General features: G+C 41.4%; 1 protein-coding gene across 2 annotated transcripts; it reads left to right on the top strand.

Annotated features, from left to right (window-relative positions):
* Positions 1-10816: 10816 nt before the first annotated feature.
* abca5 (ATP-binding cassette, sub-family A (ABC1), member 5) lies at positions 10817-116635 on the top strand. Of its 2 annotated transcripts, XM_046354374.1 has the most exons (37): positions 10817-11133; positions 21252-21433; positions 34529-34718; positions 35046-35219; positions 40282-40379; positions 41496-41725; positions 43249-43390; positions 54406-54594; positions 55045-55192; positions 55353-55530; positions 58853-58911; positions 60186-60472; positions 60794-60913; positions 66550-66688; positions 66837-66927; positions 67850-67989; positions 68200-68319; positions 74597-74798; positions 75129-75295; positions 75577-75704; positions 76259-76396; positions 76616-76729; positions 77911-78081; positions 80484-80597; positions 80837-81043; positions 81248-81339; positions 85053-85176; positions 85326-85443; positions 86219-86310; positions 89020-89195; positions 92613-92688; positions 93650-93744; positions 95135-95254; positions 115051-115203; positions 115396-115475; positions 115586-115641; positions 115772-116635. In XM_046354374.1, exons 1-37 carry the CDS (start codon positions 11121-11123, stop codon positions 115910-115912), a joined length of 5064 nt encoding a protein of 1687 aa, XP_046210330.1. In that variant the 5' UTR covers positions 10817-11120; the 3' UTR covers positions 115913-116635. The 2 variants fall into 2 exon arrangements, with proteins under 2 accessions (XP_046210330.1, XP_046210331.1); XM_046354375.1 differs by lacking the exon at positions 21252-21433.
* The last annotated feature ends 14280 nt before the right edge of the window (positions 116636-130915 follow it).

Raw genomic sequence — 130915 nt, 5'->3', positions numbered from 1 at the left:
GATGTGAGTCTGGAAGGAGAGTTTACAGTCTAACCAGATACCTAGGTATTTGTAGTTGTCCACATATTCTAAGTCAGAACTGTCCAGAGTAGTGATGTTGGACAGGTGGGCAGGTGCAGGCAGCGATTGCTTTAGTTTGACTTGCATTTAAGAGCAATTGGAGGCCACGGAAGGAGAGTAGTATGGCATTGAAGCTCGTCTGGAGGGTTGTTAACACAGTGTCAATAGAAGGGCCAGAAGTATATAGAATGGTGTTGTCTGCGTAGAGGTGGATCAGAGACTCACCAGCAGCAAGAGCGACATCATTGATGTATACAGAGAAGAGAGTTGGTCCAAGAATTAAACCCTGTGGCACCCCCATAGAGACTGCCAGAAGCCTGGACAACAGGCCCTCCGATTTGACACACTGAACTCTATCAGAGAAGTAGTTGGTGAACCAGGCGAGGCAATCATTTAACAAACCAAGGCTATCGAGTCTGCCGATGAGGATGTGGTGATTGACAGAGTCTAAATCCTTGGCCAGGTCAATGAATACGGCTGCACAGTATTGTTTCTTATCGATGGCGGTTAAGATATCGTTTAGGACCTTGAGTGTGGCTGAGGTGCACCCATGACCAGCTCTGAAACCAGATTGCATCGTGTAGAAGGTATGGTGGGATTCAAAATGATCGGTAATCTGTTTGTTGACTTGGCTTTCGAAGACCTTAGAAAGGCAGGGTAGGATAGATATAGGTCTGTAGCAGTTTGGGTCAAGAGTGTCCCCCCCTTTGAAGAGGGGGATGACCGCAGCTGCTTTCCAATCTTTGGGAACCTCAGACGACCAATAGAGATCCTGGTTCAAGTCCAGGCTCTGTCACAGCCAGCCGCGACAGAGAGACTCATGGGGCGGCGCATAATTGGCCCAGCATCGTCTGGGTTAGGTATGGCCGGCAGGGATGTCCTTTCCCCACTGCGCTCTAGTGACGCCTGTGGCAGACCGGGTGCATGCCCGCTGACATGGTCGCCAGGTGTACAGTGTTTCTTCCGACACATTGGTGTGGCTGGTTTCCGGGTTAAGTGGGCATTGTATCAAGAAGCAGTGCGGCTTGGTTGGGTTGTGTTTCAAAAGATGCACGGCTCTCAACCTTCACCTCTCCCAAGTCTGTACGGGAGTTGCAGCGATGGGACAAGACTGTAACTACCAATTGGGGAGAAAAAGGGTAAAAAAAAGAAAAGGAAAAGAATGCACAGTAAAATACCATAAATATGTTTTACAGTATTAATGATGGTGCATTGTGGGAAAATGTTGTAGGCGGGGAGTCTCTGGCTCATTAGAATATTTTACGGCGTGCATTGTAAGAGGCTATATTTGTTGTACCCATGAGTGAGAATCCTGTACCCCCACACAATCTAACATACTGTATTTGATTGAGTCTATAGAATTTGTCCTGAAACTCTACAGTAACTTACTGGCCAATTGCTACATGTAATTGAATGTAATTCGGAATACAGTGTCTTACCACATTTTTGGAGAACAAAAGATGATTTTGAACTTTAGTGGGTGCATGGTATTGTTGTGTGTCACTCATTAACATACTTTGAGGCCTGTCTTGTAAGAGGCTATATTTGTTACAGCTGTTCGTGAGAGTCCTGTACCAATTGAAGTGATATGTGGTAGAGGTTTCCTAACAATTAAATGTATATAGGGAACAGGTCAGAGTGGTAGTGGGTCTTAAACGTTTTACTGCTTAACCCGTTACCCATGTCCATTTTATCTGTTTTGCTCTGATTACAGCCAGTTAGGAAGCTTTTGTTTTGGCCTCTAGAAGTGCAAGTGATACACAACACCGAGTATGAATTAATGTGCTGTAATGTGCAAATGACTGCAGCCAACCGGCTTGCTGTAATGCCTTGTAATTACAGTAAAATACTTTAGAAATAATGTTGTTAGAACTTTAAAGTCACTTTTACTGTTCTGTGTGTTATTGCTCTGGCTTAAAATTACCATTAATATCTCAGTATATGATTGGATTGGATCTAGTCAGAGATACATCGTAAGATATCTTGCTGTAATTACAATTACACTGAAGACCAACGTATCCTTAACTACAACATTTTCAGTAACAGTTGATATGACTGTGAAATGTGTTTTCTTTATCAACCTTGGTTGAATGCACTGACTGTAAGTTGATAAGTACAAGAGTGTCCGCTAAATGGCCAAAATGTAAATCGAAAAATGAAAACTTGCAAAGAAGACTGGGTAATATGTCACTGGGTCGGTAATTCCAGTAATATATATATTTCAGTAATATACTTTAAATTAGATTACAGCAATGGTTCCCAAACTTTTTATAGTCCTGTACCCCTTCAAACATTCAACCTCCAGTTGCGTACCCCATCTAGCACCAGGATCAGCACACTCTCAAATGTTGTTTTTTGCCATCATTGTAAACCTGCTACACACACACACTATACGATACATTTACATAAACATTTGTGTGAGTTTTTGTCACAAGCCGGCTCATGGGAAGTGACAAATAGCTCTTATAGGACCAGGGCATAAATAATAATATAATAATAATCAATAGTTTTGCTCTTTATTTAACCATCTTACATATAAAACCTTATTTGTTCATTAAAAATTGTGAATAACTCACCACAGATTAATGAGAAGGGTGTGCTTGAAAGGGATGCACATAACACATAACTGTTGGGTTGTATTGGAGAGAGTCTCAGTCTTAAACAATTTCCTCAGACAGTCTGTGCCTGTATTTGGTTTTCATGCTAGTGAGGGCCAAGAATCCACTCTCACATAGGTACGTGGTTGGAAAGGGCATCAGTGCCTTAACAGTGTGATTTGCCAAGGCAAGAAACTCTGAGCGCAGCCCAATCCAGAAATCTGGCAGTGGCTTCTGATTAAATTACATTTTCACAGAACCGCTTGTAGCAATTTTAATGAAGCTCTCTTGTTCAGATATTGGTAAGTGGACTGGAGTCAGGGCATGAAAGGGATAACGAATCCAGTGGTTTGTGTCGTCCGTTTCGGGAAAATACCTGCGTAATTGCGCACCCAACTCACTCAGGTGCTTCGCTATATCACATTTGACATGATCCGTAAGCTTAAGTTCATTTGCACACAAAAAATCATACAATGATGGACCTGTCTGTTGTCCTTGCTAATGCAGAGAGAAAAAAGCTCCAACTTAGCATCAATTTTGTCCTGCACATTGAATATAGTTGCAGAGAGTCCCTGTAATCCTAGTTTAAGATCATTCAGGTGAGAAAACACATCACCTAGATAGGCCAGTCGTGTGAGAAACTCATCATCAAGCAAGAGGTCAGACAAGTGAAGTGATGAACAGTAAAGAAAACTTTAAGCTCGTCTCTCAATTTAAAAAAAAAAACATGTCAATCCTTTGCCCCTTGATATACAGTGTATGTTGTAAAAGCGTTACATGGTCGCTGCGCATATCATTGCGTAATGTAGAAATTACACGAGAGTTTAAGGCCATAGCTTTACCAAAGTTATCCATTTTCTCTGTAGTGTCCGAAACGTCTTTCAAGCTGTCAGGCATTATCTTGGTAGCAAGAGCCTCTCAGTTGATGCTGCAGTGTACCCAAGTTGCGTCAGGAGCAACTGCTTGCACAGGTTGGAGTCATTAAAACTCATTTTTCAACCACTCCACAAAAGTCTTGTTAACCAACTATGGTTTCGGCAAGTCGGTTAGGATACACCTATAGGAATGTCAGTCAAGACACAATCAAGTGAGACGACAAAAATACATGAAATCAAATCAAACGTTATTTGCCACATGTGCCGTGAAATGCACAAGGTAGAGTGAATGAAATGACACTGGGGAATAAAAATATATTATTCAGCAGTACTATCAAATCACCACTAGATGCCACTCTTGTCTTATGTACAATTCATTTACATACTATCAACAGAACAGAGCCATGGAAAGGTAGGCAAACTTAACAAGGTCTGTGGCTGTGCGTGTGTCACAGGAGGTTGGGGGCACCTTAATTAGGGAGGACAGCTCATGGTAATGGCTGGAGCGTTTTAGGTGGAATGGTATCAAATATATTAAACACGTGGTTTCCATGTGTTTGATGCCATTCTATTTGCTCTATTACAGCCATTATTATGAGCCGTCCTCCCCTCAGAAGAAATGTCTATGATTCGTTCAGATTTGTATCTGGTCCACACTACCTAAATGTGTACTTATTTGTGTAAATGCATTTGATGTCAATGTCTGGGAAAGACGTATAAGGATGACAGGGTCCAGACGTATTTTCAATGTCATTTTGCTTACTGGGTAAGAACAGATAGAAAGGTCAACAAGAACCAGAGGAGGCCGGTGGGAGGAGCTATAGCAGGACTGGCTCATTGTAATGGCTGGAATGGAATCAATGGAACGATATCAAACACATCAAACATATGGACCCTGTCATCCTATAGCTCCTCCCACCAGCCGCCACTGAGAAGAACATATAGGAAGATAGAAAGTGCCCTTCTCTCCAACAGAAACCTTACAGGCAGCGGTGAGTAGCTCACACACGCATTCAGTGATTTGGCAAGAGTACAAATCACCTGGGACCAGGCTAGGAGGGAGGGGATTAGGAGACAGATTAGTTAATAACCTAATAGACTAACTTTCATAGCTAATGTTACTTCCAAAGATTTAAAAAAGTATATTTGTTACCATGACTAGCTAACTAATAAGTGGTAAACAAAAGTCTAGCGTAGGTGAAGGCTAAAAGCTATACGTAGCTAGGTAGATATTTAGCAGTAATATGCCTCAAACACTCCATCTAGTTCCTCAGTTATATCATCTGCAATAAGTTCCAGCGCCACCCCAGAGATAACCCCCTTGATAGGTGTCCTGCTTTGAAGACCCACACACTACACATTCCATTCAGATAACTGTTTAAAGGGCACAAAGCACGCTTCATCTGCTCCGCAGACACCAAACAAAAAAAAGGAAAACACTTGTTATTCTGACGCCTCATTACTTAACGCATCCATGATTTTTATTGAGATTTCCTCCAACCCCCATGTTATCCAGCTTGATGAGTAGGCCTCCCTTCCACATCATATCATAAGCCTACATCAAAGAAAACGGCTACCACCACCTCCTTATTTGCCTGTGCCTTCCGTTTGACTGACTCAATGCACAGTTCAGGATCAATCGTTCACCTGCCTTTCCAGAACCCACGTTGATCTGGTGACATTAGTCCTCTACTCTCCAGAAAGTATGTTATCATCCTTTCCATACGTTTATATACATGAGATGTCAACGCTATCGGCCTATAGCTTGAAGGAGTATTAGGGTCTTTCCCTGGTTTCCATATTGGCACCACAACAATCTGCTTCCAACTTCCAGGCGGTTTCCCTTCCTGCCACACCTTATTGTAAAGGCCCAATACTTTCCCCATTGCAGTGTCAATGAGATGAGCCATTATGATGTAACACATCCCATCCATCCCAGGAGATGTTGCTCCAGCTTTAGCTAATGCTCTCTTCATCTCAGCCAATGTAAAAGGGCCATTCAATGTATCCCCACTTTTGCTCTCTGATCCAGGACCCTCTGATGTTCTCCTCTGACCCTCTCTCTCCCACGCTTCTGTCAGATTATTTGAGCTGTGCACCTTCACAAATGCCTGGGCTAACATCTCTGCCTTCTCCATGTCTCTCACTGCAACAGTCTCCCCACTTTACAGCACAGGGAGATCCCAATCTATTCTGACCCCACTCATCCTCTTACTCATCCCCTATACAGTACCTTTCCCACAGAAGTGGTCCTGCCTATGTTTCCACAGAACCGGCACCAATATGTTTTTATTTTTTTATTTCACCTTTATTTAACCAGGTAGGCTAGTTGAGAACAAGTTCTCATTTGCAACTGCGACCTGGCCAAGATAAAGCATAGCAGTGTGAGCAGACAACACAGAGTTACACATGGAGTAAACAATTAACAAGTCAATAACACAGTAGGAAAAAAGGGGAGTCTATATACAATGTGTGCAAAAGGCATGAGGAGGTAGGCGAATAATTACAATTTTGCAGATTAACACTGGAGTGATAAATGATCAGATGGTCATGTACAGGTAGAGATATTGGTGTGAAAAAGAGCAGAATGGTAAATAAATAAAAACAGTGTGGGGATGAGGTAGGTGAAAATGGGTGGGCTATTTACCAATAGACTAAGTACAGCTGCAGCGATCGGTTAGCTGCTCAGATAGCTGATGTTTGAAGTTGGTGAGGGAGATAAAAGTCTCCAACTTCAGCGATTTTTGCAATTCGTTCCAGTCACAGGCAGCAGAGTACTGGAATGAAAGGCGGCCAAATGAGGTGTTGGCTTTAGGGATGATCAGTGAGATACACCTGCTGGAGCGCGTGCTACAGATGGGTGTTGCCATCGTGACCAGTGAACTGAGATAAGGTGGAGCTTTACCTAGCATGGACTTGTAGATGACCTGGAGCCAGTGGGTCTGGCGACGAATATATAGCGAGGGCCAGCCGACTAGAGCATACAAGTCGCAGTGGTGGGTGGTATAAGGTGCTTTAGTGACAAAACGGATATCCTCTCTTAACTGTCCTAATGATTGTTCTTACTACTGCTTGTTTATACTGAATCTGGTGCAGGTAAATATAGGTGACCTTTTCAACATTCTGAAAGCCCTGTTCCTACACTTCACTATTTCTCTACACTCTTCAATCCACATTTTATATATTTTTTATCCCACCCTTCAGCTACCCTTAACCCCTCCCATCTATCTCTAAAAACCATCCAGTCTTGACTTCTACTTGCCATATATTTTTCACTGTGCTGTGATGTTTCACAAAAGTTCTGAATCTACCTATTCTTATAGTTTCCACAGATTCTACATTAAAGACGAACACCTTTACTAAAAGTACTATTATATTATTGTTCGACTGACCATGGCTTTTCAAGTCACCCAGCAGTGCTATTTGCAAAGATAGCTTTAAGTGAATGTTGGGATTTTTCAGCCATTCCTGAACCTGTGACCAAAAACAAACTACATATGGGCAATACCAAAACAAGTGATATAATGATTATATATGTTTGCAACAAAATATGCAGAGCTGGGATGTTTGTATCCCCCGTATACATAACATTCTATTGGCAAACAAACTGGATGATCTCCGTTCGAGATGTTATATCTCATGTTAATAGAGTTGTGGCTGAACGACGACACAGAGAATATAGAGCTGGCAGGGTTTTCCGTGCATCAGCAGGACAGAACAGCTACGTCTGGTAAGACTAGGGGTGGGGGTGTGTGTCTATTTGTCAATAACAGGTGGTGCGTGATGTCTAATATTAAAGAAGTCTCAAGGTATTGCTTGCCTGAGGTAGAGTACATTATGATAAGCTGCAGACCACACGATCTACCAAGAGAGTTCTTATCTATATTATTCGTAGCCGTCTATTTACCTCCAAAGAACGAAGCTGGCACTAAGACCGCACTCAACAAGCTGTATAAGGCCATAAGCAAACAAGAAAATGCTCATCCAGAAGCTCCTAGTGGCCCGGGGACTTTAATGCAGGCAAACTGAAATCTGAGTTACCTAATTTCTACCAGCATGTCACATGTGCAACCAGAGGAAAATAAATCTGGACCACATTTACTCCACACACAGAGACGCATACATAGCTCTCCCTCGCCCTCCATTTGGAAAATCTGACCAAAAGTCTATCCTCCTGATTCCGGCTTACAAGCACAAACTAAAGCAGGAAGTACCAGTGACTCGCTCAATACGGAAGTGGTCAGATTATGTGGATGCTACGCCTCCTGTACGCCCTGTTCACTCATGACTGCATGGCCAGGCACGACTCCAACACCATCATCAAGTTTGCCGATGACACAACCTTGGTAGGCCTGATCAACGACAATGATGACACAGCCTACAGGGAGGTCAGAGACCTGGAGTTGTGGTGCCAGGACAACAACCTCTCCCCCTATATTGTGGATAATGAGTTACCTGTCTAGCAGAACACACATTGTAATATTATTGTATGGTGGTTTTATACATTTTGTATTGTAGATATGTAGTGGTGTAATAATGTAATGATATACTGTTTTATCTTTTGTTTTATGCGTGATAAGTAGTTGCTGCCTTAGCAGAAGCTAATGGGGATCAATAATAAATACAAATACAAATTATATTATTTACAAAGATTATACCATTTTTAAACATTTATTTTAACATTTTTTGTAACAATTATTATTTATCTGGTGGATAAAAGTGAAATTGCAACCAGCTTTCTATGGCTTGTTTTAAGATGTATTAATATTTCGGAGATGATTTCATTTTTAAATGAATGAAAGTGAGAGGTTGTAATCTGAATTCATAGAAAGGGCTATTTTTGAACAGAGGGTAAGCCATTCCTAATAATCTGTTGCAGAACCAGTTCGGATACGACTGAAGCCTTTAGTCAAATCAAACTTTATTGCCACATGCACCGAAGTGTAGACTTTACCATGAAATGCTTACTTACAAGCCCTTAACCAACAGTACAGTTCAAGAAGAAAATATTTACCAAGTAGGCTAAAATAAAAAAGTAATAATAAAAAGTAACACAATAAGAATAACGAGGCTATATACAGGGAGCACCGGTACCGAGTCTGTGTGCAGGGATACAGGCTATTTGAGGACTATGCATAGGTAACAAACAAACAGCGAGTAGCAGCAGTGTACAAAAGGGAGGGGGTGTCAGTGTAAATTGTGCAGTGCGATTTTTATGAATTGTTCAGCAGTCTAATGGCTTGGGGGTAGAAGCTGTTGAGGAGCCTCTTGGTCCTAGACTTGCCACTCTGGTACCGCTTGCCGTGCGATAGCAGAGGAAACAGTCTATAACTTGGGTGACTGGAGTCTCTGGAAATCTTATGGGCTTTCCTCTGACACCGCCTATTATATAGGTCTTGGATGGCAGGAAGCTTAGCCCCAGTGATGTACTGGGCCGTACACACTACCCTCTGTAGCGCCTTACGGTCAGATGCCGAGCAGTTGCCATACCAGGTGGTGACACAACCGGTCAGGATGCTCTCAATGCAGATATCAATATTGCAGATGTATTGTTGGATCTGATTTTACTAGCTAACATTTCCATGGCCATAATAAATAGATACAGTATGCTGATAGTGGACAAACTTGTTTTACTACTCTTTTACAGTTGAATACTTTGAGATGTAGACATTATTTACTATTTTACACCTGGGGTTACTATACATTCTGTAACTTTATGAGATTCTCCTAAATTAAAATAGTCCATGCATTTATGTATACATTATAGTTGTTCTTTATCAAATGGCTGGTTCTATTGTTTTCAGTTATTGTCTTATATTATCTCCAATGTATCTCCTATGTAAAAAATGGATGAATAATATTCGACAACACCTTTTTAATTCTAAGTGCTATACATTTTGCTAAAATGCTGGCATCACAATACTGAAGTGTAAGAGTTCTCCATTTTTATAGGAGTGGTTAAAACATGTTAATAATGGACATTTGAGTACATCTAAAAATATTTGATATACCTCAACTGCCATCCAGCCTTGGAGTTTTCCTGGACTTAAAGGCTTTAATTACATCTAGAAATTCATCCTCTGTATTCACGCCTTCACACGAGTCTTTCTGTGCCTCTGTTCATTTTACACTACTAATAGAAAAAAATTCCTCACAATTAACTTCAGTTAGTAGAGATGGACTAGACTGAAATGAAACATAATCTTAAAGTACTTTGCTTCCTCTCAAAATATTGTTTTGTGAATCATGGATGACACCGTCATTTGTAACAAGTTTCTGTATATTATTTTTGGTAGCATTTCTATGTTGAAAATTAAAAAAGAATTTGGTGCATTTTTCCCAATATTCCATCCAATTCGCTTTATTTTGTTAATATATTACACTTGATCTTTCTTGAATAAGCAACTCCATTTCTTTGTTTTTCTTCTAACTTATTCTGTTCATGAAAATAAAAATGTGGTTTTGGTCTTAATTTAAGGTTAGGGTTATGCTTAGCAGTGTGTTTAAGGTTATTGTTAGGTTTAAAATGGCATTTTAAGAAGATAAATTGTAGAAATCGGCGGGGTTTATAACGTTCTGTTTGTGGTAACTAGTGACGACCCTGAACTGGAACTGTTGTCTGCGCATGCGTAAATGCTGCTTTGACGAAATTTAGACTATCCGGTTAAGTGAAAGAAAATGTTCTATTTAGTTAGCAGCTTTTTGACTTGTAACTTCAAACGTGTCATTCCAGACATCAATGCTGTAGTTTAACAGCGGAATGAAGCATATTCTCTCAGCGAAACAATCAGAAAGTAGTGGGTACAATATTACCCAGCATTCCCTTCGCCCGTGTATATGGAAACGGTATTTGATCATTTGCTGAAATTTCACCAAAAACACACAAAGCTACATTAAATTCCATACTGGACCATATTAATGTGCACGGACTCAACATGCAATATTTTGTATTGTAGGTTTACCCAATGTGCGTTAAGTATTTTTGTCTACATAAAGAAACTTCTTGATGAGTAACTATAGAGCCATAGTGTTGCTGAAATTGCTACCCTATCCCTACTGTCGGTCTTGGTTGGCACCGAGTTTCTAATCTCAGTCTATTTTCATCTATGAAAGTTACAGTTGTGCCATACATTTACGAACCGACAAGCTGACTGCGCTCTGAATTTACCAACGGCCCAGAGCACAATTACAGCTTCAATGACTCTTGATTGGTCAACGTCACACACTCTGTGGTCCCGCATTCGATGGCAGAGACGAAGTACGACAGAAAACACCATTTCTAGTAGTTACCATAGCCACAAAGTCAATTTTGACAATATCGTAAAAAATCACGAAAACAAAAATGAGCTTTTTGGTCTTAATTTAGTGTTATGCATAAGGTTAGCAGTGTGGCTATGGTTAGGCTTAAGGTTAGTGTTAGGTTTAAAATAACATTTTGAGAAGATAGATTGTAGAAATAGGCGGGGTGTACGACATTGTGACTGTTGTAACTAGTAACGACCAGGAACGGCGATTTTGGTTTGTTTACATAAAACGGACCTAAACCTAGAGCACAAGGGCCACAAAGGAACAAAATAGACATGTCTTAATGTATTTCATACGTAAGTAGCTAAAACGTTTATATTTTATTTAATTGTAGAGCTATTTTTGTGTTAGCATTCTTTCCTTTCTAGCATCACTCCTCCTTGTGCGCTCAGTTAGCTCACTACGATACGCGTTAACGTTAGCTACATAAAAACCGACCTGAATTGATTTTAAATTGCGATATTTGTATCTATCCACTACATAATATTTCGTCTTATATCTAACATTCCCACGCCATGCATTCCACTTGTCTGGTATTGCTAGCTAATCTTCGCTATCTAACATAAACTGTAGTTAGTCGGTAACGTTAGTTAGCTAGGTAGCTAGCAAATGTAGCTAGCTAGCTAACGTGTACAACAGGGTTATTTATTGATCCATGGCCACAGCTCTGTTGGCGTTTTTCCTCATGTTGCATGTTGTATAAATAATTGAACTCCGTTATACGAAGGTTGTAGAATAATATGCCGATTCCACACCAGCGGGAGCGGAAAATATTTTTGGTATGTCATTGTTCTGGCAATTCTCAAACTTAATTGTTCATGCTTTTTACATTTGTATCACAAACCATTTTTGAGAAAATCATTATGAAAGTGTTTCTTTTTAGACCTATATGCCTCCTGTAAGACCCTATAATCGGTGAACAATAACGCTCAGTTGCGGTCAGTGCCATTTAAGATGAGGGAGGACGATGTTTTTTCATGAGCATTACCTTATTTTTATTAAAGCATATTGGATGACTGTCATTCATATTCTATTCACCCTGTTCAATGTAACAGCGATAGGTTTAGACTACTACATGATACTAACATTTTCCCTATACCTATCATGATGTTGCTACAACCTAGCCTATGAATGAAAATTGACAACGTAGGCGCACACAGGTCTAGAGACAAATTTGAAGTGACAGACCTTGACATATGGACTGATGGTGACATTCAGTACCATCTTGCACACTCTTGCCTGCATCAAGCTGATATAGGTTGTAATCATTAGTCCAACAGTTGCAAACGATTGGACAAATTCAGGCATTTTTTTTATCCCTGTTTTGTTCCGTTTGCATCCGTTTAAGAAACATTTTTCAATAGAATCAGCGGAATGAATATCAATTCAAATTGTATTAGTCACATGTGCCGAATACAACAGGTCTGTAGATCTTACAGTGAAATGTTTACTTACGAGCCCCTAACCAACAATGCAGTTTAAAATAATAAGAAAGAAAAGTATCAAGTAATTAAAGAGCAGCAGTAATCGCAAGCAGTGATCACCTGTAAACACTGTTCACTTTCATAGCAGCCACGTTCTGTTCTTTTTATCTATGCACTCTCCTCCTTTCACCTCTTCGCTTGTGGATGCACAACATCAGCTGTATGTGACCAGGCGAAAAAACCTTTCCAAGCCAAACCGCTACACACAGCCTCCATTGTTCTCACAATATTTGCTAAAGTAACGTCATAGTCAGCATAGCTAACAGAACTACTAACAAGTTAGTAAACCCTCTACAATCATGCAGTTACATTAGTGTACAGTCAGTAAGCAGTTACACCGGCGGGCCCCGGTGGCAATAAATTGGTCAAACCAAAAGCTTACCTTGACTTGAAAGAGTTTCAGTGTTGTGTTGGATAGTCATAGGCAGCGAGCTAACATAGCATCCCTCTATTTGAGCAGGCTAAACTAGCTGTGAAACTAAAAGTGAAAAAAATAGCTGTTCTTCATTTTGGAAGAAATTAATTTAACTGTTCGACTATTGTCTCTCTCTCTCTCTAAGTCAACTACTCACCTCATTTTATGCAGTGCTAGCTGTAGCTTATGTGTTCAGTACTAAATTTATTATCTGATTCTTTGATTGGGTGGACAACGTGTCAGTCCATGCTGCAAGAGCTCTGATAGGTTGGAGGACGTCCTCCAGAAGTTGTCATAATTACTGTGTAAGTCTATGGAAGGGGGTGAGAACAATGAGCCTCCTAGGTTTTGTATTGAAGTCAATGTACCCAGAGGAAGACGGAAGATAGCTGTCTTCCAGCTATACCATGGTGCTACCCTACAGATGCTGTGGAGGCTAATGTAGACCTTTGCAAAATGAGGATGGTCCTCCCCTTCCTCTGAGGTGCCTCCACTGATAACGTTACATGATACAGACAGCATTTTGGTGTCATTACATTATAGCTACTCCTGTACAGTGTGCTCTAAAATGTGACGATCGACTCGATTCGGTCTTATGTAGCAACATTTGAAATTGTGTTTTTATGTAGGATAAAAGTAGATTGAGGAACAATGGGAAAGTAATTCTGCTTTAAAAGTTGATATAATTTTTTAACACCGCATTTGAGAAAATGGCCCATGAATGTTTTGTTACACCTACTGGAGAACTCTTCCTTGTCTACACCCATTCAGCATCGTTCACACCTTCTTAAGCCTTACTTGCTGACCAGACCGGACACATCGCGTGCGCGAGCATCGCAAAATAAATGTAGAAATCCCTGTTATTCAATTATTGCACCCTCACTGCTTGTGTGCACCAACGAGCCTCTGCGATGCCAGGAGCTAAAATAGAGCTCCTTTCTATTTCTGACGCAGATTGCGCTGAAAGTCCTGCCTCTTCCATCTCCTCATTTGTTTATAGAAGCAGATACCCATGTGACATCTCCTCATTGGTTATATCCACGTGGGTGATTGAAAGATAAAAATGTTTTACCGGTTGTCGTGGTAAAAGTGTAGATGCCAATCACTATATAAGTTCAAAGATGAAAAAGCCTGGAAGGAGGAGAATTGACTAGAAATGATTCGGTTGGCCATTTTATGTGTGGATTAATTGTCGGAGTAGAAGACCTTGTGCATTTCAGGTAAAATAACAACTCAATGTTTATATCCCAGGACCTATTAGCTAGCAAGTGCAAGCTAGCTAAATAGGACAAATTAGCTAGCAAGTGCAAGCTAACAAGCTAAATTGCCATACATGTTTAATGCTTTTCAACCTGTCCCCAAATTAATGTAATTGGTTCAGAGTTTGTTTTAATTTTTTGATCTGCATGTCGTGATCGTGTTTGGTGTAGTGGGACAAAATACATTTATGAACGATGGCGCACACGCACAGACAGTTTGTGTTCCGTGTTAGCCCCACTTATCTCTTTAAATCAAATCAAATGTTATTTGTCACACATGGTTAGCAGATGCTAATGCAAGTGTAGCGAAATGCTCGTGCTTCAAGTTCCGACAATGCAGTAATAACTAGAGGTTGACCGATTTATGAATTTTCGATACCGATTATTGGAGGACCAAAACGGCCGATACCGATTTAAATCTGCCGATTTTAAAAATTAAAATACATTTTTATTTGTAATAATAACAATTACAACAATACTGAATTAACACTTTCACTTAATATAATACAGCAATCAAATCTATTTAGCGTCAAGTAGATAATGAAACATGTTCAATTCGGTTTAAATAAAGCAAAAACAAAGTGTTGGAAAAGAACGTAAAAGTGCAATATTTGCTATGTAAGAAAGCTAACGTTTCAGTTCCTTGCTCAGAACATGAGAACATATTAAAGCTGGTGGTTCCTTTGAACATGAGTCTTCAATATTCCCAGGTAAGAAGTTTTAGGTTGTAGATATTATAGGACTATTTCCCTCTATATCATTTGTATTTCATTAACCTTTGACTATTGGATGTTCTTATAGGCACTTTAGTATTGCCAGTGTAACAGTATAGCTTCCGTCCCTCTCCTCGCTCCTCCCTGGGCTCGAACCAGCAATACAATGACAACAGCCACCACATCGAAGCGTTACCCATGCAGAGCAAGGGAAACAACCACCGCAAGGCTCCGAGCGAGTGAAGTTGGCGCGCGCTCACTAGCCAGCCATTTCACTTCGGTCACACCAGCCTCATCTCCGGAGTTGATAGGTTTGAAGTCATAAACAGCGCAATGCTTGATGCACAAGGAAGAGCTGCTGGCAAAACGCACGAAAGTGCTGTTTGAATTCATGTTTACGTGCCTGCTTCTGCCTACCACTGCTCAGTCAGATACTTAGATACTTGTATGCTCAGTCAGATTATATGCAACACAGGACACGCTATATAATATCTAGTAATATCATCAACCATGTGTAGTTAACTAGTGATTATGATTGATTGTTTTTTATAAGATACGTTTAATGCTAGCTAGCAACTTACCCTGGCTTACTGCAGTTGCGTAACAGGCACTCCTTGTGGAGTGCAACGAGAGAGAGGCAGGTCGTTATTGCGTTGGACTAGTTAACTGTAAGGTTGCAAGATTGGATCCCCCGAGCTGACATGGTGACAATCTGTCTTTCTGCCCCTGAACGAGGCAGTTAACCCACTGTTCCTAGGCCGTCATTGAAAATAAGAATGTGTTCTTAACTGACTTGCCTAGTTAAATAAAGATTAAATAAAGGTGTAAAAAAAATACAGATTTCCGATTGTTATGAAAACTTGAAATCGGCCCTAATTAATCGGTCGAACCAACGAGTAATCTAACCTAACAATTCCACAACTACTACCTTATACACACACAAGTATAAAGGGATAAAGAATATGTACATAAAGATACATGAATGAGTTATGGTACAGAACGGCATAGGCAAGATGCAGTAGATGGTATAGAGTACAGTATACATATGAGATGAGTAATGTAGGATATATAAACATATACAAGTGGCATTGTTTTAAGTGGCTAGTGATAAATTTACCTTTATTTAACTAGGCAAGTCAGTTAAGAATAAATTCTTATTTTCAATAACGGCCTAGGAACAGTGGGTTAACTACCTGTTCAGGGGCAGAACGACAGATTTGTACCTTGTCAGCTCGGGATTTGAACTTGCAACCTTCCGGTTACTAGCCCAACGCTCTAACCACTACGCTACCGCACCATAAAGATGGCAAGATGCAGCAGTTTAATTGAGTACAGTATATACATATGAGATGATTAATGTATGGTATGTAAACATTTATATTAAGTGGCATTGTTTAAAGTGGCTAGTCATACATTTTGACATCAATTTCCATTATTAAAGTCGCTGGAGTTGAGTCAGTATGTTGACAGCAGCCACTCAATGTTAGTGGTGGCTGTTTAACAGTCTGATGGCCTTGAGATAGAAGCTGTTTTTCAGTCTCTCGGTCCCTGCTTTGATGCACCTGTACTGAGCTCGCCTTCTGGATGATAGCGGGGTGAACAGGCAGTGGCTCGCTCGGGTGGTTGTTGTCCTTGATGATCTTTATGGCCTTCCTGTGACATTGGGTGGTGTAGGTGTCCTGGAGGGCAGGTAGTTTGCCCCCGATTATGCGTTGTGCGGACCTCACTACCATCTGGAGAGCCTTACGGTTGTGGACGGAGCAGTTGCCTTACCAGGCGGTGAAGTTTGTGAGTGCTTTTGGTGACAAGCTGAATTTCTTCAGCCTCCTGAGGTTGAAGACGCGCTGCTGCGCCTTTTTTCACAACGCTGTCTGTGTGGGTGGACCATTTCAGTTTGTCCGTGATGGATACACCGAGGAACTTAACTTACTACCCTCTCCACTACTGTCCCGTCGATGTGGATAGGGGGGGTGTTCCCTCTGCTGTTTCCTGAAGTCCACAATCATCTCCTTTGTTTTAATGACGTTGAGTGTGAGGTTATTTTCCTGACACCACACTCCGAGGGCCCTCACCTCCTCCCTGTAGGCTCTCTCGTCGTTGTTGGTAATCAAGCCTACCACTGTAGTGTCGTCCGCAAACGTGACCATTGCGGGTGTATCGAAATGCTTGTGTTCCTAGCTCCAACAGTGCCATAGTATCTAACAATTCACAACAATACACACATCTAAAAGTTAAAGAATGGAATTAAGAAATATCTCAATATTATTATGGGCAATGTCAGATGAACATGTCTAAACAAAAGGCTGCACTTCACCAGATGATTACATGACCCATCAAGTTAGAAAGGTGTGACTAGGGGTGATTACGGCCATCTATCGTATTTCATTAACACGTGTACATGTCTAGACAATAGTTACCCATCCACTTAGCTAGATGTGGCTCGGGTTGGTTTTAGCATTTCCTTCATGACCCATTAATTTAGACAAGTGTGTTGGGAAAGCGTAATCAAATAATTAAACATTTTAAATCTGGACACTTTCTCCTCTTGATATTGTTACTATGTAAGTAACCATTTCACTTTACCATTTACACCTTCTGTATCCTCTGTATATGACAAACTTAGATTTTATTTGATATAGTGTGTGTTAAACAGGCAGTAATGTGAAGAACAACATGACCTGCACCAAAGTCAGGTTAGAATATACTTCAAGGACTAGATAGTGTATTTTGACCTGGAGTTTTTCCTTATTGTAGGCAACAATTTTTACCACTTTTAATCTTGAAATCTTTGTTTACTTAACTATTCACTCTGTTTAGCACATGGCCTCACATATGAATCCTTAATTAATACATTTGAATCCAAATACATTTCCGGCGCCGACAGAGATGGCCGCCTCGCTTCGTGTTTTTTTTTTTTTGTGTTATTTCTTACATTGGTACCCCAGATAATCTAGGTTTCATTACATACAGTCGGGAGGAACTAATGAATATAAGAGCAATGTCAACTCACCATCATTACGAAAAGGAATATGACTTTCCCGAAGCGGATCCTGTGTTTTGCCTTCCACCCAGGACAATGGATCGGATCCCAGCCAAGGGGCAAACAAAGCGTTCTTCTGGTCAGGCTCCGGAGATGGACACATCGCACACCACTCCCTAGCATACTACTCACCAATGTCCAGTCTCTTGACAACAAGGTTGATGAAATCCGAGCAAGGGTAGCATTCCAGAGAGACATCAGAGACTAACGTTCTTTGCTTCACGGAAACATGGCTCACTCGAGAGACGCTAACAGAGTCGGTGCAGCCAGCTGGTTTCTTCACGCATCGCGCTGACAGAAACAAGCATATTTCTGGTAAGAAGAGGGGCGGGGGCGTATGCCTTATGATTAACGAGACGTGGCGTGATCATAACAACATACAGGTACTCAAGTCCTTCTGTTCACCTGACTTAGAATTCCTCACAATCAAATGTCGACCGCATTACCTACCAAGAGAATTCTCTTCAATTATAAACACAGCCGTATATAACCCCCCCCCCCCAAACAGACCCATCGATGGCCCTGAACTAACTTTATTTGACTCTATGTAAACTGGAAACCACATATCCTGAGGCTGCATTCATTGTAGCTGGGGAGTTTAACAAGGCTAATCTGAAAACAAGACTCCCTAAATTCTATCAGCATATCGATTGTGCTACCAGGGCTGGTAAAACCCTGGATCATTGTTATTCTAACTTCTGTGATGCATATAAGGCCCTCCCCCGCCCTCCTTTCGGAAAAGATGACCACGATTTTGTTACTTCCAGCCTAGAGACAGAAACTAAAACAAGAAGCTCCCGCGCTCGGGTCTGTTTAATGCTAGTCCGACCAATCTGATTCCACGCTTCAAGACTGCTTCAATCACATGGATTGGGATATGTTCCGCATTGCGTCCAACAACAACATTTAGGAATACGCTGATTTGGTGAGCGAGTTCATTAGAGAGTGCATCGGCGATGCTATACCCACAGCAACGATTAAAACATTCCCAAACCAGAAACTGTGGATTGAGGGCAGCATTCGCACGAAACTGAAAGCGCGAACTACTGCTTTTAACCAGGGCAAGGTGACCGGAAACATGACCGAATACATACAGTGTAACTATTCCCTCCGCAAGGCAATCAAACAAGCTAAGTGTCATAGAGACAAGTAGAGTCGCAATTCAATGGCTCACACGAGGTGTGTGGCAGGGTCCACAGTCAAACAGGGATTACAAAAAGAAATCCAGCCCCGTCGCGGACTAGGATGTCTTGCTCCCAGACAGACTAAGTAACTTTTTCGCTCGCTTTGAGGACAATAAGTGCCACTGACAAGGCCCGCTACCAAAACCTGCGGGCTCTCCTTCACTGCAGCCGACGTGAGTAAAACATTTAAACGCCTTGCAAGGCTGCAGGCCCAGACAGCATCCCCAGCTGCGTCCTCAGAGCATGCGCAGACCAGCTGGCTGGTGTGTTTACGGACATATTCAATCAATCCTTATCCCAGTCTGCTGTTCCCACATGCTTCAAGAGGGCCACCATTGTTCCTGTTCCCAAGAAAGCTAAGGTAACTTGACCTTAACGACTACCTCCCCGTAGCACTCACTTCCGTCATCATGAAGTGCTTTGAGAGATTAGTCAAGGACCATATCACCTCCACCCTAGACCCACTCCAATTTGCTTACCGCTCCAATCAAATGTATTTATATACCCCTTTGTACATCAGCTGATATCTCAAAGTGCTGTACAGAAACCCAGCCTAAAACCCCAAACTGCAAGCAATGCAGGTGTAGAAGCACGGTGGCTAGGAAAAACTCCCTAGAAAGGCCAAAACCTGGAAGAAACCTAGAGAGGAACCAGGCTATGTGGGGTGGCCAGTAGTCTTCTGTCTGTGCCGGGTGGAGATTATAACAGAACATGGTCAAGATGTTCAAATGTTCATAAATGACCAGCATGGTCAAATAATAATAATCACAGGCAGAACAGTTGAAACTGGAGCAGCAGCACGGCCAGGTGGACTGGGGACAGCAAGGAGTCATCATGTCAGGTAGTCCTGAGGCATGGTCCTAGGGAGAGAGAAAGGCATGGTCCTCCGAGAGAGAGAAAGAAAGAGGGAAAGAGAGAATTAGAGAGAGCATACTTAAATTCACACAGGACACCGGATAGGACAGGAGAAGGACTCCAGATATAACAAACTGACCCTAGCCCCCCGACAAATAAACTACTCCATCATTGTTACGAATCCCTTTTGGCCCGACAGTCTAGGGGGGATGGTAATGAGACCCGTAACATAACTCATGCAAATTATTATTGTGACAAAGTAAAAGTGTGAACGAAATAACCACGACAACAGAAATCTACCATCAAACTCTAGGTTTATTTATAAACACACGGTAATGGGGGGAGCAGGAAAAGGGGCTGAGCTGGACCCAAGGAAAGAAACAATAAATATACAAAAACACACCCCTAAGCTAGACTAGCCTACTTTAACAACAACTAACTAACTAACCAAAAATACAGTGGGTCCGCCCAGTTCTAACTAGTGTATTTAACAAAGTTCACCTACGGGTAGTGTATGCCCATGGGCGACTTGTCTTGGTTTCCCCTTTTCCCACCAGCAATCAAACACAAACACCATAACCAAAAACAATACTCACAGGTGAGTAACCGGAAGTTTGCAAGTTCAACCCCCCGAGCTGACAAGGTACAAATCTGTCGTTCTGCCCCCGAACAAGGCAGTTAACCCATTGTTCCTAGGCCGTCATTGAAAATATGAATTTGTTTCTAACTGACTTGCCTAGTTAAATAAAGGTAAAAAAGAGGGTAGTAAGTTCCTCGGCGTACACATCACGGACAAACTGAATTGGTCCACCCACACAGACAGCGTTGTGAAGAAGGCGCAGCAGCGCCATAAGTCCACCATAATTTGCAAATAAATCCATTAAAAATCCTAAAATGTGATTTTCTGGATTTTTTTCTTCTAATTTTGTCTGCCAAAGTTGAAGTGTGTACCTATGATGAAAATTGCAGGCCTCATCTTTTTAAGTGGGAGAACTTGCACAATTGGTGGCTGACTAAACTTTTTTGCCCCACTATAAATTGACACCAAGATGATATCTGTGTCTTGTAAGGTTCACAGATCATAGGGTCTTGCAGGAGGCATGTATGGGTCTATATATGGCCTAAAATGGCTAATTTAATCATGATTTTCTACAAAATGATTTGTGATACAAATGTAAAAAACATGTTAAACATCCTTCCTCCCAATGAAGTTTCAATGTGAGAATTTCAAGAACAATCTGAGATGACAAAAATATTTTCAGCTGCCGTGGAATCGCCCAATTAGCCTTGCTTGCTTAAATTATTGACCCATGCGTTAATAATTTAGCCAGCCAGCTAGCTAGCTACTTCCCTTGATCCCTTCCATCATCAAATTAATGCCAAGAATGTATCAATCTAGTAGTTAGTGAGCCATCTAAAAAACGTTGCTCAAAACAAGGATGCTTTTTATATCTTGTTTTGCAGCTATTGCGCCCAGCTGTGGAGAACGTCCTCATTCATGCCCCAGACAGTTGAAGCATGCTGGTAGTAACGTTAGTATGCAGCCCAACATAATCAGAAGAGATGCCGGAGTCTGGCATCAAACGAAAAGCCTGCTTTACAAGAATCTTCTCATCAAATGGAGGACTAAACAACAGAGTCTGCAGGTGGGTTACTTGCTGCACCTCGTCCTTTGTCTGCCTGATTTGAATCACTTTGGGGCAGTTTCACGGACACAGATAAAGCCTATTATGTTTTGCATCTGAGAAAAGTAGCTAGCTGTATAGTTAACTATATAACTCATCTGTATCTAACCCATGCTGCCAATCATCATTTCCTTCTGCCAGGAGAATGGTAGTACAAAAGTCTCATTCAATTCTATGATAATATTCACACCACACTTTAGGCTGCCCACTTTAGGACTATAAGGCTTAGTTAGGTAATACTACTGCAGCCTGCTGAAGGCTGATTTGTATGTGGTGTTTATAGCCTACGTACGCCACTCAATCAGGTTCATACTACTCCCTTAGGGCTAGGAGTGCACTGACACAGTCAATCACATGTACCTTCCTTTCTCTTGTTTTACCTCCCTCCAGAGCATTTTGGCTCTAGCATTTTATTGTGCCACCCGCCTGCAAGCTTTAACTTCTCTGGGATATGTGGGACGCTAGCCTCGCCAACAGCCAGTGAAATTGCAGGGCGCCAAATTCAAAACAACAGAAACCCATAATTAAAATTCCTCAAACATACAAGTATTTTACATCATTTTAAAGATCAACTTCTTGTAAATCCAGCCACAGTGTCCGATTTCAAATAGGCTTTACGGCGAAAGCACACCAAACGATCACCAAGTCACAGAGAACCATAAAGCCATTTTCCAGCCAAGGAGAGCCCTCACAAAAGTCAGAAATAGCCATTTTAAATTAATAACTAACCTTTGATCTTCATCAGGTGGCACTCACAAGACTTCATGTTACACAAATTTCTGTTTTGTTCGATAAAGTTAATCTTTATGTCCAAAAACCTCTTTTGAAATTGGTGTTTTATGATCAGAAATGCATTGTCTCAAACAAACATCTGGTGAAAGTGCAGAGAGCCACATCAAATGACAGAAATACTCATAATAAACATTGATAAAAGATACAAGTCTTATGTATGGAAATATAGATAAACCTCTCCTTAATGCAACCGCTGTGTCAGATTTCAAAAAGGCTTTACGGCGAAAGCACACCTTGCGATTATGTTAGGTCAGCACCTAGCCACAGAAAAACATACAGCCATTTTCCAAAGATGGAGAGGTGTCACAAAAGTCAGAAATATAATTGTAAATATTCACTTACCTAAGATGATCTTCATCAGAATGCACTCCCATGAATCCCAGTTCCACAATAAATGTTTGTTTTGTTCGATAAAGTCCATAATTTATGTCCAAATACATCATTTTTGTTTGCGCGTTTAGTTCACAAATCCAAACTCACGAGGCGCGGGCAAGTCCAGGCGAAAGTTCCGTCAAATGTCCAAAATGTTATATTGCAGTTCGTAGAAACATGTCAAACGATGTATATAATCAATCTGTAGGATGTTTTTATCATATCTTCAATCATGTTTCAACCGAACAATTCCTTTGTCTTTAGAAATGCAATGGAACGCAGCTAACTCTCATGGGCGAGCACGAGATTGAGCTCATGGGACTCTGCCAGACACCTGGTTGAAACAGCTCTCATTCAGCCCCCCTTCACAGTAGAAGCCTCAAACAAGGTTCTAAAGACTGTTGACATCTAGTGGAAGCCTTAGGAAGTGCAATATGACCCCATAGACACTGTATATTCGATAGGCAATGACTTGAAAAACTACAAACCTCAGATTTCCCACTTCCTTCTCAGGTTTTTGCCTGCCATATGAGTTCTGTTATACTCACAGACATCATTCAAACAGTTTTAGAAACTTCAGAGTGTTTTCTATCCAAATCTACTAATTATACGCATATTCTAGCTTTTGGGCCTGAGTAGCAGGCAGTTTTCTCTGGGCACCTTATTATCCAAGCTACTCAATACTGCCCCCCAGTCCCAAAGAAGTTAAACTTGTTGTGACTAGTGATGCACCAATATGACATTTTTGGCCGATACCGATATCCAATATTTTTCTTGCCCCCCAAAAAACGATACAGATAACCAATATTTAATATTTTAGTGGCCTTTTAAGCATTCTTGTACAGTTTATAGTTCACATATGGACGCAGCGGTCTAAGGCACTGCATCTCAGTGCAAGAGGCGTCACTACAGTCTGGTTCGAATCCAGGCTGTATCACATCCAGCTGTGATTTGGAGTCCCATAGGGCGGCGTACAATTGGCCCAGTGTCGTCCAGGTTTGGCCGGGGTAGGCCGTCATTGTAAATAATAATTTGTTCTTAAAACTGACATGCCTAGTTAGATAAAGGTTACACACACCACATTGACCAAAAAGTTATTTTCTTGGCATTTACTCATTACCAGTAAAACATCAAAACCTAGTTCTTTCACTTACTTGCTGTGCTGTTTCGTTGTTAATTTGATCAGTCGTTTCATTCTAAACCAGGATTTCTATAGAACGGCGTTTGCGTCTTTGTGTGTCAAAAATATATACAATTTAACGTGTCAAATAAGCTTGTTGACTGATCAGGATCTGAATATGACTGCTCGTCACATAATAATTTAACGCATTTACATATTTTTTACATAGTTATTACACATGGATTACACTCAATCATATTTCATATGTCACAACGATTCATTGATACGTATGCTAAGATGCTGGTAAAGTCTCATGCACCTACAGTGCTCGTCATTTAAAAAAGCTAGCTAGATCATGGATGCAAACAATGTTCTTCCCCAAAAACATAGCAAAACGACATCTGTTTCAGTAGCTGTAGTTAGCAAGCTAACTATATAGCTAGCTGTCATTGTCTAAAATAACCAGTTCTTTGATTAATGGTGGTCGGACCCATGTATGTGAAGCTAGCCACAATAAGGTTTAGCCACAATCGTAGACTTTGGTTAGCCTTTAAAATAAAAGTATGGCATAATTCTACTATTTGTATTCAATTGCATCACTGTCAATTACTTTATTTTGAAGTCAAACACAAATTCCACTATTGTGCCTAATCCTTATTGTGGCTAGCTTCATAACCCGGTCCGGTCGAGCGCCACATGAAGCTAGCTGGCTGCTTATAACGTTAGCTTTGGCCAACAGGGTTAAGTAACTGGCTAGCTATTTATTTTCATGAACTGAAGTTCAATTTCAATAGGTGAACAACAAGTGGCAACATAGCTAATACTTACTCACAAGGAGTCCTAAATCATTGCTAAGAACAATGAAAATGACTGCAGTTTTTTACTGGTTATTGTTTTCAGGCTATCCCAGAAGTTGCGGTTGAACAAATTATGCTTTATTACCAATGCGGTATTGTAAGCACATCGTTCGTGGTCAGTTTTTGCTTGTTTGCTGACTTTTTGTACAGCTTTGACAGTGCTACTGTATATTTTTTGACATGCAAAGACCCAAACGGCATTCCATAGTATGTATGTCGTGAAGCTAATAGCAGTGACGGTATTACTGTGTAACTCCGGTAGGGCAACATCAGAAAAATAGCGCACTTGGTAGTGTTACCCGGTGCTCGACCAGTCGGCGAATGCCAACATCACAGAGAACGGTTGATTGTCAAGGGCAATGAATTACATTATCTTGGCTTTAATGGATTTCGCCTTTGAGTTGTCTCGCTGAAATTTTGTTACTCTTTCAAATGACTACTTGACTTGTTGACTGTTAGACCCGCACAGCAGACATTGTGGGCTAGTTTAGGAATGCTGCGTTTGCACGTATAGAGTAACATTTTACGTGGCGTCATTATGTCATGTATCTTCGTTATATAGGTATGCACGTCAGCCATGACATCGGTTTTGCACATCGGTCGTTAAACTAGACATCGGCCGATACCGGCATTTTTAGCTAAAATTTTCCGATATGTTCACCGATATATCTGCCTCGCCTGGTTCACTAACTACTTCTCCGAGTTCAGTGTGTCAACTCGGAGGGCTTGTTGTCCGGACCTCTGGCAGTCTATGGGGGTGCCACAGTGTTCAATTCTCGGGCTGACTCTTTTTTTTCTGTGTGTGTGTGTGTGTGTGTGTGTGTGTGTGTGTGTGTGTGTGTGTGTGTGTGTGTGTGTATATATCTATATATATCTCAATGATGTCGCTTTTGCTGCGGGTGATTCTTTGATCCACCTTTACGCAGACGACACCATTCTGATTATATCTGGCCCTTCTTTGGACACTGTTAACAAATTTCCAAACGAGCTTCAATGCCATATAACTCCTTCCGTGGCCTCCAACTGCTCTTAAATGCTAATAAAACTAAATGCATGCTCTTCAAACGATTGCTGCCCGCTTCCACCCGCCCGACTAGTATCACTACTCCTGACTTCGAATATGTGGACAACTATAAATACCTAGGTGTCTGGCCAGACTGTAAACTCTCCTTCCAGATTCACATTAAGCATCTCCAATCCTAAATTCAATCTAGAATCGGCTTCCTATTTCACAACAAAGCCACCTTCACTCATGCTGCCAAACATACCAGTGTAAAACTGACTATCCTACCGATCCTTGACTTCGGTGATTTACAAAATGGCCTCCAACACTCTACTCATCAAATTGGATGCAGTCTATCACAGTGTCATCCGTTTTGTCACCAAAACCCCATATACTACCCACCACTGCGACCTGTATGCTCTCGTTGGCTGGTCTTCGCTACATATTCGTTGCCAAACCCACTGGCTCCAGGTCATTTATAAGTCTTTGCTCGGTAAAGCTCCGCCTTATCCCACCTTACTGGTCACCATAGCAGCAGCCACCTGTAGCATGCGCTCCACTGGTCATCCCCAAAGCCTTTCCCCCCAGTTCTCTGCTGCCAATGACTGGAACGAATGGCAAAAATCACTGAAGTTGGAGAATTATCTCCCTCACTAACTTTAAGCATCAGCTGTCAGAGGAGTTTACCAAACGCTGCAGCTGTACACAGCCCATCTGTAAATAGCCCATCCAACCAACTACCTACCTCATCCCCATATTTGTTTTTCTGCTCTTTTGCACACCAATATTTCTACTTGCACATCCCCATCTGCACACTCTAGTATTAATTGCTAAATTGTAATTACTTAATCTATGGCCTATTTATTGCCTTACCTCCTTACTTCATTTGCACACACTGTATACAGATTTTTCTATTGTGTTATTGACTGTACGTTTGTTTATCCCATGTGTAACTCTGTTGTTTTTGTCGCACTGCTTTGCTTTATCTTGGCCAGGTCGCAGTTGTAAATGATATATTGTATGAAATATTGTACATCCCTAGTTGTGACCAGTGAAAATATGACTGCCTTCTGCTTCGCAACTCAGCGAAGCAGCATTTTGGAATTGAACAAAATAAGAAACTTTTTCCTCCTTTTTTTTGTGCATTTTCTTTCTTTTGTATGATTTTATATCGTTTTTTTTTAGGGGTGGATCAGCTTTAATATTTTGGATTGTTGCTTCCATCAATTTAAATGTCTGCATCATTTCCAGTACCCCATATATTTTTGGAATGTATACATGCATACATACATACATATACATACATATATACATACATATATATATATACACTTTAAAAAATATATGCCTTTATTATTTCCCGGCAAACCCTACCATCCCTCCCCCAATTGGAGTAAACTAATAAACAATAACACTTATGTTTCTACTTTCAGATAATACATATTATACACAATCTGTTTTACAATAGTTATATTCTGTTTTCTTTTAAGTCCTTCCTCTATTTTCCTTCTTTGTAGGGCCATGCGTTTTTCATTTGTAGTTGCTAAATTGCTGTAATGCATTTCCCGGTTTCATATTTTCCACCCGGGGTAGCCAGTGTTTGAGGGGCTTCCTGGAAATTAAGTCGCTGTATAAGGGAAGTCAGAAAGTGTTGAATAACTAGGGTTGAGTTCCAAATGGTACCTTTGTCGTTTTACACTATATCGGCTGACACTTGGCATACAGTTTCTACTGCACATGTGCTGTCAAAACGAAGTGGTCGACTCTGCTTTTTAATCATGCTGGCCACATCAACCGCTCGCTGAATGTCATAATCCGTCTTGGACTGGCTGCAATCATTTTAAAGGTTATTAAAATGCAACCAAATAAATGAGGCGTGTTATGTAACGCTCCATACCTCCATGCCAAGCTTGTCTGGGAGCAAAGCACCAATGCCAGTTTAGCACTAATGATTATCCTTTGGCGAAACTGTTTATCAAACGTGTTTGGTTTTTTGTAATAGTTCATTACAGATTTATAAACTAATGATAAGCAAGTAATTAAGTTTATTAACAACTGAACTTGAACGTAATGGCAAAATGTAGATTTCTGCCTAAATATAGATATACCCAAAAGTGAAGAAATAAAAAATTGTGATGGCCATAAACAATTTGCCTGACAACTAGGGTTACAAAGGGTCGGTAGATTTCCGGAAATTTTCCATGGGAAGTTAAGGCCTGGAATTTGGGGAATTTTGCTTAAATTCATCAAAAAAGTTTACTTATAACAGTGAAACATTTTTTTTTTTGGGGATACACAGTCAATTCTAGGTCTTGTGGCATTTTGGTTAAACTATCCTCAATTCAATGGAATTGCAACCCTCTGCATGCACAGTGCATTCTTCCATCACTTGTACAGTGCTCTCTTCCAACACATGTACAGCTGATTCTCAAGATATTGCACACTAATGAGATGCTATTGAGCCCACACTACTACACTGTCTGAGCCAAGGACTACTTGTTTTTTGGTAAGTTTTGATTACAATACTTGGTGGGGTGAATATATTTTGTATGAGGTATGTTTTTTTTGTTAACTGGTAAATAATAGGTTACAGCAAAGTGTGTTTAAATAATTTCTAACTTGTTAACAATTACTGCTGGTTAGTTTTTGCTACCATGTGGGTTTTAGCTTGCTTGAGCCTGCAAACTGTTAATTCACTTGTTTCCATACATGTTTAATTTTAAAACATTTGTCTTTCAAAGGAATTGTTTCATCTAACTGCTTAATGTTTTATCTGTACATGGAATTGTATTATTTATTTTTACAATTTATTTTCTCATCTTTACAGGAAAATACCATGGGCACTATCTGATGTGTGGAGACATTTCACTGCAGCTAATGTAGAAGGAAAACGGTGTACATTTGCAAATACTGTACCAAATATGTGAAGAATGCAACAAAGATGCAGAATAATCTGGCCAAGTACATAAAGTTCCCTCAGCTCTCACAACAAGCAACCTCTGACAAAAGTCCCTCTATTTCTATTCAAGGTGAAAATGATGAATCAGACACCTTATCGATAGGAACAGCTCATGGTCCTCCTGGAATCAGAAATTTTGTTTTGCTCAATGGAGGAACATAGTCAGAGAAATGCTGATGAATGTCTTGCTTGAATGGTATATGCAACTGGTTCACCTCTGATGCTTGCAGGCAATGTGTATTGGAAGAGATTTCTGAATGTTCTTCGCCCAGCATACACCCCTCCAACCAGACATGCTTTATCTACTCATTTTATGGATACAGATCAAGCAAATCATAGAGCAAGCAGACTGTATTGCAATCATCTCAGATGGGTGGTCGAATGTTCGTGGGCAGGGAATAATGAACTATATCTCCACCCCTCAACCAGTATTCTACAAGAGCGCGGACACAAGGGACAACAGACACACCGGTCTCTACATTGCAGATGAGCTGAATGCAGTCAATGACCTTGGACCACAGAAGGTATTTGCACTGGTGACAGACAATGCTGCGAACAAGAAGACTGCTTGGTCTAAAGTGGAGTCCTACCCACACATCACACCCATTGGCTGTGCTGCTCATGCATTGAATCTGCTCTTCAAGGACATCATGGCACTGAAAATAATGGATGCACTCTACAAGAGAGCCAAGGAAATGGTTAGGTATGTGAAGGGTCATCAAGTTATAGCAGCAATCTACCTCACCAAGCAAAGTGAGAAGAATAAGAGCACCACATTGAAGCTGCCCAGCAACACCCATTTGGGTGGTGCTGTCGTCATGTCTCCTGGAGAGGAAGGAGTCTTTCCAAGAAATGGCCATATCACAATCTGCCGATATGGACAGCCCCATCAAGAGGATCCTCCTGGATTATGTATTTTTGGAGAGGGTGGTAAGCAGCCTGAAATTCCTGAAACCTATAGTAAAAGCCATTGCACGGATTGAGGAAGACAATGCCATCCTGTCTGATGTTCAGACTCTGCTTACAGATGTAAGAGAAGAAACCCGTACTGCCCTGCCCACTTCACTGTTGCTCCAAGCAGAGGAAACTGCAGTTCTGAAATACATCAAAAAGTGTGAAGACTTCTGCCTGAAATCCATACATGCCGCAGCGTACATGTTGGACCCTAAGCATGCTGGCAAGAGCATCTTGTCTGGTGCAGAGATCAACAAGGCCTATGGTGTCATCACTACCATATCCAGGCCAAGGTGGCGAGACGAGGGCAAGGTTCTTGGCAGTTTGGAGAAGTACACTTCCAAGCAAGAGCTTTGGAATGGAGATGCAATATGGCAGTCGTGCCAACATATCTCATCAGCCACCTGGTGGAAGGGATTTTGTGGATCTGAGGCTCTTTCCCCTGTTGCCTCCATTATCCTCCAAATCCCACCAACATCAGCTGTCTCAGAGCGCGACTGGTCCTTGTTTGGGAACACACACACACACACACACCAAAGAACGTAACAGGCTGACCAATACAAGGGTTGAACAATTGGTGGCCATGTGAGGCATTTTGAGCCTGACAATGAGCCACCCTCAAGGTTGGAATGTGACTGTGAAGATGAGGTCTCAGAGTCTGGATGTTCAAGAGGTGAACATTGAGGAGGTCCAGGGAGAAGACATGGAAGCCTGAGGAAGCCAACTAAAGCTTTAGTTTCTAGACTGTCATTTTATAGATGCATGTTGAAAACGTTTTTGGGTGTCGTGATGGATCATTGGGGATCATTCAATATTCCCTTTTTGGTCAGTGAAATTATCCCATGTGAAGAGTCAACTCATTTAATTAAAGTTCAATTCATAACTAAATTGTTTTTTAAAATTTCTATTGGAAGAATTTAATAATTTGCAATTGTCTGCTTATGATAAGGTACAAGGTTTCTGTCACCACATCATATGGTAAATACAGTTGAAGTCGGAAGTTTACATAGACTTAGGGTGGAGTCATTAAACTTGTTTTTCAACCACACCACAAATTTCTTGTTAACAAACTATACTTTTGGCAAGTTGGTTAGGGCATCTACTCTGTGAAAGACACAAGTAATTTTCCCAGCAATTGTTTACAGACAGATTATTTCACTTATAATTCACTGTATCACAATTCCAGTGGGTCAGAAGTTTACATACACTAAGTTGACTGTGCCTTTAAACAACTTGGAAAATTTCAGAAAATAATGTCATGGCTTTAGAAGCTTCTGATGGGCTAATTTACTTATTTTGAGTCAATTGCAGGTGTACCTGTGGATGAATTTTAAGGCCTACCTTCAAACTCAGTGCCTCTTTGCTTGACATCATGGGAAAATCAAAAGAAATCAGCTAAGACCTCAGAAAAAAATGTAGACCTCCACAAATCTGGTTCATCCTTGAGAGAAATGTCCAAACACCTGAAGGTACCACTTTCATCTGTACAAACAATAGTACGCAAGTATAAACACAATGGGACCACGCAGCCGTCATACCACTCAGGAAGGAGACGCCTCCTAGAGATGAAAATACTTTGGTGCGAAAAGTGCAAATCAATCCCAGAACAGCAACAGACCTTGTGAAGATGCTGGAGGAAACCGGTATAAAAGTATCTATATCCACAGCAAAACGAGTCCTATATTGATATAACCTGAAAGGTCACTCAGCAAGGAAGAAGCCACTGCTCCAAAACCGTCATAAAAAATCCAGACTACAGTTTGCAACTGCACATGGGACAAAGATTGTACATTTTGGAGAAATATCCTCTGGTCTGACAAAACAAAAATAGAACTATTTGGCCATAATGACCATCGTTATGTTTGGAGAAAAAAGGGGAGGCTTGCAACCCAAAGAACACCATCCCAACCGTGAAGCACGGGGTGGCAGCATCATGTTGTTGGGGTACTTTGCTGCAGGAGGGACTGGTGCATTTCACAAAATAGATGGCATCGTGAGGTAGGAAAAGTATGTGGATATATTTTAGCAACATCTCAAGACATCAGTCAGGAAGTCAAAGCTTGGTCGCAAATGGGCAAATGGGTCTTCCAAATGGGCAGTGACCCCAAGCATACTTCCGAAGTTGTGGCAAAAGTTACACCACCTCTGTCAGGAGGAATGGGCCAAAATTCACCCAACTTATTGTGGGAAGCTTGTGTGAGGCTAGCCAAAACGTTTGACCCAAGTTAATCAATTTAAAGGCAATGCTACTGAATACTAATTGATTGTATGTAAACTTCTGACCCACTGGGAATGTGATGAAAGAAATCAAATCTAAAAGAAATCATTCTCTCTACTAATATTCGGACATTTCACGTTCTTTAAATAAAGTGGTGATCCTAACTGACCAAAGACGGGGACATTTTACTTGGATTAAATGTCAGCAATTGTGAAAAACTGAGTTTACATACACCTTAGCCAAATACATTAAAACTTCTGACTTCAACTGTATATCCAATGCATTAAACATCTACATGTAAATGGTGTTAATATTAGTTTGCATATACAGTGCCTTGCGAAAGTATTCGGGCCCCTTGAACTTTGCGACTTTTTGCCACATTTCAGGCTTCAAACAAAGATATAAAACTGTATTTTTTTTTTGTGAAGAACCAACAACAAGTGGGACACAATCATGAAGTGGAGCAACATTTATTGGATATTTCAAACTTTTTTAACAAATCAAAAACTGAAAAATTGGGCGTGCAAAATTATCTGAAATATAAAATGTATTTTGATTTGTTTCACACTTCTTACTACATGATTCCTTTTTGTGTTATTTTGTTTTTATATATTCACTATTATAGAAAAATACAGAATAACCCTGGAATGAGTTGGTGTGTCCAAATTCTTGACTGGTACTGTGTGTGTGTGCAATGTGAAGAGTGAACTCCTTTTATTAAAGTTGTCTACCTAATGAGGTAAAAGGTTTTATGTTTCTGTCTCCATATGATATGGTAAACCTATCCAACACACAAAACATCGACATTTAAATGGTATTAATTTGCATATATTTCTGTTAATTCCCATTTTTTTCCCCTGTTAATTCCCACGAAAAGTTACCACCCTAAAATGTGCAAACCAACTGACGACTCAAACTGAATTCTTCCGCTGCTCTATTGTTCGCTACATACAATACTTCAGTCTGAAACTGCCATCATTTAAGTAGTTTGTGGTGAAAATGAGGTCTGTTGTACAGAACGAAGTCATCAGTGATCATCTCTAACCGATCGGAGTATCAAAGACAATGGCGTATCGGTTTCTATGACCAATCAGAACTGTTAGAATGTTTTTCCGTTTTAGAATCGGCGGGGAGGTACTCCGACCCAGACTCTGCTAGAACAAACGTCCATGGGCGTAGCATTTTGCCAAAGCAAGGAGTTTGGATAGCCAGGTAAATAAAAAAATATCTGGTAAAGCTGCATAGTTTTATAAAGGTCTGGAACGTACCTTATTTGGCGTACTCCCTTTTGAGGAAACAAGCTCAAGTACATAGTACAAATATTATAGAAATATTAATAATTGTCTACACTGAACAAAAATATAAACGCAACAGGTGATGTGTTGGTCCCATGTTTCATGAGCTGAAATAAATTATCCCTCAAATGTTCCATATGCACAAATCTTATTTCTCTCAAACTTTGTGCAGAAATGTTTTTCATCCCGTCCTATTACGTATTTATGACTGCTAGAGCCGGGCAATGAAGTTATAGCCTATCTACTGCAGTTATATATCCTTGAAAGTGCCTTGGCTAGGCCTATCTGCAATTAAAAACTGTATCTCGCAATGGAATGCTGAATTTCGCAATTTCTTGGCTTGCAGTGTCTCACAACTTCAGTAAAGCAGGGCCTATCATCAATGAATAGGCTAGGATATTCTTTGTGCAACAGACCAAAGAGTGAACACCCACTTGCATCATTAGCAAAGCGAAAGAGCAGGCAAGCCAGTTGCACTGTGATAAACACAAGAGAATTTCCCTGAAGGATTTTTCTTAATTTTAAAGATCCCAATTTTGTTAACATTTAACATTTTAACATTTTGTTAACATTAACATTTGAGCTTTTCAATGTTCACACCCCTATTCTAAATATAGTAACAATTAAATTCTAAAGTACTTGCTGTAAGATTTCACCTTAACTGTAAAATAAATATCATTGTAGTGACAGTACAATATTTGCACAATTTCATAAAACGGACAGACTTTTCTGCCGGATGTCTTCTGTGCGAAATGCCATTCAAATGTGTGCAGACTCATTACAACTACAGCTTTAAGCACAAATCAATTTAGTATGTGACCAAGGCATGTCATAGGAGTAGCTAACATATCTTTTTTTATCCATGGCTGTTTGAAAGATATGCCAGCCTCCAGCTGAGGGCATGACATGCCAAACACAACAATTAAGTGTTTCAATTAATCTCACTTCTCCCCAATAGCACTGTTTGTCGCCAACCTTGATGGTAGTGAGAATTTGAGACCATGGAAAAGCTAAAGACAGTGGGCTTGTTCGACATTGTAGCCGACAGTGTAAGCAACTGCCGACTGACTGACAAATCACTTTGCATCATTAATAACTACTCAGTCATTATTATTTGTAGATCAGTCAGTCAATCACAATGCGTCACAGATTTGATCCGCTCAAACCAGGCCACCGAGTGGTTATGGGGGAGTACTGTCTACGGTAGTAGGATGTTTACGGTAGTGTCACTGCTGTTTATTAGAATGATAAGGCTGATATGTTAATTCAACCTCAGTCTTGTGTCCTTCCATCTAGGCTGAGTTACTGTCAAGCACTTTGATAAATGCTGATATAAAAGGGCTTTATCAATACATTTGTTTCATTGTATTATTGATTAATTGATGCCCTTTATAAATCAATGTGATTTATTGAGGTAGTGAGTGGTTGGTTAATTCCCTTTCCCTCCAGGAGATGATTTGATTGATTGGTGCCGTTTCTCCTCTAGGAGTTGATCCTGCCACTGCTGCTGCTGTGCCTGCTGATTCTGATCAGCACCCTGAACCCACATGTCTACTACGGAGGCATCAGTACCATGGAGCTGGAGAGGGAGGACTACCACTTACTCAAGGGCCTGGGATACACCCCCATTAACAATGCCACCAATCACATCATGGAGGAGGTGGCCCAGGAAATGCGTAAGTAGGAGGATGGACATGAAGTGCATAAAATGCTAATATAGGGGATATTGACTTGCTTTGGATTTGTCGCACAAATGCTAAAACGTTAGCATTTGGCGACTGTGACCAGATTAACAAAACCAAGGCATGGATTAAGCCCTCCCCGTCCCGTCATGGATTTAGCCTAAAAGCATTGCCTTGGTGTAGGCTAAGCATTGATTGAAGCCTGGAGGGAATTTATATGGGCCCTTGTTGCGCACTATAACAGGAATACTGTGCTATTGGGGACACAGACTGTGTATTTATGTCTGCCTTATTTCTTGTGATTTCCTGATTGCACTGTAGACTTGCAGGATCGCCTGGAGATGTTCTCTAGTGAAGAGGATCTGGAGAATGCCAGTCTTTATGAGCCCTCAGGCTACGTTGGGGTGGTCTTCATGGGCAGCACACCCACCTCTTACAGGTTGCGTTTCCCTTACAACCATCTGCCCCTGCCCAGTGACTACACTGAATCTATTGGTGAGAGATGATTTTAATTTTGTAATAAATCAAGTATTTATCAATGTCTTAATTAGAGGTCGACCGATTAATCGGAAAGGCCGATTAATTAGGGCCGTTTTCATAACAATCGGAAATCGGTATTTTGGGGTGCCGATTCTTTAAAAAAAAAATATATATATATATACCTTTACCTAGGCTAGTCAGTTAAGAACACATTCTTATTTTCAATGACGGCCTAGGAACGGTGGGTTAACTGCCTTGTTCAGGGGCAGAATGACATATTTTCACCTTGTCAGCTCGGGGGATCCAATCTTGCAACCTTACAGTTAACTAGTCCAACGCTCTAACCACCAGCCTCTCATTGCACTCCACGAGGAACCTGCCTGTTACGTGAATGCAGTAGAAGCCAAGGAAAGTTGGTAGCTAGCATCAAGCGTATCTTACAAAAAACAATCAGTAAATCATAATCACTAGTTATAACTACACATGGTTGATTATATTACTTGTTTATCTAGCGCGTCTTGCGTTGCATATAATCAATGCAACGCTGGGGGATGATTTAACAAAAGTGCATTTGCGAAAAAAGCACAATCGTTGGATGACTGTACCTAACCATAAACACCAATGCCTTTCTTGAAATCAATACACAGAAGTATATATTTTTAAACCTGCATATTTAGCTAAAATAAATCCAGGTTAGCAGGCAATATTAACCAAGTGAAATTGTGTCATTTCTCTTGCGTTCATTGCACGCAGAGTCAGGGTATATGCAACAGTTTGGGCAGCCTGGCTCATTGTGAACTAATTTGCCAGAATTTTACGTAATTATGACATAATATTGAAGGTTGTGCAATGTAACAAGAATATCTTTGCAAGCACAGAGCTATTTATGACTTCAAGCCTATCAGCCTAATGGCTGGTGTAACCGATGTGAAATGGCTAGCTAGTTAGCTGGGTGTGCGCTAATAGCGTTTCAAACGTCACTCGCTCTGAGACTTGGAGTAGTTACTCCCCTTGCAGAGGGTGGAGCGATGGGTAACGCTGCTTCGAGGGTGGCTGTTGTCGATGGGTTCCTGGTTCGAGCCCAGGTAGGGGCGAGGAGAGGGACGGGAGCTATACTGTTACACTGGCAATACTATAGTGCCTATAAGAACATCCAATAGTCAAAGGTATATGAAATACAAATGGTATAGAGAGAAATAGTCCTATAAATACTATATTAACTTCAACCTAAAACCTCTTACCTTGGAATATTGAAGTCTCATGTTAAAAGGAACCACCAACTTTCATATATTCTGAGCAAGGAACTTAAACGTTAGCTTTTTTACTTGGCACATATTACACTTTTACTTCTCCAACACTTTGTTTTTGCATTATTTAAACCAAATTGAACATGTTTCATTATTTATTTGAGGCTAAATTTATGTATTATATTAAGTTAAAATAAGTGTTCATTCAGTATTGTTGTAATTGTCATTATTACAAATAAATAAATAGAAATTGTCCGATTAATCGGTATCGGCTTTTTTGGTCCTCCAATAATCGGTATCAGCGTTGAAAGATCATAATCGGTCGACCTCTAGTCTTAATGTCAATATGCCTTGTCCATTGCTGTTCTGGTTAGTGTTTATTGGCTTATTTCACTATAGAGCCTTTAGACCTGCTCATTATACCTTATCCAACCTTTCAGTTCCACCCCCACAAATGAGATGACATCAGCTGGTTTCAATTATGTTTCTAGAGACAATATCTCTCTCATCATCACTCAATACCTAGGTTTACCTACACTGTAGTCACATCCTACCATACCTTTGTCTTTACATTATACCTTGAAGCTATTTTATCGCCCCCAGAAACTTCATTTTACTCTCTGTTCTGGACGATCTAGACAACCAATTCTCATAGCTTTTAGCCGTACCCTTATCCTACTCCTCCTCTGTTCCTCTGGTGATGTAGAAGTGAATCCAGGCCCTGCAGTGCCTAGCTCCACTCCTATTCCCCAGGCGTTCTCTTTTGAGGACTTCTGTAACCATAATAGCCTTGGTTTCATGCATGTTAACATTAGAAGCCTCCTCCCTAAGTTTGTTTTATTCACTGCTTTGGCACACTCTGCCAACCCGGATGTTCTAGCCGTGTCTGAATGCTGGCTAACTACAACATTTTCAGGCAAGATAGATTGCCCGAAGGGGGCGGTGTTGCAATCTACTGCAAAGATAGCCTGCAGAGTCCTGTCCTACTCTCCAGATCTGTACCCAAACAATTTGAACTTCTACTTTTAAAAATCCACCTCTCTAAAAACAAGTCTCTCACCGTTGCCGCCTGCTATAGACCACCCTCTGCCCCCAACTGTGCTCTGGACACCATATTTGAACTGATTGCCCCCCGTCTATCTTCAGAGCTCATGCTGCTAGGCGACCTAAACTGGAACATGCTTAACACCCCAGCCATCCTACAATCTAAATTTGATGCCCTCAATCTCACACAAATTATCAATGAACCTACCAGGTACCACCCCAAAGCCATAAACACGGGCACCCTCATAGATATCATCCTAACCAACTTGCCCTCCAAATACACCTCTGCTAATTTGTAAGTCGCTCTGGATAAGAGCATCTGCTAAATGACTTAAATGTAAAATGTTTTCAACTAAGATCTCAGTGATCACTGCCTCATTGCCTGCATCTGAAATGGGTCAGCGGTCAAACGACCTCCACTCATCACTGTCAAACGCTTCCTGAAAAACTTTAGCGAGCAGGCCTTTCTAATCGACCTGGCCAGGGTATCCTGGAAGGATATTGATCTCATCCCGTCAGTAGAGGATGCCTGGTTATTTATTTTTAAATGCCTTCCTCACCATCTTAAATAAGCATGCCCCATTCAAGAAATTTAGATCCAGGAACAGATATACCCCTTGGTTCTCTCCAGACCTGACTGCCCAGAACCAACACAAAAACATCCGATGGCGTTCTGCATTAACATCGAACAGCCCCCGTGATATGCAACTTTTCAGGGAAGCAAAAAAAACAATATACACAGGCAGTTAGAAGAGCCAAGGCTAGCTTTTTCAAGCATACATTAGCTTCCTTCAACACAAACTCAAAAAGGTTCTGGGACACTGTAAAGTCCATGGAGAATAAGAACACCTCCCAGCTGCCCACTGAACTAAGGAAACACTGTCACCATCGATAAATCCATTATAATAGATAATTTCAAGAAGCATTTTTCTACGGCTGGCCATGCTTTCCACCTGTCTACCCTTACCCCGTTCAACAGCACTGCACCCCCCACTGCAACTCGCCCAAGCCTTCCCCATTTCTCCTTCGCCCAAATCCAGTCAGCTGATGTTTTGAAAGAGCTGCAAAATCTGGACCCCTACAAATTTCTAAAATTATCTGCCGAAATTGTTGCAACCCCTATTACTAGCCTGTTCAACCTCTCTTTCGTGTCGTCTGAGATTCCCAAAGATTGGAAAGCAGCTGCGGTCATTACCCTCTTCAAAGGGGACACACTGTTGATCCAAACTGCTACAGACCTATATCTATCCTACCCTGCCTTTCTAAGGTCTTTGAAAGCCAAGTCAACAAACAGATTACCGACCATTCTGAATCCCACCATACCTTCTCCGCTATGCAATCTGGTTTCAGAGCTGGTCATGGGTGCACCTCAGCCATGCTCAAGGTCCTAAACGATATCTTTACTGCCATCGATAAGAAACAATACTGTGCAGCCGTATTCATTGACCTGGCCAAGGCTTTCGACTCTGTCAGTCACCACATCCTCATCGGCAGACTCGATAGCCTTGGTTTGTCAAATGATTGCCTCGCCTGGTTCACCAACTACTTCTCTGATAGAGTTCAGTGTGTCAAATCGGAGGGCCTGTTGTCCAGGCCTCTGGCAGTATCTATGGGGGTGCCACAGGGTTCAATTCTTGGACCAACTCTCTTCTCTGTATACATCAATGATGTCGCTCTTGCTGCTGGTGAGTCTCTGATCCACCTCTACGCAGACGACACCATTCTGTATACTTCTGGCCCTTCTTTGGACACTGTGTTAACAACCCTCCAGATGAGCTTCAATACCATACAACTCTCCTTCCGTGGCCTCCAATTGCTCTTAAATACAAGTAAAACTAAATGCATGCTCTTCAACCGATCGCTGCCTGCACCTTCCCGCCTGTCCAACATCACTACTCTGGAAGGTTCTAACTTATAATATGTGGACAACTACAAATACCTAGGTGTCTGGTTAGACTGTAAGCTCTCCTTCCAGACTCACATCAAACATCTCCAATCCAAAGTTAAATCTAGAATTGGCTTCCTATTTCGCAACAAAGCATCCTTCACTCATGCTGCCAAACATACCCTTGTAAAACTGACCATCCTACCGATCCTCGACTCACACATTACTGCATCTGTACATAGCCCATCTATAATTTAGCCCAAACAACTACCTCTCCCCCTACTGTATTTATTTATTTATTTTGCTCCTTTGCACCCCATTTTTTCTACCTCTACCTTGCACATTCTTCCACTGCAAATCTACCATTCCAGTGTTTTACTTGCTATATTGTATTTGCTTCGCCACCATGACCTTTTTTTGCCTTTACCTCCCTTATCTCACCTCATTTGCTCACATTGTATATAGACATATTTTTCTACTGTATTATTGACCGTATGTTTACTCCATGTGTAATTCTGTGTTGTTGTATGTGTCAAACTTCTTTGCTTTATCTTGGCCAGGTCGCAATTGTAAATGAGAACATGTTCTCAACTTGCCTACTTGGTTAAACAAAGGTGAAAAATTTTATTTTTTAAATTGTGAGCGAGAGTTGAGCCTATACCTTCCTAATATCCATTAGTGAGAGAGACAAAGTTTGACCCTACCCTCTTTGTACAAGCAGAACATCCCCAATACAATAGATAGCCTTCCGCTTGGAGATATATTGTTTGCATACTGCTAGATGATTTTAAATTCCAAGATCATTCAAAGGATTGGTTACTAGTCCATGTACAGATGTGAGTTATGAAGGCATTAACGGAGTGTGTCTGTCTGTTTCTTTGTTTGTTCCTCCCTCCCTCAGCCAACTGTTTTGCCAGCTCAGTGAACTGCAGAGCAGCTAATTACTGGTACTCTGGCTTCATCCGCCTCCAGACTCTCATCGACGCCGCCATCATACAGGTGAGATCAAATGTTATTTGTCACATGTGCCGAATACAACAGGTGTAGTAGACCTTACAGTGAAATGCTTACTTATATGCCATTAACCAACAATGCAGTTTTAAGAAAATACCTTTAAAAACGTATGAGATAAAAATAACAAATAATTAAAGTGCAGCAGTAAATAACAATAGCGGGGATATATACGGGGGGTACCTGTACAGGGTCAATGTGCGGGGGGCACCGGTGTCGAGGTAGTTGAGGTAATTATGTACACGTAGTTAGAGTTATTAAAGTGGCTATGCATAGATATTAACAGAGAGTAGCAGCAGCGTGAGGGGGGCAATGCAAATAGTATGGGTAGCCATTTGAAGAGCTGTTCAGGATATGATTTTTCAACTCCGATATCGATTATTGGAGATCCAAAAAAAGCCGATACTAATTAATTGGCCAATTTTTATATATACATTTGTAATAATGACAATTACAACAATACTGAATGAACACTTATTTTTTAGTCTCAAATAAATAATGACATGTTCTATTTGGTGTAAAGTAAAAGTGCATGACAATGATCCCAAACACACCGCCCGGGCAACGAAGGAGTGGCTTCGTAAGAAGCAAATACTTATTTTCCACCATAATTTGCAAATAAATTCATAAAAAATCCTACAATGTGATTTTCTTGATTTTTTTCTCTCATTTTGTCTGTCATAGTTGAAGTGTACCTATGATGAAAATTACAGGCCTCATCTTTTTAAGTGGGAGAACTTGCACAATTGGTGGCTGACTAAATACTATTTTGCCCCATTGTTGGTTGAATATACTGCCAAATTCTCTAAAATGACGTTGGAGGCGGTTTATGGTAGAGAAATTAACTTTCAACTCTCTGGCAACAGCTCTGGTGGACATTCCTGCACTCAGCATGCCAATTGCATGCTCCCTCGACTTGAGACACCTGTGGAATTGTGTTGTGTGACAAAACTGCAAATGTTAGTGGCCTTTTATTGTGTGTATGGAATTTCTGTGATATCTTATTTCAGCTCATGAAACATGGGGCCAACACTTTACATGTTGCGTTTATATTTTTGTTCAGTGTATATTAATGCTTGATCCCTGCCTATGTCCTGTGTTCAGATGCAGACCAAGCGGTCAGTATGGAGTGAGATGGACCACCTGCGTGTGGTGATGATGGGCCAGCCAGGGTCAGTGGAGGTCCAAAAGTTTCCCCACGCTCTCATCTCCATCTACCTGGTGCTGGCTTTCACACCCTTCATCACCTTCCTCATCGTCAACGTAGCAGCAGAGAAGGAACACAGGCTCAAAGACACCATGACCATGATGGGCCTCTACGACTCTGCCTTCTGGTCAGTAGGATGATTTGTGTTTGTTAAAGTAACTGCTGTATACATTTATACTATATTGCCATAAAGAACCTCCAACAGTTATCTGACTCAATGATGGAGGCTGGTGTACCATGTGCAGAGCTAGGTTGTTAAAGAAATAACATTATTAAGGCTTTTTACATCATCCCACGTAAGGGCGGCAGGTAGCCTAGTGGTTAGAGCGTAACCGAAAGGTTGCAAGATCGAATCCCAGAGCTGACAAGGTAAAAATCTGTCGTTCTGCCCCTGAACAAGGCAGTTAACCCACTGTTCCTAGGCCGTCATTGAAAATAAGAATTTGTTCTTAACTGACTTGCCTAGTTAAATAAAGGTAAAATAAATTAAAAATAAGAGTCTGAGGGGAGGATTTTTACATACCGTAATTGCTGGACTATTAAGCGTACCTGAATATAAACCGCACCCACTGAATGATTAAAAAATATGTATTTTGTACATAAATATGCCGCACATGTCTATAAGCCGCAGGTGCCTACCGGTACATTGAAACAAATGAACTTGGTCACTATCTTCCTCCTCCTGTGCACTGAAACCACTGAAGTCATCTCCTTCGGTGTCGTAGATGTATAGCCTCAGAATTGCTTCATCCGATGTTGGATCGTTTTCATTGTCGCTCTCGTCACTTTCATCCAGAGGCAAATACCCCGCTGAGCTCATGCTGCCCCTTCAACACGCAGCAGTCCAGCCTTTCGAAACCCGTTGATGATAGTGGATTTTTTGTCAATGCTCCAGGTGCTGTCAGGACCCACTGGCAGACTTGACCATAAGTTGCTCTTCGCATGCGGCCCGTTTTAGTGAAGGATTTCTCCCCACTTGTCATCCAAGCCTCCCACTGAACAAGGAGCGCCACCTTAAATGCATGATTTACACTGATGTCAAGTGGCTGCAAATACTTTGGGCCATCTGCTTTTCTTCCCTCAGAAAGCTTTTCTTGTCTTTTTGCACTGAGTCAGTTCCTCACGCTGCTGTTTCCAACGTCTTATCATCGACTCATTAAGGCCAAGCTCCCGTGCAGCAGCTCTATTTCCTTTTCCAACAGCCAGATCGATCGCCTTCAACTTGAAAGCTGCATCATATGCATTTCTCCGTGTCTTTGCCATGATGAGGGTGACAAAATTACTACTGTAATCAGAATGATGGGAAGTTTGAGCGCGCTCGATTTACGTCACATTATGTGACGGTGCTCAGTTTTTTGGCGGCATGAATCTTGTGAAAGCGGGAAAAATCCATAAATTAGCCGCGTCATTGTATAAACCGCGAGGTTCAAAGCGTGGGAATAAAGTAGCGGCTTATAGTCCGGAAATTACGGTAATTTATGTTATGATATCTGCTTTTTTTTCTCTACAAAGGTGTGTGTGTGTGTGTGTGTGTGTGTGTGTGTGTGTGTGTGTGTGTGTGTGTGTGTGTGTGTGTGTGTGTGTGTGTGTGTGTGTGTGTGTGTGTGTGTGTGTGTGTGTGTGTGTGTGTGTGTGTTGATGTTTCAACAGGCTATCGTGGGGCCTGCTGTATGCAGCTCTGGTCACCACCATGTCCATCCTCATGTCCATCATCGCTACCTATACAGCTCTCTTCCCCAACAGTGACTTCATCGTCATCTTCCTCCTCATCTTCCTCTACGGCATCTCCTCTGTGAGTACCTCTAATGAGCCCTGGTTCGTTCATGACATGCCATTTACTGTGTGTTCAATTAAATCCCTGAAACAGAAGAACAGAGTTGAAGTTCAGACTGTTCTAAAAGATAAGATACAGTACCAGTCAAAAGTTTGGACACCTACTCATTTCAGGGTTTTTCTTTATTTTTACTATTTTCTACGTTGTAGAATTATAGTAAAGACATCAAATAACACACATGTAATCATGTAGTAACCAAAAAAGTGTTAAACAAATCCAAATATATTTATTGCATCACTGCCTGGTATGGCAACGGCTCGTCCTCTGACCGCAAGGCACAACAGAGGGTAGTGCGTATGGCCCAGTACATCACTGGGCCATATGGTCCTTCTGTAGCTCAGTTGGTAGAGCATGGCGCTTGTAACGCCAGGGTAGTGGGTTCGATCCCCGGGACCACCCATACGTAGAATGTATGCACACATGACTGTAAGTCGCTTGGGATAAAAGCGTCTGCTAAATGGCATATATTATTACTGGGGCCAAGCTTCCTGCTTTCCAGGACTCTATACACAAGCAATGGACAGTAGACCAGTGGAAATGTTTTCCTTGCGTGCGCTGCAGTCTCAAAGAGAACCAAGATCCCCCTGCTCAAGCCAGCGTATGTCCAGGCCCGTCTGAAGTTTGCCAATGACCATCTGGATGATCCAGAGGAGGAATGGGCGAAGGTCGTGGTCTCATGAGACAAAAATAGAGCTTTTTGGTCTAAACTCAACTCGCCGTGTTTGGAGGAAGAAGAAAGATGAGTGCAACCTCAAGAACACCATCCCAACCGTGAAGCATGGAGGTAGAAACATCATTCTTTGGGGATGCTTTTCTGCCAAGGGGACAGGACGACTGCACCGTATTGAGGGGAGGATGGATGGGGCCATGTATCATGAGATCTTGGCCAACAACCTCCTTCCCTCAGTAAGAGCATTGAAGATGGGTCGTGGCTGGGTCTTCCAGCATGACAACGACCCGAAACACACAGCCAGGGCAACTAAGAAGTGGCTCCGTAAGAAGCATCTCAAGGCCCTGGAGTGGCCTAGTCAGTCTCCAGACTGAACCCAATATAAAATCTTTGGAGGGAGCTGAAAGTCCGTATTGCCCAGCAACAGCCCCGAAACTTGAAGGATCTGGAGAAGGTCTGTATGGAGGAGTGGGCCAAAATCCCTGCTTCAGTGTGTGCAAACCTGGTCAAGAACTACAGGAAACGTATGATCTCTGTAATTGCAAACGAAGGTTTCTGTACCAAATATTAAGTTCTGCTTTTCTGATGTATCAAATACTTATGTCATGCAATAAAATGCAAATTAATTACTTTAAAATCATACAATATGATTTTCTGGATTTTTGTTTTAGATTCTGTCTCTCACAGTTGAAGTGTACCTATGATAAAAAATTACAGACCTCTACGTGCTTTGTAAGTAGGAAAACCTGCAAAATCAGCAGTGTATCAAATACTTGTTCTCCCCACTATATATACTGTATTTTTGTCAATTCCACTACAGCATTGCTCGTCCTAATATTTATATTTCTTCATTCCATTATTTTACTTTGAGATTTGTGTGTATTGTTGTGAATTGTTATATATTACTGCACTGTTGGCGCAATGAACAAACATTTCTCTACACTCTTAATAACATCTGCTAAATATGTGTATGTAACCAATACAATTTGATTTGATTTACATTTAACTTAGTGAATGGAATATGAATGACAGTCATCCAATATGCTGTAATAGATATAAGGCCATGTTCATGAGAAAATATATATAGTTGAAGTCAAAAGTTTACGTACACTTAGGTTGGAGTCATTAAATTCGTATTTCAACCACTCCACATATTTCTTTTTAACCAACTATAGTTTTGGCAAGTCGGTTAGGACATCTACTTTGTGCATGACACAAGTCATTTTTCCAACAATTGTTTACAGACTAATTGTTTCACTTATAATTCACTGCATCACAATTCCATTGGGTCAGAAGTTTACATACACTAAGTTGACTGTGCCTTTAAACGGCTTGGAAAATTTCAGAAAATGATGTCATGTCTTTAGTAGCTTCTGATGGGCTAATTTACATAATTTTTGCTAATTTACATAATTTGGAGGTGTACCTGTGGATGTATTTCAAGGCCTACCTTCAAACTCAGTGCCTCTTTGCTTGACATCATGGGAAAATCAAAAGAAATCAGCCAAGACCTCAGGGGGAAAAAATGTAGACCTCCGCAAGTCTGGTTCATCCTTGGGAGCAATTTCCAAACACCTGAAGGTACCATGTTCATCTACACAAACAGTAGTACGCAAGTATAAACACTATGGGACCATGCAGCCGTCATACCGCTCAAGAAGGAGACACGTTCTGTCTCCTAGAGGTAAACGTACTTTGATGCGAAAACAGCACATGACCTTGTGAAGATGCTGGAAGAAACGGGTAAAAAAGTATCTATATCCACAGTAAAACAAGTCCTATATCGACATAACCTGAAAGGCTGCTCAGCCAGGAAGAGGCCGCTGCTCCAAAACCTGCCATAAAAAAGCCAGACTACGGTTTGCAATTGCACATGGGGACAAAGATGGTACTTTTTGGAGAAATGTCCTCTGATCTGATGAAACAAAAATAGAACTATTTGGCCATAATGACCATCGTTATGTTTGGAGGAAAAAAGAGGGAGGCTTGCAAGCCGAAGAACACCATCCCAACCGTGAAGCACGGGGGTGGCAGCATCATGTTGTGGGGGTGCTTTGCTGCAGGAGGGACTGGTGCACTTCACAAAATAGATGGCATCGTGAGGAGGGAAAATTATGGGGATATATTGAAGCAAAATCTCAAGACATCAGTCAGGAAGTTAAAGCTTGGGCGCAAATGGGTCTTCCAAATTAACAATGACCCCAAGAATACTTCCAAAGTTGTGGCAAAATGGCTTAAGGACAACAAAGTCAAGGTATTGGAGTGGCCATCACAAAGCCCTGACCTCAATCCCATAGAACATTTGTGGGCAGAACTGAAATAGTGTGTGTGATGAGCAAGGAGGCCTACAAACCTGACTCAGTTATACCAGCTCTCGAATGGCCAAAATTCACCCAATTTATTGTGGGAAGCTTGTGGAAGACTTTGACCCAAGTAAAACAATTTCAAAGCAATGCTACCAAATACTAATTGAGTGTATGTAAACTTCTGACCCACTGGTAATGTGATGCAAGAAATAAAAGCTGAAATAAATAATTATCTCTACTATTATTGTGACATTTCACATTCTTAAAATAAAGTGTTGATCCTAACTGACCTAAGACATTTTTTACTAGGATTAAATGTCAGGAATTGTGAAAAACTGAGTTTAAATGTATTTGGCTAAGGTGTATGTGAACTTCTGACTTCAACTGTATAATTTTTCCTCATCTTATACGGCATCGACCGCCACTGGTGTGTGTATGTGTGACATCGACTGGCTCGATTCGGTGCTTTGTAGCAAGATTTGAAATAGTGTTTTTTGCATTGGATAAAAGTAGAGACTCAAGAGCTGGACAATGGTATATCATACACTGCAGTTATGCTTTGAAAGTTTATTAACTTGTAACTCCACTTATGAGAAAATGGCCCTTGAATGTTTGGGTACACCTACTGGAGAGCTCTTCTTTGTCTTTACCCATTCATCATTGTTCACACCCTCTTAAGCCTTAGCCCCACCCATCTTTTTAAGGATTCACATGTGAGGCCATGTGCTAAACATAGTGAGAAATTTGTAAACAACCAAAGATTTAAATACTAAAAGTGATAAGTAGTAGCAAAAATACACTTTATTTAGTCCTTGACCCTATTCTGACTTTTGGGCAGGTCATGTTCTTCACCTTACCATCTCTGGTAAACACACAACATATCAACCAAAATCAAAATGTATTTTTCACATGCAAAAGGTGTAAATGATACAGTGAAATGGTTACTTGCATATTTGCATAGTAGCAATATCAAAAATAGAAAGTGTCCATGTAAATATTTTATATTTATTAGACGATTCTTACCCAGACACACTTGTCTAAATCGATGGGTCATGTGAAAGAAGTGCAATAACCACCCCGCAGCCACATCTAGTTAAGTGTATGGGTCACTATTGTCTAGTCATGTTAATGAAATACAATAGATGACCGTAATCACACCTGGCTAACTTGGTGGGTCATGTCATCTGGCGAGGTAGAGTCTTTTGTTTAGACATGTAGCTAGATAAACAATGAACCTAATGGTGCTTTCAAGACATCTGGGAACTTGGAAAAAATACGAGGTGAAATATTGACATCAGTGCTCTCTCTTCAGGTAAGAAGGTCGGGACTCTATAAAGAGGCCCGAGGTTCCGAGTTGGATGACCGCAAAAAAAACTTTTTCCCAGTCGGAGCTCGTTCCCAGTTGTTCCCAGTTGTTTTGAATGTGGCAATAATCCCAACCATAACTACTGGCAATACAAACTGATTGTCATAGCTAGCTACTATGCAATCTGCAGGTAGCTAAAGCTAACTAGGTTCAGTGTTAGCTAGCTAGCTAACATTAGGCTATGACTAGCAATGCAAATGGCTTTGTGAGATACAAATAATATTACTACACAGATCATACACGTAATGTTAGCTAGCGAGCCAGCCAGCTAACTTTAGCTAGTAAATGTTATCTAACAGTACTCTTTAACTTGCAATGAAAATGACTTTCTGACTAAATTAGAAATGTATAGTATTTGAAAATGTAGCTAGCTAGACTATATTCCCCGTATACATGGATGAATGCTTCTCCCTCTGTCATGGATGCCATGGTTGCCATTAAATTGAAGCTGTAATCCAGAGACAGTTGTTTTATACAACAGCCTTCTGAGTGTTCTCTTTTCGACTCACTCTGCATATTTGCTATCAAAAGCCAGAATTTTCTCCATCTCCTTAGCTAGCATACTCTGCTTTCACTGGGCATTCCACTGATTTCAAAACTCTGTCAACTTCTTCAAAGACAACAACAATGTTGATTACCATTTGAGAAGACTCCAATGTCTGGTTCAATGAAAATGTTTGAACTTAAATCAGGGATTTCCCCATAGTCTGATTCATTTTCATTTTCCGAGAAGAGTCCGCATGGCACAATCGTACTCCAGAAAGTGAGAGCAGTACAGTAGCAACACTTTTGCAGTTCTTCATGATACCTTTCAAAAAAGCCACAGTAGTAAGGATTACCAAAACACATACTGAGCAGCTCATGTTAAAGACAAGCGTGTTTTGCAAGGAGGAATTCGGAAAAAATGTCAAGTCTCTCGATGTGCAAAACTGATAGAGACATACCCCAAGCGACTTACAGCTGTAATCGCAGCAAAAGGTGGTGCTACAAAGTATTAACTTAAGGGGGCTGAATAATTTTGCACGCCCAATTTTACAGTTTTTGATTTGTTAAAGTTTGAAATATCCAATAAATGTCGTTCCACTTCATGATTGTGTCCCACTTGTTGTTGATTCTTCACAAAAAAATACAGTTTTATATCTTTATGTTTGAAGCCTGAAATGTGGCAAAAGGTCGCAAAGTTCAAGGGGGCCGAATACTTTCGCAAGGCACTGTATATTTTTGATTCTTGAAAGTAGCTACCCTTTGCATGATGACAGCTTTGCACACACTTGGCATTCTCTCAACCAGCTTCACCTGGAATGCTTTTCCAAACGTCTTGAAGGAGTTCCCACATTTGCTGAGCACTTGTTGGCTGCTTTTCCTTCACTCTGCGGTCCAACTCATCCCAGACCATCTCAATTGGGGTGAGGTCGGGTGATTGAGGAGGCCAGGTCATCTCATGCAGTACTCCATCACTCTCCTTCTTGGTCAAATAGCCCATACACAGCCTGGAGGCGTGTTGGGTCCTTGTCCTGTTGAAAAACAAATGATAGTACCACTAAGCGCAAATGAGATGGGATGGCGTATCACTGTGGTAGCCATGCTGGTTAAGTGTGCTTTGAATTGTAAATAAATCACCAACAGTGTCACCAGCAAAGCACCATCACACCACCTCCATGCTTCACGGTGGGATCCACACATGCGGAGATCATCCGTTCACCTACTCTGCGTCTCATAAAAGATTTGGACTCATCAGACAGATTTCCACCAGTCTCATGTCCATTGCACGTGTGTCTTGGACAAGCATGTCTCTTCTTATTATTGGCATCCTTTAGTAGTGTTTTCTTTGCTGTAATTTGACCATGAAGGCCTGCTTCACGCAGTCTCCTCTGAACAGTTGATGTTGAGTTGTGTCTGTTACTTGAACTCCGTGAAGCATTTATTTGGGCTGACATTTCTGAGGCTGGTAACTCCTCTGCAGCAGAGGTAACTCTGGGTCTTCCTTTCCTGTGGCGGTCCTCATGAGCCAGTTTCATCATATGGCTTGATGGTTTTTGCGACTGCACTTGAAGAAACTTTCAAAGTTCTTGACATTTTCCAGATTGACTGACCTTCATGTCTTAAAGTAATGATGGACTGTTGTTTCTCTTTGCTTATTTGAGCTGTTCTTGCCATAATATGGACTTGGTATTTTACCAAGTAGCCCTATCTTCTACATATCACCCCTACCTTGTCACAACACAACTGATTGTCTCAAACGCATTAAGAAGGAAGGAAATTCCACAAATGAACTTTTAACATGGCACACCTGTTATTTGAAATGCATTCCCGGTGACTACCTGAGTTGAGAGAATGCCAAGAGTGTGCAAAGCTGTTGTCAAGGCAAAGGGTGGCTACTTTGAAGAATCTCAAATATAAAATATATTTTGATTTGTTTCACACTTCTTACTAAATGATTCCATATGTGTTATTTCATAGTTTTTATGTATTCACTATTTTAAAAATACAGAAAGAAGTTCCTGAACAAGTAGATGTGTCCAAACTTTTGTGTGTGTATTAAAAACAGAAATACCTTATTTACATAAGAGTTCAGACCCTTTGCTATGAGACTGGAAATTGAGCACTGGTGCTTCCTGTTTCCATTGATCACCCTTGAGATGTTTCTATATAACTTGATTTGAGTCCACCTGTGGTAAATTTAAATTGACTGGACATGATTTGGAAAGGCACACCTGTCTATATAAGGTCCCACCGTTGACAGTGCATGTCAGAGAAAAAAACGAGCCATGGGGTTTGGAATTGTCCGTAGAGCTCTGAGACAGGATTCTGTTGAGGAACAGATTTGGGGAAAGGTATCAATTCATTTATGCAGCATTGAGGGTCCCCAAGAACACAGTGGCCTCCATCATTCATAAATGGAAGAAGTTTGGAACCACCCAGACTCTTCCTAGAGCTGGCTGCCCGGCCAAACTGAGCAGTCGGGGAGAAGGGCCATGGTCGGGGAGGTGACCAAGAACCCAATGGTCAATCTGACAGAACTCCGTAGTCCCTCTGTGGAGATGGGAGAACCTTCTAGAAGTGGGGTGGGCAACTCCAGTCCTCGAGGGCCTGATTGGTGTCACATTTTGTCTCCATCCCGAGCAAACACAGCTGATTAATCAAATATCCTTCTAAACTGAAGATCATGATTAGGTGATTATTGGAGTCAGGTGTGTTAGCTGGGGCTGGGGCAAAACTGTGACACCAATCAGGACTGGAATTGCCCAACTCTGTTCTAGAAGGACAACCGTTTTTGCAGCACTCCACTAATCAGGCCTTTATGGTAGAGTGACTAGATGGATGCCACTCCTCAATAACAGTACAAGACATGCCTCTTGGAGTTTGCCAAAAGGCACGTAAAGACTCTGAGAAGCAAGATTCTCTGGTCTGATGAAACCAAGATTTAACTCTTTGGCCTGTATGCTAAGCGTGTGAAAACCTGCTACAGAACTCTCTGAACCTCAGACTGAGGTGAAGGTTCATCTTCCAAAAGGACAACAACCCTAAGCACACAGCGAAGACAACGCAGGAGTGACTTAAGGACAAGTCTCAATGTCCTTGAGTGGCCCAGCCAGAGCCCGGACTTCATCCTAATCTAACATTTCTGGGGAGACCTGAAAATAGCTGTGCAGCAACCCTCCCCATCCAACCTGACAGAGCTTGAGAGGATCTGCAGAGAAGAATGGGAGAAACTCCCCAAATACAGGTGTGTGCCAAGCTGGTGGCATCAAGAAGACTTGAGGCTGTAATCGCTGCCAATGGCGCTTCAACAAAGTACTGAGTAAAGGGTCTGAATACTTCATTATTTCAGTTCTTTATTTTTAGTAAATTGGTATCAGTTCTAAACATGTTTTTGCTTTGTTGTTATTGGGGTATTGTGTGTAGATTGATGAGTGAGAAAACAACATGGCACCTCATGGCAAAGAACTCTCTGAGGATCTGAAAAAAAGAATTGTTGCTCTACATAAAGATGGCCTGGGCTATAAGAAGATTGCCAAGACCCTGAAACTGAGCTGCAGCACAGTGGCCAAGACCATACAGATGTTTAACTGGACAGGTTCCACTCAGAACAGGCCTCGCCATGGTCGACCAAAGAAGTTGAGTGAACCCGCTCAGCGTCATATCCAGAGGTTGTCTTTGGGAAATAGACGTATGAGTGCTGCCAGCATTGCTGCAGAGGTTGAAGGGGTGGGGGGTCAGCCTAGCCTGTCAGTACTCAGACCATACGCCGTACACTGCATCAAATTGGTCTGCATGGCTGTCGTCCCAGAAGGAAGCCTCTTCTAAATATGATGCACAAGAAAGCCTGCAAACAGTTTGCTGAAGACAAGCAGACTAACAACATGGATTACTGGAACCATGTCCTGTGGTCTGATGAGACCAAGATAAACTTATTTGGTTCAGATGGTGTCAAGCATGTGTGGCGGCAACCAGGTGAGGAGTACAAAGACAAGTGTGTCTTGCCTACAGTCAAGCATGGTGGTGGGAGTGTCATGGTCTGGGGCTGCATGAGTGCTGCAGGCACTGGGGAGCTACAGTTCATCAGGGAACCATGAATGCCAACATGTACTGTGACATACTGAAGCAGAGCATGATCCCCTCCCTTCGGAGACTGGGCCGCAGGGCAGTATTCCAACATGATAACGACCCCAAACACACCTCCAAGACGACCACTGCCTCACTGCCTTGCTAAAGAAGCTGAGGGTAAAGATGATGGACTGGCCAAGCATGTCTCCAGACCTAAACTCTATTGAGCATCTGTGGGGCATCCTCAAACGGAAGGTGGGGGTGTGCAAGGTCTCTAACATCCACCAGCTCCGTGATGTCGTCATGGAGGAGTGGAAGAGGACTACAGTGGCAACCTGTGAAGCTCTGGTGAACGCCATGCCCAAGAGGGTTAAGGACGTGCTGGAAAATGATGGTGGCCACACAAAATATTGACACTTTGGGGCCCAATTTTCACCGAGGGGTATAAAAAAAGAAACGTCCTCTCACTGTCAACTGTGTTTATTTTCAGCATTTTAACATGTGTAGATATTTGTATGAACATAACAAGATTAAACAAGTGCCACAGACATGTGACTAACAGAAATTGAATATTGTGTCCCTGAACAAAGGGGGGAGGCAGAGAAGTAACAGTCAGTGTATGGTGTGGCCACCAGCTGCATTAAGTACTGCAGTGCATCTCCTCCTCATGGACTACACCAGATTTGCCAGTTCTTGCTGTGAGATGTTACCCCACTCTTCTACCAAGGCACCTGCAAGTTCCCGGACATTTATGGGGGGAATGACTCTAGCCCTCACCCTCCGATCCAACAGGTCCCAGACGTGCTCAATGGGATTGAGATCCGGGCTCTTCGCTGGCCATGGCAGAACACTGACATTCCTGTCTTGCAGGAAATCACGCACAGACCTAGCAATATGGCTGGTGGCATTGTCATGCTGGAGGGTCATGTCAGGATGAGCCTGCAGGAAGGGTACCACATGAGGGAGGAGGATGTCTTCCCTGTAACACACAGCGTTGAGATTTCCTGCAATGACAACAAGCTCAGTCCAATGATGTTGTGACACACCGCCCCAGACCATGATGGACCCTCCACCCCCAAATCATCCCGCTCCAGAGTACAGGCCTCGGTGTAACGCTCATTCTTCAACAACAATCGCAAATTCAACCATCACCCCTGGTGAGACACAACCACGACTCGTCAGTGAAGAGCACTTGTTGCCAGTCTTGTCTGGTCCAGCGACGGTGGGTTTGTGCCCATAGGCGACGTTGTTGCCGGTGACGTCTGGTGAGGACCTGCCTTACAACAGGCCTAAAATGATGTACCGATCCTGTGTAGGTGTTGTTACAGGACGATCAGCTGTCTGTCCTTTCTCCCTGTAGCGCTGTCTTAGGCGTCTCACAGTACGGGCATTGCAATTTATTGCCCTGGCCACATCTGCAGTCCTCATGCCCTCTTGCAGCATGCCTAAGCAGGGACCCTGGGCATTTTTCTTTTGGTGTTTTTCAGGGTCAATAGAAAGGCTTCCCTAGTGTCCTAAGTTTTCATAACTGTGACCTTAATTGCCTACCATCTCGAAGTTGTTAGTGTCTTAACGACCGTTCCACAGGTGCATGTTCATTAATTGTTTATGATTCATTGAACAAGCATGGGAAACAGTGTTTGAACCCTTTACAATAAAGATCTGTGAAGTTATTTGGATTTGAATTATCTTTGAAAGAGAGGGTCCTGATAAAGGGACAATTTTTTTACGTAGAGTTTATTTATATTTAGCAGATGCTTTTATGTGCGTGTCAGAGGAAAGATGTCTGAAAATGTTTTAAGGCCAAGATTTCTATTCAATGTGCCATGTGTGTCACGGATTTGACCTGAAATTTACTTCTTAATTTCAGTTACCATAGGATGCTGTTAGCTTTTAACTCCCCTCTACCAATAGATTTGACACTGCATTTGGTTGACTCGCATTGGTTGTGACAGGCCATAACAAAGGGATTGTTCACTTTTTTAAAGTGTAGGTTATTTTTTACTTACCTTAGAATGTTCCATCCGATTTTCAAACCTCAGTGAACTACCTCTTTAAACTCTTGTATTTTATCCTTCCCCAGATCTTCTTCTCCTTCATGCTGACCCCTCTGTTTAAGAAGCCTAAGTTTGCCAGTACGGTGGGCTCAATGCTGACTGTGGTGTTCGGCTGCCTGTCCCTGTTCACTGTCCTGATGAAGGACTTCCCCCAGCCGCTGGTCTGGGTTCTTTGTCTGCTGTCCCCCAGCGCATTCTCCATCGGCATTGCCCAGGTAACCAACACAGTCAACGCCCGTGTCGTATTCATTAAACAGACCGAAACAGGGAGCGACTACCTGGTCTTGGACAATAGAAGCGCACATTTTCTGTGGTGATACGGTGCAAAGTTTAGTAACAGAATCACAGAACAAACAGCACAAACCATCATTCTGTTACCAAACTTTGCTTCTGCAAATCTGTTCCAAGTAAATGTGTTTTTGTCAAATGTTCTGTGGAAATTAAGTTATTCTTGTGCATAAAGCTGTATTGTTTGTTTAACTTTGCAATCATTGTTTTTTGTTTGACATACATTTTAAAATGAAAAACCGGACTCACAGCATCAGCCTGTTACCATGGAATTACCCAACATTTTATTGTCAAGGTTGTCCAAGACAGTGTGCAATGTTTACGGAGACCACCCCCCATGTAATAAAGCTATTCTGTTCTATTCTCTGTGAGTCTAGGTGGTGTACCTGGAGGCCCAGGGGGACGGAGCTGTGTTCGCTACCCTGGCCAACGGCCCCCATCCCCTCTACGCCCCCCTTCTCATGCTCGTCCTGGACTGTATACTCTACCTGCTGCTGGCTGTCTACCTGGACCAGGTCCTACCAGGTACTGTTTTGACTCTTCTTCCTCTCTTCTCAACACATCAAGGAAGTATTGATTTCATTCAACCTTTACTCATACAGTTTGGTCTTAATTGAGTACATTTTTTAAAACGGTGACCTGTCTATCTCAAATGGCCTTCCGTATTCATGTGTCCTTTGTACAGGTGAGTTTGGCATGCGGCGCTCCCTGGTATACTTCATGAAGCCATCCTATTGGTCCAAGCGCAGTAAGCGCTACGTCGAGGTGAGCTCTGTGTACGAGACGGAGGTGAACGGGGCCACAGGAGTGAATGAGTCTGTGGAGCCCGTCTCTCCGGAATTCAGGGGGAAAGAGGCCATCCGGTAAGAGCCTCCCCTTTATACCCTTTCCACACTACTGATCTAAGCCAAGCTGCACTGGGCTGGCCTGGTTATGCATCCACCATAGTTACTTGATGCGTCCTGTCCAATGGGTGTAGTTCAGTGGACGCTCCTCAGAGGAGGAAGGGGTTGACCATCCTCAGTGAATTTCATAAAACAAAAATGGTCAAACATTAAAGTTATGGTTTTAGATAAAACTATACTAAATATTATCAAATCAAATGTTATTTGTCATATTTGCCAACACAACAGGTGTAGACCTTAAAGTGAAATGCTTACTTACAAGCCCTTGACCCTGGGACTAAACACCTCCCTCTGCAACTGGATCCTGGACTTCCTGACGGGCCGACCCCAGGTGGTAAGGGTAGGTAACAACACATCCGCCACGCTGTTCCTCAACACAGGGGCCCCTCGGGTGTGTGCTCAGTCCCCTCCTGTACTCCCTGTTCACTCATGACTGCATGGCCAGGCACAACTCCAACACCATCATCAAGTTTGCCGATAGCACAACTGTGGTAGGCCTGATCACTGACAACGATGGTGCCAGAACAACAACCTCCCCCTCAATGTGAGCAAGACAAAGGAGCTGATTTCTGGACTACAGGAAAACGAGGACCGACCACGCCCCCATTCTCATTGACGGGGCTGTAGTGGAGCAGGTTGAGAGCTTCAAGTTTATTGGTGTCAACATCATCAAAAAACGATCCTGGTCCAAACACACTAAGACAGTTGTGAAGAGGGGATGACAAAGCCTATTCCCTCTCAGGACACTGAAAGATTTGATGTGGGTCCACAGATCCTCAAAAGGTTCTACAGCTGCACCATTGAGATCATCCTGACTGGTTGCATCACTGCCTGGTATGGCAACTGCTCTGCCTCCGACCACAAGGCACTACTTAGGGTAGTGCGTACGGCTCAGGACATCACCAGGCAGTGTCAGAGGAAGGCCCTAAAAATTGTCAAAGACTCCAGCCACCCTAGTCATAGACTGTTCTCACTGCTATCGCACGGCAAGCGGTACCAGAGTGCCAAGTCTTGCTCCAAAAGGCTTCTTAACAGCTTCTAACCCCAAGCCATAAGACTCCTGAACTGCTAATCAAATGGCTACCCAGACCCCTCTTTTACGCTGTTGCTACTCAGTTTATAATCTATGCATAGTCACTTTAACTCTACCTACATGTACATATTACCTCCACTAACCGGTACCCCTGCACATTGACTCTTTACCGGTACCCCTGTATATAGCCTCACTATTGTTATTTTACTGCTGCTCTTTAATTATTTGTAACTTTTTTTTAAACCAAAAATGCAGTTTTAAGAACAATAAGTGTTAAGGGCTTGTAAGTACACTTAAGTATTTAATACACGTGTTGTATTCGGCGCATGTGACAAACAAAATATGATTTGATTTGATGAGAAACTTTAAGGGTTTTAATGAGCAGGCTTTCTTTCCAGATTTGTTTTATTTTGACTGGAGCAAGATTGAGCTTTTTCCTGATGTGGAAACTGCCTGGAAATTCTTTCATGATTGTTTTTTCCAAATAGTAAAAAACATGCCCCATTCCACAGGTTCAGAGGTAAAGGGAGGGATAATCCATCGTTGTCTTCTGAGCTGTCTTGTATTATTCACTAACGTAATCTAGCCTGGGCTAAAGCAAGGAAATCATGTTCTGATGCTGATTGGCTTCTTTTTTCACAGCTATGAAGCAAGTGTTCTTCTCTTTTCAGGAAGGCCAAGTCTGAATATTTTCTGTCTGTTACTACTAATAACCTGAATGACCCTAGGAAGTTTTGGAGGGCTATTAAGTCTGTCTGGTAACAGTACTGTTAATGAATTACCTTCATGTTTTTTGAAGGACTCTGTTGCTCTTCATGACAACTGAAATGCTAAATTGTTTCAATGAACACCTTGTGTCATCTGATAGGCTGTTTGATTTATTGTTGTTGTCTTCTGAGCTGTCTCTATACAGCCCTGTGTGGATGAACCGGTGAGAGCTGGTCAAACGTTTAGCTTTTTGCCATTCTCAGTGCAGGAGGTACAGAAAGCCCTGACATCCTTAGATCAGAGAAATTCTGCAGGTCCTGATCTTCTTAATCTCTGCTTTTTAAAACTGGCAGTTGATTTCATAGCTGAACCACTATATCTGTTCAATTTAACCCTTGCATGTAATGAAATTCCAAGGATCTGGAAATCAACATTTGTCCTACAACTTTTAAAACTGTGAGATCCAACTCTATTATAGGCCAATCTCAAAGCTGTCACCCCGAGCAAAAATACTTGAAACCCTTGTTACTGAACAGCTAAAATAGTATATAAAAATGAACTCTATTTTATCAATGTACCAATCGGGCTTCAAGTAGAAGCATATCACAATTATAGCAGCCACTCTTATTCACTATTTATATAAATAATTAATGTGAAAAATGCACAACTTCACTTTTATGCTGATTATACTTTTATTTATTGTTTATTGTTGTCTCCTCAATGCTGACTAAACTAATTGTGTTTTCTTAAGCAAAAAATATACCTCTGAACCTTTCACCTGTCAGGGAAATGAGATTGAGGCTGTAACCTCGTAAATATCTTAGTTATCTTATTAGTAGCCTAACCATATTGCTGTTACATTGAACTGGGTGGATGGAATATGAATGACAATCATCCAATATGCTGTAATAGAAATAAGGCCATTCTCATGAAAAAAAGAATTGTCCTCCCTCATCTTCAACGACACTGGCCGCCACTGGTGTGGTTGTACATGAAGCTGCTTCACACTCACACCAGGCTACTGACTTTAACTTCATAGTTGCTTGAACCATGCTGTAAAGGACAATGTGAAGGGAACACTGTAAGGTTTCGGCCGGCCCTATAGTGTGAATCAGCAACTTTCCATTGACGTCAGTTCTGATGGTGCATCATATGAAGTATTTTGGTGCAGATCTTCTTATCATAATGCTCCTGTCCCTGGCTGGGAGAGGACACTTGTGTCTCTCTGTAACAAGTGGCTTTGAAAATAGACTCTGTGGCTGCCTCAGCTCGACAGCTCTGGATCAGGCGGATATCCTCTTACATTATAGAGAAACCTGGTCCCATTATTGACTTTCCAGGACAGAAATACAGGCTTTTAGAGTTACCAATTGAAACGATAACCGCAGCCGAGCTGTATCGATATAGATGAGCACCTGATAGGAACCCACTGGCTTGGTCTGCTTCCAGCCTGCAAACTTCCATTAGCTTTGATCCAGAAAGAATGAGTGCCAGATTGAAACCTTTTGTTTACCCTCTTCTGTCTCCCCACCCTGGCAGCATTAACAACATCCGCAAGGTGTACAAAGAGAAGGACAGCATCGTGGAAGCTCTGAGGGGTGAGGCTCATTCCTCTAAGTATTTCTCTTGTCACTCTTGTGTCTGTGTCTGTGTGGAGCCTCTTTTCTAGTTGCCGTATCTAACAGACAAATTGGAAATCGGCAGAGTTCCGAACTTCCTTAACTTCTCTAGGCTAGATGGGACGCTACAGTCCCATCTGACCAACATCCAGTGAAAGTGCAGGGCGCCAAATTCAAACTACAGAATTTTAAATATTTAACATTCTTGAAAATACACATGTAATATGTCAAAATAAAGCTTAACTTCTTGTTAATCCAGCCAGGTTGTCAGATTTTAAAAAGGCTTTACGGCGAAAGCAAAACATTCGATTATCTGAGGACAGCACACCATCAAACAAACAGAAGACAATCATATTTCATCCCGCCAGGTGCGACACAAAACTCAGAAATAACGATATAATTAATGCCTTACCTTTGAAGAGCTTCTTCTGTTGACACTCCAATATGTCCCATAAACATCACAAATGGTCCTTTTTGTTCGATTAAGTCCGTCGTTATATCTCCAAAATGTCCATTTATTTGGCGTGTTTGATCTAGAAAAATACAGGTTCCAACTCGCGCAACATGACTACAAAATAAGTTACCTGTAATCTTTGTCCAAACATTTCAAGCAACTTTCCTTATAAAACTTTAGGTATTTTTTTACGTAAATAATCGATAAAATTGAAGACGGGATAAACTGAGTTCAATAGCGGATAAAAACGAAGTGGAGCGAGCTTTCAGGCCGCGGCCCCAACCACAACACTACACCTGACTCGACACTCATTCTGAACAGCCCTACTTCTTCATTACACAAAAAAAACAGCAACCAATTTCTAAAGACTGTTGACATCCAGTGGAAGCGATAGGAACTGCAAGCAAGTGCCTTAGAAATCTAGATCCACATAGAAAACTCATTGAAAACACTGTCACCTCAACAACAAAAAAGAATCCTGGATGGTTTGTCCTCTGGGTTTCACCTACCAAATAAGTTCTATTATACTCAGACATCATTCAAACCGTTTTAGAAACTTCAGAGTATTTTCTATCCAAATCTACTAATAATATCCATATCCTAGCTTCTGGACCTGAGTAGCAGGCAGTTTACTTTGGGCACGCTTTTCATCCGGACATGAAAATACTGCCCCCTAGCCTAGAGAGGTTAACAGATCCTGATGTTGTCTTACCTTTCTCAGTTTATCCTTGTCTGCCCCATATGAGGCTCTTCGAAGACCATAATGTCTTCATGTCCCGCCCACTTCCCTTCTATCCAGGCTTGACCTTTGACATCTATGAAGGTCAGATCACAGCCCTCCTGGGCCACAGCGGAGCAGGGAAGTCCACTTTGATGAACATCCTGTGTGGGATCTGTCCCCCGACTGACGGCCACGCCTCCATCTATGGCTCCCCTGTGGCAGAGATCGCTGAGGGGGCAGAGATGAGGCAGCTGGTGGGCATCTGCCCTCAGTTCAACATCATCTTTGACGTGCTCACTGTAGAAGAGCACCTGAGGATATTTGCTGCCATTAAAGGGATTCTGCCCTCTGACATTGACAATGAGGTGAGGAGAATTTTTATTACCAGTACAGATACTGATAGCGGTTATTTTCAAGAAGGATTTACTTGTGATGTTGTGATACTGAATGCTGTTTCAAATCGCTCGGGATAAGATTGTCTGCTAAAATAGTCAAATGTAAATGTAAAATGCATCATATATGATCACTCGGTCACTCTAGCATGGCTGGTTGGTAACTGGCAGGCCTCTATGTTGCTTCCGTATTTCTGAATTCAGCTTCAACTCACAAGATGGATAATATTGAGTCATGTTTGGGATCACATCCTTTTCTCTCCCTCCCTCCTGTGTGTTGGATCTGTCTGTTAGGTGTCCAAGGTGCTGAAGGATCTAGACCTGGAGAAGATCATGGACGCCCAGGCTAAGAACCTGAGTGGAGGCCAGAAGAGGAAATTGTCTGTGGGCATAGCCATCCTGGGAGACCCCAAGGTAGCGCTGGATCCTTGATCATCCACCCTCACAACACAACAGAAATGGCCTGTCTGTCTGTCTCTTGCTCTCTGTCTGTCTGTCTCTTGCTCTCTGTCTGTCTGTCTCTCGCGCTCTCTGTCTGTCTGTCTCTCGCGCTCTCTGTCTGTCTGTCTCTGTCGCGCTCTCTGTCTGTCTGTCTCTGTCGCGCTCTCTGTCTGTCTGTCTCTGTCGCGCTCTCTGTCTGTCTCTGTCTCGCTCTCTGTCTGTCTGTCTGTCTCGCTCTCTGTCTGTCTGTCTGTCTCTCGCTCTCTGTCTGTCTGTCAATCTCTCTCTGTCTGTCTCTGTCGCGCTCTCTGTCTGTCTGTCTCTGTCGCGCTTTCTGTCTGTCTGTCTCTGTCGCTCTCTCTGTCTGTCTGTCTCTGTCGCGCTCTCTGTCTGTCTCTGTCTCGCTCTCTCTCTGTCTGTCTGTCTGTCTGTCAATCTCTCTCTGTCTGTCTGTCAATCTCTCTCTGTCTGTCTGTCAATCTCTCTCTGTCTGTCTGTCTCTCGCGCTCTGTCTGTCTGTCTCTCGCGCTCTGTCTGTCTCTCGCGCTCTGTCTGTCTGTCTCTCGCTCTCTGTTTGTCTGTCTCTCGCTCTCTGTCTGTCTGTCTCTCGCTCTCTGTCTGTCTGTCTCTCTCGCTCTCTGTCTGTCTGTCTCTCTCGCTCTCTGTCTGTCTGTCTGTCAATCTCTGTCTGTCTGTCTCTCTCGCTCTCTGTCTGTCTGTCTCTCTCGCTCTCTGTCTGTCTGTCTCTCGCGCTCTCTGTCTGTCTGTCTCTCGCGCTCTCTGTCTGTCTGTCTCTCGCGCTCTCTGTCTGTCTGTCTCTCGCGCTCTCTGTCTGTCTGTCTCTGTCGCGCTCTCTGTCTGTCTCTGTCGCGCTCTCTGTCTGTCTCTGTCTCGCTCTCTGTCTGTCTGTCTCTGTCGCGCTTTCTGTCTGTCTGTCTCTGTCGCTCTCTCTGTCTGTCTGTCTCTGTCGCGCTCTCTGTCTGTCTCTGTCTCGCTCTCTCTCTGTCTGTCTGTCTGTCTGTCAATCTCTCTCTGTCTGTCTGTCAATCTCTCTCTGTCTGTCTGTCAATCTCTCTCTGTCTGTCTGTCTCTCGCGCTCTGTCTGTCTGTCTCTCTCGCTCTGTCTGTCTCTCGCGCTCTGTCTGTCTGTCTCTCGCTCTCTGTTTGTCTGTCTCTCGCTCTCTGTCTGTCTGTCTCTCGCTCTCTGTCTGTCTGTCTCTCTCGCTCTCTGTCTGTCTGTCTCTCTCGCTCTCTGTCTGTCTGTCTGTCAATCTCTGTCTGTCTGTCTCTCTCGCTCTCTGTCTGTCTGTCTCTCTCGCTCTCTGTCTGTCTGTCTCTCGCGCTCTCTGTCTGTCTGTCTCTCGCGCTCTCTGTCTGTCTGTCTCTCGCGCTCTCTGTCTGTCTGTCTCTCGCGCTCTCTGTCTGTCTGTCTCTGTCGCGCTCTCTGTCTGTCTCTGTCGCGCTCTCTGTCTGTCTCTGTCTCGCTCTCTGTCTGTCTGTCTCTGTCTCGCTCTCTGTCTGTCTGTCTGTCTGTCAATCTCTCTCTGTCTGTCTCTGTCACGCTCTCTGTCTGCCTCTGTCGCGCTCTCTGTCTGTCTGTCAATCTCTCTCTGTCTGTCTCTGTCTCGCTCTCTCTCTGTCTCTTGCTCTCTCTCTGTCTCTTGCTCTCTCTCTGTCTCTTGCTCTCTCTCTGTCTCTCGCTCTCTCTCTGTCTCTCGCTCTCTGTCTGTCTCTCTCGCTCTCTCTGTCTGTCTCTCTGCTACCGCACTGCAAGCGGTACTGATGGGCCAATTCTGGAACCAACAGGAGCCTGAACAGCTTTTACCACCGAGCCATAAGACTGATAAATAGTTCATTAAAAAAATAAAAAATTTAGAGGGTAGATCATAAAAGTTTGGTGTCACTTAGAAATGTCCTTGTTTAAAAATAAAATTGTCCATTAAAATAACATCAAATTGATCAGAAACACGGTGTAGACATTGTTAATAGTGTAAATGGCTATGGTAGCTAGAAACAGCTGATTATTTTAATGGAATATCTACATAGGTGTACAGAAGCCCATTATCAGCAACCATCACCCTGTGTTCCAAAGGCACGTTGTGTTAGCTAATCCAAGTTTCTCATTTTAAAAGGCAAATTGATCATTAGAAAACCCTTTTGCAATTTCAGCCATTTCCAACTACAATAGTCATTTACAACATTAACAATGTCTACACTGTATTTCTGATCAATTTTATGTTATTTTAATGGACAAGATGTGTGCTTTTCTTTCAACGACAAGGACACAACTTTTGAACATGCGTGTGTGTGTGTGTGTGTCATGCCTTTAGAAGCTTCTGATAGGCTAATTGGCATCATTTGAGTCAATTGGAGGTGTACCTGTGGATGTATTTCAAGGCCTACCTTCAAACTTAGTGCCTCTGCTTGACATAATGGGGAAATCAAAAGAAATCAGCCAAGACTTCAGAAGGAAATTGTAGACCTCCACAAGTCTGGTTCATCCTTGGGAGCAATTTCCAAAGACCTGAAGTTAGCAAGTTCATCTGTACAAACGATAGTACGCAAGTATAAACACCATGGGACCATGCAGCCGTCATACCGCTCAGGAAGGAGACTCGTTCTGTCTCCTAGAGATGAAAGTACTTTGGTGCGAAAAGTGCAAATCAATCCCATAACAACAGCACAGGAACTTGTGAAGATGCTGGAGGAAACAGGTACAAAAGTATCTATATCCAGAGTACAACGAGTCCTATATCAATATAACCTGAAAGGCCGCTCAGCAAGGAAGAGACCACTGCTCCAAACCATAAAAAAGCCAGACTACGGTTGCCAACTGCACATGGGGGCAAAAGATCGTACTTTTTAGAGAAATATCCTCTGGTCTGACAAAACAAAAATAGAACTGTTTGGCCATAATGACCATTGTTATGTTTGGAGGGAAAAGGGGGAGGCTTGCAAGCCGAAGAACACCATCCCAACCGTGAAGCATGGGGGTGGCAGCATCATGTTGTGGGGGTGCTTTGCTGCAGGTGGGACTGGTGCACTTCACAAACTAGATGGAATCATTAGGGAGGAAAATTATGTGGATATATTGAAGCAACATCTCAAGACATCAGTCAGAAAGTTATAGCTTGGTTGCAAATGGGTCTTCCAAATGGACAATGACCCCAAGCATACTTCCAAAGTTGTGGCAAAATTTATTAATGAAAACAAAGTAAAGGTATTGGAGTGGTCATCACAAAGCCCTGACCTCAATCCTGTAGAAAATCTGTGGGCAGAACTGAAACGTGTGTGCAAGCAAGGTGGCCTACAAACCTGACTCAGTTACACCAGCTCTGTCAGGAGGAATGTGCCAACATTCACCCAACTTATTGTGGGAAGCTTGTGGAAGGCTACCCGAAACGTTTGACCCAAGTTAAACAATTTAAAGGCAATGCTACCAAATACTAATTGAGTGTATGTAAACTTCTGACCCACTGGTAATGTGATACAAGAAATAAAAGCTGAAATAAATCGTTCTCTCTACTGTTATTGTGACATTTCACGTTCTTAAAATAAAGTGGTGATCCTAACTGACCTAAGACAGGGGAATTTTACTAAGATTAAATGTCAAGAATTGTGAAGAACTGAGTATAAATATACTTGGCTAAGGTATATATAAACCTCCGACATATATATGTATATATATATGTATACACACATATGTATACACACATGTACACATATACACATACACACATATACACATATGTGTACACACATACAAACACAAACTACCGTTCAAACGTTTGGGGTCACTTAGAAATGTCCTTGTTTTTGAATGAAAAGCACATTTTTGGACAGTTTGGACACACCTACTCATTGCAGGGTTTTTCTTTATTTTTACTATTTTCTTCATTGTAGAATAAAAGTGACAACATATACTATGAAATAACACACATGGAATCATGCATTAAGCAAAAAAGAGTTAAACAAATCAAAGTAGCCGCCCCAGCTCTGCACACTTGGCATTCTCTCAACCAGCTTCATGAGGTAGTCACCTGGGATGCATTTCAATTAACTGGTGTGCCTTGTTAAAGGTTAATTTGTGGAATTCCTTTCCTTAATGTGTTTGAGCCAATCAGTTGTGTTGTTTCAAGGTAAGTGGGTATACAGAAGATAGCCCTATTTGGTCAAATATCAAGTCCATATTATGACAAAAACAGCTCAAATAAGCAAAGAGAAAGGACAGTCCATCATTACTTCAAGGTCAGTCATTCTGGAACATTTCAAGAACCTTTAAAGTTTCTTCAAGTACAGTCGCAAAAACCATCAAGCGCTATGATGAAACTGGCTCATGAGGACCGCCACAGGAAAGGAAGACCCAGAGTTACCTCTGCTGCAGAGGATAAGTTACTTCGAGTTACTAGCCTCAGAAATTGCAGTCCAAATAAATACTTCAGAGTTCAATTAACAGACACATCTCAACATCAACTGTTCAAAGGAGAATGCATAAATCAGGCTTTCATGGTCGAATTCCTGTGAAGAAACCACTATTAAAGGACACCAATAATAGGAGACTTGCTTGGGCCAAGAAACATGAGCAATGGACGTTAGACCGGTGGAAACCTGTCCTTTTGATGTGATGAATCCATTTGAGATTTTTGGTTCCAACCGCCGTGTCTTTGTGAGATGCAGAGTAGGTGAACGGATGATCTCCGCATGTGTGGTTCCCACCATGACGCATGGAGGAGGTGTTGTGATGGTGTGGGGGTGCTTTGTCGGTGACACTGTTGGTGATTTATTTAGAATTCAAGGCACACTTAACCAGCATGGCTACCACAGCATGCTGCAGCAATACACCATCCCATGTGGTTTGCGCTTAGTAGGACTGTCATTTGTTCTTCAACAGGACAATGACCCAACACACCTCCAGGCTATGTAAGGGCTATTTAACGAAGGAGAGTGATAGAGTGCTGTATCAGATGACCTGGCCTCCACTATCCCCTGACTTCAACCCAACTGAGATGGTTTGGGATGAGTCAGACTGCAGTGTGATGGAAAAGCAGCCAACAAGTGCTCAGGATATGTGGGATCTTTCAAGACAGTTGGAAAAACATTCCAGGTGAAGCTGGTTGAAAGAATGACAAGAGTGTGCAAAGCTGTGATCAAGGCAAATGATGGCTACTTTGAAGAATCTAACATATAAAATACATTTTTCTGGTTACTGCATGATTCCATATGTGTTATTTCATAGTTTTGATGTCTTCAATATTATTCTACAGTGTAGAAAATAGTAAAAATAAAGAAAAACCCTTGAATGAGTAGGTGTGTCCAAATTTTTGACTGACTGGTACTGTACATATTTACCCCAATTACCTCGTGCACATCGACTCGGTACTTGTACCCCTTGTACAGTGTATATATCCAAGCTATTGCTACTCATTGTGTATCTATTGTTACTTTTATTATTACATGTTTTACTTTTCTATTATTTCTCTATTTTCTTTCTCTCTGCATTTTTGGGAAGTTCCTATGAGTAAGTATTTCGCTGTTAGTCCACATCTGTTGTTTACGAAGCAGGTGACAAATAAAATTTGATTAGATTTTGCGTGTGTGTATATGTTTAGATACTGCTCCTGGATGAGCCTACTGCTGGTATGGACCCCTGTTCCAGACACCAGGTGTGGTCTCTGCTGAAGAGTCGCAGAGCAGGCAGAGTCACGGTGCTCAGCACACATTACATGGACGAGGCGGACATACTCGCTGGTACACACATCTCTTCCCTATCTATCTCTAACAATGTGTTCATCTGTAGCAGGGTTCTCTCTATCCCTCCGTACACTTATGTCTTTCACTCGCCATCTCAATTTCTCTTTTTCTCTTCTCTCTCTTTCATTTTCCCATTCCCTTCTAGACCGCAAAGCTGTGATCTCTCAGGGCCAACTTAAGTGTGTTGGTTCTTCCCTATATCTCAAGACCAAGTGTGGAGTAGGATACCACCTCAGGTAATTTCGGCAGACAGCTCTCTAAATGTCACAAAAAAATACACTATAAAACATATCTCGACCTAAAGCGTTTTGACCTATTTAAGCCATCCAGCAGATTGTTTCTTCATAAATCATGTTGTTTGATGACAGTAAGACTGATGCATACATACCACAGCTAAATCATGTTGTTTGATGACAGTAAGACTGATGCATACATACCACAGCTAAATAATGGTGTTTGATGACAGTAAGACTGATGCATACATACCACAGCTAAATCAAGTTGTTTGATGACAGTAAGACTGATGCATACATACCACAGCTAAATAATGGTGTTTGATGACAGTAAGACTGATGCATACATACCACAGCTAAATCATGTTGTTTGATGACAGTAAGACTGATGCATACATACCACAGCTAAATCAAGTTGTTTGATGACAGTAAGACTGATGCATACATACCACAGCTAAATCATGTTGTTTGATGACAGTAAGACTGATGCATACATACCACAGCTAAATAATGGTGTTTGATGACAGTAAGACTGATGCATACATACCACAGCTAAATAATGGTGTTTGATGACAGTAAGACTGATGCATACATACCACAGCTAAATAATGGTGTTTGATGACAGTAAGACTGATGCATACATACCACAGCTAAATAATGGTGTTTGATGACCGTAAGACTGATGCATACATACCACAGCTAAATCATGTTGTTTGATGACAGTAAGACTGATGCATACATACCACAGCTAAATCAAGTTGTTTGATGACAGTAAGACTGATGCATACATACCACAGCTAAATAATGGTGTTTGATGACAGTAAGACTGATGCATACATACCACAGCTAAATCAAGTTGTTTGATGACAGTAAGACTGATGCATACATACCACAGCTAAATCATGTTGTTTTCCCCTTCCTATAGAATGTCTATTGGTGGACGGTGTGAGGTGGATGGTGTCACATCATTGGTCAAGCACCACGTCCCCAAGGCGCAGTTGTCACGGCAACAAGAGGCTGAGCTGACATTCACCCTCCCTTTCGAAAGCATGGACACCTTTTCAGGTCAGAAACTAATCTCTGTGCTACGGCTCAGTTGATCGCGCCTATCATAGAAATATAATTCCTATTGAGTGTACCCATGACGGGGAAGTCAAATTGCTATAGTCCAAGGGGCTATTCACTTTCGAGGAATTCTATTTCTGGTCATATATAACAGGTAGAGTTTTAGATCTGTGGTTCTGTACTTACTGTACCTTGACTTCACTCTCTCAGGATTGTTCTCAGAACTAGACTGCAGGCCAGACATGGACATCATCAACTACGGGGTGTCCATGACAACGCTGGAGGATGTGTTTCTTCGTCTGGAGGCTGAGGCTGAGGTGGACCAGGCTGGTGAGCCTTCTTTTCTCTCCTTCTGTACTAAGCAGGGCTCTACATTCACATGCACTGGTGCTCCCAACTTTAAAAGTTAGGAGCATCACATTATATTTTGGAGAACCAGAAAACATTCTACATTTTATTTATTGAGATACGGCCTACATGAATTCTAGCTACTTTTGCAGCACATGTTGTGACCTAGAAACGAATATGTAACACTGTAAAGACATGAGTTTATTATAAAAGCTAAAATGTTGATCCAAATACTTGTCATTTAAATTACAAAGTCTTTTGTGGAATATTAGGTTTCTACATTGTGTAAAAACACTATTTTCCTATTGAAAGATGTACCAGATCTTTCATTCATTGCTATGATCATTGAGCTCCTGAAGAAGAAATCCCTTTTGCTTTCTTTCTGTGCCTGCAAATGTTTAGATATACTGGTAAAGTTACCAGGTTGTTAGCTAGCTAGCCAATGAGGTAACATGATTGAACAAATTATTTAACAATGCTCAAGTAGTTTTAGAACTACCAAAGACATGGTTTATGAATGTAAAATGGGGTCCTAGCGATCCACAATAGGAAGATAAACATGTTGCGGTAATATGGGTCAGATCTTTTGGTACTGGTTGGGCTAGAATCAAGACGTTTTCACTTCGGAAACATTATCATTACAACAATTATTATCTGGGAGATTTCTTTCATAATCGCACAATGTTCCCATAATAAAACTCCTTGGTCGCACTTTAAAGCCCTGCCCTTATGGAAAAACCACATGATTCCACATGTGATATTTCCACATGTTTTCACATGTGAAACCATGTGTTTCTGGAACACGTCACATGTGGTGATCTGGATTTTCACATGTGAAACCATGTGTTCTTAGAACACTTCACCAATGATAGTTCACGTGGATTTTCACGTGATCGCATATGCTCAAGAAAAAGTATTATATTTATTATAGTGATTCAGGAGTACCATTAAAACAGAATTATATGCCACACCAACATTAGACAACTGTACAGAAAACCCTGAAATTGCTGAAATAAGTACATTTAAATAAATAATGAGAGAATAGTCAGAATAACTGACAACTAAAATAGCAGTGCAGCTGGCAGTCTTTGCTAAGTGCAGAGATGTATTATAGGTAATGAATGTGTAGGGGAATGCTACAGACTTTGTGGTGGAGTAGAAAGTTCAGTGTACCTCAAATCCAGAGATGGTGAGTTCAAATCCCAGGTTGGGTTACACTTTTGCTGAAGGAGCAATAACACATGCAATTACACATGTGAAGTTTTGGAAAAACATGTTTTCATATAATTTCACGTGTTCCAAAAACACATTTTGACATGTATTGTGAAGTCATGTGATTTAACACATTTGAAATCATGTGTTTCAATATGTGATAACTTGAAATTACACTGTTGGCCATAGCTGTTTATTTTAAGGTAGATTTTTGTAATTTTACTGTACATTTCTACAGTAATAGTGTTTTGCTATATTTACTGTGAATAACAATGTACTTTTTGATCTGTACTGCAAATGAACTTGGCACGCTTCACTTGTAATTGCATTTTAACTTATAGGATACTTGTTTTATGACAAACTGTTGTTGTTTTTATTTTGTAAGTTATCAGCTACTGAGTTATGGTGAAAATAGTGCAAACAGGTTTTAAAGTATTTCTACGCCTGAACTGTATTTCTACAGTAAATCTACTGTGAAACAACTAACTGTATTCAGAAGGTACACATCAATACCGAAAAATGTGGAATTGGTATTTGGTTCACTTTCTGAATTGACTGGAACTTGAATGGAATTGACCTCAACATTGGTTAGCGCACTTGGGATGCAACCACACCTAGGATTTGAACTCACAACCACTTGGATGCCAGCAACCTGAATTTCCTTATTTCTTGATCTGATAGAATCTAACCCTAAGTCTGCATAAATGCTCTCTGGATTTAAACTGGAGTGCCACAAAACATCCAGTCAGCAGCAGTCCTGTGGGGGAAAACGGCTTGTTACCAAGAACATACACTCACCGGACAGTTTGAGGTACACCATACCTTTCAAAACAATGTATCACTCCTACAGACAGTCATGTGACCCTGGCTTGTTATATGAAGCAGACATGGAGGCATTCAGTTTCTGTTCGATTGAACGTTAGAATGGGCTAAATTAGTGACCTAAGCGACTGAGCTTGGTATGATCGTCAGTGCCAGGTGTGCCGGATCCATTATCTCAGAAACAGCCACACTCCGGGCTTTTGACAACAGTTTCTAGGGTTCAGGGCATAGCATTGTTATTTTTGGTCCACCAGCCTCTGTGGCAGGTAGATTTAAAAATCTACCAGCCAGCCACTCAGATTTTTTTTTACCACAGAAAAATATTATTGGGTGCTCAAATTACACCAACAAAACACAAAAAATGCATGAGCATGCTTTGTCATGTTTCTAAAACAAATGTATTACTAGTAAGAATTAATGAGGTATATTGTTTAATAAGAGTATTTTAACCAAAATATCACAGATTAGACAAATTCACCTGCCCCTTTAAATCAAGTCAAATGTATTTATAAAGCCATTTTTACATCAGCAGATGTCACAAAATGCTATACAGAAACCCAGCCTAGAACCACAAACAGCAAGCAATGCAGATGTAGAAGCACAGTGGCTTGGAAAAACTCCCTAGGAAACTCGGACATAGCCTAGAGGAACCAGGCTCTGAGGGGTGGCCAGGTGGAGATTATTAGAGTACATGACCATTAAGGCCAGATCGTTCTTCAAGATGGCGGGAGGTTGCCGTGGTAGCGCGCCTCGAGTCATGTTTGTGCCTGTGAGATTGAGTCTGAATAGGAGAAGGGTTGTCTTCTCTTCCCTAGCCGTTGAAACTGAAACATAGAAAAACAAAGTAAATAGCCAAGAAAGACAAGGACAGAGTCTCACTTCACTAGACTTTAGTTTTAAGTAAATTAGACTAACTTTTATGCCTGTGTGCAGCGCTTCTAAAAATTCATTTACGTGCGGACAGCCCCCAGCCAGGCAGCGTTGCAGCATGAGGTGGAATAGGTTATTTACGATTCGTAGTTATTTGACTTTGTACGATTTAATTTACAAGCTATGAATCAAAACGTCAGAAATACTTTGAAAACCGCTACAGCAGCATTTATTTTACTTTAAAAGTGATCATACTTTTTATTCACAAATGCCAGTAAAATGCTCCCACTGTGGAGCCCTGACCACCTGCCAATGTGGCTGGTGAAATAAACATTTTACCCACCAATGCCAAAATCTACCTGCATTTGGCAGGGGGTGTGTTAACTTTAGGCCCTGTTAGGGTTTTCCGAGAATGGTGCCAAAAACATGCAGCAGTCCTTTGGGCAAAAAGCTAAAATAATAAGTGGCTCCAATGGGCAAGCGATCACCAACACTGGACAATTGAGGAGTGGAAAAACATCACCTGGAACATGACAGCAAGTTAAATTTACTTGAGTGGCCTGCGCAGTCCCCAGACCTCAACCCAGTAGAGCATCTTAGGAATGAGATGGAACGGGCTGTTCGCAGCATGAATGTACCGCTGTCCATCGCGTGATGCCATCGCGTGAATGACCCATAGAATTCTGGCTGTTCTGGATGCAAAGGGGGGTCTGACCTGGTACTAGATGGGTGTACCTAATAAACTGACCGGTGAGTGTATAGCCACACACTCAAATATAAGAGTATGGTTACGGTACAGTGTTGTTCCCCGGGGTACTAAAAGTCAAAGGTACCTTCTAGCAGTTCCTATCGCTTCCACTGGATGTCAACAGTCTTTAGAAATTGGTTGAGGTTATTCCTTTGTGTAATGAAGAAGTACGGCCATCTTGAACGAGGGTCACTTGAAGTGTACTGTTAGATAGAGGCGCTTGACCAGAAAGCATGCTTCAGTTTTTCTTCCTGTATTGAACACAATCATCCCGTCTTCAATTTTATTGATTATTTACGTTAAGAAATACCTGAAGTTGTATTACAGAAGTCATTTTAAATGTTTTACCAAATCCGCAGGGGATCAAATACTTTTTTCCACTGTAGCTTAGAAAAGCACCAACATAAAATGTTCCATCACAGGACGAATTTGGGTTTGGTGGATGCTACTTACCCGACTGCACAGTGCCAACTGTAAAGTTTAGTGGAGGAGGAATAATGTCTGGTGCTTTTTTCCATGGTTCAGGCTAGGCCCCTTACTTCCAGTGAAAGGAAATCTTAACGCTACAGCAAACAATGAATTCAAGACAATTCTGTGCTTCCAACTTTGTGGCAACAGTTTGGGGAAGGGCCTTTCCCATTTCAGCATGACAATGCGCCTGTGCACAAAGCAAGGTCCATACAGAAATGGTTTGTTGAGATCGGTGTGGAAGAACTTGACTGGCCTGCACACTTTTGGGATGAATTGGAACACAATGACTATGAGCCAGGCCTAATTGTGTCCCAACTCACTAATGCTTTTGTGATTGAAGGTCCTCACAGCAATGTTCCAACGTCTAGTGGAAAGCCTTCCCAGAAGAGTGAAGGTTGTTATAGCAGCAAATGACCATGATTTTGGAATGAGATGTTCGACAAGCAGGTGTCCACATACTATTGGTCATGTAGTGTATTTAACCACGCCCCCAAATATGCGAATGAGACCCAACCAGTACATTGCCCCTACCTATATTTTAAAGTGCGGTGATGATCATTCCTTATGTTCAAAATATTGGGTGGGAAAATCTGACATACCTATGACATTTACATTACATTTAAGTCATTTAGCAGACACTCTTGTCCAGAGGTACACCGAACTGTTCCATGTGAGTTTACAGTATGTATAGCTGTGAAGTGTATCTTTGACCTTTTTCTTCCCCGGGGAACAACGCTACACTAACCATACCCTTGTTTTTTGAGTGTTTTAATATATCGTATGTTCGAGCACTGCAGAAACATTGTTGCACTCCCAACAAAGGGGTTGCACGTTCAAATCCTCAAATAATTGTTGTATATTCTCTCAAGTGTCATTGAGCACTGCTAGTTTTACACTTACGTTACTTGATTCTGTGCAGCTTTTAGCAAAGTGCAGAAATGGCCAATTATTGCCAATTAGTCTGTAGAACGCAGTGTTCACAGTACAAAATTATATTTTACAGTAATTGAAATCAGAATATAGCAGTATACTGTCATGTTTATAGAAATAAGAAGTTGTACGTTTTTACTATTTTTACTGCAACTTTAGACAAATTGCAAACGTATTCTTGGCAATAAATATATAGCCAATCTCCATTATGCCCATAGATCTGGTGGTGCAGCAGCAACATCCGGTAGCTAGCAACCAAGATGTTGTGAGTTCAAATCCCAAGTGAGGTTGAGTCCCAAGTAAATCAGCATACAGCCGCATACTGTCCATTAACATCAACTATTCATTTTAAAGTAGTATTCTAAATTATATTGGACATCTCAGCTTTCACATGTGCTCAAATGTTGTCACGTGTAATTTCATATTCTCATATTTACATTTTGAATCCCATGTCACATTTATTTCACATTTATTTCAAATGTTGTCACGTGTAATTTCATATTCTCACATTTACATTTTTAATCCCATGTCACATTTATTTCACATTATTTATTTCACATGTTGTCATGTGTAGTTTTATGTTCGCACATGTTATCACATTAACTTCACAATCTACTGACAACTATGTTACTAGGTCGTATTCATTAGGAACCGAACTGAAGAAAACTGACAAACAGGGAGATGACTTGTCCAATTAGAAATATAATTTTTCGTTTTCTGTTCAAAAACAAATTATTATTTATTTTTTATTTTACCCCGTTTTCTCCTCAATTTCGTGGTATCCAATTGTTTAGTAGCTACTATCTTGTCTCATCGCTACAACTCCCTTACGGCCTCTGGAGAGACGAAGGTTGAAAGTCATGCGTCCTCCGATAACAACCGTGGCAACCTTGGTTAGCACGCACTGGGCCCAGCCCGCCACAGGAGTCGCTGGTGCGCGATGAGACAAGGATATCCCTACCGGCCAACCCCTCCCTAACCCGGACGACGCTAGGCCAAATGTGCTTCCCCCCACGGACCTCCCGGTCACGGCCGGTTACGACAGAGCCTGGGCGCGAACCCAGAGTCTCTGGTGGCACAGCGCCCTTAACCACTGCACCACCCGGGAGGCCCTTCAAAAAACATTTTAAACAGTGAGCCCGAAAAGTACAACCCTGTTGAATAGCCTAATAACATATTCCTCTCTCCCACCCCTCCTGTCTCCAGACTACAGTGTGTTCAACCAGGAGCAGGTTGAGGATGAGGGTGATGCATCCTCTCTGGACGACACTGACCAAAGACTACTGACCTTCTCTGACAGCAAGCCAGAGGCGGTCCAGGGCCATGCTCTGTGGAGACAGCAGTTCAGCACCGTGGCCTGGCTACACATGCTCAACATGCAGAGAGAGAGGAAGGCCTTTGTCTACACGTGAGTCTGGGGAGGGAACTGCTTACCTCTCTATTACCTAACCTAATATGACGTTATTGACCTTATACACTGTGTTGTTGTACTAAGGCTATAGGCAAGATAATAGGGAGGTAAGCAGTTCCCTCCCCACATGCTCAACATGTAGAGAGAGAGGAAGGCCTTTGGCTACACGGGCTAGTCTGGGTTGAGAAGGGCAGGGAACTGTTCTGGGTGTGAGTGTGAACCCCAACACAGTGTCAGTGTGGGTCAAAGGTCCATTTGATACATGTGGTGGCAGGGGAGACAGTTACCCAATGTATTTGTGTGTGTCTCACTCCCTCGCCCTCTCAGTCTGGCATTGTTCCTGGTCTTCCTAGCTGCTGTGCTAGTATTGTCTCTGGCTACGGGGAACATCCAGATCCACGCTCCAGAACGGCAGTTTCTCCCCATCTACCTGCTGAGACCGAACCAGGCTCCCCGGAAATACACCACCAGTCTACTGGTCCAGAACTCATCAGGTACGTCAGCCAATCAGTCAGGAAATACACCACCAGTCTACTGGTCCAGAACTCATCAGGTTAGTCCATACTCTCTTCTATACTGTGAACTGATACTCTTGAATACTGTGTTCTCCTCCCATCACTACAGCTCTGAAATACTTTGTTCTCTATCTAGCTCTTCCCAAGCAGTAGAGTTCCTAGCAGCATCTGTTCACAGAATATGAATGGCTGAATACGAGAGTAGAAACACTCTGGTTAGAAACACACACAAAAAAACTGTGGTCTGTTTCTCTGTGCAGGCTCGGATATCTCCGACTTCATCCGTAACCTGGAATCTCAGGACATCAAGGTGGAGATGATGAAGAACACAGACTACATGTCCTGTGCTCCTCACAGTGCAGCCATCAACGTCACCGGATCCAACAAGGTGAAAAATAATAACCCCTCTTCTACAGAAGGGTGACTTTCTTTCTCTCTGTGAGTGTGTATGTGTGTGGGCGGTTTACCCTCTGATTATATGCATGATGTGGATGGTTCTAAATTAGATGCTATATGGAGTGCTCTTAGGCTGAGGCTAATTATGCAGCAAGTGCCCTAATTGGTAGTAGGGTGCTTCAGTAGAGTGGTTCACGTTTACCCTGGCTGTCTGTCTATGGCGCAGAGCCACATAGGATGTGTCTACACAGGCAGCCCAATTCTGATTTCCCCCCCTTGGACTATTTTGACCAATCAAAATCAAATCAGCTCTTTTGCCAATAATTGGGGCATAAGATCAGAAGACATAGAGAGGCCACTAATGCCACTTTAAATGCCCAGTCCTTGATTGACTCTTCTGTCTGGTTATAGGGTTTCACTTAAGCAAAGCTTTACGCAAGCGCGCCTGCACGCACACACACACACACACACACACACACACACACACACACACACACAGAGACAACCATTGACAACAGACACTTTTTTTCTTTCTCCGCTTTGCAGGGTTTCAGATACAGTGTAGCATTCAACAGTACTACCGTCCACTCTTTGCCCATGACAGTCAACGTCCTCAGTAACGCCATCCTACGAGGTCTCAACGGCACACAACGCATCCACACCTGGACCAAGCCCTTCGACTATGTAAGTCAAGTCCAATAAAACTAATGATTGGAATAACACCGTGATGGTTTAGTTAGAATAGCACGTACAACAATCGTTATATTCTATCTAAAGCTTGTTACAAACATACACAAGCAATAAAGTATATTTATCCATGTATCTATCGAATTAACAAAAGGTGCCTGAAAGAGTGAGCGTCATGCTACAATAATTTTACGTTCCCTATGTTCTTCTCCTTAGCAAATTCCCGACGCCACGTCATATGCTCTGGTCTACATTGAGGCTATCATACTGGGGATGCTAGCTGCAGGCATGCCTGCCTACTTCGCCATGGACCACACCCGAGACAGAGAGGTAAGCACTAAGCGGACGATTCACCCGAGACAGAGAGGGTAAGCATTAACCAGTCGATTCACCCGAGACGGAGAGGGTAAGCACTAAGCAGTCGATTCACCCGAGACAGAGAGGGTAAGCACTAACCAGTCGATTCACCCGAGACAGAGAGGGTAAGCACTAACCAGTCGATTCACCCGAGACGGAGAGGTTAAGCATTAACCAGTCAATTCACCCGAGACAGAGAGGGTAAGCACTAACCAGTCGATTCACCCGAGACGGAGAGGGTAAGCATTAACCAGTCGATTCACCCGAGACAGAGAGGGTAAACACTAACCAGTTGATTCACCCGAGACGGAGAGGGTAAGCATTAACCAGTCGATTCACCCGAGACGGTGAGGGTAAGCACTAACCAGTCGATTCACCCGAGACGGAGAGGGTAAGCACTAACCAGTCGATTCACCCGAGACGGAGAGGGTAAGCACTAACCAGTCGATTCACCCGAGACTGTGAGGGTAAGCACTAACCAGTCGATTCACCCGAGACGGAGAGGGTAAGCACTAACCAGTCGATTCACCCGAGACAGAGAGGGTAAGCACTAAGCAGTCGATTCACCTGAGATGGGGAGGGTATGCACTAACCAGTCGATTCACCCGAGACGGGGAGGGTATGCACTAACCAGTCGATTCACCCGAGACGGAGAGGGTAAGCACTAAGCAGTCGATTCACCTGAGCTGGGGAGGGTAAGCACTAAGCAGTCGATTCACTCGAGACAGAGAGGGTAAGCACTAAGCAGTCGATTCACCTGAGCTGGGGAGGGTAAGCACTAAGCAGTCGATTCACTCGAGACAGAGAGGGTAAGCACTAAGCAGTCGATTCACCTGAGCTGGGGAGGGTAAGCACTAAGCAGTCGATTCACCTGAGCTGGGGAGGGTAAGCACTAAGCAGTCGATTCACAGAATAGTAGACTTTCCATGAATACTGTCTGGGACTGCTCTAATGCAGAACTGTCTGGAGCTTTCAGTTTTCTCCCGATTCAGAAATGACCTCATTGGTGATTGATTGAACAACAATAGCGGTGAAACTGAAAGCCTACAAAACAACAAAAAAGGCACTCCTTTTGTGATCTACATTCAAAAACATGCATTTGTTGTGCTTTCCATATTGACTGATAACTCTTTCCTTTCTCTTCTCAATCCTAGATAAAGTGCCGTTCAACACTGCGTATCTCTGGCCTGGTCCCGTCTGCGTACTGGTGTGGTCAGGCTGCAGTGGACATCCCCTTCTACTACCTCATACTGACCACCATGACCAGCATCCTCTTCTCCTTCCATACTGCCAACCTGCTTACCTCTAGCAACGTCACCGCAGTGGTCAGTTAGTTAGACTCGCGTGTCTAGTACAGTACACATGCACATTTCCGTGGTCAGTCAGAAACAACACACACATACAGTGGAAAGAAAAAGTATATGAACATTTCGGAATTACCTGGATTACTGCATAAATTGGTCATACAATTTGATCTGATCTTTATCTAAGTCACAGCAATGGACAAACACAGTGTGCTTGAACTAATAACACACAAATTGTTGTATTTTTCTTGTCTATATTGAATATAGCGTTTAAACATTCACAGTGTAGGTTGGGGAAAGTATGTGAACCCCTAGGCTAATGACTTCTCCAAAAGCTCATTGGAGTCAGCTACCCTGGAGTCTAATCAATGAGACAAGATTGGAGATGTTGGTTAGAGCTGCCCTGCCCTATAAAAAACACTCACAAAATTTGAGTTTGCTATTCACAAGAAGCATTGTCTGATGTGAACCATGCCTCGAACAAAAGAGAACTCAGAAGACCTAAGATTAGGAATTGTTGACTTGCATGAAGCTGGAAAGGGTTACGAAAGTATCTCTAAAAGCCTTGATGTTCATCAGTCCACGGTAAGACAAATTCTCTATAAATGGAGAAAGTTCAGCACTGTTGCTACTCTCCCTAGGAGTGGCCGTCCTGCAAAGATGGAATGCTCAGTGAGGTTAAGAAGAATCCTAGAGTGTCAGCTAAAGACACAGAGAAATCTCTGGAACATTCTAACATCTCTGTTGACGAGTCTACGATGCGTAAAACACTAAACAAGAATGGTGTTTGTGGGAGGACACCACGGAAGAAGCCACTGCTGTCCAAAAAAACCATTGCTGCTCGTCTAAAGTTCGCGAAAGAGCACCTGAATGTTCCACAGCGCTACTGGCAAAATATTATGTGTACAGATGAAACTACAGTTGAGTTGTTTGGAAGGAACACACAACACAATGTGTCGAGAGAAAAAAAGACACACCAACATCAAAACCTCATCCCAACCCTAAAGTATGGTGGAGGGAGCATTATGGTTTTGGCTGTTTTGCTGCCTCAAGGCCTGGACAGCTTGCTATCATCAACAGTAAAAATGAATTCCCAAGTGTATCAATACATTTTGCAGGAGAATGTTAGGCTATCTGTCCACCAATTGAAGCTCAAAAGAAGTTGGGTGGTGCAACAGGACAATGATGCAAAACACAGAAGTAAATCAACAACAGCATGGATTCAACAGAATAAAATATACCTTCTGGAGAGGCCCAGTCAGAGTCCTGACCTCAACCCGATTGAGATGCTGTGGCATGACTTCAATAGAGCAGTTCACACCAGACATCCAAAGAAAATTGCTGAACTGAAACGGTTTTGTAAAGAGGAATGGTCCAAAATTCCTCCTGACTGTTTTGCAGGTCTGATCCGCAACAACAGAAAACTTTGGGTTGAGGTTATTGCTGCTTTAAGAATATTTTGAAGATAAATACACAACGCAGAGGACGAGAGTACTAGAATACTAATGGTCAATAGCAAATTGTAAATAGGAGTTGGGTTTCAGTTCAACATCTGTTTAGTCCTTCTGTAGCTCAGTTGGTAGAGCATGGCGCTTGTAACGCCAGGGTAGTGGGTTCGATCCCCGGGACCACCCATACGTAGAATGTATGCACACATGACTGTAAGTCGCTTTGGATAAAAGCGTCTGCTAAATGGCATACATTATTATTTATTATTAGAATCTGTGGAATGTCACTCCTGAACTCAGAGCGACGTGTGCCACGTTTTCATTAGTCTGTACATTGAGTCGGGGGCAGGATACTTGTTACTGGCCATTGGCCAAGTTGTACTGCAATGACTTCTGATTAGTCAACCCCAGGTTAGAGTGGGGGGTTAAAAATGACAGCCTGTTCCTTTGTTCGGTGGAGAAAAGCTGAGGAGAGGGGAGACTGAACATCTACCTACCAGCATAACATCCTGATTTGTCCTTTTCAAATAAACCTGTTTTTCTCCCCAGCATAACATCCTGATTTGTCCTTTTCAAATAAACCTGTTTTTCTCCCCAGCATAACATCCTGATTTGTCCTTTTCAAATAAACCTGTTTTTCTCCCCCTGGTTTGCTTTGGAGTTTGTGTTATTGAAGAATAACATATATAGCTAAAACTGCCAAAGGATGGTCAACCAGTTATTAAATCCAAGGGTTCACATACTTTTTCCACCCTGCACTGTGAATGTTTACATGGTGTGTTCAATAAAGACATGAAAACGTATAATTGTGTGTTATTAGTTTAAGCAGACTGTTTGTCTATTGTTGTGACTTAGATGAAGAGCAGATCAAATTTTATGGCCAATTTATCCAGGTAATTCCAAAGGGTTCACATACTTTTTCATGCCACTGTACACTCCCTCAGACTGACTCTCTCTCCATCTTATTTTCTATAGATCCTGTGTCTGATAGGTTTTGGTCCAGCTATGATCCTGTTCACCTATGTGGTGTCCTTCATGTTCACACGCGTCCAGAGTAACAGAGACTTCTTCTCTGTGGTCTCCATGATGGTGAGAACAACAACCTTCCCTCCCTCCCTGTCACACAACATTTATATAACTTTCACACACAACATTACAACGTTCACGCAACATTCTTACAATATTAACAAAACCGTTTGTTTTTATTATGAAGTTTCATCTATAGTGAAAAACAATATAAGTAGATTAATGATTTGTGTCAATGTGGGAGCAGCTATATTACTTTGTTTGGTTATTTTGTGTGTGTGTGTCGTTCTGTTGCATACTAGGTGTGTGTGGTGTCTGCCTCCATCGTCCAGCTGTCATTTGTAAACGACAACCCCGGGCTGACGAGGATCCTCCACAATACACTATGTTTCTTCAACCCTCTCTACCCCTTAATGGGCTGCCTTAATTCTATCACCAAGGCCACCTTCCTGCCCTCCCTCTATGAAGAGGACTTCCTCTGGAAGAACCTGCTCATAGCTGTCCTATCTGTAAGTATTAGGAAATGCCCTGGACATTATAGTAGGAATAGGAGTCAGAGTACGGAGATGTTGAGGTCTAACATGGATTGGGTTTGTTGTTGTTGCTTACTTTGTGTCTGGTAGGAAATGATTTATGTTTCATACAGCATGCTAGCATATCAATATTTTTTGTAGACAGACATACAGCACATCACACACACTGTTTCTCCCCAGCCCTATCTGCAGTGCATCCTGCTGCTGTTCATGCTGCGCTGGTTGGAGATCCGCTACGGAGGGAGGACCATGAAGAATGACCAGTTCTGCAGGTAAGGGATGAGAGAAGAAGAAGAGGGGCAGGGCTACTCAGAGGGAAGAGGTGGTGGTCAATGGATAGGGGGAGTATGTTGATAAAAATGTTGTTAAAGTCCCAGTGCAGTCGAAAAGGACTCGCATACAGTAGAATAGAAAACCATTTGTACAAACTAGCGGAAATTATTAACACAACTGGTCACAAAAGTTTACTTGGAAGGGATATAAATACAGTGCTAATTTTGCTTTTATTAAAAAATTTAAAAAGAAGATAAGGACGCCACCCATTGCTCTCACTATCACCCCCTATCTTTGATTAAAAAAACAGATATTAAACCATTTTGTAAAATCCTGTTGTCCTGACTCAAAACCTACTTACCCAAATTGGTACATCCTCAGATAGCCGCCATCGTCTATTACTTACAGTATCTTACATGCTCATCAGAAACCAAAGCTCATTGGGCAGTTAGATCTCTCGACGAACAAAAAAGCTTTTGATAGACTAAATGGTCATCTTTGGTCGGTTTTGGAAAATATTATTAAAATACTATGTGCCAATACCTCAGCCATAGTAATAACAGGCAATACCTGCTCTGTTCTGGTCAGAATAAGTAGAAAGGTGATCCCATCTCACCTCAGCTATTTTTATTGTCTATGGAAGCCCTGGCCCAGGGACTTCAACAATCAAAATAAATTACAATCATATCTCTCAATTCTACAGGTCATGCCATCTCATTATACTCAGATAATATCAAACTTTATCTAGACAATGTACACTACCGGTTAAAAGTTTGGACACACCTACTCATTCAAGGGTTGTTCTTTATTATTACAATTTTCTACATTGTTGAATAATAGTGAAGACATCAAAACTATGAAATAATACATATGGAATCATGTAGTAACCAAAGTGTGTTATGTTAAACAATTCAACATATATTTGAGATTCTTCAAATAGCCACCCTTTGCCTTGATGAGTTCTGGAGCGTGGATCTGGATGTTCCCCGTAGCCAGCGACAATACTAGCACAGCAGCTAGGAAGACCAGGAACAATGCCAGACTGAGAAGGGGAGGGAGTGAGACACACATTTATTGAGTAACTGTCTCCTCTGCCACCACAAGTATCAAATGGACCTTTGACCCAAACCGACACTGTGTTGGAGTTCACACCCTGTTCCCTGTCCTTCTCAACCCATACTAGGGGGAAGGGAGAGAAAGAAAGAGGGAGAGAGAAGAGAGAAAGAAAGGAAGAGTGCATGGGAGAGTTCATTTGAATTACAGCGAGAGAGACAAATGCATGGAGTAATTGTCTCTGACACAATGTCGAAAGCTCCTCTGCCACCACGAGTATCAAATGGACCTTTGACCCAAACAGTTCTTTAGAACACCCACAGGCCTCACAAGACTTGTCTGAAGGTCCCCTGATACCAGTTGAAAAAAATGAATGGAAGTATATATGGAGACTGTTTAATGACAAAAAATAAGGTTTTAAATACGTTTAAAAAAATAATAATAATAATAAATGTTTCCTGATCTTTCTTATATCTCAAGATATACGTGTCTCTCTAGAGACACTTCAGAACAAACGTCCTTTTTATATTTTGGCGGGACTGTCCATGTAAATAGTCTGTTTTTCAATGCATTTGTATTGGCTAATAGCAGTAAGGCCCAAAACATTTTTTCATAATTATTATATATATATTTGTATACTTCAAGGTGTCTTAAAATTCAATAACAAATAACTATATGATCCTTGGTGTGACCTTCTTAAAGCAATTCCATATACACTACCAGCAAAGTTTAGACACACCTACTCGTTCCATGGTTTTTCTTTATTTTTTTACTATTTTCTACATTGTACAATAATAGTGAAGATATCAAAACGATGACATAACACATATGGAATAATGTAGTAACCAAAAAAGTGTTAAACAAATCTAAATATATTTGGTGTCAGGTTTCCTCTACACGTGACGCTTGGCATTCAGACCAGAAAGTTCAATCTTAGTTTCATCAGACCAGAGAATCTTGTTTTTCATGCTCTGATGGTGCCGTTTTTGCAAACACCAAGCGGGTTGTCATGTGCCTTTTACTGAGGAGTGGCTTCCGTCTGGCCGCTCCACCATAAAGGCGTGATTGGTGGAGTGCTGCAGAGATGGTTGTCCTTCTGGAAGGTTCTCCCATCTCCACAGAGGAACTCTGGAACTCTGTCAGAGTGACCATCAGGTTCCTGGTCACCTCCCTGACCAAGGCGCTTCTCCCCCGATTGCTCAGTTCGGCGGCGCAGCCAGCTCTAGGAAGAGTCTTGGTGGTTTCAAACTTATTCTATTTAAGAATGATGGAGGCCACTTTGTTCTCGGGGACCTTCAATGCTGCAGAAATGTTTTGGTACACTTCCCCAGAGCCACGGACAATTCCGCTTTGTTTTTGCTCTGACATGCACTGTCAACTGTGGGACCTTATATAGACAGGTGTGTGCCTTTCCAAATCATGTCCAATCAATGGAATTTACCACAGGTGGACTTGAATAAAGTTGTAGAAACATCTCAAGGATGATCAATGGAACAGGATGCACCTGAGCTCAATTTCCAGTCTCATAGCAAAGGGTCTGAACACTTATGTAAAGGTTTCTAAAAAACAAATTCTAAAAACCTGTTTTCACTTTGTCATTATTGGGTATTGTGTGTAGATTACTGAAGAATTGTTTGTATTTAATCCGTTTTTGAATAGGGCTGTAACGTAACAAAATGTGGAAAAGTCTGAATACTTTCTGAAGGCACTGTATTTAGCGAACTCCATGACAGTAGCTCACCAAGGGCATAAGTAGACTACAAATGCATGCTGGGGCAGGCATGTTCGTGAAGTGAGCGCTATTGAAACGAAGTTTGGAGCGGGCGAGAAAGCCGACTCTCTAGCCTTTAGGAATATTTCTCCATGCTCCAGCTCTGCTCCGCTAACATACTCTTGACGCAAATGAGCTTCTCTGAGATGGTTTCTGACAGGTTGTGCAGAAATTATTTGGTTGTGCAAACCCACAGTTTCATCAGCTGTCCGGGTGGCTGGTCTCAGACGATCCCGCAATTGAAGAAGCCCGGATGTGGAGGTCTTGGGCTGTCGTGCTTACATGTGGTCTGCAGTGTTGGACGTACTGCCAAATTCTCTAAAATGATGTTGGAGGTGGCTTTTGCTAAAGAAATGAACACTAAATTCTCTGCCAACAGCTCTGGTGGACATTCCTGCAGTCAGCATGCCAATTGCATGCTCCCTCAAAACCTGAGACTTCTGGAGGCCCACCTCCTTTTTTTTGTTTGTCTTTTCTTTACCTACCAATTTTATTACAAAATGCTGCGTGGTTAATATGATCATTTTCTTTCACTGTAGAGGGGCAGCTTACGGTACGTGTAGTATAAACTAAAAGTGTGTAAATGCACATCAATATTGTACCTGTAACCCCCCCCCCCAACCAAAAAATGACAAATACAAACGTAGTTTTTTTATGAAAAAACAAACAGTAAAAATAAATAATTGTTTTTGTTTCTTTCTGACCTTTTCAATTGAAAACAATCCCAGTGTGGTACTTGATATTGAGATAACAATGGCTGCATTGGATCTTTAAGTCGTCATAATACTCCACCTAGCTTCGATTCCAATGTTCCTTGATTTGAATGAGACTTGAAAGTATGGTAACCTGAGACTATGAAACTGAATATTACCATTTTTTCTCCTGAAGGATCTCTTCCAATACTAAGGCTAAAGTGGAGCGTAACCCAGAGGAGGGGATCAACGAGGATGAAGATGTTCAGATGGAAAAGGCTCGGGTGAAGGAGGCCCTCACCTGCCAGTGCTGTGAGGAGGTGTGTGTGTTAAGTGCTTTTTTATTCACAGCTTGATCTCTGTGAAAGACTAGTCCCATCTTTGAAAGGGGATTTGCCATGTTTTGACGGTTTCCTCAGATCTATTAACTGTCATCTAATAATATTTTTCTTGTGCCACCCCCCTTCAGAAACCAGTAGTGGTGGTGAGTAACTTGAGGAAGCAGTATAAATGTCCAAGGGAAGGAATCTCTCTCAAGAAGAGGAGGACGGTAGCCACCAAGAACATCTCCTTCTGTGTACGCAAAGGTCAGCCGAGCTTACTACTCTCCAACTGTAAACTGTACATTTGATCAGTCAAGCATTAAACAATTCCATTGCTTGACATTTATCACATAACGTTATGAAGGCAATGATTTATGTCCAGGGCAATGGAGGCTGCTGAAGGGAGGACGGCTCGTAGTAATGGATGGACCGGAATAAATAGAATGGTATCGAACACATGGTTTCCATGTACTTCATTCCAGCCATTATTATAAGCCGTCCTTCCCTCAGCAGCCTCAACTGGATTTAAATGAGGCTTAGGTGGTGAGCGTGGTAAGGGATGTTGGCAGGGGGCGCAGTTGTTCTGCCAGCACAGTAAAAAAAAAAAAAATAGTGGCCCCAATCTTGGCGGTGTCAGGAAATTATAGACAAGCCATTTTCCCCCAATTCTACACTTTCCATGCAGCTGCTATTATTTTTTGTTTTAAAGCAGATTTCCTGCAATTCTATGCATTTTGCCATGGCTAATGCTGTGTTCTTTTGCCCAAACATAACAAAATATATACTGCTAAATTAATTGTTTTGCGATTTTTCTATTCTCACTGACTGTCTATTTTTTATTTTGGTGTTTGTTAGTTCAAAAAAAATCTATATATATTTTACATTTATTGTATTTAAGCATTCATTTATTGTATTTAACCCGTCCAAGGATATTAATGGCAGAGAAATCCCTGAGGTCTGCACTGTGAGGCTTGGGTTTTTGAACAATGTCAATGGTCTCATAACAGATAACCAGTATATCAACTGTATGTGTGTTCAGGTGAGGTGCTTGGACTGCTAGGGCCCAACGGAGCAGGGAAAAGCACCATCATGCATATGTTGTCTGGAGACACAGTCCCAACCGCTGGACAGGTACATACCATTCACCCTCTCTGTCTTTTGACTGGACCCTATATGGAATTTTTAGGGCCAGTTTCCTGGACTTAAACGTCATTTAAATTGAAAATGCCTTTTAAGCTGGGTGTACATTACACAATTTTGGTCCCGATTTAGCTGTCGCAGACAAGTTTGAGATCAGAGACAAAGTCCCCATGCCTACTTGGGGTGCGCGGCAGTAACCAACGCTTGTTGAATGGGAGTGGGTCAGAGACTCAATCTGAGGACTAACGATCAATCTTTGAGTAGTCCCAGACGTCACGATATTTTCAAACAACTATCGTTGTGTGAGATGTGCAACGACAAGTTTTGAGAACGTTGATGAGCAATAGCCAATGAGAGCACGTTGTTTCACGTCACCCATAATGTGTAGACTCGAGAAGGAGCGATGACTACTGCTAGTATGCATTTGTACTTGCCTTTAAATCAAAGCCAAGTGTCAAATTGTTACAGCTCTGAAGTTCACAATCAATCTCATTCATTTCAAATTGTTGGCTAGATATTTCAACTCTGAATGACAAGCGTGAATGTCTGACTGAAAACATTTAGGACTGCTTTGAGCCACAGCTTGTTGTAGCTACGTTAAATCTAATCCCATCATTGTTTTCGTGCGACACCGTGGTATTGGCAGTCCTCAAGACCAAGTGAAGAATCTTGTAGTGTGACCCCCGTCTGTGCCACCATCGTTTAGTGTGCGCACAACTACAGGAAAGATAGTTGTTTTAATGTGAGGTTTAGCCTTAAAGGCTCAGTGCAGTCAAAAACTTGATTTTACTTGACTTTTTCCACATTTTATTACGTTGCCTTATTCTAAAATGTATGAATGTTTTTTCCTCAATCTACATAATACCCCATGACAAAGGAAAAAAATATTTTAATACAGTTTTGCAAATAAAACGATTACATTTGCGTAAGTATTCAGACCCTTTACTTCGTTTCTCCCAGGTTCTGTCAGGTTGTATGGGGAGTGTCGCTGCACAGCTATTTTCAGGTCTCTCCAAAGATGTTCAAATCGGGTTCAAGTCCAGGCTCTGTCTGGGCCACTCAAGGACATTCAGAGACTTGTCCCGAAGCCACTCCTGCGTTGTCTTGGCTGTGTGCTTAGGGTCTTGATGCTGCCACCACCATGTAGGGCTGGGCAATATGGTCAAAATCTCATATCCTGATATAGCACATTTTATATAAAATGACCACATGTAAAGGCCTATTTCTTATTACATATTTTTCTTTAAAATATTTTTTGGGGCTTGCATGTTTTGCATTAATACGTGTCACCTCAATTTGCATTTGGTACCTTGGGTCAAGTGTTAACACCAACTCACGAAAACCCCGATTTCTTGACCGTGTAAATTGGGGCCATGTCTTTGCAGATGTAAACTCCCATCGTCGTGGTCTGAGTCGGGGGTTTGTTTTGAGCACTCAACCGTACTTTATGGGATCTCATCCGTAGACTCTCTCTGTACTGTTTCACACGATTCTTGTGTTGGTGGTGTTTGAGCCCGTTGTCGAGAACCGGCCTGAGGCATATTTTGCAGAGGACGGTTTTCTGGTCCGTGTCAGACTTTTCATACCCAAACCACGTCCATGTGACCGAAGTAGCCCTTTTAGGTACGAGCTCTGTGTCACGTTTCATCTCCTCCGTGTTTGTTTGTGTTGCAAATTTCCCTGTGTGGAAGAATGCTAAGCGTTTTCCAATTGACAAAAAATATTTCCGTAAAGAGTGATTTGCAATTATTAAATATTATGCTCTATCGTCACACGATCTATATATCGCCCAGCCCTACCAGCATGCTTCACCATAGGGATGGTGCCAGGTTTCCTCCAGATGTGATACTTTGCTGTCAAGCCAAAGAGTTCAATCTTGGTTTCATCTGACCAGAGAATCTAGTTTCTCATGGTCTGAGTCCTTCAGGTGCCTTTTGGCAAACTCCAAGCGCCTTTTACTGAGGAGTGGCTTTCGTCTGTCCATTCTACCATAAAGGCCTGATTGGTTGAGTACTGCAGAGATGGTTGTCCCATCTCCACAGAGGAACTCTGGGGTTCTTGGTCAACTCCCCGACCAAGGTGCTTCTCTCCCGATTGCTCAGTTTAAGATGAGTCTAGGTGGTTCCAAACTCTTCCATTTAAGAATGAAGGCCACTGTGTTCTTGTGCACCTTCATTGCTGCAGAAATGTTTTGGTGCCTTGACAAACTCATGGCTTGGTTTTTGCTCTGACATGCACCGTCAACTGTGGGACCTTGTATAGTAACTTTCCAGATCATGTCCAATGAAGTTGTAGAAACATCAATGGAACAGGATACACCTGAGCTCAAGTCATGTAAATGTTTATTTGCAAGCAATTCTACAAACCTGTTTTTGCTTTGTCATTAAGCGGTATCGTGTAGGTTGAGATTTCTTTAAATCAATTTTAGAATAAGGCTTTCAATGTGATGAAAGGGGTCTGAATACTTAGTATTATTCTAACCTCAGTGGAAACAATACACAGTCAACATTAGGATGCTGTCCAGTCCTAACACAATTCTTGCTTGAGAAATTGCACTTTGCTAAGGTTGGTTTTCAATCAAAAATGAAAGGTACTTAATTATTGCCCAGAAATGGTTTAATATTGAGACAGAAAACAGCTGCTTTTAAGGTCCAATCTGATCCTTTGATTGAATATAACAGTCTGTTTTTCTTGCCTCAGGTCCTGATGGGGGACTACAGTACAGAGTTCCGTCCAGTAGACAACCCCCTGGAGCATATAGGCTACTGTCCCCAGGTCAGCCCTTTGTGGCCCCGCATCACCCTGGAGGAACACCTGGAGATCTATGCTGCCATCAAGGGCCTCCGCGGACAGGACGTCCCTGGCATCATCACACGGTACCTATCCACTATCATGTTAACACTTGTCATTTAGCAGATGCTCTTTTCCAGTGTGACTGCATTCATGTTAACTAGGAAGGACAACCACATCACATGCAACGAAAGTGTGGTGGGTGGGGGCAGTTGCTGTTCCGTAGGTAAGCACCATGGTCTTGTAGTGGATGGGAGCTTCGACTAGAAGCCAGTGGATCGTGAGGAGGAGCGGGGTGATATAGGAGAACATGAAAACCAGGCAGGCGACAGCGTTCTGGATAAGTTTCAGGGGTTTGATGGCACAAGCGGAGAACCCAGCCAACGGCAAGTTGCAGTGTTCCAGACCGGAGATGACAAGTGCCTGGATTGACCTTCACCACTTCCTGTGTATTATAGGGTTGTACTCTACAGGTGTTGTAGAGCATGAACCTGCATTAGCGGGTCACTGCTTTGATGTTTGCAGAGAACAATAGTGTCACGCCAAGGTTCTTCGCACTCTGGGAGGGCGACACTGGAGTTGTCAACCGTGATGGAGATGTCTTTGAGCAGGCAGGCATTCCACCAGGGGAAGAGCAGTTATGTCTTATTGAGCTTGAGGTGGTGGGCCGGGCACCTGGGTGTCAGAAGGGAAAGTAGTTGTGTGTCATCTGCAGAGCGATGATAGGAGAGACCATGTGAGGATATGACGGAGCCGAGTGACTTGGTGTATAGAGGCCCTAGAACCGAGCGCTGGGGGACACCAGTAAATCTGTGTCCGACGCAGATCCTCTCCATGTCATCTGGTAGGAGCGGCCTGCCAGGTAGGATGCAATCCAAGAGTGTGCAGAGCCTGACACGCCCAGCCCTGGGAGGGTGGAGAGGAGGATCTGATGGTTCATGGTGTCAAAGGCAGTGGATAGATCTCGGAGGATGAGAACAGAGGAGAGAGTCAGCTTTGGCAGTGCAGAGAGCCTCTGACACAGAAGAGCAGTCACGGTTGGGTGACCCATCTTGAAGCCTGACTAGTTAGGGTCAAGATCATAGAGAGCCATAACGATAAAGTTGATCATAGACAGCACACTCAGGTGTTTTGAAAAGGCTACAGGTCTATAGTTTGACGTCAGATGAGTTGAGTGTTGGTTTCTTGAGTGGTCGGGGATAAGTTGATGGGAGATGGTCTGGGGTCGAGCAGGCAGGTTGTCCAGTGGCCAGACGTCATCTGGAAAAGGGGAGAAAGAGGTCAAGGTGTAGGGTAGTTCTGAGTGAGACCAGTGGACTCAATAGGCTGAGTGAAGGAGTAGCAGATGTCGTCAATCTTTTTTCCCCCCCAAAGTTGTTGACAAAGTCATCCAGAGGGAGGAGGGGGTAGAGGATTAAGGAGGGAGAAGGTGGAATAGTTTCCTAGGGTAAGAGGCAGAAGCATGAAATGTAGTGGTTGAAAGTGGCTTTAGCAGCAGATACAGAGGAAGAGAAGGTAGAGAGGAGGGAGTGAAAGGATGATAGGTTCTCTGGAAGTTTAATGTTCCTCCATTTTCCTCTCAGCCCTGTTTTGTAAACTCACAATGAGTCACTCAGCCACGGAGCAGGAGGGGAGGACCGAGCCGGTTAGGAGGAAAGGGGACTGTGCAGGTCATAGGATGCGGAAAGGGAGTAGAGTCGAAGAGGCAGAGTCGGGATAAGTATTTAGCAGAAGGGAGAGGAGATGGACAGGTGAGAATAGAAATTAGTAGACCTGTGTCACCACCACCAAAGACCAGGTGCTCTCGGACTATGAGAGAAACAGTCAGATGTAGAGTAGCTGGAGGAGCAGTGTTTCCTGGGGTGATACATGTCTTTGGCAGGGCCAGAAAGTCGAGGGACTGAAGGGCAGCATAGGCTGAGATGAACTAGGCATTCTTGACCGCAGAGTGGCAGTTCCAAATGCTGCCAAAGACCAGGAATTCCACATGGATTGTGCATGCAGGGTACACTAAATTAGGAGGGTTGCAACCAAGTTGTGGGGAACATCTGTAAATCCTACAGGGAGAGGTGCAAACAGATATAGAAAACACACAGGTTTGACAAAGCTGCAAAATCAGAAAGTAAATAACTAGGTAAGATATACTCAAGTGAGAGTGTGGAGCCTTCCTCCAACAACTCCACAGAACCGACTTTGTTTCAGCGTTGGCCTTAGTTATGAGACCGAACTGACACTAAGCTGAGAAACCAGGGGAGACTGAAGAAATAACACTAATTGCTAATTGCTTATCAGAGGTGGAGAGCACGCCTCCCTGTACTAATTGCTGATTGCCTAGGAGAAGCGAAAGCACTCCCCCTCCAATATAGCCACTGATTACCCAAAAGAAGTCACAAATGGCCCTGTACCTTCATCCTGATTGATGTGTCATGAACTATATGCAAATTATGAACAGTCAGCAGACACCAAGTAGGTCATTGTGAAGACAGGGAGCACTTAAAGTAGATGGCCCTAGCTAGCTTACAGACAGTACTAGACATCAATAGATAAAGACAAAAAAACGATACTATCAGGAGTCCTCTAGCTATAGAATGAAGCACATTGAGATGGTGCCTGAAAAGCTGGTTAAATGCAGTATACTCAGAAAAGAGATGTTAACCACTGTGCCACAAAGAGGGACTTAGGGTCATTACAATTGGCTCAGAACAGGGCAGCACGGCTGGCCCTTTAAAGTAAACGGAGAGCTAACAATGATATGAATGTAAATCTCTCATGGCTCAAAGTGGAAGAGAGATTGACTTCATCACTACTTGTTTCTGTAAGAGGTGTTGACATGCTGAATTCACAGAGCTGTCTGTTTAAACTACTAGCACACAGCTCAGACACCCATTTATACCCCACAAGACATGTCACCAGAGGTCTCTTCACAATGCTCAAGTCCAGATTTAAAATGTAAATATTTTTTTAAAATTAAAAAACAGCTAAAAATACACCTTATGGAACCCCGGGGAGTGTGAAGAGACACACACAAAGGTGCAGACACAAACATACGCACACAAGCGCCAGCACACACACTCTACACACACGTACATTATAATATTGTTGTATGGTGGTTTTATACAGTTTGTATTGTAGATATGTAGTGGTGTAATAATGTTATATGATGTCCTGTTTTCTCTGTTTTTATATGTAATGTAAGTTCCTTAATGTGTTTGGACCCCATAATAGATATAAATACCCTTATGACAACTGTCTTGTGGTAGTAACAGGTGGTGCCTGATGTAGTCAGAGATATGCTGTTGACAACTAAGCATTGATTGGATTGTTTATCTGGAGTTCATTTTAATCCTAAAAAATGAATAATGTATATAACATTTGCGTCTTATCTAACCTACCTTTTAGACATGGCCCTCTTTATTTTTCCGTTATGTACCTTTTTGCTGTGGTCTCCTGTGGAATGGACTTTGTGTGAACTTTGTGTTTGTCTCTCTCTCTGTTCCTATCAGTGTGGTGAATGCTCTGGAGCTGAAGGGCCACCTCCACAAGCAGGCCAAAAACCTCTCAGCTGGGATCAAGAGGAAGGTGAGACAGAATGAGGGAGAGCAAGAGAGAGTTCCACTTTACACTCTGTCTACTCTCCACACAACTTTACATATCACTGGGGAAAGGGAGACTTTTAGTTTGAAACTGCCTGCCAGGGGAGACCTTTGGAGAGCTGAAATGGGGTTGCTTCAAAGATTCCGTTTGGGCCTAGCAGTACCATCCATCATTTAATGTGACGTTTGATAATAGAGAGAGGAAATGAGGTGAGTATTTCCTCCCTCTGCCAGCTCAAACAGCCCTACAATGTTAGCTGGTGTGTGTGTAAAATAACCGCCAAGCTTAGCCCATAAACATTAACCAAATCCTAAAACCTTACTTTGCTCACTTGTTTAATTTGTATATCTGTGTCACAGTATGTTGACTGCTGTCTCAATCTCTGAATGCTCAGCTATGAGAAGCCAATTGACATTTACTCCTGAGGTGCTGACATGTTGTACCCCCTACAACCGCTGTGATTATTATTTGACCCTGCTGGTCGTCTATGAACGTTTGAACATCTTGAAGAACGATCTGGCCTTCATGGACAATCTTATAATCTCCACTTGGGAAAGCCAGAAGAGGACTGTCAACCCCTCAGAGCCTAGTTCCTCTCTAGGTTTCTTCCTGACTTACTAGGGAGTTTTACCTAGCCAACCTTGCTTCTACATCTGCATTGCTTGCTGTTTAGAGTTTTACATTTACATTTAACATTTAAGTCATTTAGCAGACGCTCTTATCTTTTAGGTTGGGTTTCTGTATAAGCACTTTGGGACATCTGCTGATGTAAAAAGTGCTTTATAAATACATTTGATTTGATTGTTGCGTTTTCTTTGTGTGTTTTAGCCTAGCCCAAACATTCAAATCCTTTTGCCCTCACTAATTCTCATTTGCCTGTTTAATTTGTATCTGTGCCACACGTTGTTGACTGTATTCCTTTGTGTTTCCTGTTTATGTGTTTCAGTTGTGCTTTGCTCTCAGCATGTTGGGGAACCCTCAGATAGTTCTGCTGGACGAGCCTTCTACAGGGATGGACCCCAAGTCCAAACAACGCATGTGGTGAGACCCATGCTCCTCTCCCTGGGACAGGCACAATCAGACCAAAACAATGTTGTTGACAAGAAATAGTTGTGCGGTACAAGGCTGAGAAATTACAGCAAAATCACACTACAATCAATAGAAACCAGAATGTATCGTGTTTCATTGTGTCATTTGTATATGTACACTATATATACAAAAGCATGTGGACACACCTTCAGTGGATTCAGCTATTTCAGCCACACCCATTGCTAACAGGTGTATAAAATCGAGCACACCGCCATGCAATCTCCATAGACAAACATTTGCCGTAGAATGGCCTTACTGATTAGCTCAGTGACTTTCAAAGTGACACCGTCATAGGATGCCACCTTTCCAACAAGTCAGTTTGTCAAACCTCTGCCTTGCTAGAGCTGCCCTTATTGTGAAGTGGAAACGTTTAGGAGCAACAACGGCTCAGCTGCAAAGAGGTAGGCCACACAAGCTCACAGAATGGGACCACCGAATGCTGAAGCGTGTAGCGCATAAAAATCGTCTGTCCTCGGTTGCAACACTCACTAACAAGTTCCAAACTGCCTCAGGAAGCAATTCATGAAATGTTGTTCCATGGCTGAGCAGCCGCACACAAGCCTAAGATCACCATACGCAATGCCAAGTGTCGGCTGGAGTGATGTAAAGCTCATTGGACTCTGGAGCAGTGGAAACGCTTTCTCTGGAGTGATGAATCACTCTTCACTATCTGGCAGTCCAACGGACAAATCTGGGTTTGGCAGATGCCAGGAGAACGCTACCTGCCCCAATGCAAAGTGCCAACTGTAAAGGGGGGAATAATGGTCTGGAGCTGTTTTCCATGGTTCGGACTAGGCCCCTTAATTCCAGGATACAATGACATTCTCGATGATTCTGCGCTTCCAACTTTGTGGCAACAGTTTGAGGAAGGCCCATACCCCCGTGCACAAAGCGAGGTTCATATAGAAAATGTTTGTCAAGATCAGTGTGGAAGAACTTGACTGGCCTGCACAGAGCCCTGACCTCGACCCAATCGAACACCTTTGGAATGAATTGGATCGCCGACTAACCCAACAGGCCTAATAGCCCAACATCAGTGTCCCACCTCACTAATGCTCTTGTGTCTAAATGGTTGCAAGTCCCTGCAGCGATGTTCTAACATCTAGTGGCCTTCCCAGAAGAGTGGATGGGGACCAACTCCATATTAGTGTCCATGATTTTGGAATGAGATGGTTGACGAGCAGGTGTCCATACACTACATAACCAAAAGTATATGTCAACTTCAGTTTAAGGTTTTCAGTTTGTTTTTTAGTTTTAGATGTTCATTGTTCTACTCTGTTAAGTAGCCAGTAAAGTGCTAAAGCTGTGGTCCTTCTGTCCCTCTGGTTCGTCCTGTCTCCAGGAGGGCTATCCGGGCAGCGTTTAAGAACCGCCAGCGTGGGGCCATTCTGACCACTCACTACATGGAGGAGGCTGAGGCTGTGTGTGACCGCGTGGCCATCATGGTGTCAGGGCAGCTCAGGTGAGTGTTGGGGATGTGTTTCAGGTGTATTGGGTTTATCTAGTTGTGATGATGATGTGTCTCAGGTGTATTGGGTTTATCTAGTTGTCATGATGATGATGATGTGTCTCAGGTGTATTGGGTTTATCTAGTTGTCATGATGATGTGTCTCAGGTGTATTGGGTTTATCTAGTTGTCATGATGATGTGTCTCAGGTGTATTGGGTTTATCTAGTTGTCATGATGATGTGTCTCAGGTGTATTGGGTTTATCTAGTTGTCATGATGATGTGTCTCAGGTGTATTGGGTTTATCTAGTTGTCATGATGATGTGTCTCAGGTGTATTGGGTTTATCTAGTTGTCATGATGATGTGTCTCAGGTGTATTGGGTTTATCTAGTTGTCATGATAATGTGTCTCAGGTGTATTGGGTTTATCTAGTTGTCATGATAATGTGTCTCAGGTGTATTGGGTTTATCTAGTTGTCATGATGATGTGTCTCAGGTGTATTGGGTTTATCTAGTTGTCATGATGATGTGTCTCAGGTGTATTGGGTTTATCTAGTTGTCATGATGATGTGTTTCAGATGTATTGGGTTTATCTAGTTGTCATGATAATGTGTTTCAGGTGTATTGGGTTTATCTAGTTGTTATGATGATGTGTCTCAGATGTGTCTCAAATGTATTGGGTTTATCTAGTTGTAATGATGATGTGTCTCAGATGTATTGGGTTTATCTAGTTGTAATGATGATGTGTCTCAAATGTATTGGGTTTATCTAGTTGTAATGATGATGTGTCTCAGATGTGTCTCAGATGTATTGGGTTTATCTAGTTGTTATGATGATGATGTGTCTCAGATGTGTCTCAAATGTCATGATGATGTGTCTCAGGTGTATTGGGTTTATCTAGTTGTGATGATAATGTGTCTCAGGTGTATTGGGTTTATCTAGTTGTGATGATGATGATGATGTCTCAGATGTATTGGGTTTATTTAGTTGTGATGATGATGTGTCTCAGGTGTATTGGGTTTATCTAGTTGTGATGATAATGTGTCTCAGATGTATTGGGTTTATCTAGTTGTGATGATGATGATGTGTCTCAGATGTATTGGGTTTATCTAGTTGTTATGATGATGATGTGTCTCAGATGTATTGGATTTATCTAGTTGTGATGATGATGATGATGATGTGTCTCAGATGTATTGGATTTATCTAGTTGTTATGATGATGATGTGTCTCAGATGTATTGGGTTTATCTAGTTGTGATGATGATGATGTGTCTCAGATGTGTCTCAAATGTATTGGGTTTATCTAGTTGTGATGATGATGATGATGTGTCTCAGATGTATTGGGTTTATCTAGTTGTTATGATGATGATGTGTCTCAGATGTATTGGATTTATCTAGTTGTGATGATGATGATGATGTGTCTCAGATGTATTGGATTTATCTAGTTGTGATGATGATGATGATGTGTCTCAGATGTATTGGGTTTATCTAGTTGTGATGATAATGTGTCTCAGATGTATTGGATTTATCTAGTTGTGATGATGATAATGTGGCTCAGATGTATTGGATTTATCTAGTTGTGATGATGATGTGTCTCAGATGTATTGGATTTATCTAGTTGTGATGATGATGTGTCTCAAATGTATTGGGTTTATCTAGTTGTTATGATGATGATGTGTCTCAGATGTGTCTCAAATGTATTGGGTTTATCTAGTTGTTATGATGATGATGTGTCTCAGATGTATTGGGTTTATCTAGTTGTGATGATAATGTGTCTCAGATGTATTGGGTTTATCTAGTTGTGATGATAATGTGTCTCAGATGTATTGGATTTATCTAGTTGTGATGATGATGATGATGTGTCTCAGGTGTATTGGGTTTATCTAGTTGTCATGATGATGATGTGTCTCAGGTGTATTGGGTTTATCTAGTTGTCATGATGATGATGATGATGTGTCTCAGGTGTATTGGGTTTATCTAGTTGTCATGATGATGTGTTTCAGGTGTATTGGGTTTATCTAGTTGTCATGATGATGTGTCTCAGGTGTATTGGGTTTATCTAGTTGTCATGGTGATGTGTTTCAGGTGTGTTGGGTTTATCTAGTTGTGATGATGATGTGTCTCAGATGTATTGGGTTTATCTAGTTGTCATGATGATGTGTCTCAGGTGTATTGGGTTTATCTAGTTGTCATGATGATGTGTCTCAGGTGTATTGGGTTTATCTAGTTGTCATGATGATGTGTCTCAGGTGTATTGGGTTTATCTAGTTGTCATGATGATGTGTGGGTTTATCTAGTTGTCATGATGATGTGTCTCAGGTGTATTGGGTTTATCTAGTTGTCATGATGATGTGTCTAGTTGTCATGATGATGTGTCTCAGGTGTATTGGGTTTATCTAGTTGTCATGATGATGTGTCTCAGGTGTATTGGGTTTATCTAGTTGTCATGATGATGTGTCTCAGGTGTATTGGGTTTATCTAGTTGTCATGATGATGTGTATTGGGTTTATCTAGTTGTCATGATGATGTGTCTCAGGTGTATTGGGTTTATCTAGTTGTCATGATGATGTGTCTCAGGTGTATTGGGTTTATCTAGTTGTCATGATGATGTGTCTCAGGTGTATTGGGTTTATCTAGTTGTCATGATGATGTGTCTCAGGTGTATTGGGTTTATCTAGTTGTCATGATGATGTGTCTCAGGTGTATTGGGTTTATCTAGTTGTCATGATGATGTGTCTCAGGTGTATTGGGTTTATCTAGTTGTCATGATGAGTCTCGGGTGTATTGGGTTTATCTAGTTGTCATGATGATGTGTCTCAGGTGTATTGGGTTTATCTAGTTGTCATGATGAGTCTCAGGTGTATTGGGTTTATCTAGTTGTCATGATGATGTGTCTCAGGTGTATTGGGTTTATCTAGTTGTCATGATGATGTGTCTCAGGTGTATTGGGTTTATCTAGTTGTCATGATGATGTGTCTCAGGTGTATTGGGTTTATCTAGTTGTCATGATAATGTGTCTCAGGTGTATTGGGTTTATCTAGTTGTGATGATGATGATGATGTCTCAGATGTATTGGGTTTATCTAGTTGTGATGATGATGATGTGTCTCAGGTGTATTGGGTTTATCTAGTTGTGATGATGATGTGTCTCAGATGTATTGGGTTTATCTAGTTGTGATGATGATGATGTGTCTCAGATGTATTGGGTTTATCTAGTTGTGATGATGATGATGTGTCTCAGATGTATTGGATTTATCTAGTTGTGATGATGATGATGATGATGTCTCAGATGTATTGGATTTATCTAGTTGTTATGATGATGATGTGTCTCAGATGTATTGGGTTTATCTAGTTGTGATGATAATGTGTCTCAGATGTATTGGATTTATCTAGTTGTGATGATAATGTGTCTCAGATGTATTGGATTTATCTAGTTGTGATGATGATAATGTGTCTCAGGTGTATTGGGTTTATCTAGTTGTCATGATGATGATGATGATGTGTCTCAGGTGTATTGGGTTTATCTAGTTGTCATGATGATGATGTGTCTCAGGTGTATTGGGTTTATCTAGTTGTCATGATGATGATGATGATGTGTCTCAGGTGTATTGGGTTTATCTAGTTGTCATGATGATGATGATGATGATGATGTGTCTCAGGTGTATTGGGTTTATTTAGTTGTCATGATGATGTGTTTCAGGTGTATTGGGTTTATCTAGTTGTCATGATGATGTGTTTCAGGTGTATTGGGTTTATCTAGTTGTCATGATGATGTGTCTCAGGTGTATTGGGTTTATCTAGTTGTCATGATGATGTGTCTCAGGTGTATTGGGTTTATCTAGTTGTTATGATGATGATGTGTCTCAGGTGTATTGGGTTTATCTAGTTGTCATGATGAATGTGTCTCAGGTGTATTGGGTTTATCTAGTTGTCATGATGATGTGTCTCAGGTGTATTGGGTTTATCTAGTTGTTATGATGATGATGTGTCTCAGGTGTATTGGGTTTATCTAGTTGTCATGATAATGTGTCTCAGGTGTATTGGGTTTATCTAGTTGTCATGATAATGTGTCTCAGATGTATTGGGTTTATCTAGTTGTCATGATAATGTGTCTCAGGTGTATTGGGTTTATCTAGTTGTCATGATAATGTGTCTCAGGTGTATTGGGTTTATCTAGTTGTCATGATGATGTGTCTCAGGTGTATTGGGTTTATCTAGTTGTCATGATGATGTGTCTCAGGTGTATTGGGTTTATCTAGTTGTCATGATGATGTGTCTCAGGTGTATTGGGTTTATCTAGTTGTCATGATGATGTGTCTCAGGTGTATTGGGTTTATCTAGTTGTCATGATGATGTGTCTCAGGTGTATTGGGTTTATCTAGTTGTCATGATGATGTGTTTCAGGTTTATCTAGTTGTCATGATGATGTGTCTCAGGTGTATTGGGTTTATCTAGTTGTCATGATGATGTGTCTCAGGTGTATTGGGTTTATCTAGTTGTCATGATGATGTGTCTCAGGTGTATTGGGTTTATCTAGTTGTCATGATGATGTGTCTCAGGTGTATTGGGTTTATCTAGTTGTCATGATGATGTGTCTCAGGTGTATTGGGTTTATCTAGTTGTCATGATGATGTGTCTCAGGTGTATGTTTATCTAGTTGTCATGATATGTGTCTAGTTGTTTATCTAGTTGTCATGATGATGTGTCTCAGGTGTATTGGGTTTATCTCAGTTGTCTAGTTGTCATGATGATGTCTCAGGTGTATTGGGTTTATCTAGTTGTCATGATGATGTGTTTCAGGTGTATTGGGTTTATCTAGTTGTCATGATGATGATGTGTCTCAGATGATGTGGTGTATTGGGTTTATCTAGTTGTCATGATGATGTGTCTCAGATGTATTGGGTTTATCTAGTTGTAATGATGATGTGTCTCAGATGTATTGGGTTTATCTAGTTGTTATGATGATGTGTCTCAGATGTATTGGGTTTATCTAGTTGTCATGATGATGTGTGTCAAATGTATTGGGTTTATCTAGTTGTTATGATGATGATGTGTCTCAGATGTGTCTCAAATGTATTGGGTTTATCTAGTTGTAATGATGATGTGTCTCAGATGTATTGGGTTTATCTAGTTGTAATGATGATGTGTCTCAGATGTATTGGGTTTATCTAGTTGTTATGATGATGATGTGTCTCAGATGTGTCTCAAATGTATTGGGTTTATCTAGTTGTTATGATGATGATGTGTCTCAGATGTGTCTCAAATGTATTGGGTTTATCTAGTTGTAATGATGATGTGTCTCAGATGTGTCTCAGATGTATTGGGTTTATCTAGTTGTTATGATGATGATGTGTCTCAGATGTGTCTCAAATGTATTGGGTTTATCTAGTTGTGATGATGATGATGATGTGTCTCAGATGTATTGGGTTTATCTAGTTGTTATGATGATGATGTGTCTCAGATGTATTGGATTTATCTAGTTGTGATGATGATGATGATGTGTCTCAGATGTATTGGATTTATCTAGTTGTTATGATGATGATGTGTCTCAGATGTATTGGGTTTATCTAGTTGTGATGATAATGTGTCTCAGATGTATTGGATTTATCTAGTTGTGATGATGATAATGTGTCTCAGATGTATTGGGTTTATCTAGTTGTGATGATGATGTGTTTCAGGTGTATTGGGTTTATCTAGTTGTGATGATGATGTGTCTCAGGTGTATTGGGTTTATCTAGTTGTCATGATGATGATGTGTCTCAGATGTTTATCTAGTCTCAAATCTAGTATTGGGTTTATCTAGTTGTGATGATGATGTGTTTCAGGTGTATTGGGTTTATCTAGTTGTCATGATGATGTGTTTCAGGTGTGTTGGGTTTATCTAGTTGTGATGATGATGTGTCTCAGATGTATTGGGTTTATCTAGTTGTGATGATGATGTGTCTCAGGTGTATTGGGTTTATCTAGTTGTTATGATGATGATGTGTCTCAGATGTGTCTCAAATGTATTGGGTTTATCTAGTTGTGATGATGATGTGTTTCAGGTGTATTGGGTTTATCTAGTTGTCATGATGATGTGTTTCAGGTGTATTGGGTTTATCTAGTTGTCATGATGATGTGTTTCAGGTGTGTTGGGTTTATCTAGTTGTGATGATGATGTGTCTCAGATGTATTGGGTTTATCTAGTTGTGATGATGATGTGTCTCAAATGTATTGGGTTTATCTAGTTGTTATGATGATGATGTGTCTCAGATGTGTCTCAAATGTATTGGGTTTATCTAGTTGTGATGATGATGTGTTTCAGGTGTGTCTCAAATGTATTGGGTTTATCTAGTTGTGATGATGATGTGTCTCAAATGTATTGGGTTTATCTAGTTGTTATGATGATGATGTGTCTCAGATGTGTCTCAGATGTATTGGGTTTATCTAGTTGTGATGATGATGTGTCTCAAATGTATTGGGTTTATCTAGTTGTTATGATGATGATGTGTCTCAGATGTATTGGGTTTATCTAGTTGTCATGATGATGTGTCTCAGGTGTATTGGGTTTATCTAGTTGTCATGATGATGTGTCTCAGGTGTATTGGGTTTATCTAGTTGTCATGATGATGTGTCTCAGGTGTATTGGGTTTATCTAGTTGTCATGATGATGTGTCTCAGGTGTATTGGGTTTATCTAGTTGTCATGATGATGATGTGTCTCAGGTGTATTGGGTTTATCTAGTTGTCATGATAATGTGTCTCAGGTGTATTGGGTTTATCTAGTTGTCATGATGATGTGTATTGGGTTTATCTAGTTGTCATGATGATGTGTATTGGGTTTATCTAGTTGTCATGATAATGTGTCTCAGGTGTATTGGGTTTATCTAGTTGTCATGATGATGTGTCTCAGGTGTATTGGGTTTATCTAGTTGTCATGATGATGTGTCTCAGGTGTATTGGGTTTATCTAGTTGTCATGATGATGTGTCTCAGGTGTATTGGGTTTATCTAGTTGTCATGATGATGTGTCTCAGGTGTATTGGGTTTATCTAGTTGTCATGATGATGTGTCTCAGGTGTATTGGGTTTATCTAGTTGTCATGATGATGTGTCTCAGGTGTATTGGGTTTATCTAGTTGTCATGATGATGTGTCTCAGGTGTATTGGGTTTATCTAGTTGTCATGATGATGTGTCTCAGGTGTATTGGGTTTATCTAGTTGTCATGATGATGTGTCTCAGGTGTATTGGGTTTATCTAGTTGTCATGATAATGTGTCTCAGGTGTATTGGGTTTATCTAGTTGTCATGATGATGTGTTTCAGATGTATTGGGTTTATCTAGTTGTCATGATAATGTGTTTCAGGTGTATTGGGTTTATCTAGTTGTTATGATGATGATGTGTCTCAGATGTGTCTCAAATGTATTGGGTTTATCTAGTTGTAATGATGATGTGTCTCAGATGTATTGGGTTTATCTAGTTGTAATGATGATGTGTCTCAAATGTATTGGGTTTATCTAGTTGTAATGATGATGTGTCTCAGATGTATTGGGTTTATCTAGTTGTTATGATGATGATGTGTCTCAGATGTGTCTCAAATGTATTGGGTTTATCTAGTTGTTATGATGATGATGTGTCTCAGATGTGTCTCATGTGGGTTTATCTAGTTGTAATGATGATGTGTCTCAGATGTATTGGGTTTATCTAGTTGTAATGATGATGTGTCTCAGATGTATTGGGTTTATCTAGTTGTTATGATGATGATGTGTCTCAGATGTGTCTCAGATGTATTGGGTTTATCTAGTTGTTATGATGATGATGTGTCTCAGATGTGTCTCAAATGTATTGGGTTTATCTAGTTGTGATGATGATGATGATGTGTCTCAGATGTATTGGGTTTATCTAGTTGTTATGATGATGATGTGTCTCAGATGTATTGGATTTATCTAGTTGTGATGATGATGATGATGTGTCTCAGATGTATTGGATTTATCTAGTTGTTATGATGATGATGTGTCTCAGATGTATTGGGTTTATCTAGTTGTGATGATAATGTGTCTCAGATGTATTGGATTTATCTAGTTGTGATGATGATAATGTGGCTCAGATGTATTGGATTTATCTAGTTGTGATGATGATGTGTCTCAGATGTATTGGATTTATCTAGTTGTGATGATGATGTGTCTCAAATGTATTGGGTTTATCTAGTTGTTATGATGATGATGTGTCTCAGATGTGTCTCAAATGTATTGGGTTTATCTAGTTGTGATGATGATGTGTTTCAGGTGTATTGGGTTTATCTAGTTGTCATGATGATGTGTTTCAGGTGTGTTGGGTTTATCTAGTTGTGATGATGATGTGTCTCAGATGTATTGGGTTTATCTAGTTGTCATGATGATGTGTCTCAGGTGTATTGGGTTTATCTAGTTGTTATGATGATGATGTGTCTCAGGTGTATTGGGTTTATCTAGTTGTCATGATGATGTGTTTCAGGTTTATCTAGTTGTCATGATGATGTGTTTCAGGTTTATCTAGTTGTCATGATGATGTGTCTCAGGTGTATTGGGTTTATCTAGTTGTGATGATGATGTGTCTCAAATGTATTGGGTTTATCTAGTTGTTATGATGATGATGTGTCTCAGATGTGTCTCAAATGTATTGGGTTTATCTAGTTGTCATGATGATGTGTTTCAGGTGTGTCTCAAATGTATTGGGTTTATCTAGTTGTGATGATGATGTGTTCAAATGTATTGGGTTTATCTAGTTGTCATGATGATGATGTCTCAGATGTGTTTATCTAGTTGTGATGATATGTGGGTTTATCTAGTTGTGATGATGATGTGTGTCTCAGGTATTGGGTTTATCTAGTTGTTATGATGATGATGTGTCTCAGATGTGTCTCAAATGTATTGGGTTTATCTAGTTGTCATGATGATGTGTTTCAGGTTTATCTAGTTGTCATGATGATGATGTGTCTCAGGTGTATTGGGTTTATCTAGTTGTCATGATGATGTGTCTCAGGTGTATTGGGTTTATCTAGTTGTCATGATGATGTGTCTCAGGTGTATTGGGTTTATCTAGTTGTCATGATGATGTGTCTCAGGTGTATTGGGTTTATCTAGTTGTCATGATGATGTGTCTCAGGTGTATTGGGTTTATCTAGTTGTCATGATGATGTGTCTCAGGTGTTTATCTAGTTGTCATTGGGTTTATCTAGTTGTCATGATGATGTGTCTCAGGTGTATTGGGTTTATCTAGTTGTCATGATGATGTGTCTCAGGTGTATTGGGTTTATCTAGTTGTCATGATGATGTGTCTCAGGTGTATTGGGTTTATCTAGTTGTCATGATGATGTGTCTCATGTTTATCTAGTTGTCATGATGTGGGTTTATCTAGTTGTCATGATATGTGTCTCAGGTTTATCTAGTTGTCATGATGATGTGTGATCTCAGGTGTATTGGGTTTATCTAGTTGTCATGATGATGTGTCTCAGGTGTATTGGGTTTATCTCAGGTGTATTGGGTTTATCTAGTTGTCATGATGATGTGTCTCAGGTGTATTGGGTTTATCTAGTCATGATGATGTGTCTCAGGTGTATTGGGTTTATCTAGTTGTCATGATGATGTGTCTCAGGTGTATTGGGTTTATCTAGTTGTCATGATGATGTGTCTCAGGTGTATTGGGTTTATCTAGTTGTCATGATGATGTGTCTCAGGTGTATTGGGTTTATCTAGTTGTCATGATGATGTGTCTCAGGTGTATTGGGTTTATCTAGTTGTCATGATGATGTGTCTCAGGTGTATTGGGTTTATCTAGTTGTCATGATGATGTGTCTCAGGTGTATTGGGTTTATCTAGTTGTCATGATGATGTGTCTCAGGTGTATTGGGTTTATCTTTGTCATGATGATGTAGTTGGGTTTATCTAGTTGTTATGATGATGTGTCTCAAATGTATTGGGTTTATCTAGTTGTAATGATGATGTGTCTCAAATGTATTGGGTTTATCTAGTTGTTATGATGATGATGTGTCTCAGATGTGTCTCAAATGTATTGGGTTTATCTAGTTGTTATGATGATGATGTGTCTCAGATGTGTCTCAAATGTATTGGGTTTATCTAGTTGTAATGATGATGTGTCTCAGATGTATTGGGTTTATCTAGTTGTAATGATGATGTCTCTCAGATGTATTGGGTTTATCTAGTTGTAATGATGATGTGTCTCAAATGTATTGGGTTTATCTAGTTGTAATGATGATGTGTCTCAGATGTATTGGGTTTATCTAGTTGTTATGATGATGATGTGTCTCAGATGTGTCTCAGATGTATTGGGTTTATCTAGTTGTTATGATGATGATGTGTCTCAGATGTATTGGGTTTATCTAGTTGTTATGATGATGATGTGTCTCAGATGTGTCTCAAATGTATTGGGTTTATCTAGTTGTCATGATGATGATGATGTGTCATTGGGTTTATCTAGTTGTGATGATGATGTGTCTCAGATGTATTGGGTTTATCTAGTTGTGATGATGATGTGTCTCAGGTGTATTGGGTTTATCTAGTTGTGATGATAATGTGTCTCAGGTGTATTGGGTTTATCTAGTTGTGATGATGATGATGATGTGTCTCAGATGTATTGGGTTTATCTAGTTGTGATGATGATGTGTCTCAGATGTATTGGGTTTATCTAGTTGTTATGATGATGATGTGTCTCAGATGTGTCTCAAATGTATTGGGTTTATCTAGTTGTTATGATGATGATGTGTCTCAGATGTATTGGATTTATCTAGTTGTGATGATAATGTGTCTCAGATGTATTGGGTTTATCTAGTTGTGATGATGATAATGTCTCAGATGTATTGGGTTTATCTAGTTGTCATGATGATGTGTTTCAGGTGTATTGGGTTTATCTAGTTGTCATGATGATGTGTCTCAGATGTATTGGGTTTATCTAGTTGTCATGATGATGTGTCTCAGATGTATTGGGTTTATCTAGTTGTCATGATGATGTGTTTCAGGTGTATTGGGTTTATCTAGTTGTGATGATGATGATGTGTCTCAGATGTATTGGGTTTATCTAGTTGTTGATGATGATGTGTCTCAGATGTATTGGGTTTATCTAGTTATGATGATGATGTGTCTCAGGTGTATTGGGTTTATCTAGTTGTCATGATGATGTGTCTCAGGTGTATTGGGTTTATCTAGTTGTCATGATGATGTGTCTCAGGTGTATTGGGTTTATCTAGTTGTCATGATGATGTGTCTCAGGTGTATTGGGTTTATCTAGTTGTCATGATAATGTGTCTCAGGTGTATTGGGTTTATCTAGTTGTCATGATGATGTGTTTCAGGTGTATTGGGTTTATCTAGTTGTTATGATGATGATGTGTCTCAGATGTGTCTCAAATGTATTGGGTTTATCTAGTTGTAATGATGATGTGTCTCAGATGTATTGGGTTTATCTAGTTGTTATGATGATGATGTGTCTCAGATGTGTCTCAAATGTATTGGTTTATCTAGTTGTAATGATGATGTGTCTCAGATGTATTGGGTTTATCTAGTTGTTATGATGATGATGTGTCTCAGGTGTATTGGGTTTATCTAGTTGTCATGATGATGTGTCTCAGATGTATTGGGTTTATCTAGTTGTTATGATGATGATGTGTCTCAGATGTGTCTCAAATGTATTGGGTTTATCTAGTTGTCATGATGATGATGATGTGTATTGGGTTTATCTAGTTGTGATGATGATGTGTCTCAGATGTATTGGGTTTATCTAGTTGTGATGATAATGTGTCTCAGGTGTATTGGGTTTATCTAGTTGTCATGATGATGTGTCTCAGGTGTATTGGGTTTATCTAGTTGTCATGATGATGTGTCTCAGGTGTATTGGGTTTATCTAGTTGTCATGATAATGTGTCTCAGGTGTATTGGGTTTATCTAGTTGTCATGATGATGTGTTTCAGGTTTATCTAGTTGTCATGATGATGTGTCTCAGGTGTATTGGGTTTATCTAGTTGTCATGATAATGTGTCTCAGGTGTATTGGGTTTATCTAGTTGTCATGATGATGTGTCTCAGGTGTATTGGGTTTATCTAGTTGTCATGATGATGTGTCTCAGGTGTATTGGGTTTATCTAGTTGTCATGATATGTGTCTCAGGTGTATTGGGTTTATCTAGTTGTCATGATGATGTGTCTCAGGTGTATTGGGTTTATCTAGTTGTCATGATGATGTGTCTCAGGTGTATTTTTATCTAGTTGTCATGATAATGTGTCTCAGGTGTATTGGGTTTATCTAGTTGTCATGATGATGTGTCTCAGGTGTATTGGGTTTATCTAGTTGTCATGATGATGTGTCTCAGGTGTATTGGGTTTATCTAGTTGTCATGATGATGTGTCTCAGGTGTATTGGGTTTATCTAGTTGTCATGATGATGTGTCTCAGGTGTATTGGGTTTATCTAGTTGTCATGATGATGTGTCTCAGGTGTATTGGGTTTATCTAGTTGTCATGATGATGTGTCTCAGGTGTATTGGGTTTATCTAGTTGTCATGATGATGTGTCTCAGGTGTATTGGGTTTATCTAGTTGTATTGGGTTTATCTAGTTGTCATGATGATGTGTCTCAGGTGTATTGGGTTTATCTAGTTGTCATGATGATGTGTCTCAGATGTATTGGGTTTATCTAGTTGTCATGATGATGTGTCTCAGGTGTATTGGGTTTATCTAGTTGTCATGATGATGTGTTTCAGGTGTATTGGGTTTATCTAGTTGTTATGATGATGTGTCTCAGATGTGTCTCAAATGTATTGGGTTTATCTAGTTGTAATGATGATGTATCTCAAATGTATTGGGTTTATCTAGTTGTTATGATGATGATGTGTCTCAGATGTGTCTCAAATGTATTGGGTTTATCTAGTTGTTATGATGATGATGTGTCTCAGATGTGTCTCAAATGTATTGGGTTTATCTAGTTGTAATGATGATGTGTCTCAGATGTATTGGGTTTATCTAGTTGTAATGATGATGATGTGTCTCAGATGTGTCTCAAATGTATTGGGTTTATCTAGTTGTAATGATGATGTGTCTCAAATGTATTGGGTTTATCTAGTTGTAATGATGATGTGTCTCAGATGTATTGGGTTTATCTAGTTGTTATGATGATGATGTGTCTCAGATGTGTCTCAGATGTATTGGGTTTATCTAGTTGTTATGATGATGATGTGTCTCAGATTTATTGGGTTTATCTAGTTGTTATGATGATGATGTGTCTCAGATGTGTCTCAAATGTATTGGGTTTATCTAGTTGTCATGATGATGATGATGTGTATTGGGTTTATCTAGTTGTGATGATGATGTGTCTCAGATGTATTGGGTTTATCTAGTTGTGATGATGATGTGTCTCAGGTGTATTGGGTTTATCTAGTTGTGATGATAATGTGTCTCAGGTGTATTGGGTTTATCTAGTTGTGATGATGATGATGATGTGTCTCAGATGTATTGGATTTATCTAGTTGTGATGATGATGTGTCTCAAATGTATTGGGTTTATCTAGTTGTTATGATGATGATGTGTCTCAGATGTGTCTCAAATGTATTGGGTTTATCTAGTTGTTATGATGATAATGTGTCTCAGATGTATTGGATTTATCTAGTTGTGATGATAATGTGTCTCAGATGTATTGGATTTATCTAGTTGTGATGATGATAATGTGTCTCAGATGTATTGGGTTTATCTAGTTGTCATGATGATGTGTTTCAGGTGTATTGGGTTTATCTAGTTGTCATGATGATGTGTCTCAGATGTATTGGGTTTATCTAGTTGTCATGATGATGTGTCTCAGATGTATTGGGTTTATCTAGTTGTCATGATGATGTGTTTCAGGTGTGTTGGGTTTATCTAGTTGTGATGATGATGTGTCTCAGATGTATTGGGTTTATCTAGTTGTGGTGATGATGATGTGTCTCAGATGTATTGGGTTTATCTAGTTATGATGATGATGTGTCTCAGGTGTATTGGGTTTATCTAGTTGTCATGATGATGTGTCTCAGGTGTATTGGGTTTATCTAGTTGTCATGATGATGTGTCTCAGGTGTATTGGGTTTATCTAGTTGTCATGATGATGTGTCTCAGGTCTATTGGGTTTATCTAGTTGTCATGATAATGTGTCTCAGGTGTATTGGGTTTATCTAGTTGTCATGATGATGTGTTTCAGGTGTATTGGGTTTATCTAGTTGTTATGATGATGATGTGTCTCAGATGTGTCTCAAATGTATTGGGTTTATCTAGTTGTAATGATGATGTGTCTCAGATGTATTGGGTTTATCTAGTTGTTATGATGATGATGTGTCTCAGATGTGTCTCAAATGTATTGGGTTTATCTAGTTGTAATGATGATGTGTCTCAGATGTATTGGGTTTATCTAGTTGTTATGATGATGATGTGTCTCAGATGTGTCTCAAATGTATTGGGTTTATCTAGTTGTCATGATGATGTGTCTCAGATGTATTGGGTTTATCTAGTTGTTATGATGATGATGTGTCTCAGATGTGTCTCAAATGTATTGGGTTTATCTAGTTGTCATGATGATGATGATGTGTATTGGGTTTATCTAGTTGTGATGATGATGTGTCTCAGATGTATTGGGTTTATCTAGTTGTGATGATAATGTGTCTCAGGTGTATTGGGTTTATCTAGTTGTGATGATGATGATGTCTCAGATGTATTGGGTTTATTTAGTTGTGATGGTGATGTGTCTCAGGTGTATTGGGTTTATCTAGTTGTGATGATAATGTGTCTCAGATGTATTGGGTTTATCTAGTTGTGATGATGATGATGTGTCTCAGATGTATTGGGTTTATCTAGTTGTGATGATAATGTGTCTCAGATGTATTGGGTTTATCTAGTTGTGATGATGATGATGATGTCTCAGATGTATTGGGTTTATTTAGTTGTGATGGTGATGTGTCTCAGGTGTATTGGGTTTATCTAGTTGTGATGATAATGTGTCTCAGATGTATTGGGTTTATCTAGTTGTGATGATGATGATGTGTCTCAGATGTATTGGATTTATCTAGTTGTGATGATGATGATGTGTCTCAGATGTGTCTCAGATGTATTGGATTTATCTAGTTGTGATGATGATGATGATGTGTCTCAGATGTATTGGATTTATCTAGTTGTGATGATGATGATGTGTCTCAGATGTATTGGATTTATCTAGTTGTTATGATGATGATGTGTCTCGGATGTATTGGGTTTATCTAGTTGTGATGATGATGTGTCTCGGATGTATTGGGTTTATCTAGTTGTGATGATAATGTGTCTCAGATGTATTGGATTTATCTAGTTGTGATGATGTGTCTCAGATGTATTGGATTTATCTAGTTGTTATGATGATGATGTGTCTCAGATGTATTGGGTTTATCTAGTTGTGATGATGATGATGTGTCTCAGAAGTATTGGGTTTATCTAGTTGTGATGATAATGTCTCTCAGATGTATTGGGTTTATCTAGTTGTGATGATAATGTGTCTCGGATGTATTGGGTTTATCTAGTTGTGATGATGATGTGTCTCGGATGTATTGGGTTTATCTAGTTGTGATGATAATGTGTGTCAGATGTATTGGGTTTATCTAGTTGTGATGATAATGTGTGTCAGATGTATTGGGTTTATCTAGTTGTGATGATAATGTGTGTCAGATGTATTGGGTTTATCTAGTTGTTATGATGATGATGTGTCTCAGATGTGTCTCAAATGTATTGGGTTTATCTAGTTGTTATGATGATGATGTGTCTCAGATGTGTCTCAAATGTATTGGGTTTATCTAGTTGTAATGATGATGTGTCTCAGATGTATTGGATTTATCTAGTTGTGATGATGATAATGTGTCTCAGATGTATTGGGTTTATCTAGTTGTGATGATAATGTGTCTCAGATGTATTGGGTTTATCTAGTTGTGATGATGATAATGTGTCTCAGATGTATTGGGTTTATCTAGTTGTGATGATAATGTGTCTCAGATGTATTGGGTTTATCTAGTTGTTATGATAATGTGTCTCAGATGTATTGGATTTATCTAGTTGTGATGATGATAATGTGTCTCAGATGTATTGGGTTTATCTAGTTGTGATGATAATGTGTCTCAGATGTATTGGGTTTATCTAGTTGTGATGATGATGATGTGTCTCAGATGTGTCTCAAATGTATTGGGTTTATCTAGTTGTTATGATGATGATGTGTCTCAGATGTATTGGGTTTATCTAGTTGTTATGATGATGATGTGTCTCAGATGTGTCTCAAATGTATTGGGTTTATCTAGTTGTAATGATGATGTGTCTCAGATGTATTGGGTTTATCTAGTTGTTATGATGATGATGTGTCTCAGATGTGTCTCAAATGTATTGGGTTTATCTAGTTGTTATGATGATGATGTGTCTCAGATGTGTCTCAAATGTATTGGGTTTATCTAGTTGTAATGATGATGTGTCTCAGATGTATTGGGTTTATCTAGTTGTTATGATGATGATGTGTCTCAAATGTATTGGGTTTATCTAGTTGTAATGATGATGTGTCTCAGATGTATTGGGTTTATCTAGTTGTTATGATGATGATGTGTCTCAGATGTGTCTCAAATGTATTGGGTTTATCTAGTTGTGATGATGATGATGTGTCTCAGATGTATTGGGTTTATCTAGTTGTGATGATGATGATGTGTCTCAGATGTATTGGGTTTATCTAGTTGTGATGATGATGATGTGTCTCAGATGTGTCTCAAATGTATTGGGTTTATCTAGTTGTGATGATGATGATGTGTCTCAGATGTATTGGGTTTATCTAGTTGTGATGATGATGATGTGTCTCAGATGTGTCTCAAATGTATTGGGTTTATCTAGTTGTGATGATGATGATGTGTCTCAGATGTATTGGGTTTATCTAGTTGTGATGATGATGATGTGTCTCAGAAGTATTGGGTTTATCTAGTTGTGATGATAATGTGTCTCAGATGTATTCGGTTTATCTAGTTGTGATGATAATGTGTCTCGGATGTATTGGGTTTATCTAGTTGTGATGATGATGTGTCTCGGATGTATTGGGTTTATCTAGTTGTGATGATGATGTGTCTCGGATGTATTGGGTTTATCTAGTTGTGATGATGATGTGTCTCGGATGTATTGGGTTTATCTAGTTGTGATGATAATGTGTCTCAGATGTATTGGGTTTATCTAGTTGTGATGATAATGTGTCTCAGATGTATTGGATTTGTCTAGTTGTGATGATGATGATGTGTCTCAGATGTATTGGGTTCATCTAGTTGTGATGATGATGATGTGTCTCAGATGTATTGGGTTTATCTAGTTGATATGATGATGATGTGTCTCAGATGTATTGGGTTTATCTAGTTATGATGATGTGTCTCAGATGTATTGGGTTTATCTAAATCAAATCAAATCAAATTTTATTTGTCACACACATGGTTAGCAGATGTTAATGCGAGTGTAGCGAAATGCTTGTGCTTCTAGTTCCGACAATGCAGTAATAACCAACAAGTAATCTAACTAACAATTCCAAAACTACTGTCTTATACACAGTGTAAGGGGATAAAGAATATGTACATAAGGATATATGAATGAGTGATGGTACAGGGCAGCATACAGTAGATGGTATCGAGTACAGTATATACATATGAGATGAGTATGTAGACAAAGTAAACAGTGGCATAGGTAAAGTGGCTAGTGATACATGTATTACATAAGGATGCAGTCGATGATATAGAGTACAGTATATGCGTATGCATATGAGATGAATAATGTAGGGTAAGTAACATTATATAAGGTAGCATTGTTTAAAGTGGATGGTGATATATTTACATCATTTCCCATCAATTACCATTATTAAAGTGGCTGTATTTGGGTCAATGTCAGTGTGTTGGCAGCAGCCACTCAATGTTAGTGGTGGCTGTTTAACAGTCTGATGGCCTTGGGATAGAAGCTGTTTTTCAGTCTCTCGGTCCCAGCTTTGATGCACCTGTACTGACCTCGCCTTCTGGATGATAGCGGGGTGAACAGGCAGTGGCTCGGGTGGTTGATGTCCTTGATGATCTTTATGGCCTTCCTGTGACATCGGGTGGTGTAGGTGTCCTGGAGGGCAGGTAGTTTGCCCCCGGTGATGCGTCGTGCAGACCTCACTACCCTCTGGAGAGCCTTACGGTTGAGGGCGGAGCAGTTGCCGTACCAGGCGGTGATACATCCCGCCAGGATGCTCTGGATTGTGCATCTGTAGAAGTTTGTGAGTGCTTTTGGTGACAAGCCGAATTTCTTCAGCCTCCTGAGGTTGAAGAGGAGCTGCTGCGCCTTCTTCACGACGCTGTCTGTGTGAGTGGACCAATTCAGTTTGTCTGTGATGTGTATGCCGAGGAACTTAAAACTTGCTACCCTCTCCACTACTGTTCCATCGATGTGGATAGGGGGGGTGTTCCCTCTGCTGTTTCCTGAAGTCCACAATCATCTCCTTAGTTTTGTTGACGTTGAGTGTGAGGTTATTTTCCTGACACCACACTCCGAGGGCCCTCACCTCCAGCAAATTTCTGCTTTTTTTAGCCTTTGCTTTCCTGACTGACTGCGTGTATTGGTTCCTGACTTCCCTGAACAATTGCATATCGCGGGGACTATTCGATGCTATTGCAGTCCGCCACAGGATGTTTTTGTGCTGGTCGAGGGCAGTCGGGTCTGGAGTTAACCAAGGGCTATATCTGTTCTTAGTTCTGCATTTTTTGAATGGAGCATGCTTATCTAAGATGGTGAGGAAGTTACTTTTAAAGAATGACCAGGCATCCTCAACTGACGGGATGACGTCAATATCCTTCCAGGATACCCTGGCCAGGTCGAGTAGAAAGGCCTGCTCGCAGAAGTGTTTTAGGGAGCGCTTGACAGTGATGATGGGTGGTCGTTTGACTGTGGACCCGTAGCGGATACAGGCAATTGATCGCTGAGATCCTGGTTGAAGACAGCGGAGGTGTATTTGGAGGGCCAGTTGGTCAGGATAACGTCTATGAGGGTGCCCTTGTTTACAGATTTAGGGTTGTACCTGGTGAGTTCCTTGATGATTTGTGTGAGATTGAGGGCATCTAGCTTAGATTGTTAAGCATATCCCAGTTTAGGTCACCTAACAGAACAAACTCTGAAGCTAGATGGGAGCGATCAATTCACAAATGGTGTCCAGGGCACAGCTGGGGGCTGAGGGGGGTCGGTAGCAGGCGGCAACAGTGAGACTTATTTCTGGAGAGAGTCATATTTAAGTTTGAACTGTTTGGGTATGGACCTGGAAAGTATGACAACTTTGCATGCTATCTCTGCAGTAGGCTGCAACTCCTCCCCCTTTGGCAGTTCTATCTTGACGGAAAATGTTATAGTTTGGTATGGAAATCTCAGAATTTTTGGTGGCCTTCCTAAGCCAAGATTCAGACACGGCAAGGACATCAGGGTTGGCAGAGTGTGTTAAAGCAGTGAGTAAAACAAACTTAGGGAGGAGGCTTCTGATGTTGACATGCATGAAACCAAGGCTTTTTCGATCACAGAAGTAAACAAATGAGGGTGCCTGAAAACATGCAGGGTCTGGGTTGACCTCCACATCACCCGCGGAACAGAGGAGGAGTAGTATGAGGGTGCGGCTAAAGGCTATCAAAGCTGGTCGCCTCGAGCGTTGGGGACAAAGAATAAAAGGAGCAGGTTTCTGGGCATGGTAGAATATATTCAGGGCATAATGCGCAGACAGGGGTATGGTGGGGTGCGGGTACAGCGGAGGTAAGCCCAGGCACATGATGATGTGTCTCTGTCTCTCAGGTGTATTGGGTCTATCCAGCACCTGAAGGGGAAGTATGGGCGTGGCTACAGCCTGGAATTGAAGCTGAGAGAGGAGCTGACGGGGCTCCAACAAGTGGCACTGCTCCACAAGGAGATCCGTCGAATCTTCCCTCACGCTGCAAGACAGGAGAGGTGAGTCAGAGCAGAGGTGTGTGTGTGTGTGTGTGTGTGTGTGTGTGTGTGTGTGTGTGTGTGTGTGTGTGTGTGTGTGTGTGTGTGTGTGTGTGTGTGTGTGTGTGTGTGTGTGTGTGTGTGTGTGTGTGTGTGTGTGTGTGTGTGTGTGTGTGTAATGACATGCTAAAGCCTGCTGCCCCTGTCTTGCAGCTTTGCCACCCTGATGGTTTACAAGATCCCCATGGAGGATGTCAAGTCACTGGCCAAGTCCTTCTCTCAGCTAGAGAGTGGTGAGTGTGTGTGATCACTCTCTGGCCATCTGCCTCATGTTTCATTGATCCGTTACAATTTAGGCAAAATGCATTGTGTTCTAATGTTTTCTGCTCTCCGCTTCCTCCAGCTAAGCAAGCCTTCAACTTTGAAGAGTACAACTTTTCACAATCAACCTTAGAGCAGGTAAGTACTCATTTGTGAACCTTACCTTGAAGATCATGTGATGTTACATCAACTGCAATGCAAACTCTATCCACTTCCTGACTATTTGTCTTAGCTTGTCTCTCTCTTGCTCTCTCACCCCATCTCTCAGGTCTTCATGGAGTTTGCTAAGGAGCAGGAGAACGAGGAGGAAGAGGTGGGTTCCCTCAGCACCACGTTCCAGTGGCAGCGGCTCCGCCAGGACGGCCCTGTAGCTGTCAACCACACAGACAGCATTGTGCACCAGCTCTGAGCTCCACTGGGGGGGGGGCTGTCTGTGGCCGGCACAGTCTCTGGGCTCCCATTCTCCCTGCCTACATGGCACTAACCTCGTCCCCAGCCTAAAGAGACTGGAATCGAGTTTACTATGGCACAGGCTATGCCAGCCCTGGCAATGTACTCACCCCTCACCTCACGGCTAACACCACCACCCACCACCAGCCCAAACCAATAGGACAAGATGGGCATCACAGGACGGATGGATGCCCCTATGGACATGGCCCTGGAGGCTAGCAACTATACACTCACACCGGAACTGTGTGTGTTTGGCATGGAAAGTCTCTCTGGGGCTGAGGTGTGTGAGTTGTCCGAACTACTGTGTGTTTTCTGACCTTTGCACTGACTAACCAAGGGGCCTGCTCCACTCCACCCAACCAGAATCTCCCTCTGATGACGCACTGATACGACTAATACCTACTACTTTTTTTAATAGGTTTTATTTTATTTTTTATCTGAATTCACAGCAAGTTCGTATAAATGGATATATATATTTAAGCAATAAGGCCCGAGGAGGCGTGGTATATGGCCAATATACCACGGCTAAGGGCTATTCTTATGCATGACCCATCGCGGAGTACCTGGACACAGCCCTTAGCCATGGTATAATGGCCATATACCACAAGACCCGAGGCGCCTTATTGCTATTATAAACTGGTTACCAACATAAATAGAGCAGTAAAAAATAAATGTTTTGTCATACCTGTGGTATACGGTCTGATATACCACAGCTGTCAGCCAGTCAGCATTCAGGGCTCGAACCACCCAGTTTATAAATATAGATCTTCTTATATATATATATATATATATATATACTACAGTTCAAAAGTTTGGGTTCACTGAGAAATGTCCTTGCTTTTGAAAGAAAACCTAGGCAGAGTTCCTCTGAGTGTCTGTGTTATTTTGCCCATCTTAATCTTTTATTTTTATTGGCCAGTCTGAGATATGGCTTTTTCTTTGCAACTCTGCCTAGAAGGCCAGCATCCCGGAGTCGCCTCTTCACTGTTGACGTTGAGACTGGTGTTTTGCGGGTACTATTTAATGAAGCTGCCAGTTGAGGACTTGTGAGTTGTCTGTTTCTCAAACTAAACACACTAATGTACTTGTCCTCTTGCTCGGTTGTGCACCGGGACCTCCCACTCTTCTTTCTGTTCTGGGTAGTTTGCGCTGTTCTGTGAAGGGAGTAGTACACAGCATGGTATGAGATCTTCAATTTCTTGCATGGAATAGCCTTCTTTTCTCAGAACAAGAATTGATTGATGAATTTCAGAAGTTGTTTGTTTCTGGCCATTTTGAGTCTGTAATCGAACCCACATTCTGATGCTCCAGATACTCAACTAGTCTAAAGGCCAGTTTTATTGCTTCCTTAATCAGCACAACCGTTTTCAGCTGTGCTAAAATAATTGCAAAAGGGTTTTCTAATGATCAATTAGCCTTTTAAAATGATAAACTTGTATAAGCTAACAACGTGCCATTGGAACACAGGAGTGATGGTTTCTGATAATGGGCCTCTGTTCACCTACGTAGATATTCCATAAATAATCAGCCGTTTCCAGCTACAACAGTAACAATGTCTACACTGTATTTTTGATCAATTTGATGTTATATTAGGGGACAAAATATTTGCTTTTCCTTCCAAATCAAGGACATTTCTAAGTGACCCGAAACTGAACTGTTATTTATATATATAGTATTTATTGATTCCTTTTACTTTCCATCCATTTCCCTACCTGGGGTACCCTCGTCCCTAGGCAAATTGGAAGTGTCTAGTGAACAAGATTATCTATGGGGAATCAGTGCAGTAAGTGTGTTTGCTCGTGTCTTCCACTGTGTTTGTAAAACTTTGTGTGTTTTTATAACAACACCAGTCCAGTTATGGCTCTAGAACCACTAGAACCAAAGCAGTACATCCCTATTTACTCACACACTCCTAACCTAACACGTTGACACTAAGGTGCTTTTAGCGTCTGTAGCATGATATGGACTATTTGTGTCGTAGTTGTGTCGGTTGCTTGTTCTGGACGTGTGAGTACAGATAAACTACTGACAGATCAACTGACAGATCTCCAGTACAGACAGAGTTACTGGCAGATGGAGTGGCCTTTTTTTGTTGCAAAAGAGGAAATCCAGCCGAACTGGAGCTCCAGTCCCTCTCCTCCCCTGCATCGCCCTCTGGTGGGTGTGAAGAAAATCACACCTCACTGCCTCTGCCTCTTCTGCACTAAGGGTTTGCTGGTGTTACTGTATGTTTCTCTCTGGCTGCATCTGAAATGGAACAATATTCACTACTTGCTCTGGTCAAAAGTAGTGCACTATATAGGGACTAGGATGCCATTTCCTCTGTGTTTCTGTGGGGCACTGTGAGTGCTGTATCTCCTCTACACCAGCATGCATTTTAGTGTTGTTCAGGCCCATTGTATACTATAAACACAGCTCTCCCCAGTTCTCATAGACAAGGAGAAAGAGGCCTGCTTTTCAGTGACTTAACATGCTTGTCTGAGAGGAAGAATTATTGATAAATAAGGAGAAGATGGTCAGTATTGTAGTGTTGTTATAAAAGGCACAAGTGTAAGGTTTAGTATGGAGGGTTTAGGGTGGAGAGTTTAGAACATGTGCTCACTTTCCAGTGGCCTTCCACTCCTACAATGTTTTAGTGTCTAAATAGGAATGATAGCTTGGTAATGTAGTATCTTAAATTCACATCGGTACATGTAGCACTCTGGCTTCATCAAACATTTTGGTATGGGAACCAAGTCACCAACCCTAGAGAATGAGTCAATTTGAAAAATATTGTTTGGAAGAGTAGGTCTTGTTTTTATTTTATTATTATGAAATATTTGGATTATTTTATCTTGGCCAGGTGTGCTCAAATTGGTATTTTGTGACAAAGTGAATCTTGAATGTATGAAAAAAATCATGCCTCCAAAAAGAGGCTTCTTATTTTATCTAGGTCTTAGTTTTTGAAGTTCTGTTGGACTGAAAGGAGCTCAGTTTTCACTCTGTCACTCTGGTGCCGCTTTTAACCACAGATATATTTTATTATTTGTGTGTGTGTGTGTGTGCGCGTGCGTGCGTGCGTGCGTGACTTATGTTTGGCTACTGTTATAAGACTGCTACAGTACTAATATAACCCTCTCCAGGGAAGCACACTAAGTGTTGGTGCAATACTTAAACAATTTTAGTAAATTTGTTCTTGTGACATTCAGGTGAGCTTTGAAAGAGCAAATAAGAGATGAACAGAAGGGAGTTGAGAAGAGAATTCTTAGTATGTGAGGATGGAGGAACTGAGAGAATATGTTGGTTTCCAAATTGAGAGTCCATGGAATTGAACTAATGTTTTCAGATGACACTTTTGACCCTATTTGTGATGCGAGCGTATGCTCGGCATGGTAGATTCTTGATTGCTTGAAACGCATGATCCCTCTGGTTGCAAGTTGCATCACATACTTACAAAGATGCAAACACAATTTCAGGATGCCCTAAAAAGTGTCTACAATACCTAACTGTCTATATGTCTCACTAAAGGTAAATATATTGTACAGTGCAGCATAATATTATGTCTAATTTGATATATTTTCCTGTAGCATAAATCACGAGTGCTTGCATTTTCTACAGAAGTGTGTTCTTCATTGTTCCGTAGAAGACGTATCATAGTAGAGAACATCATCCTGTCGTAGAAGATGTGTTGTAGTAGAGAATATCATCCTGCCGTAGATGTGTTGTAGTAGAGAATATCATCCTGCCGTAGAAGACGTTTCGTAGTAGAGAATATGACAGTGAGTCAGATTTGTTGATGTCTCGCCAGCCTCTCTGATACTGAGACTTAATATCAGTCTGTTGGCCATGAGTCTGAATTAAGAAACATTCACAGAGAACAGGAGGCCTTCACTTATTGTTTACGGGTGGTGTGGCCATAGAAATATGATGTTGGCCTGAGGGACGCTGTCCCTTCTAGCGATTATATTTCTGAGTGTAGCGCCTATTTTGGGCAGTGATAAACATTGAGCATAATGCCTCTTGTCCCTTTTTGCCTTCTAACATAAACCCACCTCCCCTCCCTCTCTGTGAACTAGATACAGTGGGGCAAAAAAGTATTTAGTCAGCCACCAATTGTGCAAGTTCTCCCACTTAAAAAGATGAGAGACCTGCAATTTTCATCATAGGTACACTCCAAATATGACAGACAAAATGAGAAAGAAAAATCAAGATTTTTAATGAATTTATTTGCAAATTATGGTGGAAAATAATTTGTCCTGGTCCCTTTGCAGAAAAACAGCCCCAAAGCATGATGTTTCCACCCCCATGCTTCACAGTAGGTATGGTGTTCTTTGGATACAACTCAGCATTCTTTGTCCTCCAAACACGACGAGTTGAGTTTTTACCGAAAAGTTTTGGTTTCATCTGACCATATGACATTCTCCCAATCTTCTTCTGGATCATCCAAATGCTCTCTAGCAAACTTCAGATGGGCTAAGTACTTTTTTGCCCCACTGTATTTTCTCACTTCTCATCTCCAACCCGGGGTGCAGAAGCTTTATAGTCGTCATCTCAACTTTTTAAGGGAGATTTTTTTTATTACAACATTGTTTATTTTAATGGGGAGCTGTGTGACTTGGTTTTGTAATGTGGTGGTTGGGTTATTGAGGTGTTGGATAATGTTGGAGCAAGTTTCTCAAGTGGTTGTTCATAGCTTCCTTTGTCTCTCTACCATGTCATGTGTGTGGTTTAGTTTATCATTATGCTTATTGTGTTGTCTTTTAAACTGATGAAAAGTAATTAAAGGAGAGGTTGAAGCCCACGAAATAGGATGCAGTAGCATCTCAGAGGCCTGTTTTGCCACCATTGACCTTCATTTGATGGAATATATGTTTTGTGTATTCTATTCATGTATTTTTTTCTTTTTAAGAAAGGGAGCTGAAAATGTATGTTGGTATAGGACCGGTCTGTTGGGTTTCTGTTAATTTGCCCTCTGAAATGAATTACAATTGGTTTTATTTTAAATTTGTAAAGCATGTTTTCTACTTTACTCTCTTGAAGGATATTTGCTACTGAGCATTGTTGGTGAAAAATCAGTGTATGGTTCTGTGATTCCTGGTATTTTTATGATGATACAGTACAACCTCTCACATTCAGCATTTGTTGTCTGATAATCCTTCTTTCTAGAATACCCCACTGACTGTGTATGTTTAAAGATATTGCTTTGTTCTGTTGACATACTCTAACACTATTGTGTGAGTGGAGAGAGCATTTTTCATTTTGAACTCTGAACATTATTTTTGCACACATGTAGCCTTGTGCTATTGTCGCCACTATAATAGAGCGAAAATAGAATGTCTGTTATGTTTCATTCTGTATGAGTTGTGTATGGGGTGAGATTGACTACATTCACTGAATTCTTATCTATTTCAAAGTAAACTGCCCAGATGTTCCAGATTTCTATAATTACTTACAATATGAGTGAAGTGGATTTCCTTCCTATTATTATTTTTAAATTACCTTAATCTGCTTTCCTGTGTCGGAATGATGTGGGTGTATAACAACAACAAAATGGTGTGGGCGTATACCGGTCAAAAATATTCTTGCAAGTCGACTGCTGGTATGCCAGCTCAGCCTCCTCTAGACCTCTGATTGGCCAGCTCATCCTCAGGGAGATGACATGTTCTATGAGGAAATAGCAAGCATTTTTGAAAAGGTCTGTTTGAGATGGTTTGAGGTGGGTTGTGTTTTGTTTCTCCAATGTATGCTCCGGCCACAAACGAGTATAGGACGAGTCAACATTAGTTGGATACGAGTTTACTAAATATGAACTTTTAAGTGAGATTTTCACTTGGCAGTTACTTTAAGATGTTTTTCCCAAGTGCAATATTTAGATGTGTGTTGTCACAAGCGTTCTATTATAAAGGCTATCATGGTTAACTAAAATATCAATGCATCCTTTATTCTGTGGACTTTAGTGACACTTGCAGTAAAATGTTAATAACATTAGATTACTTTCCTATTGCTATTTTTTGGTGCCCATTCCCTGAGCAGGTAAGCATTTTTGTTTTTACTCCTTTCCATATGTATTTGGACAGCAAAGTGAAAACATTTTATTTTTCTCTATACTCCAGCATTTTAGATTTGAGCTAGAATGTCAGATTTTATTTGAGGGTATTTTAATACATATCTGTTTTACCATTTAGACATCAAATAACTTTATCTAGTCCCCACATTTGAAGAAGTCTTAAGTATTTGGACAAATTCACTTAGTGTATCAAAGTAGTCAAACCGTTAAGTATTTGGTCCCATATTCCTTGCACGCAATGATTACATCAAGCTTGTGACTCTACAAACTTGCTGGATGCAATTGCGGTTTGTTTTGGTTTATGTTTTGCCCAATAGGGACTGAATAGGAAGGGTCACGTCATCAAAAAACTCTGCAGCTCGAATGACCCGCAACAAACTCAGTCTGCCTAGTAATGCCATGACATCCCGATCTAGCCTGCTACAGTAGCGGGGCAAATGTATATTTTTATTAGAATTTAAATGACAATACAAATAAACATAGGATATCAATACAAATACATGATCAATATATGAACATTTTGGAAAGAAGTAGGAGGTGCAACCTAAAAATGTGTTGACATCATTGGACAGGAAAAGGCGCAGCGCTCACTCACCATAGTTTTTTTTTATTAGACAATTTTAAGACATTGACGTTTCATCCTTCATTGGCCTTCAGAATCAATAATACATCTCAAGAAGACCGAAACGTCAATCTTTTAAACTTGTCTAATAAAACGACGCATTTTCCTCTCCAACAATATATGACAAATAAAACGGTCACACTTTTATTTGGATAGTCCCATATACAATCAATAAACAGGTAGGATATCAGCACATCTTTTTTTAAATGTTTAGAGTGACTGGTTACATCTAATCAGTTGCATGTAAACTGATTACAAAACGAACTAAAATCAGTTACCAGCTAAATATTTTTTAACTTTGATTATTTTTAAATTTAGAAAGGATGTTTGCAAAAAAAACATGACACTTCTGTTTTCTCAATGACATTCAATTCAGCATTGAAAGTAGGAGCAAGTTTAAGTTTGTTCCACCTGAGCAGAATATGTGAACGGAGTTGAGCGGTCGGAAATCGCGCTCATTGGTCATGGAGCAGCTCCAGCTCTCCACATCCTTTCCAAAGGCTCCTCCAAAAACCACTCTGCGCTCACAGATAATAAAGCTGCCCCTCACAATTTAACCAAACCATATGATTTGAAAGAAACGTATTTGAATAAACATGAAAAGGTGAATGTAAGTAGCACTCATCATTTCAAATGGGTTACATGTCGTATTAAACGGCATATATACACTTTAAATAGGTCAGGAGCCAGACAGGGAGCCTAAAAAGGAATGAAAATGAATTATTCTGGTTATTTATTTCAATTATTTCAAGGCTATAGCCTACAAAGAAATACATTGTGAAGCATTTGCGAGTGCGACACCAGGCTGGTAGGGACATAAAAGCGTTCATCAATAAACAACATTTCGTTGTATTAAATCATCGTCTATAAATTGCGCATATAGGCTGGGACATACTTAGAATTAAATACAAATTAAAGGGAACATGCCTTATTAGGCTCAGTCTACAGTGCCTTTTAATTCATTTTTAGAAACACGAGTTTGGCCAGAGTCTGTGGCTTCAGGCTTATGCGATGGTGCCTGTATAGCAGCGGAGAATATCCTCTCCATTCTTGCAGAGCCACTGGAGAAGCTAAACACCCTTAGAGCTACTCTTGCCAGGCTAGGAAGAGATGCAGATTTTTTTAATGTATTTTTTTTATTTAGTGCTTTCAGGAAGTATTCAGACCCCTTGACTTTTTACACATTTTGTTACAGCCTTATTCTAAAATGTATTAAATAGTTTTTTCCCTCCATCAATCTACTCACAATACCCCTTAATGACAAAGAAAAAGCAGGTTTTTAGAAATTGTTGGAAATGCATTAAAGAGAACTGCTATCACAATTACATACTGGTCAAAAGTTTTAAAACACCTACTCATTCAATAGTTTTTCTTTATTTTTACTATTTTCTACATTGTAGAATAATGGTGAAGACATCAAAACTATGAAATAACACACGTGGAATAATATAGTAACCAAAAAGGTGTTAAGCAAATCAAAATATATTTTAGACTCTTCAAAGTAGCCACCCTTTGCCTTGACACCTTTGCACGCTCTTGGCATTCTCTCAAACAGAAATGGAATGCTTTTCCAACAGCCTTGAAGGAGTTCCCACATATGCTGAGCACTTGTTGTCTGCTTTTCCGTCACTCTAAAGTCCGACTCATCCCAAACCATCTCAGTTTGGTTGAGGTTGGGGGATTGTGGAGGTTATCTGATGCAGCACTCCATCACTCTCCTTGGTCAAATAGCCCTTACACAGCCTGGAGGTGTGTTGGATTATTGTCCTGTTGAAAAACTAATTATAGTCCCACTAAGCCCAAACCAGATGGGATGGTGTATTGCTGCAGCATGCTGTGGTAGCCATGCTGGTTAAGTGTGTCTTGAATTCTAAATAAATCACTGACCGTGTCTCCAGCAAGGCACCCTTGCATTACAGTGGGAAATACACTTGCAGAAGAACATCCGTTCACCCACACCGCGTCTCACAAAGACAGCGGCGGTTGGAACCAAAAATCACCTGTTTGGACAAATTTCCACTGGTCTAATGTTCCTTGCTCATGTTTCTTGGCCTAAGCAAGTCTCTTCTTATTATTGGTGTCCTTTAGTAGTGGTTTCTATGCAACAATTTGACTATGAAGGTCTGATTCACAAAGTCTCCTCTGAACAGTTGATGTTGAGATGTGTCTGTTACTTGAACTCTGAAGCAGTTATTTGGGCTGCAATTTCTGAGGCTGGCAACTCTAATGAACTTATCCTCTGCAGCAGAGGTAAAGATGGCTCTTCCAATCCTGTGGCGGTCCTCATGAGAGCCAGTTTTCATCATAGCGCTTGATGTTTTTTTGCAACTGCACTTGAAGACACTTTAAAAGTTCTTGAAATGTTCCGTATTGACTGAACTTCATGTCTTAAAGTAATGATGGACTGTCGTTTCTCTTTGCTTATTTGAGCTGTTCTTGCCATAATATGGACTTGTTTTTTACTAAATAGAGCTATCTTCTGTATACCTCCCCTACCTTGTCACAACACAACTGATGGCTCAAACGTATTTAGAAGGAAAGAAATTCCACAAATTAACTTTTTAAGAAGCCACACCTGTTTATTGAAATGCATTCCAGGTGACTACCACATGAATCTGGTTGAGAGAATGCCAAAAGTGTGCAAAGCTGTCATCAAGGCAAAGGGTGGCTATTTGAAGAATCTCAAAAAATGAAATAGATTTTGATTTGTTTAACTTTTTTGGTTACTACATGATTCCGTGTGTTATTTCATAGTTTTGATGTCTTTGCTATTATTCTACAATGTAGAAAATAGTAAAAAATAAAGAAAAACCTTTAAATGAGTAGGTTTTCTAAAACTTTTGACCGGTAGTATTCAAACCCTTTACTTTGTTGAAGAACCTTTTGGCTGTGATTACAGCCTCGAGTCGTCTTGGGTGTGATGCTTCAAGCTTGGCCCATCTGTAATTGGGTAGGTTCTCCCATTTTTCTCTGTAGATCCCCTCAATCTCTGTCAGGTTGGATGGGGAGGGTCGCTGCTCAGCTATTTTCAGGTTTCTCCAGAGATGTTTAATCAGGTTCAAGTCCGGGCTCTGGCTAGGCCACTCAAGGACATTCAGAGACTTGTCTCGAAGCCACTCCTGGGTTGTCTTGGCTGTGTGCTTAGGGTTGTTGTCCTGTTGGAGATGAACCTTCACCCCAGTCAGGTCCCGAGTGCTCTGGAGCAGGTTTAGTCAAGGATCTCTCTGTACTTTGCCCCGTTCATCTTTCCCTCCACCCTGACTCGTCTCCCATTCCCTGCCGCTGAAAAACATCCCCACAGCATGATGCTGCCACCACCATGCTTCACCGTAGGGATGGTGCCAGGTTTCCTCCAGATGTGACACTTGGCATTCAGGACAAAGAGTTCAATCTTGGTTTCATCAGACCAGGGAATCTTGTTTCTCATGGTCTGAGAGTCCTTTAGGTGCCTTTTGGAAATCTTCAAGCGGGCTGTTATGTGCCTTTTACATAGGAGTGGCTTCTGTCTTGTCACTCTACCATAAAGGCATGTATGGTGGAGTTCTGCAGAGATGGTTGTCCTTCTAGAAGTTTCTCCTATCACCACAGAGGAACTCTGGAGCTCTGTCAGATTTCCAATTGTGTTCTTGGTCACCTCCTTGACCAAGGCCCTTCTCCCCCGATTGCTCAGTTTGGCTGGGTGACCAGCTCTAGGAAGAGTATTGACGGTTCCAAGCTTCTTTCATTTAAAAATGATGGAGGCCACTGTGTTTTTGGGAACCTTCAATGCTGCAGACATTTTTGCTTCCCTTTCCCAGATCTGTGACTCAACACAATCCTGTTTAGGAGCTCTACAGACAATTCCTTCGACCTCATGGCTTGGTTTTACCTCTGACATGCACGGTCAACTGTGCGACCTTATATAGACAGGTGTGTGCCTTTCCAAATCACGTTCAATTGAATTTACCACAGGTGGACTCAAATCAAGTTATATAGAAACATCTCAAGGGTGATCAATGGAAACAGGATGCACATGAGCTCAATTTGGAGTCTCATAGCAAAGGTTCTGAATACTTATGTAATTAAGGTATTTATGTTTATTTTTAATACATTTACAAAATTGCAATAAAACCTGTTTTCATTTTGTCATTATGGGGAATTTTGTGTAGATTGACGAGGGATTTTTTAAATTTAATCCATTTTAAAATAAGGCTGTAATGTAATAATATGAATAAAGTCAAGGGGTCTTTCCGAATGCATTGTATTTACTACTGTGATGTGGTTCCAATTTAAAGGAGAGATGGGACGATTGGTATCCTTGTTGTAGGCCTATGCTACCTCATGAGTAGGAAACATCACAGAAAAGGTGAGGAATTTATTATGCAATGATCATGTAAATTACATTTAAAAAATAGCCTAGAAAATGCTTACTTCTAATCACTTTAAAATACAAAGATAATCTATTTAGTTTTTCTCTCATCACTATTGGCAGATGCCAGCAGCATACCACTCTGCCAGGAGCATATGACCTATCCCATTACTAACTTGCCAATGACTCTAAGCGGGATTGGTCCTTGTCATCCCTAAATGGGAGACCAGATGCTGCTGGAAGTGGTGTTGGAGGGCCAGTAGCAGGCTCTTTCTTTCCTCTGATCTAAAAAAAATGCCTCAGGGCAGGGATGGGGGACATTACCCTCTGTAGGGTAGGTCTATTGGATGGGACGTTAAACAGGTGTCCTGACTCTGTTCACTAAAGATCCCATGGCATTTATCATAAGAGTATGGGTTTTAACCCGTGTCCTGGCTAAATTCCCAATCTGGCCATCATACCATCATAGGCACCCAATCATCCCCAGCTTCCAATTGGCTCATTAATCCCCCCTCCTCTCCCCTGTAACTATTCCCCGGCAGTTGCTGTAAATGGGAAGTGTTCTCAGTCAATTTACCTAGTAAAATTGGGGATAAAAAAGAATTGCATCTTGTTATTAATCTGTTTATTCTTATGAATAAGCTTGTCTATCATATCACCCATGTGCACAAATGACTAATCTACTTGCCTGCTTGCAATGCAATACTTCAACCACTAGAAGTTGTGCGTACACATGGTCTAAAGTTTACGGGAAGGTGAGTACATTTTCACGTCAAGTTCAGTTTTTGTAAATGCCCACTTTTGCATGAAAACTGGCACACGCATGTTTTGGGGTCTATTTTTGTACTTATACACGATTTATTAATGAGGCCCCTTCTGCCAGGAGAATTATACTTCTACTTGTCCTGACATGGTTTTGAAACCTGTTCAGAAGTCTTGCTCCCATAAATGTGCTGTGTCAAAGGCATACCTGGCTCCACAAGGGGGTAAAAGAGTGCTTAACCCCCTAACTTGAAACCTTTGCCCCCTCAATTTCAGTTTTATGTCCCAATATAAAAATAGCAAAAAAGTAAGAAATTGAGTGACAGGTTGGCGCAAAATCTGTATCTGCGCTGTGTTAGTACAAAGGACAGAGCGTGCCAAGGTGTGTGAAGGGGGGCTTTGGAAAGCCACTGGGGCTGTTAGGTATGAATCCTTTGGTCTTCCATAAAAAGCGGGGGGAAAACGGTTCTCTGTGGTATGCGAAGTGAATAACAACATATGCCTCTGCCTGTCATATTTGATTTTGGCCTGTAATATTTGTTTTTGGGCGGGGTCAATTTTACAATTCGAGCTGCTTCACTCAACTCTGCCTCACGCCCCACACCACTACAGAGGTAGCTTCTTAGCTAGCAGTAAAAAACGTTAGTGTTATTAGCCTTAGCCTATTTAGCTAGCAGGAACCAGCTAATCTGCCACTGCCATGATGGATATGGTCATTCTGTCTGGGTTGGCGCCCCCCCTTGGGTTTTGCCATGGCGGAGATCTTTGTGGGCTATACTCAGCCTTGTCTCAGGATGGTAAGTTGGTGGTTGAAGATATCCCTCTAGTGGTGTGGGGGCTGTGCTTTGGCAAAGTGGGTGGGATTATATCCTTCCTGTTTGGCCCTGTCCGGGGGTGTCCTCGGATGGGGCCACAGTGTCTCCTGACCCCTCCTGTCTCAGCCTCCAGTATTTATGCTGCAGTAGTTTATGTGTCGGGGGGCTAGGGTCAGTTTGTTATATCTGGAGTACTTCTCCTGTTCTATTCGGTGTCCTGTGTGAATCTAAGTGTGCGTTCTCTAATTGTCTCCTTTTCTCTTTCTTTCTCTCTCTCCGAGGACCTGAGCCCTAGGACCATGCCCCAGGACTACCTGACATGATGACTCCTTGCTGTCCCCAGTCCACCTGGCCGTGCTGCTGCTCCAGTTTCAACTGTTCTGCCTTATTATTATTCGACCATGCTGGTCATTTATGAACATTTGAACATATTGGCCATGTTCTGTTATAATCTCCACCCGGCACAGCCAGAAGAGGACTGGCCACCCCACATAGCCTGGTTCCTCTCTAGGTTTCTTCCTAGGTTTTGCCCTTTCTAGGGAGTTTTTCCTGGCCACCGTGCTTCTACACCTGCATTGCTTGCTGTTTGGGGTTTTAGGCTGGGTTTCTGTACAGCACTTTGAGATATCAGCTGATGTACGAAGGGCTATATAAATAAATTTGATTTGACTTGATATCAGAAATTGGCCTTACCAAAGTACCCAAACAAAGCCAAAGAAGAGCATTGAGTAGCAGCAGGATCAAACCACTGAGGCTGTCACAAAGCCCAGCAGCAATGATGCAGCTGAGCTCTAGCTAGCTCCGCGTGCAGAGCCTTCACCCTCTTCCACAAGTGCTGCCAGAATAATGGCTGCACAGCCCCCTCCACCTATGGCTGTTCCTTATGATGTTGGGACAGAGGAGCCAGCCTCTAAAATCCTACCCTAGTCCCAGGTTTCCTGTCCAAAAACGTTAATTTAATAGCAATTGGTTCAGAGGAAGAGAGTGGCTGGAGTACTCGGTTACTGAAAATGCTGCATTTTGTATCCCATGTCGAAACATTTTAATGATGGGTAGCTGGCAAGAAGTCACATGTATGTGTCGGCGATTGTGGACATTATTGAGTTACTTGTTTCAAACCAGCAACCACTGAGGTGGACATGATAAAGTCGGTGGGGGAGGGGGGCAGTGGACTTTTCCTGTCTGACGGAATACACTTTCCGAAAAGACAAGGAACTTGCACCATACCAGCCCCATACCCCACAGTGCCACATACATGTCACACGATATTCAAAATGAAATCATAGGGCTCATTGGTGAGATTGTCACTGAGGAAGCTACATGCGAAAACTCATTTTCCTCTTTGACAAACTTGTTCAGTCAGCACAGAAGAAGCGTACTACACCCGAGGATAGCTCAACTAATCCAACTGGTATTTGAAGGGGTTCTTACAAGAAGATTTTTGGGGAGAATGGAATGATCTATTCCTCAAGAAGTTCCACAGAGCATCAAGGAGGCTTCAACTGTTCTGAAGGGTAAGAAACAATCTAGCTGGTTGTTTTTCATAAAGAATCTTGCTTTAGTGTATAGGGCACTGTCAAAAGCATGTTCACTTTTATGTTTGTGGTGCAGCGTGATATAAGCAAAATTCAATATGATTCCAATGCAAGAACCCAAATGATGCCCCTGGGTATAGTAGCTACAGTACATATCAGTAAGTTTCATCATAAAAATCGATACATTCTATTATGGTTTTCTTGGTTGTAAATGGAACCGTACATATTGGAAATGTGTTTAAGGTAGGTTGGCATTGCTTAATTGATTATGTGGGTCGAATTTGATTCACAGAAGTATATTGCGCCATATCACAACTCGTTATAGGACTATTTATTTGGCAAGACAGCTGTGCGTGGCTGCATTGCACTGTAGTAGGCTTTAGGCATTTTGGATCTCCATTCACCTTTTGTTTAATGTGTTTGTTGAATGTTAATGTAACTAGCCTAGATATAGATTGTGTCATGCCTTTGTTGATCTAATATTTAGTTTACTCGGCCTAGTACTGTACTTTATACCGCTGTTTTGTTCTCATTCATTCATTTGGTATTCTAAGCCTTAAAGCAAGGCCGTTTTGGTAATGAATATAGGCTGCAAGATATAGTAGATAGGCTGTTGGCAGTAGGGTAATTCACCTATGTGAATTCAGCCTTACACACAGCTGTCTTGCCAAAATAATGCAAACTAAATGCTGTAAGTAGTAGCCTAGTTATTCATGTATGGAAACAAAAATAGTGAATAGCATTTTGGTGTAGGGTGCTGTCTATTGTGCTGATACAGCGCAGCGGTGATAGGCTACATATTTCACACCAACCTGACTGTCATTTAGAAAAAGC

The sequence above is a fragment of the Oncorhynchus gorbuscha genome, linkage group LG06 (genome assembly GCF_021184085.1).
Source record: "Oncorhynchus gorbuscha isolate QuinsamMale2020 ecotype Even-year linkage group LG06, OgorEven_v1.0, whole genome shotgun sequence".
Lineage (NCBI taxonomy): Eukaryota > Metazoa > Chordata > Actinopteri > Salmoniformes > Salmonidae > Oncorhynchus > Oncorhynchus gorbuscha.
The sequence above is the reverse complement of the archived record's forward strand: the minus strand, read 5'-3'. Positions and strand labels throughout refer to the sequence as shown.

What these genes read in the sequence shown, in the direction of transcription:
- abca5 (XM_046354374.1), top strand. An exon ending in ACGTCACCGGATCCAACAAG is followed by an intron (nt 75,705 to 76,258) that starts GTGAAAAATAAT and finishes TCCGCTTTGCAG; the next exon opens with GGTTTCAGATACAGTGTAGC. An exon ending in TGCTCATAGCTGTCCTATCT is followed by an intron (nt 81,044 to 81,247) that starts GTAAGTATTAGG and finishes GTTTCTCCCCAG; the next exon opens with CCCTATCTGCAGTGCATCCT.